This window comes from Stenella coeruleoalba (genome assembly GCF_951394435.1).
Source record: "Stenella coeruleoalba genome assembly, chromosome: 13".
Taxonomy (NCBI): domain Eukaryota; kingdom Metazoa; phylum Chordata; class Mammalia; order Artiodactyla; family Delphinidae; genus Stenella; species Stenella coeruleoalba.
In genome coordinates this window covers 77,889,845-78,034,023 of record NC_137159.1, presented here as the reverse complement: position 1 = coordinate 78,034,023, position 144,179 = coordinate 77,889,845, and the positions used below count along the sequence as shown (strand labels likewise).

Below are 144,179 nucleotides of genomic sequence, written 5' to 3'. Positions count from 1 at the left end.
AAAATATCAACTAACATTCATGTCTAAACTACATGCATTGTTCACCCGTAGCATTATAGGTAGGCAACAGATGCGAGAGTTCGGCAAAAATCAATGAAGTGTTCTGTGAGAATCAATTGGCTACATGGAATTTACAATAAAGAATGTATTTATATTTTATTATCATTTGTGAACTGTGTACTACACATACTTTAAATTAGTAAAATTTATAATCAACTCTGTACAAATATATATGCAACATATATATTATATATGTTCTCAATATATACTTCTCCCGTCAGAGAGCTGGTTGGTAAATTGTCACCAGCATACCATTGGCTCTTGGGGTCATCATTTGACTGACAGGAAAATAGAGGTTTGTATTAAATGTCACTGTTTGTGACATTGGGTACAGACAGCATTGGGCCCAGAGTAGATACTCTGGTTAAGTGACTTGGAGACTACATCAAGATTCCATAATGCTATTAGATCATATTAAAGTACTCTATCATTTTTATCTACAATGTTTTCTACTGACTTCCTAACACAGTCATTCACTCCTTATCTCCAAATAAAAATTTCTCACAGGGCTTCCCTGGTGGCGCAGTGGTTGAGAGTCTGCCTGCCGATGCAGGGGACGCGGGTTCGTGCCCCGGTCTAGGAGGATACCACATGCCGCGGAGCGGCTGGGCCCATGAGCCATGGCCGCTGAGCCTGCGCGTCCAGAGCCCGTGCTCCGCAACGGGAGAGGCCACAACAGTGAGAGGCCTGCGTACCGCAAAAAAAAAAAAAAAAAAAAAAAAAAATTTCTGACAGTCGTCTTTGACACTGAGGACTCCCAGCAGGATAGAAAAATGGCACGTGTTTGGAGCCAGGGGTGGAGCTCAGAAAGAAGGAGCAGGCTAGGAGGACTCTCCCTTGAGAACTTGGGGTCCCGGGAGTGAGATTCCACGCGAGAACAAGTGGTGGACATTTTTAAAAGGCAGGCCTCCTGGCAACCCACTGACACAAACCTATTTTACCTTTACCTGGGTATACACTAAGCGCTCTATAAATGCAGAGTCCACAATGAGTTAACACAAGACATATCAATCAAAAGTAGCTATTATTTATTAAAAGCATGCTCTACGTCTCACTCAGTGCTTGGTGCTTTATAGCCATTAACTTTCACCTTTAAATAGCTCTCCACAGCTATTATTATTATCTGATTCCATTTTACAGGTAAGTAAACTGAGGGTCAAGGATGCTAGATAACTTTTAACTAATATTTGGCAGATCCATTATTAGCTGGTCTTTGTTTACTGGCCTCTCTGATTCCAGTACCTGTCTTCTTGCCTCATACCATCGTGATGGAGGTAGGGAGGTGAGAGCCGGTGCACAAGGAGGGAAGGATGTGCCTGTGTATCCACGCCCTGTGGTCTGCATGTGAAGGTGAAGATTAGAGTTGGCACCGCTAGAGGCTCTTCTCGAAGCATCAGAATGACTTAGAGAATCTCTGGGAGGAACTGGTTTCCAGGAAGCTTCTCTGTCTGCACAGAAACAGGAGCTCTCAGAGAAGCTCACATGACCCTACTGTGCCGGAATTTGCTGGGCTCTGACAAGGGAGGGTGTCCAGAGGCCTCCTAAGCAATCCACTGCAGCACTGGCTGGAAAGACTAGGGGTGCTTCCTAGTTTGCATCTTCAGTGAACTCTCTGAGGGACCAGAATAAAAATTAATAACACAAATATTTATGTGGCGTTGACACAGGTGCCAGGCGCTATTCTAAGTGCTTGACTGACATTAAACGAAGTTCATCCTCAGGACACCCTACAACATAGGTCGTTGTGACAGAGACTGCTGGCCCTGATCCATTCTCCTCTACTTCCTGGGCAACAGCTAAGACTGGACTCCCAGCCTCCCCCGGGTCAGGTGTGGCACGCCTCTCAGCGCTGGTCAATGGAGTGTGAGTGGAAGGGACTAGGGCCTCTTCACAGCCAGGCCATGGAGTTCCTTGGGTCCCCACCCCCCAGTTCCTCCCCCTCACGGGGTCTTTGGAAACCAACCATTAGCCTGAGTCCTCTGAATCACTGGAACAGAATTCCCTGCTCATCTGAAACTTCTCTGGACTATTTTTGTGAGTGAGAAATAAACTTCTTTTACGTTGAGCTACTGCAAGTGTGAGTATATTTCTTACTACCACCTAGTTGACTCTAATGAAACTTCATACTATGATTATCGTCATCTCCATTTTACAGATGAGGAAACTGAAGCACAAGTCACTTGCCCAAGGTCACACAACAGGTGACACATCTAGACCGTGGTACAGGTGGAATTTAAACCCAGGCAGTCTGGCTCCAGAGTTCATGCTGTTATTTTAAATTGTTTTTTTTTAACATCTTTATTGGAGTATAATTGCTTTACAATGGTGTGTTAGTTTCTGCTTTATAACAAAGTGAATCAGCTATACATATATATATATCCCCATATCTCTTCCCTCTTGCGTCTCCCTCCCACCCTCCCTACCCCACCCCTCTAGGTGGCCACAAAGCACCGAGCTGATCCCTGTGTGCTACGTGCCTGCTTCCCACTAGCTATCTATTTTACATTTGGTCATATACGTATGTCCATGCCACTCTCTCACTTCATCCCAGAGTTCACGCTGTTGATCATCACACTATACATCCCCTTATGGACTAGAAGAGAGTAGTGGTGAGAAACAGGCTGTGGGGCTGGGCTGGAGGGGACACAGGCCACCAGGTGTTCCCAGGTCCTTTCTGTCCAGCTTGAATGGATGGGTAAACGGAATTGTTAGGAGAAGAGGCTTCCCCAAGGTCCCTCAACAAGATTAGGGTTCATGTTTCCTGGTTCCTATGTCTCTCCGCTGCACCGTTTAGCCTGGCTGCTAAACACACTATAACCATATGTAACCTACAGCACTACAAAGCTGCAGGTACCCCAGCAACATAGCTTTTGTAAAGCTCCTCTTTCACAGATGGGGGAATGGAATCGTGGGAAATGAACTAGCCTGCTAAGGTCACCGAGTTAGAAAGTAGAGCAGACCTGAGGTTCAAATCCAGTCTGACTCAGGGCTGTTTTATTAACCAGCCCCACTTTGCCCGAGATACCAACCCTATAAACTTAAAGTAAAATAATGTGTTGTGGAAGGGGCTTTAAATCCAAGCTCGGTGGCCCTCCTTTAAGAGGTAATAACAATGTGCACTGCTGCCGTGCGGTTTCCGGGCATTCCCACCCGCTTTATCCTCCCTAGAGTCCCTCCTCTCACAACCCTCTAGAGTTCTGGGCGCGCGTCTGTCCCTGTTTGGCGCATCCTCGGGCCTCTCCTGGGGCAGGGCTGTCTCACTCATCAGGGAGGTCCCGGAACCCAGCGCTGCTTGTGGGCGTGGGCAGGAGAGCGGGTAAGGTTTGCTGACTGCAGAATCGAACAAGGTGGGGGTGGGAGAAAGACATTCGTGCCCCCATTTCGCAGATGGGGAGACTTAAGCTCATGGCGTTGAAGGGATGTGCCCAGGCATGTCCTTTGCAGTCCAGAATCTGTGGCTCAATAATCAATGAACGGGTGGCAGCCAGAGGCATGAAGGGATGGCGAGTGGCACGAAGCGGGGCTTTCCAAAACGCAGCCACCGCCAAGGCCTTGCATGAAGGAGGGGCTCATGTCACTGCTCTCCAAAGACCCCCTGGCCAGCTCAATTCACCTGCTTCCCTGCAGGGGTGGGTGACAGGCGGGCGGGGGGGGGCTGGTGGGAGGACTGGAGCAGCCCCGATTTCCCACCCACCCCCCTCCCCAGCCCCGCCCGCTCCGTCTCGCCCGGTCCGGGCTCGAGTCGCGCCTCCCTCTTCGAGGAAACCGGAGCTCCGCATTGCAGGGGTCCCTGCGGGCCCCGGGTCGCCGCGCCCCCGCCGGCTCTTCCTTTGTCCCGGCGCGTCTGCGGCAGCAGCTGAGCTTGCCTGCAGGCGGGGCGGCCGCGCGCTGCCCGGTGCACCAGCACCATCTAGGGGCGATCGGGGTCGCACAGGTGGCGCCCGGAAAGGGGGAAGAACGCTCCGCCGGCAGCCGTGGATCACCGCGCGCCTCGGGCAATTCGCTGCCCCAGCGAGGCCTCAGTTCCCCTACCTGGGGTAGAGGTGATAATCAGGCCCACCCCTTTGGGAGCGCCCAAAGGTGTGATGCCATTTCACTCCCCTGATCGCGTTTGATCATCCCGACAGCCACTGTCAGGCAAGGAGGGAAGCTGAGGCTCTGAGAGGTTGAGTAACCCCAAAGGGCACAGCAGGCCGGAGCAGAACCAAGAATCAAAGGCAGGCTCATCTGAGCCCCAGATGTGTGCATTGACCTCCTCTACTGCATCTCAGGGCGCGGGGGCGGTTTCCCCTGATATCTGCGGCTACGACGGGAAAGCTTCTGTTGCTCGTTCCTTGTCTTCTGCCGGCTACTTCCTGTGTGATCTTGGCCAAGCCACGTGACCTCTCTGGCCTGTGTGGGAACCTTCTCCCCAAAGCTTCCTGGAGCCCATCCTGTCTTCCTGAGGCCACAGCCCACTATGCCTGGCTCCTCTGACATCCCTGTATACCTTATTCTCAAAGGTGTCCTGACTATAGCCTGTGGCTGACAAAAGCAGGTGCAGGACTTATGAATGGATTTTGACGCCTCTCCTGTGAGGCCAGGTTTGTTCTGATGTGCAGGGTAGCCCAGGCCTCCCTGGGAACTACCGGGCCCTGTCATTTGTACAGGCTTCCCAACTCCCGTCAGCTCTGAACAATCCCTGTCACTTCAGGTGACCAGAGAGTGTATCTCTTACAACTCAAGAGCCTGACATGTACCTCACAGCGATGTGCCCTTTCTCAGAGCCGTGGCCTGGGTGTGAGCCTTGTTGTCCAGGCACTGGGACCTCTGGAAGTTCTGGACTGTTCATTTTCTGCCCTGCCTTCCCCACTCCTACCCCAGCACAATGCTGACAATGAGAGAGGAGTTTTCTAGAAACACCGTTGAAGTGACAGCACTTTACCCCTTCCTGCCCCCTATAGTCACTCCAGGGCCTTCTTGTCGCAGATGTCGGTTGAGGATCTGCTGTGCGCCAGGCGCTCTGCCAGACCCAGCTGACACACTGGCCAAGTCCCCTGACACATCTGTCCAGGCAGGTTCATTAACCCCATTGCACATGTGACTGGTAGGAACGATTTCATCAGTTTAGGAGCGGATACAGTCACATATTTCTCATTTTTCCAGTTAATCTCCCAAGTCCATTTGCCCAATTTAGTGGGAAGGTCTCTATTTCCCTCTTGAGGCCAATGCCTACCCCATCTCCAGCTGTCCACCAGCGTATCAAGGAGCTTTAGGTCTTAGCCAGGCCAGGGGGATCGTTCCTCCTTCCAGATGCCAGTAAGAGAGAGTTGGAGTTCAGTCCATACCATAGTGGGCCTCAGCAGAAAACCGGTCCTTGACAGACTGACGAGTTGCTGTCCACTGTTTCTACGGTGCCCTTCCCATCTGCATCCTGCCCCAGCCCAGTGCTCGCAAGGTTACAGCTTTTACAGTTTCTACTCACACTCTCAGTCATTGTGATGAAATGCCACTTTCTGGGCCACCAAGCCGGGTCTGTAGGGGTTACCGTCCATCTTCAGCCACGTGCAGTGCAGGGTCCCGCCTTTTCCTCGCAAGGCACCTAGCTTGAGTCTGGTCCATCTGGACCCCTCTACCCTCTTGACAGTGGATAGAGGCAGGTGTGACCTCATTCTTCCAGAGATGATCCAATAACAGAAAACCTCCAAAGAAGGGTTAAGAGCCCAGACTTTTCCTTTCTAGAAAATTCCTCGGCCCCTGTGAAAATGTGCACATTGCTTTCCCATTGATTCACTTTACTAACCGAAGTTTTTGAAAAACCGGCTTTGTTAAACAAGGCCAGAAAATGTCCCATAACTCCCTTCTCCCCCCAGAGCAGTGGATGACAATTTATTTTGTTACCTAACCAAAGGCAGCTGCTTCACTGACTGAGCAGAGAAGATCTGCTGGGCCATCTAAATGAGATGACCTGCCATTCCTCTCACCACCATAAAGAAACAAATGTACAAATAATGAGCTCAGCTTCTCCAGACACCCTGCCACGGCACATGGGGGAGCTGCAAGGCCGCCAGGCTGAATGCTTTGCACGAGGTCACATAGTTAGTGGGAGAGCTGGCGTTCAAATCCATGTCTGCCTGTCCCTAAAACCTGGATTTTTTCCATTATTATTCTTTCTGCTGAGGGTATTTAGGCATCTCAAAGGTGACTCACACTTGCAGCCTATCGGATATCTGGTATTTTTATTGCTAATACTATTTAAAGGACAGATCCCTGTCCTACCCCATTCCTCCCAAACTCTAGTAAAAGTACATTGCAACCAATGGGACTTCTTTTTTCTCTCTGATCCCCGAGTGAAGTCTGTGGTCTCTGATTGTCATCACATCACACTGGCTGATCAGATAGACCAAAATGGTGCCCTTAGTCAGACCTGCGCCAGCACAGTAGGGTAGCCCAGTGAATCTGATGTGACCCTGGACCTTCCGCCTCTGTGCACTGACAGGTCCAATGGGGGAACCTGTCCAATCTCTTCTTTGGAGGGTGTCCATCTCACTGTGGGGTGAATGGGCAAAATGTGCTGGGTCTTGCCAAGAAACCAAGACCCAGCAGAGACGAAGGGTCATAAACTATCAGAGCTAAATGAGTCCCAGCCAGGCGCTTGGATCGCTCAATCCACGGTACAGGTTAAAAGACTGGGGCTTGCGGAGGGGAGATGATTTCCTGTGGCCACACAGAGGTGTTGATGGAGCTGGGATTAGAACAAAGAGATGACATGTATCATAGAGCTTCTTTGATTCAGCATCACTCTCTCCAGTTATTGTCTTTTAAAGATATTATCACTGAAAAGTACATAGGGTACAAATTAATTTTACTAACTTGTGAATAAAGTGCTGGGCCCCAGGTAGGTGAAATGTCCTGATCAGGGTCACTTGGCTGGTAGTGGAGCCAGAAATGGGATTCAGATCTTGTAACAGGGAGGTGTTCATTCCTGTTGCTTCTCCTGGCCGGGAGTGAAGCACTAAGAAGGTCGTTAACCTTGCAGGTGAGGCTGCTTTCCAACTCTTTCTTTGTGGAGGGAAAAGAGTGATATTTTAGTACCATTTCAAAGGAGACAAGACTTCTGGGAACAGGCTCAGCAAGAACCCACTTTCCCCACTGCCCTCACCCACTTGCCTTTGACTATAGATTGCGGCAAAGGGGGAAGGGACTCAGGGTTGGAGTCATAAAAACTGAAATGAAAATCCCGACTCTATTTCTTACCATTCGAGTGATCTTAGCCACCATTCTTCGAACCAGAGTGTCATTTCCGGTTCCCAGAAGCTAACAAATGTCTTTGTTTCTTGACCTTTGCTGCTTGATGCTAGTTGCATTGTTCATGTCTGTGTGCTGAAATTTCAGTATCTGTATCTAGGCCCGGGGTTTGTTCCGAAGCCCCAAGGGGCCTTCCTCTGGAAGCTTTGGTGTAAAGCTTTGGGCCCAGCGGGCACAGAACCCCAGTTGCCATTGTTCTGTCTGAGTTTCACTGAACATAGGAGTCTCTCAGTCCTGGTTGCCAATGAGTGGACCAGGCCTTTGTTAACTTCCAGATCAAAAGAGGCCTATTAGTTGTTCCCTGTAAGGCAACCCTTTTGGTCCAGACTTAAGATGGCTGCTCAGCAATAAAAGCTACCACCTTGTCCATGGCTGCAGTTGTTGCCATTGACCTTTGGGGCCTTCTAGACTCTGACCTACCTGGAGACTATACCCAGGTGGGGTTGAGGGCGACCACAGGTTGCTCACTCAGTGCTAGGTCACCCAGCCCTCCAAACATCTTTTTTAAAATTTGTTTCGCAGACCTTCGTCTGTACAAGGGTTGAGCTTATGCATTAGCCAGAAAATAAAGAGATTTCAGGCAAATTAGAAGGAAGAACTATCCTTTAGCTTGCAGCAAGTAGAGTGAACCAAAGAATCTAATGAGAACTAATGATTATTCATAAATGAACTGTATTGGACACAAGTTTTCTAACCTTGCACTTTAAGGTATCTTCAAACATGAGGCTTTCAAAATGTTATATGTAGCTAACTAAAAATATTCCACATTTTTTTAAAGGAAAGACAAGTGTAAATTCTTTTTTTGTTAACATCTTTATTGGAGTATAATTGCTTTACAATGGTGTGTTAGTTTCTACTTTACAACAAAGTGAATCAGCTATATGTATACATATATCCTCGTATCTCTTCCCTCTTGCGTCTCCCTCCCTCCCACCCTCCCTATCCCACCCCTCTAGGTGGTCACAGAGCACCAAGCTGACCTCCCTGTGCTATGCAGCTGCTTCCCACTAGCTAGCTATTTTACGTTTGGTAGTGTATATATGTCCACGCCACTCTCTCACTTCGTCCCAGCTTCCCCTTCCCCTTCCCCGTGTCCTCAAGTCCATTCTCTACATCTGTCTGCATCTTTATTGCTGTCCTGCCCCTAGGTTCTTCAGAACCATTTTTTTTTTTGATTCCATATATATGTGTTAACATACGGTATTTGTTTTTCTCTTTCTGACTTACTTCTTGTTCTGATCTAAATCTCAAATTAAAGCACGAACCTTGTAGTTTATAAGGTACATCAGGCAATTAAGGTTCATGGTTGCTTCTTTATATCGAGGCTGCAAAGATAAGCACCTAAGTTAATTACAGAAATGTCACTAGTTTGTTTATTAAACATCTTCAAATATTTTAATGGGGATGAAAGGCAGATTCAACTGTATATGAAATACACTAGACAGGGCCTGTCCCAGGCTGGGTGTCAGGAATCAGAGAAGAATACTTGGCAATTCATTTATTGAGCCTATATTCATGTTTCCTTGGGGAAGGGTCATCCTTCCTTAATTCAGGTAGAAAGTTTGATGTCTTGATCCTAGGTTGTTAGTATGACAACCTAACATACTAACTGAGCCCTGGTCCCTCCTGGGCGAGGCAGGATGTATGAGCCACAGATGGACACGTGCCCATCATCTTAGTCCCTCTATTGATTGTCCAGAAGTGAGTTTAATGAAGACAGAATGTCTCCTGTAAACACATCATTATCCCTGATCAAGGAAGTGTAAACAGAACCTGGCCTGGGAAGCAGGCTCTTGGTCTCTCCCTACCACAGACATGAAAATGCCCAGGCTCCAGGGATTTGCCAAGAGTCTGGAGTCAGTAAGGAAACTTCCTGGAGCGTAGGGGGAGGACCCAGAAACCGGACATGCCGAGAGCTCCGACAGTGTCTTCAACATCAGATCTTATTCCAAAAGTTGGAAAGATGGAATTAAAGCATGAATAGGTGAACCTTATCAAAAAAATTCAAATAATCTTAAATGCTTAAAATGATGATCTAGAAGGAATGGAAATATATCACAGAAGCATTTGCTATAAGAATACTTTGAATGATAGGAACTAGAGTGGGATTCTGTTTACCTGATCTTACTAAAAGCAACATTTATCTCTCAATGTCCTCAAAAAAATCATTAGAACTTCTTGATTCTTCATTTATAGTATGTAGTCCACCTACTTTGTATTTGTAATATATACTCTATAAACTTTGGTTAATTTGCTTTTTTTTTTGATGAAGGTAAAGCTGCTTAGACAACTATAAAGTGTCAGGTAGATACAAGGGGTTATATTTATACAACGTCTAGCTCATCAGCCCTTAATAGGTGGTTGCTCTTATAATTGTTATTATAATTATCATGATCTCCATCATTCGCACCATTTAATTACCTCTGTATAAAGTGAAGGGTGTAAGTATGTTTTAATTAATAATGTAATAATGGATACCTCTTATTGATTGTAAACTATGTGCCAAGTCCTACCCTAGGTGCTTTGCATACAAATTAACATTTTAGTTATTGCAGAGACCCGGAGACAACGACATTATGAGCATCATTTTACTGAGGCTTGGGGAAGCCAGGCATCTTGTAGACAGTCCACAGGGTCTATTTGGAGGAGCACTGGTTCAAAGTCAGATCTGTCTGACTCCACACACCTTGCCTTTCCTGCCATCTCGTGCTTCCTGTTTTGAAGAGACGGACAACGCATTTTAGAATTATTTCAGGTTGGTATGTTTCCCCCTCTAAATATATGTCAACTGTAAAACCACCTGAAAGACAGGCTGATGCTCCTTTCTGAAAGACAATGCAAGCCTAGAGAAGTCCCTTGGAAGGTGACGATCACCCTCCCCATTTCATCACCCTCGTCCTGATTGTTGCTATTCTCATAGGCACGGACTCCAGCTTTGTTCCGTTAGCGTCTCCTGCGCACCATCCCTGCTCCAGCTATTTGTGAGCATTTTACATTGTAAACCTGCCTTCCCACCCTAGATCAGCCCACCAATTGCCTGAAAGCGGTCCTGTGGCTCTAGTATTTCCCTGCGGTCATAATTAGCCAGGACCACAGGCGGGATAGAGCAGAGATGCTTTCTGTGTCCTGCACTTTCTCCCCAAACCCACGGAGTGGCTGCATATCAGTTACGCTCAGCAAAGTGCTCTTTAGATACACTTGATTGCCTCCAGTAACAGGAAGCTCACTACCTTTCAAGGAAGCCCATTCAATTATTGAAAAGCTCTGGTGATTTGGAGATTGGATATAGGCATTTCTTCTTCTTTTTTAAATTGATATATAATGGACATACAACATTGTGTTAGTTTTTGGTGCGCAAGATAATGATTCGACACAGGACATAGGCATTTGTATAAAAAAATAAAGGAACACAAGTTGGTACACACTTTCTAAGTACAATTTATCAATAGGTATCAAGAACTTTAAAATTGTTCTTTCTTTTCAATCTGCTGATTCTAATTCAATCAGTTAATTTTCTTCCTCGAAATTCACGTTACCAAAAGAAACCAAGATGGTGGAAGAACTGTTGTAGTTTTAGATGTCAGCATTATATTATTTATAATAGTTTAATGAATACATGCAATAATTAAGGATCTCAGTGATCTTAACTCTTACTCAGACAGCATGGCGTGTAGATCCTGAAAGATGACTTATGAGAGGAATGGTTCTTCACCATAATTCCTCACTAGAATGTCCCAGACCAATTAAATGAGAAACTTTAGGAATAAATCCAGACATTAGTCTTTTTTTTTTTTTTTTTTTTTTTGCGGTATGCTGGCCTCTCACTGCTGTGGCCTCTCCCGTTGTGGAGCACAGGCTCCAGACAGGCAGGCTCAGTGGCCATGGCTCATGGGCCCAGCCACTCCGCGGCAGGTGGGATCTTCCCGGACCAGGGCACGAACCCGTGTCCCCTGCATCGGCAGGCGGACTCCCAAACACTGCGCCACCAGGGAAGCCCTAGTCTTTTTTTCTTAAGTTGCCCTAGTGATTCTCATTGTGTAGCCAAGGTTAAGAGCCATTCTTCTAGAAGTTATATAGTCATCAAAATGGCTTGTTTAAGTCGCTAAAGCTCTAGTCTTCAGAAAGGGAAGCAGGTGAGAAAGCAGGCCACCCGCTTTCTACTGCTGTGGTAGGGAATCACTGTTTGGCCCTGGTACCCCAGGGGCTAAGGGGTTCAGCACTTGGACCTTCCCACTGCATTGTACTCATATCCAACCATCCAAGGGCCCTCATGAGCCCCTCATCCAGATGAGTCTGCAGCCCTGCTGGGAGGTCCAGACAATTTTGAAGAGGGAAGGCTCCGAGGTGACAGGCAGGCTGGGGTCTCTTTAACTTGGTTTACCATCATGATCATGCCTATGTCACTTCGAAACTCTGGGTTTCCATTTCTTTTGTAAAATGAAGATAATGACTCCTGCCTGACAGGGAGCTGTGAGGTTTGAAGCAGAGAGTGGGGATGGAGACTTTCTATGCTCTGGACCAGATGAAGTACCCACACCACCAGAAGTCAGCTTCGTGGAGGAGGAAAGAGAGCGCTTCACATGCACCCGAGTGTGGGAAGCGGACAGGACAGACTGAGCTCACCTGGGGACTGTACTGAGATCAGCTCCTCCCCGCCTACCCCTCCGCCTGTGAGACCCCTGTGCCTGTCCATTTCCTCCAGGAAACTGACCAGTGGTGGTTTTTGTGCTGGTCAGCCAGCCTTCCTGGTCCTTCACTGCCATCTGCATTCCTTAGAGGTACTGGCGTCTCTTTTAAATGCCATCCAGGAGGACCAACATTCCCACTTTTATCCCCTCTGGTGATTTCTTTTGCACAAATTGGAAAAGGCATCAAAAAGAAAGAAAGAAAAGAAAAAGAAATCCACCAATCAAACAGCTCTTCCTTTCTCTTCAAAAATAGCGCTTCTGGGGCTTCCCTGGTGGCGCAGTGGTTGGGAGTCCACCTGCCGATGCAGGGGACACGGGTTCGTGCCCTGGTCCGGGAAGATCCCGCGTGCCGCGGAGCGGCTGGGCCCGTGAGCCATGGCCGCTGAGCCTGCGCGTCCGGAGCCTGTGCTCCGCAACAGGAGAGGCCACAACAGTGAGAGGCCCGCGTACCGCAAAAAAAAAATAAAAAATAAAAAGCTCTTCCGGTCCCATACCACAGGTAGGGGTGTAGTTCACAGCTTCTGTTCTTTGAGCGTCTATGTCCCTCACAGTGGCGGGTTAAGGCCACTGTGAGATATCTGGAAGGATTTCTCTGAGAACCGGTATTTAGATCCTCCAGATCTGGTTCATTTGTTTGTTGCTTGTTTACTCATTCATTCATTTATTGAGAATAAGCAAATGTTACCATACCTTGCAGAGGGCAGCTTTCTTGGACAGACACTTGCCTGAAGTCAGAGGCCAGGCAGTTGGGAAGTAGACAGCAACATACAGCCGGAATCTGCCCATCCCTCGGCACCGCCACCACACTTCCCCTGGTCCCAGCCACTGCCACCTCTTCTCTGGTTGACCGCGGTAGCCCGCTAACTCCTCTCTCCATTCTCTCCTTTCCTCCTGCCCACCTCGTGGGCCAGTCTCAAAAAAAGTCAGAGCGCCCCTTTTTTGTAACCATTTTTAAAAATTGAAGTATAGTTAACTTAAAATGTTGTTAGTTTCAGAATGCTCTTTTTGAAATGCAATTTAAAGTATGTCGCTTCCCTGCTCAGAATTCTACAGCGACTCATCATTTCGCTCAGGGTGGAAGCCCCAATCCTTATGATGACCTGGCAGGTCACTGGATCTTGCCCTGCCCCAGGACGGCTCTTAGCTCTCTGGTCACTATCCGCACGCACACCCACTCCAGCCATGTGGCCCTTCGCTCACCCTCCATCACCTCGGGTGTACGTCTGGGGGTGCTGTGCACTGCCACCCCTTCACTCTTTTCTTGCAATCCCAATTCAGTGCCCTTGATGTGCAGTCTATTTCAGAATGCTGCGTTCCCTGCAGCCTCAGCACAGGAGACAGCAGGGCGGTCTGGAGTTTGGACATGTTCAGAAACACTAGTCTCTTCATTAAGGATTTCCTCGTCTGCTTCTACCTGAAGCCAAACATCTGGATGGAATATGCAGAAGCCAGACCACATGTCTGGGGGTTCTTCACATGCTAACAGAACACAGACCATCTGGGGACTGTTGCTGTTTCACTCTTCATCCTTGTTAAGGTTCAGTTACTTTAAGTTCAACAAACGTTTGTTTACTCCAGCTTTTTGCCTTTTTTTTTTTTTTAATCTTTTCAATAGAGAAATGAACAAGTCCCACCATGAAGGAACTGGCAGGCTAGAGGAATGGGTGACACATCACAGGTAATTCTACCCAATTCCACCCAGTGCCACGTGAAGGTCCCAGGTCTGGATCTAGCGGCTGCTTCATGGAGGGACACCCGAAAGACAAATCAGAGGCCATCAGTGAGCTGGAACCTCGGAAGCTGTAGTCTTTCAAGGTAATGAAACTGAGCCCAGAGCTCAGTTGTTGCCTCTGTACAATGAGGGGAACACCTTTGGGGTGTCCAAGGCTGGAGTGGACAGTAAGGAAAAGAATTTGAGGTCATGCTATAGGGGCACTGCTGTCCTTATCAGGCAACAGGGGAGAGATGCATGCAATTTACAAATCCTCTGACTTTAAAAGTACAGTTTAACCCATGGGCTAATCAAATGGAAGGGTGTTAGCACTTTTGAAAGTAGATCCTCCCTTGCTGTATTTACCGGGTAAACATTTCCTCATCGCTTAAGACACAGCGTAATTGCCCTCACCCTCCTGGAGAAGTCTTCTCAACTGTGAGTACACTGGCCATTTCTGTCCGTCTGCAGCCACCTTTCACCAGGCTAAGTTCTGCCACACTTTCGACCCCACCACGTTCTCACTGTTTATGTCTGGGACCTGACACAGACCAGATGGAAGGGAATGCGCGTCCCCCTCCCTGGATCCTCTAGGGCTGCGCATCTTTTGCACTCCAGTGTGGCACCTTCTCCAGACACCCTCCAGGGAGCAAGTTCTGAAGGGATGACAGGGAAGGGACAGAAGGACCCTGCATGGCTGAGATGGGAGATATAGGAAGACAGGGACAGTGCCCGGGGGCACACATCGTCAAGCCCTCGGGCTTTCTCTCAGCACAGAGGATGTTTTTGGACATGCACCGCTCTGCCATGGGTAGATATGGGGCATCTTGGGGGCACCTTCCTTTGTTTTCCAAGCCTTCCATGATACATGCGCTATTTTTTTAACTGTTTATTTTCATTGGAGTATAGTTGATTAACAATGCACTATTTATGATGATAGCTTTAAAAGACACTAGGCAAAATTCTGATGCTCCCAGACACATAGATTATTGTTCTTTGGTCTTGCAGGAAACGCTTCTCCCTAGTATCTATCAGAGTCTCTGTTCCTGAGAAGGCAGTAGAATAATCAGTTGCCTGCAAGGTTGCACAGGAAAAAGAACTTGATTGAAAACCAGAGCAGATGATTCTATCTCCCATCTGCTCTGAGCAGGCTTTTCTTCCCGGTCCTTTGGAATTTTTGGCCAGGATGGCTTCTTGGTAGCAAGGGTCCATCTCCATGCTGGGAATGGCGAAAGGCAAGTTCCTATGCTGATACCAGATCTTTTCCTACCCCAAATGCCGCCATGTAACATCTCAGAAAGTTGTTCCTCTTGTTCTGTCTAGATTTAGAGACTGGTTTCAGCTGCTGACGTGGCGCTTCTACTGTCTGTCCAATCTGAATGTTGAGCGTGGTCAAACCCAGCTGTGTTGATGGGTCAAGTCTGCTCAGCCACAGGGAAGGGGGTGATTGGACAAATCTGTCACTTCAGTGCTTTTCCCTGAGCGCATTCTATGCACTGAGGCTTGTGCCAGGAGCCTGAGGGAAACAGAGAGGGACGCGACTGAGTCCCCCCACACGGGAGCTGGGGGTGACAGAAATAACATAACTCAGGCTGAACATGTTCAAAAGCAAGATGCATTTGTTTTGCCTACAAACTCACTCCTATTTTGTAAATGATCCCGCCCCCTGACCCAGTCACTCACTCATACCAGAGACCTGATGTTCATCCTGGATTTTTCCCTCTCTCTTCCCCCCCAAAAATGATCCTAAATTCTCTAGATTCTTTTTCTGTTCCTCCTTTTCCATCTCATGGGCTCTGCCTCCGTCCAGCCATTTCTTTGATCTCCCTGAATCTCCCATGCCATCCCTTCTACATGACAGCTCATGACAATTTCTTTTTAAAAACTTGCCAGTGACTTTCCATATCTTTCTGGGTCAAGCACGTCCAGGCATCTGAAAACCAGGTGACCTCCATGATGCAGCGCCATGGGACATTTCCCATCTCATTTCTCCCTCTTCTCTTTTGGGAGTCAAAGCAGGTTCTTTACACCCTCCAGGATTCAGTTCGCTTTCCCAATGCCTCCCGCTTTCTTTGGTGACTTTCATCCTGTCTAGAATGTATCTCTTTTTGCCCCAATACTACCTGTCACACCTAGCTCAAATGCCACTTCCTACAGGAAGCCTTCCCTGATCTTCCAATACGAGGGCATCTTTCTCTCCTCCAAATCTCTTGAAGACTTTGAAACCGAGCAGGACCTTGTGAGGCCCTCCCGGGTACGAAAGCCTTTCCGTGTCCCCTGTTTCTTAATTATACGATAAAGCCTTCAGCCTCCTAGACCTTCCCTGAGTTCCAAAGAGCAGAGTCAAACAGTTGCTAATCAGGGAAGGGAGGGAACACAGAAACAAAGGAGGAATAATTAAGAAACTATAGTGCAGCGATTAAAGCAGGATCCTGGTTTCTTCTCAGGGAATATACATAATACCTTTGAGTTCTTCTGCAGGAACTAAGGCCCCCCACCCAGGTGGAGGATGGCAACTTCAAGTTGAGCACAAGATCCTTGGAGCACAACCCTGTTACCTCACCGCCAACCAGTCAGAAGAAAGTCACACATCCTGCAGCCCTCACCCCAAATTTTGCCTACAAAAACTTCTCCCTGAAAACCTTCAGGGAGTTGGGTTTTTTTCCGAACATGAGCCACCCCTTCTCCTTGCTTGGTCCTGCAATAACCCTTTCTCTGCTCCAGACTCTGCCATTTCATTTTGTTGGCCTCACTGTGTGTCAGGTACACAAACCTATGTTTGGTGACAACTGTTTGCAGAAGCTTTGTAACTAGAGCAGAAGCTTGAGATAAAACGAGCTTGGGCTGGAAATTTGATTAAGCCGCGGAATAAGCAGGTGCTCTTAGGGAGTTAACCTCTCTAAGCCTCAGTTTTTTCATCCATGAAATGGAGAAGCCTCATGCTTCCTACATTTGTTGTGAGGGTGAGAGATGATATATGCAAAACAGTGCGATGTCCATTAGTAGGGGTTTGATAAAGGGTGGCTATTATTATTATTAGAGGCCATAGTTATGCACTCGCTCCCTTTAAGTTATGGGGGTATTGGCCAAGGCTCCTGCCCGAGACCTGAGTGCTTCTCAAGGGGTGAGGGGTGGCTGTCCCAGGGCCTGCCTGGTGGGTGATGAACTGCTGGGGACATGGCGGGGGGGGCGGTGTCTGCTCTGGGGCTGCTGAGGGTACAGAGCCGTCGCAGAGAACAGCAGGCTCAGGGCTCACGCTATCAAAGGCCTGAGGCCCCAGAAGGACCAGCTTGTTTCATTAAAACAAAGAGAAGGGTTTCCTTGAAAATCCCACTTCTTCCCAGATTTCCCTCTCGGCTGCTTCTGTGGTCACACATGTTTCCGATGAATCCACATTCAAGTGAATTTCGGTCGACAAATAACTCGATACAGCTCTTTGGTGGGAGAGAATTCCTTCGGGATGAGGTCATGGTTTGGCTACAGTAAAATTAAAAATAACCCAGAACCCCCCGCCGCCCGGGCTGGCTTCAACCCAGGACAGTGCATTTGGGAACCATTATCGGGTTTATCGGGGTAACGTATCGCAGAAAACCTGCTTCTGTTTATAGACCATTTTATTATTCCGTTTTGACATTTCCCTTTTTTCTTCAACCTTTTTCCCCCTTAAGCAAATATCTATTAGACCGAGTTGAAACGTGAGCCATCCAAACATACTCTTTTTCAACTTCAGGCTAAAGCAGGTCTGACTAGAAGCAGAAATGCTTAAATGAAAAGTTATGATTTACTTTCTTTCTAAAGGGAAACAGTGTCAGAAAGAGAATTTTATGTGACAAGGGAACATTCGGAGCACAGAATGACAGCTGGCAGCTGACACGGGCCTTGCCTGGGAAAGGAGTGATACTTAGAAGGCTGGGCATGATCCCACCCGGCACCTCCCACCCCCAGGCAAACCGGGAACCATGCACAGGCAGAACCTCAGTTACTTCCAAAATGGCAAAGCTCCCGGATTGGATTGTAGGCATAACGATGGTCAGATCAGGAAGACAACTTCGCAATAACACAGCAGTCTTTGTGCCCATTATCTTACTGTTGGATAAACTGAGGCCCACAAGGTGGCAGTGACTTGCCCAAGGTAACTCCACTGAGGTATGGTATTAACGGGGTTGGGTCTTAGGCCAGAGCTCAGATGGCATGAGCTTGAGGGCCAGCTCTGCCCCGTGATCTTAGGCAAGAGACTTGGCTTTATTGTGCCTCCAGCCTACTGACTGACTGTAAAATGGGATAATAATTTCTGTCTGGTTTGTATCATACCGCTGAGGACGATCCAAAGAAGACCCAGCTAGTATAGCAGATATTTACCGAGTGCTTTCTACGTGCTCTGCACTGTTCTAAGCCTTCACAAAACCCACTTACCACTCACAGCAACCCCACCAGTTAGATACCAGAGTGATGCCCATCCTGGGGATGAGGGGGCTGAGTGAGACTCAGAGAAGTTCAGTTACATGAGCAAGGTTACGTCGCCGGAGGATGATAGAGGCTTGATTTGAGCCTAGAGCGTCCCACACCAGAGCCTGTGCTCTTGACTCCAACCAGTGGGTCTCTGGGACCTATTAACTCCGAGCCCAGATGCAAAGGTGAAACACCAGGATTCCTGCTTCCTGCTCCATGGCCTTAACAGGACCCTGAACTACCCCAGCTTCTGGAGGGGGAGGTGGTCAGCCTACTTTCCTACCCTTTCTCTCAGGCCTGGGGCAACAGATTAAATGATGACATGGAAAGATGGTTTGAATTCTCTTTGCATGCATCTGAGTACAGACCTGAAAGGCATGTGTGCTGGTGAGGGCTGGGAGTTCGAGAGGCGGGCCTTTCCTGAAGGAGGGCTCCCCCCCGCCACACACACACACACACACACACACACACACACACACACACACACACACACACACCGTGGTTGCCGAATCGCGCTCTGCCCTTGCGTTTGCTCCCCTCCCCTCTTCCTCTTTCATTTCGATTTATTGCTCCCAGGCCTGACTACCTCCTGGCTTGCCTCTTCACAAGCCCCTGGATTCTGGGATGATCTGATGACCTGGCCCCCAACTTCCTCTTTAATCCTCTTTAACCTTCCTCTCCCTTTCGCCCTCTGGGGGTCTGTGTGTGTGTGTGTGTGTGTGTGTGTGTGTGTGTGACCAGTTCTTGAATGCATCAAGTTCTCCCTGCACCTAGGGGCTGTTACGTCTGCCCAGAATGTCCCACACCCCACACTTCACCCTTCTGATCCTGGTCCAAACAGCTTTCCTCAGACACAACTTCCATGCTCCTCAGTCTTATCTCCCCCAACATCTCCGTACTTCTCTCATAGAACCATTTCTTTCCCTTTGTGCCCTTCTTACCCTTTGCACTCAGACATGTATTTTTTAAATCTATCTCTTTATTTAGACCAGGGATCTACAAACTCTCTATTACTGTCATAAACTTTTAATTACAACCCACATGGCCTACGAGTTAAAAAAAAGAGTTTTACATTGTAAATGGCCATGTAAGCACCTGCAGAGTATCTTTGATTTTGCTTCTTCACCTTGCAAAACCTGAAATATTTTTATCTATATTTATCTTTTAAGATGAAGTTTGCTAACCTGTTCTAGACCGTGAGCCCATTACAGCAGAGACTGGATGTCTACTCTGCATATCCAGTACCTGACCCAGTGCCTGGCGTGTAGTCGATGTTCAATGAATATTGGTGTCCTGAAATGATCAATGGATTCTTTCTTCCTTCTAGCTCCCCCCAGGGGGAGGCAAGAAGTTTAGTAGGAAGACTTCACGCTGCATCCAAAATCTCATTTGAACTCCAAATTTGAACTCTGCTGTTTACTAGCTGTGGGACTCTGGATAAGTCATTGTCTTTGAACCTCAAACCTATTATCCTTTAAGTGAAATTAGTAATTGGAAGGATGCAATAAGGTGATAAATACAAAGATGACTTAGCAAAATGTAAAGACCGTATAAAATATTAATTACTGTCATAATAATTTACATTATTGTGCCAAATGTCAATTTATCACCTCTCAGCTCCCAAGCACCTTTCATTGCTTGCTCTGTGATAATGGAGAAGGACCCTGTACATATTTTCTCTTTGCCAGTTCACACAGCATTTCGGTACAGGGCGCTCAGGAGACACCTCAGAAGGAAGGGGCTCCTCCTCTTGCTGCTGTGCTGCTTCTTGCTCCTGTCATTCTGCTGCCAGCATCACATTCGGGGACATTCACCAGTGCTTACTCCCGGCAAGTTTCGGTTGTACCTCTACGGACAATTTCCCTTTGATTTTCAGTGGTAGCTCCGTGGGCAGAGCCCCACTGAGTCCCCCAGGCAGTGCAGTGGCCAGCTTCCCAGCCTGGCCCGCACACAGTAGGTTCCCAGCTTGCCATTCATGGTTGTGGGTCCCCACCCATCTGTCTCAACCTACCTGTTCCTAGACGGGGTATTTCCTTTCGGCCACTTTCAGCTGAAGTTCCCTACTCACCAGCCGCAGCCTAGTGTCTGTGGACCAGCGTTGACTTGGGGTAACACAGTGAACTTCCCTGCCATCCAGCAGAGGATAAACGGCACCTTCCCCAGCGAGGTGACGCCCATCCTTGGTGAGGGCCTCTGCCTTCCAAGTTTATTTCTTCCGTAGGTGCTCTCCGTCAACCTTAGGGAATTCTTTACAGTACTCTTTACTCCTTTATAGATTAATTATAACTGTTATAGTTAATAATTCCTTATATTTTTTTCTGTTCAAATAACTGTATGCCATCTCTCTCCTGATTCAACCTTGACAGAGACAGAATTGTTATCGGGAATGGTCTCAGGAGATAGACACACAAAGTTGGGATTCAGGGATTGGCTTGGTTGTGTCTCTGAACTCGAGTGTAGTGCTATTTTTTGCCAATAGGAAATGAGGTGCTAGCAATCCATGGCATGCAATGGCATCGCCATTAGTCCAGCTGTCGCCTGTGGTTGAAGGTGATAAAGTGCCAACGGAAGACATGCCTTGGAAGCCCGTGGCCTTTGCGGCAGTAATGATGACAATGGGACTGTGGTGTGGGAGGGGTCTTCAAAGTGCACTTGAGCCATTACTGAAAGAAAGTGACAAACGCTAGTCCTTTCACTGTCAGCTCAAATCACAGATTGAGGAGCAGAGAGCTTCCAAGACGGTCCTAAAATATGTTCTCATTTCTTACAGCTTCAGGGCTGATATGGTGGAAAAAAATCAACAAAAAATTTATTCCGCAAGTTACTGAGTTACAATAACAGTTGAATTCGGAGTCTTGCCAAGTTTCTCATGCGAAAGCGAGGACACTTATTAGGAAAGATTAGGAGACTAAAACTAGGATTGAGAACATCTGGTTGGCCGCAGATGAAACTGACAATCTTAAGCTTCCAAATCACTCTGGATTTCCCTTGGCACCGAAATTAGCTTGTTCTCCTGTACACCGGAGTTAGACCCACATTCCTGTACCTGAAAACCTTATTATTTAATTCTACCTGGGGTAGATGACTTAATAGTGGACAATCAGTCTCTTTAAGATCTACCACAATCGCCCTCTGTTGCCAACAGACCCACAGTTAGAGTCACATCATTTTATGCTCCAGAGATAAGTACCTATTAAGGCCCAGGTGGAAATAGCTTACACCCAGAAGAATGGAAATTGTGCTACTATATTGGCAGAAACTTGGGGAACGTGAGTAAGAATGGATTTTATGGGCGTTCAGCCAGGGAGGGTAGACTATAACAATAGATTGGACCAAATTCATTGGTATTACTAGAAGCTCCACATAACATGTTAACTCATGCATCCAGGGGAGGCTCTAACAGCTCACTTGGGAGCTGTGAGCCGGCAGGAGAGGTGGGGTTTGTACAGTGAAGAGATACAGAGAATTTCTGGTCTCATCTCCACCCTGCAAAAGTCCATGACTCTGCTTGGGAAAAAAACCACATAGATCCATGTGAAAACGAATCAAAAATAATCTCTCAGGAAGGCAGCCACCTTGAAACGGCAGGAAAATAAGCAGCATAAACAGTCAGAACTGTGGCGCTCGGGGAAGAGAAACTCTTACAGGCTGGAGGACTGTTCCGTGGAAGGAAGGAAAGGGCTTTTCTGGGAGCTGGAGATGCCTAGGTTTGAGGAGCCCAGGAGAATAGTGGTAAGTGAGAGCGAGAGGCAGGTTTTTAGATCAAGACTGAAAGTGTGGCCACGGACCAGGGCTCATGAGATCTGTGGAGCTCAACAATTATCCCACAGATGCTTAGGGCAACTCAAGGCCCCAACGGGGCACTGACTCCTAATGTGTAAAGCACACCCCCTGAGCTCAGCATCTTCAACCTGTGCCCAGGGCTGTAATGCCTCCTTTCCAGATCCTAACACGTTAGGCATGAACTTTACACTTTCCTCCCGGAGCCCATACATCCGGGCATTTACTATCATCACTGTCTGATCCAAGAGCATCCGGGCTCTGAAGAGTAGGAATCACCACAGCTGCGTGTTAGCCTCCTTGTTGATTCTAGTTTCTTGTCTGAGGAATAGACCTCTTTCCTGAGGTGGCTGGATGGAAAGTCTGCTCTTTTTAGGAGAGATGCTGCTCCTACCCTAGAAGTGTGGCCGACACTCATACCAATGGCTGACAATCACAGTAACTGGATTTTGACAAGATACAGTAGACCTCTCAGAAGAGGTTACCCACGTATCATCAGCACGGAAAAAAAAAATCAGTGGACTTTCTTCGTTCTGCCTTTTGGATGTTGATGTCCATGGTATTGTCTTACTTTAGCCTTCTGACCATTTGTCATGGTTGGTTAGTCAAAAGTGCTGCTAAAGGAACTATAACCCTCCCAGGGCAAGGTGCATGGCCAAGAGGAGGATATGCGTTGTATCTGGCTCCAGATTGGGGTGTGTTTAAAACCTGTTACGGTCGGATGCTGGATCTTCTCTCTGGAAGCTGAGCTGCTCTCCAGCTGGAGACAGTCGAATCAGCGCAATGGGAGAGTCACTCAGTGGGCCAGGTGGGGTCAGAAAGTCTAGCTGACCTTCCCCACAAGGAGATTCTCCTACCATTCTTGTCTGGGATGATCTGATTTATATCTTTGATATTGAAGGCAGTTCCTGATATAGGCATGTTGCGTTGGAGACAGCAGAGAGCAGGCAGGGATCTAGCCTTCACCAGTAGGTTGGTCACCATCACAAACTGAAGGAGAAGGACCGGGAAGTGAAGGAGCTGGACAACACGGCGCATGAAGGAGAGCCGAAGAAATGGGGGGAAGAAGAGAAATGTAGACAGGGCTTAGTCAGTGTCTCCGGACCTCTGGGAACTGGGGGTAAACACACTTTGCTTGGTTTCAGTTTCTACCCATTCCCTTCCTTCCAAAGGACTGTAATGGAGAGTAAATAAATGTTTGAATAATGAAGGAAGATCGAAAAAGTAGATCCAGAATCAAGTGAATGTAAGGTAAAACCAAGATATATTTTAGTTGAATATAAAGAATGCATTAAAAATCAATGTCAAAGAGCTAATTGAGCAGTGTTCCTTTGGAGGGATAAGCTCCCCACCACTGGGGTGTGTAGGCATCAGCAGAATGGCCCATTCCTAGGAGTGCCATGAAAAGGCGTTCTGAACGGCATAGCACCCAGGGACACAGGCCAAGCTGTCGCCCTCTGGATTTATGCTGGTCAAGCTGTGAGATACACAGGTGAGGCAGTCACTTGGGATTGCCAGACTCCACAGACCACAGCAGGGAAAGGAGGGCTTCCCTTGTTCATGGATCCATTGCTAAATTCATGAATGTTAACAACCCTGATTGGTCAGTATCTCAAGCTTTTCTCTTAAGTAAAGCACAGACCTGTAAAAAGAAACAAGAGAAGACACAGAGAGCTGGTGACTGCCACAAGGCTAAATTGGATATGCCATGAGTAATAAAATGAAGATGAAATATGCCTTATTATTTGAAAATTTTCACTAAATCTATTAGAAATATTTAATTGCAGCTATAAACGTTGTCATCAAAATGGCCTACCCTAATGTGAACATAAAAAGAGTAGACAATGAAATCTTCATTAGTTAATTAAAATTTCTTAATTTAATGGAGTGTCATCCTGATAAAGTTAAATAAATATGGTTTCTCTGTCGTTTACAAATGAAACCCTGAAAATAAAAACGATTCAAAAGAATAACACTCTGTCTGTGTTTTGCTCATTCATTCATTCACACAACATTCATTCATTCCATGCCCTCACTATAGTTACTGCAACACACGAGCTGTCAAATGTCAGAGCCGGAAGGACCCACGGCAATGCGTGAGACTCAGTAAACATACCTACATGCACAGATGATTGTCAATGCTCAACCAGGGCTCATTCAGAGGAAGAAACACTGGGGACCAAAAGCACTTGCACTTTATTAGGGATAAAACATTTCATCTGCAAGGATCTTGCTTTAATGGCAGAATTACAGTCATTATCTGTCCTCACTGGGGGAACTGCTCAGTGTAGATGCCAGTGACTGTGTTAAATTGAACATGGGGTGAAAGAATGAGGACGATTGGATGCCTGTCTCTCCCACGACTGCATGGCACTCATTCCTCACAGATCTCAAAGTGAGTTTAGAAACTCCATTAACTGATAGAAGTCCCAGCACAGGACTTGCTGTAGGCAAATGCAATAACATCGGCCCCGGGTGAAAAGGTGGACCAACCCCAAGGACCCAGCAGGTGGCATTATTCCAACCTTAGGACATGGGCTGTGTTAACCAGCTGGTGTGTCCAGATCCACTTGGTAAAGGATTCCCTTTCCCCTCCCATCACACCTCTACTTTGATTGAGTGATAGTCATGCACACCACCTGAGCTGAAATCGATCCTGGATCTAGATCTAGTCTTCAGAGATTGACTGACATCATCATTTCTCAACCCTCCATTTATATCCCCTCACCACCTCATGAAGCTGTGTCTTCTCTAGCTCTGAAACACATCAGTCCCTAGACTGTGGAGTCCCCAAGGCCCAAGATCCAACTTTGACTTTACTTAGGGCCATAGCAACTGGCAAAAGCTAGCATGTAGAGAAGAACCCCACAAGATGATGAGAGCCACACACGCTGATGGAGAAGCAGTGTGACCCAATCTCTCACTTCTCATCTACACCATGGTGATTTATCACTGAGCCTGGCTTCCTGCAGGACGCTTCAACCTTTAAACCTTCATACATATTAGCTGTGCAGACACCCATGTTCAAAATATTGCCCACGTTTCCAGGCCCAGTTTATGGATCACAGGCGCTAGGGAGATGGCCCTGATAAAAGTCCATTTTCACAATCTATATTCCCATTCTTCAGGGAGTCAGAACCATAGAGCTCCTGGGAAGCTTCCATAACCTCTGAACCAGTAGTTTTCAAAGTGTGAAGTTCAGTGTCTTTGTTCTATAGTGCTTCACAGAGATCAGGCAGAGATCACACCTGCTCAGGTAGGTGTCCCGACCCATCACCTCCACCGTGTCAACAAGCGCGACGTATGGTTGTTTACCGGCTGGGATTCTAGTTAAGTTTTTATTTGAACAAAGGGGTTTTTAGGCAAAAATATGGAAATCCAAAGGTCTAAATCAGTGCTTCTTAAAATAAATCATATCGATGCATATGGAAAATGAGGATTTCTTGGCTTCTTGCAAAGAAATTCTGATTCAGTACGTCTGAAATAGAAGCCAGAAAAGCGCATTGCAGAAAATTGTCCAGGAGGTTTTGACACTGACGTTTCAAGGACTGGGGAGCTTGCAAGCCCTCTTCCATAGAACTTTCAGCCATGTAATTCCTCTTCAATAGAACTTTCTGCCATGATGGAAATGCTCTCTCTCTCTGTGTCACTACAGTAGTCATTACATGTGGCTACCGAACATTTGAAATGTGGCTAGTAAGACTGAGGAACTAAATTTTAAAATTTACTTAATTTTACCTAATTTAAATTTAAGTAGTTACATGTGGTTAGTAGCTACCACATGGATGGTACAATACTGATGTTCTCTCTGTGAAAAAGTCTGCCCTGTAACATCCTTAACGGTTAGACATACATGTTTTTTTCAAAGACCTCTTTGCCTACGACGAAACATTTTCGGGTTGGGTTGCATTAATTAATTTGCTTATCTCCTATTTAATATGTATCTGGAATATGTGGATAAACAAATTAGGGTCCCTTTCTTCAAAAAGCTCAGTATCTAGTGAGGAAGATTTTAGTCAGGGAAATCAGCAAGTCCAGTCACGTCAAAAGAAGTAAAGAGATTCCGATCTTGGCAGACTGATTTTAATTCATTCTGAGTCCTTCAGTTTCTAACATCCACGAGCGCTTTATATCAGGTAAGTTTCTGCTTCAATAGTTAGAGCCGCTATGGAACTCCAGCAATCACCTGCTGATGCGGAGGACCACGGCAATTAAAGGCACAGGCTCTGGAATGAGACAGCTTGGGTCCTAATCTTCCATCTGATCTTTATTAGCTGTGTGCCCTTGGGAAACTTATCCAACCTCCCTGTGCCTCAGTTTTCTCATCTGTAAAATGGGGATAGTACTATCACCTACCCTCAGCTATTGCTGTGAAGAGTAATTGGGATAAAGTATGCTAAGTGCTGAACCCACTACCTATACATACACACAGTGAGAGCCCATAATCGGGCAAGTTTCTGTAGCACAGTGATTGACAGCGTGAACTCTGGAACTCGGCTGCCTGGTTTAGAATCCCAGACCTGCCACTTACAGCTCTGAGAACCTGGAGCATTTACTTTACTTCTTTGTGCCTCAATTTTCTCCTCTGTAAAAATGGGATTTATTAAATGGTAGGGATCGTGTAGAGAGGTTAATATGCACAATTAACTTACGGTCTAGCTCCTGGTACAATGCATAAGCGATTATATTTATTTGTACCCTTACTGCTCATTGCTGGTTTTCTCTCTTCAGTCTATAGTTTCCAAGCCACGCTCCCACACATCAGTCAGAATAATCTCTGAAAGGCAGAAATTTGACCGTGTCATGTTTCAGTTTAAAGTCTTTCCATATCTTCCTATCACCCTCATAGCCTTTCACTTTCTTGTTTGGCCTCACCTCTCGTTGGGTTTCCATCTTTTATCTCCCACCTCCAGGAAAAACAGAACCCATATGCCCCATCCATATAAAGCCCCTGATGGTGTTATGGCCTCTTGCCTTTGCACGTGATGCTATTTCTATCTGAAACAGTTGCCCTCTATCCCTTGCCCCTCTGGGGGGTATCAAAGCCCTTTGAGTCTTCAAAGCTCAGCTGCCTTTGCCAAGATAACCTCCTTGACTTCCCCGCAACCAGGCTAGGTTAGGTTTCCCATGTCCTTCCTGTCACGTGACTTTCTGTTTATCTGTATCATAATACTTATCGAATTGAATCATATTTATGTCCCCCCAGTAGAATGTGAATTTTCTGACTTTCATAACCATATCACTGGCAATTAGCACATGGGTTTTATACTCAATGTAAGTAAGTCAGTAAGTGACAAATAAAAAAAGAAAAGGGGGACCGAGTTCTGGGCAAAAATAAAGGATATTTTCATAGAGAACTTCCTCCCTTTTATCCCTGGGTCAATGATCTTCACTTATCACCACAAGAATTCAGAGATGCTAATTTGACACCCCTTTGAAAAAACTGTACATGTGAAACTATAATTCCACAGGTACAGTTTAGTTATCTTGAGGTTACAAAATGAGCTAATAACAGGTAGTTTAAATCAACATACCATGCATGGCTGCTTCTCAAACAGCCCAACTCTGTCTAAGGCTAGAAGGGGACATTTATTAAAAACACTGGCAAAGTCTGTCAGAGTGAGACCTTTCATATCCATAATTCCTACCATCTGTAACATCTTATGTTACATAAGATCCCAAATTACCAGTAGCAGTGTTAATCCAGCATCTGTCCTAAATATTTTTAGCTGTTCTTTATACACTCTACTTAGCTCCCCTTTCTGCTTTTATAAATGTATGTGCTCTACTTGCCACAATTAATTTTATGCTGACTTTATCATATCATGGGACAATCCAAAATCCTTTGGGATGATTTTTCAGAAGTAGTATAAGGTATAAAAACAAGTTATATTGAAACCAAAGAAAAAATTCCAAGTCTCTTAATTAAAAAGAGGCATTCACGTTTTCTCCTCCCACCATAAAGTATTACACATATAATTTCCTACAGGGTTATTATTTCTATCTAGATAAGAAGTTACTCTATAAAATTTGTGTTATTATTGGTAATAAAAGGAAAAAAATACACTTCCAGTAAACTATTAATGCTAATGATTTCAGATTGCATCTATTCTGTTCTTCATCTGCATGAGAGAGTTATTTACTCTTCAAGTTACACTTTGACATAAAGAAACTCTTAGTCAAATAAATATGAGCTATTATTTACCGTCTGATAAATAAGAAGGTTCTACACCTCTGCATCTCTGTGTCTTTTGTAATGGTAACACGATCTCATATTCCTGAATAGCATTGTCTGCCTTGTGAAGTACTGAGCTACTCTTTGATACAAATTTAGAAGCAAAGGCTGGAAATTATACCCCGAAGAGCCTTAAAAAAAAAAACCTTATCATTGGCACACTTTACAAATGGATGGAGATGATTTTGTGTGTAATGTACAAGATGGGTTCCCACACCAGATCCCCGAGGCCTATCCAAGATGCCAGGGGCGGCTTCAGTAGGCAGTTCCCATACGCACTGTCAGTGGCCTGCCGGAGGCTGGACTTTCTCTCTCCACTTTTCTGTTTCCCGGCTTTCTCTGAAATGAAGGAAGGTTGCTCAGTCCATTCACAAGTGCAGCCCAGGGGGCTGGCAAACTGTGCATGGGTGCTCCAGCATCCAGCCTTCAAGGAGATGATATTTAGGAGTTTCTGTACAGCTCCTTAGAGAGTTTTCAGAAGGACTGGGCCCTTCTTGCCCTCAGAAGTAACTTGCTTAACGGCGCATCTGTTATTAGGTCCTCCTCCTGCCCTGTCTCTTTCTCTCTGTTCTCCTGCCCCTGCTCCCTGGGTTCATCTCCTAAATAAACTACTTGTGACTAAGTCCTAGCATTAGGCTCTGCTTCTGGGGGGAATTCAAACAAAGATATCAGGCTACAGAGAAAACCTTGATTAATTCCAAAATGATAGCAATGGTATAGGTCACACATTCTGATCATGATACAATACTACTAACATTAATGACAAAAACTGGAGTACAAAGCCCAACAAAATCCTTAACTCTTTAGATATTTAAAATTATGCCTATATTATGCATAAATGGAAGAAAAATTACACTCAGAGTATAAAATAACCTAGTAAAAATGATAATGAGGTGAAGCTAAAGGTGTTATCTTAGAAAAATGCATTTCCTAAAAGAGTTTTTTCATGAACAGAGGAAAAAAAAAACACTAAATATTCCACATAAGACATTATAAAAATAAGAAATAAGAAAGGTAAAAAATACAATAAGGAACTTTAACAAAGTGGGAAATAATGAAGATAAAAAATTACTACAATAGACAATAAATATGACTAACGATTGGTCACTAGGTGCAAGGCCCTTTGTCACATTTTTATAATTAACATCATTTCACAGATGATAAAATTGAGGCACAAATAAAGTTGCCCAAGATTACACATTTAGTAAGTTACGTGACCTGAATGAAAACCTAGGCTGCTGTTTGGACTTTGAGTACCTTCCCTCTCTTAAATCATGAACTGCTCTTCAATAGCTACTTCTGACAACATACACACACATGCACGTGTGCATACATGTATATACAAACATGAACAGATAAATTATGTTTTTGTCTGGCCAAGGTAAAAAAAAAGAAACACAAATTCAAAAATGTTAATTCTAAGGAAGTAGATGTAACCACAGGTAAAGAGAAAATAATAAAATAATGAATAATTTCTAGAAGGTTTTGCTATTTTTAAATGTGGATAAAATGTACCATTTTCTATGAAAATGTAAACTACTTAAATCAAAAGAAATGTATAGGGCTTCCCTGGTGGCGCAGTGGTTGAGAGTCCGCCTGCCGATGCAGGGGACACGGGCTCGTGCCCTGGTCCGGGAAGATCCCACATGCTGCGGAGCGGCTGGGCCCGTGAGCCATGGCCGCTGAGCCTGCGCGTCCGGAGCCTGTGCTCCGCAACGGGAGAGGCCACAACAGTGAGAGGCCCACATACCGAAAAAAAAAAAAAAAAAGAAATGTATAGACTACATGAACAAACCTCACAAATATGGAAAAATTCAACACTACTTACTGAGAACACCTGCCTAAAAACGTCAGTTGAGATGGTTTCTTAAGTGACTAGTGTTAGATCTTCAAATGGTACATAATTATTATTTTTTAAATTACAGAGTTGATTGAAAAACAAAGATTCTTTTAAAGAAGTCTCAGATGTGGATTACTATTTCTATGACATATTTGGGCAAGAAAAAAAATGAGACCTAAGCACAGCTGTTCACCACTAATCTCTCTGGTACCGCCTAAATCTGAGAATGGTATAATGGAGATGGGAACATGGTAACATGCAGGAAAGAGTAACTAACTTCGTTTGGGTAAAGCATGGCAAGAGTCAAAGAAGAAGAGCCATTTGAGCAATGTCTTAAAGGATGAACAGGATTTCACAAGACAAGTTAGGGGAAGTAGAATTTCAGGCAGAAGGAACAATGTTATTAGCAATGTTATAAATATGAAGAAAATAGATGTTATATCAGAAAACTGTGAATGTTTTTTATAGCATGGAAAAATGGGATGCATGCTTGATAGAAGGTAAGCGAGATGGGAAAATTAAGTTGTTAGGTTTGATTAAGCAGCGTTTCTGCAGAATGCTAATGTCCATGAGAAATCATAGATGTTCTGTGAAATATGAATTCTGTAGACAAATACATTTAAGAATTGCTACATATCATATGCTCTAGCCTCCTGTGGAGATTTACAATGAATAAAAAATTCTAGTAGAAAAAAGAATAAGTAAATAAAATAATGTGTTTAACCTGTTTCACAAGTACTTGAAAATTGATTTTCTTTTCATGGAACACCAATTAACATCTCCGAGACCATAGTTCAGGGAACTTGCTAAAGGCAATAGTACGGCACAACATTGTCAAACATATGTCACAGAAAGATGTGTTAGCTGTATGCAGAATGGACTAGAGGAGGGAGAAAGTAGAGGCTGAGTGACCTTCTAAAGAAGAGATGGTAAAGCTTGGAGTAAATAAAGCAAAATGAACTGAGGAGAATTTGACAGATTTTGAGAGCTCTTTAAAAAGGATATTTATTAGGTCTTAATAATCAGCTGGAGGAATAGGGGTAAAGAAGAGGAGAGATTTATTTTTATGAGTTTGAATTTTAAAATATTGTGAATATGAAAATGCAAGATGATATACGGGCCTTTCCAAAACTACTTCCTGCCCATCTTATGTGATATTCAAAAGTCCCAATACAAAGAAAAATGCTTTTCCAGCTACCGTGAAACTTTAATTTTATAAGGAACATATTGTCTTGATAACCAGCGTTCTAGAGACAAAGTTGAACCAACGCATAGGACTTATGGATTCCAGGGTACGTGGCGGTGGACGGTCAGGGCGACAGGCCTAGATTGCTGTCCAAGGTGCTGAATTGATTGGTCAAGTTATTGGAAATTGCTTCACTTGCGTTTCTGCCTCTGCCTCAAGGTCAACTCTCTGATGGAGTAGCAGCCTAGCACCAGACCAAGCAAAACTTCATCCAACTAGCATGTCTGCCCTTGCCAGAACTAGCTGACTCTGACTTGTGATCAAGACAACAGCTTGATTTCTCAGTTGGACTCCTGGCAGATCTGCTGCAGGCTGCAAACTCTTGTGTCCACAGAGGCTAAAAATACCCTGACAGGTAGGTAAACATTTCCTCCACGAATGAAGTTGACCAGTCAGAGGAGTTGGTAGTTTGTGGCTGCGGATGGCTGTGAGCTGTAGAAATTAATCATCAGGGTCTCATTTCGGCACACTCAAGTGTCAGGACCCTGAAATTTTCTCTCTGCAGGTAGCTCCTATTGGCCACTGGCCTATGTTGATCTCGACACTCTGTAGGTCACATTTTCTGCCCACAGGAACTTACAAATCTAATGGGCAAACCAAACACATGATTTAAAGTACTGTGCAGTGGCCTATATTTAACATCAAATACATTAAATGCATTAGGAGGCAAAAGGAGAGGATTAGCATGGACTGGGTTAGTTAGGTAAAGCTTCATGGAGGAAGTGGATCATCAAGTTTACTTGAAGCCCAAGTAAACTTCAGATAGACAGTGAGGAAGAGGGTTTGCATTAAAGACAGCATCACGGGAGTGGAAATGCCCATGCAACATTTTGGAGACAGTAAATACTCACCCGGTTCAGCCTAGAGCTCCCTATCCTTTCATCCTCCCCACCCATATTCACATGTAACACCACCACCTTTATAACTTCTACCCATAGTGATAGCATTATTTCTATCACACAAAAGGAATAAAAAAATCCTTTCAAATCTATTGAAATTTGGAGGGAGATAATTTTATAGCCTCCTCCAAGTACTTTTGATATTTTCTAGAGACAAGCTTCTTCAAGGTGTAAGAAGCCTTTTAGAACTACCAGTCCTCGAGTCACAACGTTGACAACTATAGCTCTTGGGTGGCTTAGGAATGTTAATAAAATATAGCTTCTGACTTGAGAAAAAGCCTGTTATGGGGCAAACAAGGACAATTTAAAATGAACAGAAAGTGCAGGCAGAGAGAAAGAGGAATCTGGAAATATGCAATTTGATAGTGAAAACTGGAAGATCTTGTAGAGAAAAGACTATTTTGAGTTTACAAGAACTTTCAGCCTAAAAGGCACTTTCTAAACTAAATTCTGGGACATCAGGCAAGGGAAGAGCTAGAGTAATAAAAATGCAGTCGCAGGAACCTGATGTGACCAGGGCAGAAAAATTCCCTTCTTTGGAGTTTGACCTGTGAGCTGGAGCAGACAGAATGGCCAAGACCTTTCTGTTTACTAAGAGGTACATGTAGGATGTACTCAGTCAGGGTGGAGGTTACTAGTAGCAACCAGGATTCTGGTGTTCGATAGATTAATGTGCTTAATGAATATGACTAGTTTAAATCAATTAATCAACATTATACAGTATTATTTAATTGGTCATTTACATTGTGTTGACTAATTATCCTACACACCTTTCAAACAGCAAACATCTAGAAATTCTGTCTGCTTGCTGCTAACTTAAAGCACGAAATCAGGGGTGACTACAGGTTGCAAATATTCACCAGGTTTCAGGAATGTGCCATCTGAGCTCTTCTTTACCATCCTTCCAAGAGAACTCTGATTAACCACCAAATTTCTGGTTGGTATGAAGGATACTCAGTTCCGCACCAGCTGTGCTCCTCTTGACACACTTATGCTTACTCATTTCTTTTTCATGTCTTTTGACTCTCATCACTTATTTAATTAGGGTCTCTCTCTCCCCTTCTTCTCTCTCTCTCCTCTCTCTCTCAAAAGCCCCTTTCATTTTCTCTCTTTCCAGCTTTTGTCCGTTTATACTTTGTGTCAATTTACAGAAAATTTACCATTCCTATTCATTTCCCTTTGTGTTTTGTATATGGTATCATGGAAGGTCTCTACTGGGGACTCTAGCCCACTGAGAGCACACACACTTAGGTCTCAGGTGATTAGCTTGAAAGGTTCAGGGATTAAAAGTAATGCTCTAGAAAAGTTTCAGTGTTTAATAGCTAAGAGAATTGCTTTAGAGTTTACGTTGCCTGAAAAATGAACTTTTGTGGAATAGGCTATTTGCTAATTTTGCCAAATCCATAAAGTGCTACTGTACTCAAGAGAAAAAATAAAAGAGCAAATACATGCTCTTATATTTCTTCGCATCCTTGAATAAGTAAGTCTCATGCAACTCTAGATATCAGTCACGTATCTCCGTATTTTATGCCTTTTTAAAAAAATAATGGGGGTCTTTGCTGAAATGAATAAATACAGCTGGTACCAAGACTAGTTCATTTTGGGTATTTCAGATTTTGGGTATATGAAGTAATTGAGGCATAGAGAGGTGAAGGGCAGCTGGTGTGATTTCCTGGTCCGCAGAGCAGGTGTTTAGCAAATATCTATGTTTAGTAAGTATCTGTGATCATGTGCTTCCTACCCACTTAACCTTGAACATCATATAAAAGAGGTGTATTTTTAAATATATGTACCAAACTTTAATTTTCATTTCACACTCAAAACTTCTGTACAAAAAGAGGCAAAGCAGGCAAAAAAAATTACAGGGACTTCAGCAAACAATATACAACAACTTTTAAACAGCTTTGTGTATGCAGCAGCCTTTATAGATGTAGTGGGGAAACTGGGTTCCAAAGTTTTTGTTTCTTGAAGATAAAATTCCAATGTTTATTATTAACATCTAGAAAAATTTGTATCTGTCTGGGATACAAGATTGAATGAGAAGTTTCTGATGTCTACTGCACCATTAGATTCCAAGATTGAGAGAGCTTCATTTTTCTTTTGAGAAAGCATGAAATTACTGTTATTTAAATGTGATGATGTATTAAAAACCTCAGTTTACCATTAATAACTGGATACAATGGTGATGGCTAGGAGCAAACACCGATGAAGCATGATATTAACTATTAGTTAAAGGATAGTATCCAGGATTCCCTTTCTGGTTGTTAATTAATACTCCAGCCCCAATGGGCCACCACAATTCAAAACATTCATTGTCACTTTGTTTTCCTAATTCCTAGTGGCACATAAAAGGTTTCCAAGAACAAAGTTATAATGCCAAAGTAGCAGTGCATCTGAGAAATGTAATTTTCACCTTGTTGCTTGCCCCAAAATAAATATCTGAGTAATGGAAAACACTTTTATTTGAAAACGATGAGACATGAAATATGAAATATAGTTAACATGGACATGGATACTGTGGCTAGCACTTTCCCCTGAACCACTCACAGGCTGTGGACACATCTGCATGCAGCACAAAAGGCTGTGATTTTTCAAAGATGTCTGATGCCTGGTGGACGGTCTGTTAAAAGAATTTGTCTCCCACAGTAGCTCCGGAGTGGACCCAAGGCCCATCACCCGTTAGTGATCACAGACATTCAGTTAACCGTCCCCCTGATAGTCAGAGGCAATAGTTCAGGTCCTGGGCGTTTGAGAATCCACGTGCTAGTGAATCTTGGCTTTGAAACAAGGTGGTTTGGCTAAATCGGGGCAGACCGGCAGCCTCTCCCCTATGTTTGGTCCCATTTGATAGAAAGTCTAATTAAAAATTATAAACGTGCTCAACTATTTACTCTGCAAGTCCTTTCCCCTCTCCAAGACTTCATCTCCTTCCCTGATATGGGAGGAAAGTAAACCCAGTGACGACAAACATTGAGTGCATCTATACTTCTAGTCTCGACAGTTGTTTCCCAAAGATAACATGGGCCTGCCAAGTAAAAGAACATTTCTTAAGCTGAATATTTAATGAATTTGTTTACCCAGTGTTATCCTAATTGCTGGCTTCCTCTAGGGTTTTAGAATGCCTAGGTTTGGAAAGGTCTTGAAAGCCATCTAGTGCATTTCTGTTCTGATGAGAGGACCCTCATCCAAGCAGCTGTACTTGTTCAGCTGGAAAAGCTCCAAGGAAAAGGGCCTTTCCTCTCCTTGTTGACTGACATTTAGATACAGGCTGGGTAATCTGTTCTGTCACTTGAATGGATTTCTTTGTGAAACATACACAAAACCAAAGTATGTCTCCCCTCTTCTTGGAGGACTCAAGGGCATGCCAGCTGGCCACCAAAGTCAGGAAAGTAATGGTGTGACAGCTCATTCCTTGGGACATTGTGAATGACACCAAACCCTGATATAACCAGACCCAACTTTGGGAATTACCATTCCCTGGGCAACTCTTTCCTTCCATCAGAAATAGGCAATTATATGGTTCAGGCCGAGGGGTTATTTAAGAGCGTCCAGTATCACCCCCATAGTATGTATGCATAGGCCACGTGGTGAAAAAGAAAGGGCGTGGAGTCAGGAACGAGGCATCCTGGGTTCTAGTCCTACATGGGGGTGATCCTGTTAGACTTCATCCTCTGTCTCATTTTTCCACTTGGAGACCAGAATAGAAGATTTCCAAGATTCCATTCTAGGCTCTGTCTGCAGACACAATGACCCTTGTCATACTGCTAAGCATCAAGACAAGGTGGGGTGATGCTTACTGGACTCTACTTACAAAGGAAGGATGTGAGAGTCAGTCTTTTTAGTGGCTCATAGTCTTGTAGGACTACTGGAGATTATCTGTTTTATTTGCCCATTTTATAGATGAGGAAAGTGAGACACAGAGAACTTAAGTGAATTTCCCAAGATCACTCTGTGAATCAACAGGGCGAGGACTTAATCCAGGTACTCAAACCAGAGTTTATACGTTGCAACAAGCTAGCAGTTGGGTCATAAAGGAGCTGCCATTTAAATATTAGATAACCAGAAAACGAAAATCTCCCCTCTAAGTTCCTCTAGTTTTCTGGTAACTAATTAAGTGTCTAGGTCTCTGCTGCCACATGGATGGTCCCCAGAGGACGGGGCTCCTATTAGGAGGGGGTGTGTACGCAGTGCTCCACAGACAACAGGAATGTTAGCAACCTTACCCACAATTTTAGCCAGAGCTCCATTTCCCTGTCCCTGGAGACAGAAGGTTGAAGCAGAGAGATGACTGTCCTGTCGCCTGGGTGCCCTTCCTCCCCACCTGTGCCCCACTTCCACGACAGCCACCAACCCATCCACAACAGCACATCTATCTATCCTTGCTTCCCTCCCATGAACTGATGCAAACACACTGATTTTTCCTCTTGCAAAATGGAAAGGGAACATTAGGGGGTATAAGTCAAAACAGGAAGAGAGTATGCTGCTAGATACATGCAACAAAAAAGTTGCACGTGTGCTGCGCTGAGGAAAGAGAGGGGCTGTGCTGAATTCCAAACACGTGGCTTTGTGTCTCCACGTGCATTTGTCTTTTCTGGGATCCCTCTCTCTCTGTCAGGATAACAGCTGTGTTTCTTGTAGTTGAGCTGACCCAGGAAATCAAATACTTCGTGTTTCTATAACTATACTTCCCAGAGAGATTACACATCTAGAATGAAAACATGACCACAAGCTATTAGGAATTTCTGGTTGTTAAAGGTGTGAGGAACTCCAGTAGCAAAGATCAATGTCTCCAAAATTTTCCTTTTGGAGAAGCGGTTTTCCTTTCAGCCATCGAAGATAAGGCTCTCCAGTCAATTTATGCTCTGCTGGGTTGAGTCAGTCGGGATACCAATTAAGGTCCATATATTTCAGGGACAAGAAGGAAACGGTTATGTAAATACACGAGTATTAACATCAATCTGTATTAAATTATGTAAACATATACATCTTCTGAGGTCAGTTCAAAGATCCTCTTCACTGAGCAAAGCTTTACTGAAGCATGGCTCGAATCTGTTTGGAAGTCGATTCATCATTCAAGTGTTTTGTAGTGAACCTGGATGGAGAGAAAATGATGGCGGTCAGTGTGCAAACAGCACTCTGAGAAGGCTTCGATCGTGACTCTCCAGCTCATCTTTACCTTGGGAGACATAACTGATATTTAGAAATCAAACTTGGCATTGGTTCTTTAGACAAAGAGCCACACTTCAATGCCCAGAGAAGTCTGAGATTTAATACTTGATCCTTCCTTCCAAAGGGTTTTATGTTATGGTTATTAAACAAGTAGATCTTCCACCTAATCAAATAATTTCACGGAGGAGACACAAGCGATCTCATTTTCCAGGGAGGCAGACTTCACGTGCTTGAGCGCAGGATCTTGGCCATCTAGGCCACCCCCGCTGAGACACAAATATTAAAATATGGGTTTGCATATAACAACATTACCCAACACTTAAACTGTTAGGGTTTTCTCCTTTTATGGGAATACTTGTCCTCCTTGCCACCACAAGGAGGCACGATGGCAGGTCCATATACTGAAGAAAAGTGGTATAGTTTGTCTCCTCACATTAACTGGTGTAGAAATAGTTCATGAAAAGAAAGGAAAAGACAAGTAACATGTAATAAAATCTTGACCGCGTCCCAAGCACTCCATGGAAGTTTTCCACTCACACTAACTCTTTGTAGGACAGGTTATTGCCTCCATTTTACAGATGTGCAAACTGAGATTTGGAGACGTTAAAAGACCCATTCCAGATGACAAATACAATGATGTATGATTTGTAAACAGTTTGTGATTTCTGATTTGGATCCAGGTCTGCCTGCCTCAAAAACCTGTGTTCTTTGACTTCCTCACAGTGTCTACAAGAGACACCAAATGCCGAGGTTCAGATGGAACTCACAGCCTACCGCAGTGCCCTGCTCTCGAAGCTCTGCTTGACTGAATGATGCTGGAAAGCAAAACAAACAAACAGACAACAGAAGCCAAAGTCTTCTTACTGAGTGTGGAAAGCCAGCCTTTTGTGAAATGGGCACCAATGGAGAAAACCTCGGTTTACCCACAGAATCTGGAAGGCTCTTGGGTTAAAGCTACATCTCTTCTGAAATGATGACTTAGCAACTTCATGAAAAAGGATTAGTCTCAGTGTGTAATTATGCATTTCATGTGCATCTCGGTTTCTTCATTTATTAGATGGGGTAACAGATCTTATCACTCTGACTTGTGATGATTAAATGAGAGCAGGAAACCTGTGTGTTGTACGTGCGTAGAGGATCACTGCTCCATCTCACTTATACTTACTGAACATTGACTACATGCATGAAGTTGAGAGGAACTGAGGGAAATTAGTCGAATGGTGATGATGAATCATCCAGATGAATGAGACAGCAGGGACCATAAACTTTCCAGATTACAGTCCCGACTGTCATAATTCAGCAAACTCCTGTGGATATGTCACAGCTAAGAAACAAGAATACCTCCCCTGAAGTGGATTAAGCGCACGTGTCCTCGGGAAGAGAGCAGGTGCGCGGGCATGACGCGTTAGCAGTGAGGAGACGTCAGGAACGCTCGCCAGCTACAAGGGCATCCAGACAGGGGACAGCAGGGTTCTCAGCTTTGGCAGCTGCACGTACGACTCACCCAGGGACCTTCAGAGCAAACCCACAAACACAAAATGGATGCCTGAGGCCCTAGCCCAGCGATTCGAACTCATTTGACCTGGATTGGACCCTGAGCAGCAGTGTTTTCAAAAGCTACCCACATAATTCTCCTGTGCAGCCAGGTTTGGGAACCACAGGTGCAGGGGGAAGTGAGACCGGGGAAGCTTCTTCTTCTGCAAGTCCCCACCAACCACAAAGCACTGTGGCTGGGCGTTAGGCCTTTGACCTGCGGGGTCACCCAGGCCTGGGTTTAGATCCTGCCTCAGACATCTGCTGTGTGACTTTTGCCAAGTGAGTTGACTTCTCTAAATTTCAGTTTCTTCCATCTGTAAAAAGGGGATGATAAAAATGGGGCTGACCTCAACAGGCAGTTGGGAAGATGACATGTATTAACAGATGCAAAGGGGTTAAGCCTGGTGTTCTAGCCCTCGGACCCAAACAGCACCTACATTTGCAATGGTTCGGAAGGGCTGGCTGCCCCACAGGGCTGAGGCTCACCTGAGGGCGTTCAGCAGCCCCTCCACACTGTCTGGGGCCTGTTCCTTCAACACCTTTATACAGCCTTTCATCTAGAAGAAAGCACGAGAGTTTGTTAATACCCCAGTAATTCCATCGTAGTACCTGTCCATCACAACATCTGTTCATAATAATATCACATTATTTCTTCCCATAGAAATCAAACTCAGAAATGTCCAACACACCTTCCTACCCCCTCAGGCCAGTGAGTTGTTTCTCTGGGCTTCTAGAAGGTTCTGTGCCAGTCTTCATATTATACTGCAATCGAACATTCTATGTGCCTGACTTCTGGGGACAACGACCTGATTTTGATTTTCTTGTCTTGGACTCCACAGCCAAGGGGAGAGCTCCTCCTCTAGCCTGTGCTCAGTTGAGACTGACTGAATGAATTGCAAACCTGATCGTTTTATGTCATCTCTCTGCCCAGAATGCTTTTCCTCCTTCAGCTGTTTGACTGGTAAACTCAACAACTTAACAAATTTTTTCTTTTTTTTCTTTTTTTTTTTTTTTGCGAAGGAAGAATCTGGAAAGAACACCATCACTCATTTTAAGCTCAGATGTTCATGCACTGATTTGGGTATACTGTACTAAGGGCCTCTTTTATAAAGGTCGCTTATAAAAATGTTCTTGTATGTTGCAAGTTTTTTCCTAAAGCCCTGATAAACGCTGTTGGATTGATGGGGGCAGCCAGAAGCCCAGGGTTGAGAATCATTTGGGGGCATGTTTAGGCTTATCCAGAAAGAATGTCGTGGTCGATCAGAGATGCCTGTCATAGGTGCAGGATGGGGTCAAGCTCAGAATGAAGAGATCTGGTCCCTCTCCCGAAAGAGCTCATAGTCCAGTGGGAGAAGAGAGACAAATAGCTCATTATCATCCTGTGATATGTGTTCTTGTAAAAAGTGCCCAAGGAGGAACGAGGCCATAGATGAGAGAAGAGGCAGAAGAGCAGTGGATACTCTGGGAATTTCGAGTTCTATTTCAGGCTGATGAAAGCCTTGAGTGTGAATAACAGGATGCAGCCAGAGGTGTAGTCAGGGCCAGATTCAATGTGGGTTTAACAGCATGTTCGGGAGTTGGGGGCCTTTACCTGTGGAAAACACCCGTGATAGGTGTTAAACAATCTAGTAATGTGATTCATACTGAAAGGGATCGGAGGAAGCACGACTGGAGATGGGAGGGCCAGTGGGAGTCCCTGAGGGGGAGGGTGTGAGAGCAGCAGTGGGCACGGAGGGTCAGGGCAAGACGGGAGGATGCATCTGAGGTCCAGGTCACAGGACGCGGTGATGGAGAAGGCGTGAAGGTGAAGAGGGAAGAAGACAGTTCCTAGGTTCTGAGGGACAATTCCAGGTTTCTGGCTTTGAGACTGAGTTGGAGGAAGGTGAAATACCTGAGACAGGAACCCGGGAGGAGGAGAAGCAGGTCTGTGGGGGAAAGGATAACCTTTGATTTGAGGCCGGCCATGCCTCAGGTGTCCAAAGGAGTGGATGTCTGGAATTCTGGGTGAGGCTTGGGCTGGGGACCACGGTTTAGGGGTGATTCTGTATTGGATCATTCCATACAAGTTTAAGGAAATCAGTTGAAAATGTCATGTCACTCCAGCCTGTTTTCCTGACACCCACGATTAGCATCAGTTCTCTAAATGATGCATAACCCTCTGGGCCTCGATGACTTTGCTCTGATGATTCCCTCCGCCTGGAGTACTCTTCCTTCTCCCTGTCCATTTGGTAAAAATCCTCAAGACCCACCTGAAACGTCACCCTCTGCCTCTGCCTCTATGCAGAATGAGTTTCTCCCTCACCTGGGTTTCTAGAGCTCAGGACCTCCATTTTGGACTATAGAACACATTCTTTGTAAGTGCAGGTAACAGGATCTATTTCAATATTTGCTTTTTCACAGTTGATGCGGATACCCTAAGGATTTATAAAACAGTGCGAGTAGCTGCTGGCTTAGAAGCAGACTGGTATCTGGAAAGAAACCCTTATGTCATCAAAGAAAAATGGCCCATCATGTACATGTTGTGCTCCGTAAACCTGAAACTTTCCTAGAGACACATACAATCTTCTACGAGAAAACCTTCTTAGTGAGACATACGTGAACAAATGGACGTCATCAAGACTGGGTAGGGATAGATCTAATATAACGTTCATAGCCTCAGCAGAAAGACTTAGTAAATAACAAGCAAGGACAAGCTTTTTAAAGGTTAGGGTTACAGGACATAATGGTACCCAGTGTATTTTTAATTACTGACTCTGTGACAAGTTAACAAAGGACTGTGGTAAATGAGAATGTCCTATGAGTACTAGGTAATAAATTCAATCCATATTCAAATGATATTCACGGGTTACTAACAGAGCTATTTATACTTAATCTATAGCATAAAAATAGAAATTATTTTTATTTCTAAAATTAATTCTTTCTAAATAATTAATTATTTAATTATCTATTTAATTATTTCTAAAAATAGAAATTATGGCAGGGTGTTAATCTGTTAAGTATATACACACACAAACGTCTATACAGAATGAAGGGACATATATATGTGACATACATATTGATGGTGGTCATCTGTCCATGGTGAGGTTACCACTGATAAATGTAATTTTCTGTGTTTTGGGTTCGTTTGTTTTTTTTGCCTGCCCCGTGCAGCGTGCGGGGTCTTAGTTCCCTGACCAGGGATCGAACCCGCTCCCCCTGCAGTAGAAGCATGGAGTCTTAACCACTGGGGCACCAGGGAAGTCCCAATTTTCTGTATTTTGATTTCCTGTATTTTCCCAAAATATAAGTTATGTAAGTATTTATTTTCTTGATAAATAGAAATAATTACGTTAAAAATAATGAAGACTCTCTGAAGAACCATGGCTAGCTATGCTAGGGAGCCAGAACCTCAAAATGAGTACTCCAAGTTGCATTATTAATGGATACATTTTCTTGCAATCTTTAGATTCACGGCCCCTCTGGGCACATGGACCTTCTGTCTGCACAGAACTAGAGCATCAGAGATGCTGTTCTGTACGGATGAACGAGCATAGAGTGCGCACGCCCCGACTGAGCCGCGTCAGAATCAGTCGGTACCAAGAGGTCCTATTCCGTACTGAAAAGGCTTTCAATTAATACAGGGATACGCTACTGGGTGTCACTGCAGGCAAACACTGGGCTGAGAGGAGCCTGTTTTATCCCACAATCAACAGGAAATCACCTGCACACCACAATCATTTGTTTTCCAATCATATCCATTCATTCAGCAAAAGCTATATGGAGTATCTATTGAGCGCCGTGCTGTATGTACCGAGGACACTGCCAGGCAATGAAGCAGACATTAGGTATACAGATCTTGGTCTCTGCCCTTGTCAACAAACTCAGAGTCCACGAGGGAGTCAGAAAACCCAAAATGGTAGGCGCTCTGGGCCTGGAGGAGAAGCAAGGCTCTGCTCCATGAGGGACATAGGAGATGTGCTCCAAACGAGGTGACATGTGAGGAGTGTCTTAAAAGAATCCCCCCATCAGAGAAGAGGGAGGGCACTCTGGGCAGAGAAAAGGGCTCAAGCATATTCCAAGGACAAGAAAAGGCACGGGAATCAGGCAGAGCCACCTGCAGGGATGGTGGGAGAGGAAGCTGGAACGTTGTGTGGGATTTGACCGCGGTGCCTTGTAATCTAGGATGAGACACATATAACATATAATATATGTTTATATGGCACACTGGGTAAGCTGAAGGGGCAGCCTGCAGCTAGGGGACTGTTTGCCTCTCAGCTCCTCTACAGGCTGAGGGAATCAGCACCTCCACATTCCTCTGTGTCTCTGAGGTGGGATGTGTTTGCTGCACACATATGAACAGGACTGGACTTCTTGCTACGAGGAGAGCTGCCACGATGGGGCCTGCATCTGGGAGAGTCCACTCCGGGGGGGGGGGGTAGGGAGTGTGGAGGGGAGGGAGAGAGGGAAGCAAGGTCTGTTTGACAACATTTATGAGCTCTTATTGGGAAATCACAGTTCGTAACTATTCTTACATCGATCTTGGATGTCTTGCAGAAAGCTCCCACGGGGTGGACGTGGTCGTAGAGGATGATGACCCCCACCATCACCCTCATGCAGAACATCAGCGTTTCTTCGCTTGTAAACCTACTCCTGTACTCCCTGGAAGAGAGGACAAGTGGCAGAGATATTACCTCCGCGACAGAGCACGTTCATCTCTGGCTCCACAAATGGCTACTTCAGTCTCCTCCTATCCTCCCTGGAGAACAATTCCAGACGTGCAGAACCAGGTTAATAAGCTCTTAAAGAAACCAGCGATGGTAATTCTCCTTGAGTCTATCTGACCATTGTGAAAACAAGGTAAATTAGAGGGCAGTAAATTCTCTTCTGCCCTCAGCGAGCCAGCTCGTCACCTACATAAGTCCCCCGCCCATCAATCCTGAATATTTTATAGCAGGTCTCTCTGGCTGTCCTAGATTATAGAGAATAACGGCTTCATTATGGAGAAAACGAATCAAGTTCATTTCTATAGAGCAGCTACCGTGTCTCCAGTCTGGGTAACTTCCTTTGTAAAGATACAGGCTGCAGATTGAATTACATTGGCAAAGGTACCTTCCAGAAATTACATACCATTCATTGGGCTGAGAGTATCTGTGGAGTTTGAATTTTGTTCACCTACCTTGACAGGGTCACTGATGATTCAGGTAATTCAAGCCAATTCTAGAGGCTTTCTTAACATCTACTTCATTACGGTTTGTCCCCACAGTGATGATGATTACTATTTCCATCTTGGAATAAATCTTAAATATAAGTGAACTATCTGAAATTAACACCACCTTACATTTGAACAGAGCACCAAATTTTATAAGGCACTCTTGATGCCTCTGGGCCTCCCAAACTCTCTGCATCATAGATGGTATTATGGGAACCTCAGCAGATGAGGAAACCAAGGTCCAGGCAGGTCAGACCACTTGTTTACGGGCACAAAAGGGGCTACAGACATACGTGGAATAAGTGGAACCCTGACACTGGAGTGTAGGTTTTCTCATTACCATACTGCCTCAACCTCAACAAACTCAACCATTTTTTAAATCTAGCAAGCAATTTAAGTGCAAGGAAACTGTTGCATGCACGAGAGAGAGAGAGAGCGAGAGAAAGAGAGATCTTCATTATCATTTTTGCAATAGCCTTACCACTTCCACTCTTGTTCGACATCTTCTCTCAAATCCTTTCTCCAATATATTTATAACATACCCAGTCATTTAACCCAATCTTCCATTTGATCCTTATACAACTTCTGCATCTTTGATTTAACCTTTGATTCTGCCATCTAACAAGCTATGCAATCTTTGGGAAGAAGTCAGTTAATCAATTTACGCCTCATCTTCCTCAGCTCTAAAATGGGGATACTACACCTCGCACCCAGAATTCTTTATGAAATTAATTCAGTTAATATATAAGTAGATGTTAATATGCTGACCCACATGTGAGATGTTGTCACCACCGTCACCATCATCACAGAGACAGGTGAACTCTTGACCACGAATACACCTCTGATTTAACTTACGGAGTTTCCAGCATGACTTTACAAACGCTCGTCATCGTACTGAGGCAGTCTGTGGTATTCTCTATTGGCAGCGTTTTGTTCTAAACGGGAGACACAAATGGGTATTAGCCCTGTTAGCAGCTTTTACATGCAATCGGGCAAAAGGCACCTCGTTGCTTGATGTCGCTTACTTCGGAGACAAAGTGCATGGTGGCGTTGCTGAGGGTTTTCAGCATGGGCGTGGCTTCTGCATAGAAGAGGGACATTCGGTTGGCCATCTCATTGTTGACTTCGTTCTCAATGTCTAGCTGATGAAAAGAAGACGAGAGGATGCGGTTGATAAAGAGATGGTCAACATCTCAAAACAGTGTCCTCTGGAAATGGAATTACAGACAAAGGCTCTGTCTTCTCCCTGTGCCCCTCCCGATGCCTGGAGCATGCGTGTGTCAACCTGGGAGTTCCAGGGACTCACGTGCATGTTGTTGATGCGATTACGACTGATGGTCCTTCTGTAGTAGCTGAAGTCATTCTGAATAGCCGGGTTCCTCATCTGAAATTCAGAAGGGAGGAAAGCAGGTCATCTCTCAGCATCAGGTGCAGGACATGCATCAGAAGCCTGGACACCAGATTCCGCACAGATACCAGGACTTCTCTTTGTTACCCAAGAGTCAAAGCAACTTCCGGTTAAAAATAAATATTCGGGGCTTCCCTGGTGACGCAGTGGTTGAGAGTCCACCTGCCGATGCAGGGGACACGGGTTCATGCCCCGGTCCGGGAAGATCCCACATGCCGCGGAGGGGCTGGGCCCGTGAGCCATGGCCGCTGAGCCTGCGCGTCCGGAGCCTGTGCTCCGCAACGGGAGAGGCCACAAGAGTGAGAGGCCCGCGTACCGCAAAAAAATAATAATAATAATAAAAAAAATAAAAATATGCCCTGGTTTTACCCTAGTCTAGATTTCAGGGAAAGTATACTTGTTCCCAAAGAGGAAGAGACATTTGAAATGGTTTTTTCTGGTTGCATTGGGCAGATTTTGAATTTCCATGTAGAAACCACCATCTTCAATCACTTTGACCACAAGGAGTTCAAATTCTCACCACATGACACGCCTCTCTAGGGAAGGAGCTACAGCTCACTCATCTCTCTTGCCCCACAGCACTGCAGAGCACCTGGACACCTAGGTGCTCAGTAGGCATTTGTTAAATTGTCCAAGCGCACGCGGCCTAACCTTCAGTTCATCAAATCGAAGGGTGAAATGCAGAATTTCCGCAAACTCCTTTGCCAGGGCCTGCTGCCGCTCCAGGTGTTGCGTTGGTGTGTAGGGTGGACAGGTCAGAGATTCCAATAAACTCTGAAGAGCTTTTTCTGGAAGTCAAAGGGATACAGACATATTTGAGGTGGCCCGCAGAGATCTTTTCAAAAAGCACAATTTGAAGCCCCAGTTGACATTCTCAGAGATAACCTGCTTGAGTCTTTCCACTCCACCTTTCCCCCCAGAACTGTGTGAGATGTGACATGGGTAGGTAAGGAAGAAAAGGAACCCGCCCATGCTCCGCCTCCACTGGAGAAGAGCCCCGGGGCCACACAGTCTTGTAAATGTCTCCCAGAGCTCAGCCGGACCCTCACATGTTCTGTCATCCCAATTCCTCACACTGTTAGAAAACCACAAAGAGGTGACTTTGGAGCATGTGCACGAGACAGCCATTCAGAAGCCAGGATGAGATGAGGTGGCCCTGATTGCGTGGGGTAAATAACCTGCTTTGCAGGGAGAGGCTTCTGGGTCATTCCAGCTCTTCTCTGCATTTACACTCTCATCAAATCCCAGGAATATTTTTCTACAAACCCACTGCCATATCTACCTCCATTACTGTCCTGAAAAGAGTCTCATTGCTCCCACTTCTCTGTTTCTAAAACTTCCTTCCAGTTTTTCCTTCCACGTATTTCTCCTAGTACCAAGTCACTTAACCAATCCTCTAGAGCAGGGGTAGGAAAACTATGGCCCACAGGCTAAATCTGGCCCACAGTCAATTTTTGCAAATAAAGTTTTATCAAAACACAGCCATGCTTTATTTTCATTCCCCTAGGGATTGACTGTGGCTACTTTTGTGCTGCAATGGCAGGGCTGAGTGGTTGCAAATAACATAGGATGGCCCACAAGCCTAAAATATTTATTAGCTGGCTCTTTACAGAAGAGTTCACTGCACCTGCTCTATCATCCCTAGAGTCCTTTTACAGTTTCTTTCCAAGGACACCACTAGCATTTTCTGTCTGTGGGAACAAACTGTCTTCTGAGGCAGCTCGCTTGACCTTGGAATGCTCTGATGGGTGGATTTTTCCTGTCTGCTGAGCTGAGTGTTGGCTCCTTAGGATTTCAGTTCATTGGGTCTAGACACACACTTGGAAGAAACAGAGAAATCGATTCCTCTTCAACCTGAGTGTCTTCAGAAGCTCCCTCTTCTTGAAAAACTGGTTCAGTTCATTGAACTATTTCCTTTGAGTCTTAGCTTCAAGTTCTCTCAACATCATGGCTATTATTCCCCCAGCGTACTTCAGTTTCTCTGTTTAACTCTTAAAATGTGGCGCTCACTTATGGCAGAAGTAGAGTAAAACATGACCACACGCTTCCTCGTTCTAGATGTATTATATTAACCAGGGAAACCTCAGACAGCTTTACTGTTCGGGGAGGGGTTGTATCATATCGGTGGTCACGTAGAGCCTACTGTCAACCAGACTTGATTTTCTTCTTGCTCCTGCAAAGCCATCCTGTGCCTGCACAGATTCTTTTAAGCTTAAGGATAGAATGTTATGTTTGTCTTTCTTGTATTTTACTATATTAAACTTAACACATGAGTCCAGCCAACCAACTTCTTTTTGGGTTAGCAGGTAACCTGTATTTTCTCTGTCCTTCGGAAATGTGATCAGACATGGTAAACCTGTTAAGAGTCAGACGTAGCTGAGAACAAAACCAAAGGGACACCCACTAGTAAAGACACTCTAAATGCACCAATAAATGCAGGGGAAGAAACTCTGAAGTGGATTGACAGAAATAGACATGGCAGGTGTTTTTGTACAAGTGGCCTCTGACGATGCACAGTGATGGACCTGGGGTAGTTTCCAACGCCCTGAACCTTTCCTGCTGCTTTCTCAAACGCCGTAACAGAATTTCACACGTAAGACATGAAAACCGTAAACGCATACTCACCTAGCCTGATAGAAAACTCATAAAATCTCTTTAGCCTCACGACCAAAGGACACACTGCATTCCACGCTTTTTCCTGAAGCTGAATGTCATTGGGATTTTGAATGGCCTGCCAAAACATTATGGAATTGTCTGTTTAAAAACAAGCAGTAAGCTGCCCATCAAAACGACTTGAGATTGAGAAAGAATTTGAGTTTAAAAGATACGATTCCTGCTGTACTTTGCTAATGTGTATTTCCTCAATGGACATCAGTTCATCGGAGTGTCGTCCAAGATGCTCAATTAGGATGGCGATTTTAGCCCTAGACACCGCGTCATCTTACTTGTTTCTCTTATCTTCAATGCAAAACAAATGCATGTTTAATTGGAAGCAATTCAGTCCTCCTCCATCACCGTTTGATTCTTCTCAAAGTAGAGCTAGTGCTCATTGGGAAATGCAGATTCTGCGGTACTTTCCTTTCTTTATAATATGTATTACATTCCTGCCGGTCTGTGATGGTACCTAAATTACCTAAATTAAACGGTGACCCCTAAGTAGAAAAATAACCTCTTAATAGGCTAGTTTCTTTGAAATGCTGTTTTGTCTGGGTTTCAGCAGCTGGAGGATTATGACGCTAGCAGTGTTTTTGTTGTTTTTGTTGTTATGGTTTGTTCTGTTTTTAGAAAATGGTGGTGGCAGTACGTGTGTGTGTGCTGATACTACCACAAAACTAATTATTTCAAACAAAAGGAGTGTGAAGTTTCTTGCCTTGAAGGCATTATGGAGTCTCAGAAGTCACACTGACAATTTGTTTTGTTTTGTTTGTTGTTTTGTTTTCTCTGCATTTATTTTTAAAATCTCACGTCATTTCAAGATGACCGACGAGCAGACTACTTAAAACGAGATCTTTTATGACTCTTGTTTATGATACTAGCAGAACCTGCCAAAATTATTACAAAGTTTTGTAAAGTTCATATAAACCCAGACTACGAATCCTATTTCCATTGTTGTTCGTAGATTTCATATGTATGTTTCCCTTACATGAAGTAACACAGGGACAAATTATTGTTTAAATGTGAGTCCTGCAATATCAAATGTATGCTGGAGAAGAGAATGGCTGACACTTTACACAGTCTACAGCACTGTGCGCTCAGATCAGCGTACTAGAATCAAAAGGACCATTCATACATTTTTTAAGGACACATTACCCTCCTTGTTCTTCCTAGTACGCTAGGGAACACTAGGGCTATTACTTAATCTTGCTGTGTGTGTGCGTGCATGGGTTTCCTTTCTCCACCAAGGGTGCTGTCAGCTCAGTATTATTATTGGCATACGTCTCGGATCTCTGGCCCCGCGCCCTTGTAAGCCTGCAGGTCTGCGAGGATGCTCTCGGAATCCTGGAGGACGGCGCTGATCTGGTTCCATATTTCCCTCTCTCCTTCTGTGGGCTGGGCATCTAAGCAGATGGGAAACCAAAAGACACAGAGGGCTTGTGTTTATAAACCACCTGAGAAGAGGCTCGGCATTCAGTTCTACCTGCTAGACAATCCTATTTTAACTCCTGCAGGCTTAGTATTTACTCTTTAACATAACAAGGTGCTAAGAAAGGAAAACGAACAGAAATTCTGCCCATTACTCAGTTCAAAATAGTCATCAATATTTCACACACATTAAGCAAAGCGTGTTGGAATCATCGCAGGCACTCCTTTATTTGTATGGGTCACGTTTTTTGCACACCTACTACGTGCCAAGTGGTACAGTGGGTGATAGGAAGAATCAACATTATCTTTTGGGATCCACTTTTAATAGAAGCTATTGAATATTTCTGTTATGATTGAAAGTCTGTGAATCTGAGTATAGATAGGAAAATAGTCTCCCTTATATTTCCATACTACAAAAGCTTAATATATTAGATAATGAATCCTTCAGAGCCATGACAGAGATGTATCTTTCTGGAACACAATGATCTGTAGAAAGCTTTGGGGTTTCTCTTTGAACATGAACTCAAGGAGTGCCAGGAGTTTTAAAGGCTCCTGTACTGTTCATCTTTGGTATTAACCGTGAAATTTATCCACAAAAATAAGTAACACATTTAAGCTTAAATAATGAAGAATGCATTCAAACAGCCACAGAAACGTCCCCTGAGCCTCTCAGTGAATTCCTACCTGTTTACATTCCTGGAGCCAGTGTTTGCTCTTGTCTGCAGGAGTATTTTGTGGGGGGCTAGTGGGTGGAAGGTGAATGGTGGTAAAGATTGGGTGTTATTTATCTCACAATGCCTACAAAATAGGTTTCTTGCTCAGGCTAGTCAGGAAATTAATCTCCATCTGAAACGAAGGCACTGCTAACAGAGAAAGGGGATAGATGTCATCTCCTAAAAATCTGTTTTCAAAAATCCAAGTCCTAAGGCTCTGAATTCTCCCAGCGGACCTCACTAAAGAAAGGTGGGATGGAGTCATACCTGGTCGAACATTACCCAGATCAAATCCCAGTTTTGACTAATCTTGGTGGGGGTCAGAAAAAACAGAATTCATAAAATAGGTGATTTTTAAGTGAGGCATTGACCATGCCAACTGGGTCTTCAGAAAGGCTGAGTATCAGAGTAGAAGTGGGCCATATGTGGTTGCTCCTGCTTCAGTCACCATCTGCTGGACCTATACTAATGCAAGGCCAGACCTCCCAGAAGTGATGCCCATGGAGATTTTTAGATCATTTTATTTCTCAGATCCTGCTAAGGCCTAAGAAATTGGTGGAGTTACCTGGGAAATGAAGGGTGAAATTCACCAGTGCATAGTAATTCTCTTTAAAAGAAAAGAAATCATAGGCCCTCAGAGGTTACTCAGAAACCCTGCAACGTGTTCCTTCTACAAATGAGACGGATTTCAACTAGCGGATGAGGAGGGCCTAAAGTACACGTGCACCAGGGTGCAGAGAAGGGAGAGATGAGTGTGGTCTGGGAGAAGCGGAAACTGCTCCATGTAAGGGCTGGGACTGGAGCTGGCTGGCTGGAAGACCCAAGGGAGGGCGCCCATGAAAAGCAGGAGGAAGACTTAGCAGGTGGCCCAAGAATGGCTGGACTTGAAAGAGGAAAGGGACCTGCCAGGTTACATTGTTGAATCCAGCCTGGGAAGCAGAGGAGAGAAAGAAACATGTTTCCCCTTTATCCTTCGCTATCCTTCTCCTGCTTCCCCCAAACACCTGGTAAGTTGTCTCAGGTAAAATGTTTGTAACAATATACTATATATTTCATCTTTTCCTGTTTTCCCAAACTTTTCTAAAAGCAATATGGCATCTTAAACAGAAACTAAAACCCACAAGCTAGGAAGCCTGTAACCGAGGGACACGTTTCAATGAACAGAATTCCAGGGTAAGGCTGGCAATTCCCAAGTAAGAAGAAAGTCAGGGAAGAAAGCATATGACAAAAATGCAAAGATCCTAGAGAACAAAAAATCAAATACTCTTGACTCAAATCCTTTCGCCTTTGGATGAATGTATCGAAAACTCACAAGCTAAACACAGAGACAATTTCCTATAGAGATTTATATTTGAGAAGGAAAAGGAAAAGAGAGTCTGGGACCAAGATTCTGAGAGGTAAGTCTATTTGAATATCAATACAAAGAAGTATGGGAGGGGAAGGCACTTGGAGAACAGAAAAGGCTCCTAATCTTGGCTGTCATATGACTCCATCTTAGCAAGTCACCACTTGATAAGTTTTAAACAAAACAGAATTAAAGCCAAGTGGTCTAGAAGAGGAGCATTGGAAAAACAAAAACAAAAAGCCCCCATTCTTTTGATGCTTACTGAAACACCAAAGGAGAAAGATTTCAAACTCAGTTTTTAAAACAGAGGCCTTTCTTAAGTGCTTCAAAAGTAAGACAGTTTCCAGGAGAGTGGCCTGAAAGTGGTACTGGCCACAGACAGGCAAGCATCTCTCCATCCCAGGCGAAGTGACACTTTCTAATACAAATTCACACTGACGTTGATGTGACCACAAAGAGCTGGACGAGTGACATGGAGGACGACACCACTTCTCTCCCAGAGGTGGCAGAGTTGGGGGCTATGGTGAATCACTTCCGGCCTGCAGTAACTCCCTCCTGCTAGCCAGAGTGACCTGTGAAACAGGACCCTCAGTCCCCAGCCTCCCTCTCTGGGAAAACGTTTCTTTTGGCTGATATCCTAGTGTCCTATTGGAAATGCTTCCCCTGTGGACCCGTTCGACAGGGATGGGGTAGGGAGGGGTGGGAGAAATCCAAGTCAGCATTCCTTCTTTGGGAATGATTCTGACTTAGAAATGCACTGGCTCATTTTCTTCCATAATTTGCTAGGCTTATTGCAAGCCCTAGTTTTTTCCGCTCTCCTCTGTCAAGGAACTTAAGTCACCTTTTCTTCCAGCTAATAATTAAGCCCTTGGGGCCAGCAGCACAGTCCCTGTCTTCTGGGCCAGGCAGCCCTAAGAGTCTCAGGGGACTCAAATCACAAGTGGCATCAACTTCTGAGGCAGAGAGTCCCAACTGGAAGAAGCCCTAATCTGTCTGTCTTCTTCTTTTTTCAAATGGGAAAAGGACTGTGTAACCCTAAGTGACATTTGGTATTGGCCCAAATCCCTAAGTTCATGATTCATCCCACTTTGATCCCCCAGCTACATGATCAGACACTTAGGACTCATTAGTGAGAATCTGATCTCCGAGCCTGTAAGACTCAGGCCTTACTTGTTTCATTTGATATCGTATCTCCAGGACCTAACACAGTGCCTGGCACGCAGTAGATGCTGGTAGAAAAATGTGCTGAATAGTTGAAACATATGATTTAAATATACTTCTCACATCGTTTTGTGATGGTTTTTCTGCTTGGCTTTGAATTCTGAGATCTCTGGAGACAGGGTCTGTATTCTTGTCCTTAGTGCTCCCATATGCCCTACCCACTGGAGACACTCACTAAACATGTCATGACTCAATGAATAAATGAGGAAATTGACCAGGTGACAGAGAACGTGGGCTGTGGGAAGCAGCAAAAGAAATGAAGATCCTATGACTTCTAGATCCTCTCTTCTGTCTTGTCTCTCTAACAGTGCTGCCTGTCTCTCTATTACCATGAAGATAATAAGCACTCACCTACAATCAGATTGGCTGGTCACATCTTCATGAACATTGTGTTTTTAAATCTTCCATCATTTATCTACAGCGTCAACGTTTCCTCAGTGTGGTTAACACATTAATAGAATATTTGATGAGTGAAAAACTGCGTTTAATGTTTATTCTCCCAATTCTAAGGCTGTTATCATTTTGGAGTAGTCCTTTGAGAGGCTTTGGGGTCTATACTTTTGGCATTCTCCAGATTCAGATTCAGTTGGTCACCATGTTTTTAAAATGTACTGTCTCTTCGGATGTCAAGGAGAGACATCTTGGAAAAGACCTTGAAGAATTAGTGATTGAAAAGGTTACTATATTTAACCTGTCAGCAACCTCCTAAAGCATTTGCTGAGTGAACAGGAATTCTGAATTATGGGTTTTGTTTTTCTATTTTTAACACAAAGATTGACCTTTAGTCAAAGGTATACACACACACAGGCACACACAAATGCACACCAATAATATTAATGATGGAAATGGGGCATTATTTCCAGTTGCAGTCAGTGAATTATTTGGTGATATTTTTTCTAAGAATCACATTCTAAATTTCTAATCATCACCAGTTATTTCATCAAAATTAAGGAGGATGGTTACAGAAAGCTGGGCTGTTCCTGTCTCACGATGAAGCTGTTAAAAACCCCTGTGATTTACACCGGCAATTTCAGAAACCAACAATTCTAGGAGCCCTGGAACGAGCCTATCCAGGCTTTTCCCCGGGGGGATGATTTAAACCCCCTATTCCGGACTCGCTATTGTAGGAAGTATGAAAATGTATCATGTGCACTGTGACCTTGAGCACATATATTTATTGTTAAGAACTTGCTGAATTCCAAGTGCCTAGAATTTTTAATGGAAAAGTACCGTCTTATCAATTAAGAAAGTTAAACAGGATTCATTCTGTTTACAGGGGATCTATTTATCCTCCTTTGGCTCAATTTGCTAGTGACAGTGGATATTCCCTGCCAGCATTTTGGAGTCACCAGGGTCAGGTAGAGGTTTCACAGTGGAGGATTGTGGTATTTACTGAAAGCAGAATGCTTGGCATTCCACTGTGCTGATGGAGAGGAAGGTGGCCATGGGCTTTGTTTGTCAGGAATGGACATCTTTGGTGAACATACCCCAGGGCAAGGCAGCAGGGTTCAACCCAGAGCAGGGCTGTCAAATCAAAGGGTTCTTATCTCTGCAAATCAGCCAAGGACGAGCCCTGTCTCTACAAGCACCGGGAACCCACACACCTTTTCCTAACAACCTATTCAGTACTGTGTGGAAAAGCTGACAGAGAATCAAACAAGTTAACCAAAGATAATGTGAGAAGAAGACACCATTTATTTGGAGATGTCTTTGGCTTGGAAGGAAGCCCTGGCATTTCATCAATAGGATGCATCCCTATCTCTGTACCCCACTGGTTGTTGTATAAACACAGAAGAAAGGTACAGCAGAAAGAGTTTGCCAAAGCCATAAATTAAATCTATGGCCCTTCCTCCCCACCCACTTCCTCACTTCTCCACACCTCGCCCCTTCAGGATAAACTAAGAAACATAACTATCTAATATTAAAATTTGGGCATGCAAAGTGGAAATGATTTATAGCACAATACTAACCGCTTACAGAAACAACGTAAAATTGTGAAGGTCCAGTGGAAGATGTAAGTAAGTGTGACTGGTTGACGTATTTATTTGTACAGGAGCGTTAGCCATCACATGCCAGAGCCCCTTCCCAAGGAACAATCAGATGAGGGACTGCAAAGAACAGGGAGGGTTAAGATACTCGAGGGCCTGTTTATTTCATTCACGTGCTGTGAGATCCCTGTGATGTCATGGGGGAAGGGGGAGTTCCAAGGATGTAGCTTTGGAGACCCAGATCCTACCATCAGTTTTACCACTCACTAAACATGAGACCTCAGGGAAACCCTATTAATCTCTCTGGGTCTCATATTAATTCTCGGTAAAGGGAGGGAAGCTAACAAGAGCCCCGTCTCCTCCCTGTATGTTCCTGTGGGGTCTATGACATGTAGGATCGTAATGAGGATGTTGACAGATGAAAAGCGCTTAAAAAGCAAAAGTGCTAGAAACTGCAAGAATCTTTGTGAATGAATCCCTACGATGGCATAAACAAATTCCTTCCCCGGTCTGTTCTGTTCCTTTGCTCTTTGTTTGTGTTGTTTCATTTGTAAAGTGACCAAAAACATTCTTTATTTTCCTCCTTTACTCTTCTAAGATTATCTAGCCTCCTGTGAACAACCTCAGCAGATGTGAGGGTACCGGAGAGGGAGAGATGAAAGAAGAGATCAGTAGCAGCAGGAAGTGGCCTGAGTCAACAAAGAAAGCCCAGATGATCGCCTACTCTGACAGCGCCCCCTCCCTTGCTTTAAAGAGTAGGAGACTGTAGTCCTAACAGGTCAAAATATTCAGAGCCTTCCTGAGAGGACAGTGGTTTGGAAGCTTTAGAATTTCCCTCTTAACCCCACCTCCTTCCCCACCAACCACCATTATTGTTTTTGGCATTCCTATTATGCTCATAAAGGTTGGTTTTTCTTATAAGAAAATCATTTTTCAGTTGCTATGTTCTAAGAAACACATCTTCGGCCCAGCCTAGAACCTGTACTTCTTTTGGCCAGCCCATCACTTGCTCTATTACAGACTTCTCTGCTACCTGCCCTACTGTCTCTCCAATGTGTTTGCATCTGATCTCCCCAATAAAGTTATATACTCCTTGAAAAAAAGTTCATGTTCTTCTAATGTTCCTATATTTATGTGCTCTATGTCTTTCCCCCCATGCCTCTCTGCTCCACTAAGACATCACCCCCACTTCTGCTGGTCCTTCCTAATGCTAGGATGCAGGAGATGTTCTGCAGAAGAAATCAAAATTCCTAAGCTTATACTTCATGCCCAGGCCTATGCCAGATACTGAATAAGTCATGTACGATATAAGCACAAGATGCCATCCAAATCCTTTCCACAGGGAAGTGAAATAATACCAAAGAGACCTAGTTATGTCAGAAGGAATGGAGAACACTGGAATAAGAAAATGTGTGAGAAAATATAAAAGATCTATTAAGATTACAAATACAAACATATACACGTTTAAGAGACTATTGCAAGTTTAAAGTTAAAAAAAGATATTGTAATGAGGAGTTTATAACATATGTACATAGAAGCAAAACATACAGCAAGAGCACAAAGGGTGGAAGGGTGGTGATTGGATGTGTACCGTGATAAGTTTCTTAAATTCTTCATGACATAAAGAATACACTTTGAAGACAGATGGCAATAAGTTAAAGATGTATATAATAATCTCTAAAGTAAGCACCAAGAAGCATAACTAAAACGTCAACATGAAAGACAAAAGAGGGGCTTCCCTGGTGGCGCAGTGGTTGAGAGTCCGCCTGCCGATGCAGGGGACACGAGTTCGTGCCCGGTCCGGGAAGATCCCACATGCCGCGGAGCGGCTGGGCCCGTGAGCCATGGCCGCTGAGCCTGCGCGTCTGGAGCCTGTGCTCCGCAATGGGAGAGGCCACAACAGTGAGAGGCCCACGTACCACCAAAAAAAAAAAAAAAAAAAGACAAAAAAAAAAAAGACAAAAGAGAATACTAAAAATTATTTGATTTAATCGAAAGGCAGGAAAACATTGAGACACCAAGAGCAGAAATGGAACAAATGGAAACAACACCAAGATACACTCAAATACGAACAGTAATTAAATGTACATGGGCTGAACATGCCAATAAAAAGGTAGATATTATCAGCTTGGATGAAAAACACTGGGCCAACGATGTGTTGTTTATGAGAAACATGCTCTAAAGATAAAGGCAGACAGAATGGGGAAATATATACCATTGCAAACACTAAGCACAAGAAAGCTGTTACGGTCAAAATATGGCAGGCTTGAAGGTACATTTAGCAAAAGATATGTGGGACCTCGAAAAACTATAAAACACTGCTGAATGAAATTAAAGAATATCTAAACAAATGAAAAGATAGACCACATTCATAGGTGGGAGGAATCAATACTACCTAGATGTCAATTCTCTCCAAATCGATCCCTAGATTTTATGTAATTATAATCAATATCCCAGCAAGATTTTCTGTAGACATTAAAGGCTTATAAAAGATAAATAAAATTATTTAGAAAAGTAAAGGAGCTAGAATACTCAAAACATCTTGAGAAAGAACAAAGTTGAAGGACTTACTCTTCCTGACTTTAAGATTTATTAGTTGTGACGTTTTGGTATTCATTGGTGAAAGGGATCAATCAAGCAATGAGAGAGAATAAAAGGTCCAGAAGTAGCCCGATACATATTATAGTTGACTAAATTATGATAAGGGCACTAAAGCAATCTCCCTGTGCTAGAATAATTTTATATCACATGAAAAAAAAATAAACCCAACACCTCTCTCATAACACACACAAAAATTAGTTAAGGATTGATCATTGACCTAATGTAAAGCTTAAGATTCTAAAACTTTCATAAGGAAATGTAGTAGGATATCTTTATGACCGTGGAATAGGCATGATTTCTTAAAGAAGATACAGCATGAACTTAGTAAAAAAGGAAAAAAATAACACTTCATCAAAATGTAAAACTTCTGTTCATGGAAAGAAAACAGTAGTGGGATGAAAAACAACAATAAAAAGACGTTAAGTGATTGTGTAGAAATGTGACCATAAACTGTAAAACCCTCTGCAAAGGGCAAAAAATTTAAATCAGATCCACACAACTGGAAAACCTAAGGACAGATGTGTCTAATTTTGTATTATATTTTGACCCAACCTAATTATATCTATTTGACCCAGTTCAATTATATTCCATCAGTGACTTCAAAAACAATATTCAACATTCAAAGTAGAGGTGCCAAAGGCCTTTGAGTTGTTGCCATATACTGTTCAGCCTTCCTTCCTCCTTCTACTTCTTCCTCCTTAACTCTTTTGTAATCCAGTCTCTGTACTCAAAGTGATAAATCTTGAATCTGTTGGGCAGTTAACTGCCCAATCTGTCATCCCCTTTTCAAGCTTTTTCCTTCTTGACCACTCTTAGCATTTGAATCCATTTACACTCCCTCCTACTTGAATGTCCGTGTCTCCTGGCTGCCTGATCTAGCCTGTTCTATTCTGTTTCTTCACATGGCCAGCATCTGTTACTCAGGCTCATTCACTGTCCAACAGTCCAGGCTCAATGCGGGCTGAGTGCTGGGTCGCCAAACAGGGTGGGGTCCAAGCCCTGCCATCAGGAATCTCAACTGAGTAAGATGAGGTTCCTCCTCAGTGTGGCCTTTCTCTCCTGGATCCTCTAACTACTCAACTCCCTTTAAGTATAAGCACACCTGAAGTTCCCATCCCCTCAAGCTCTTGCCTGCTCTAGTTTTCCCTCAGGGATTTCAACTATTCTCTTTGGAAAAGTCTTCTAGATCTGTAGAAAAAACACTCACTGTTTTAAGTCCATTCCAAATGCCACCTTTGCAAGAAGACTTCCCCAATCCCTTCTGTAGTCATCCATTTCCTGAAACTTGATGTATGCTTTCTCCCTCTACTCCCAGGCCACACCGTGCCTCTCCTAAGCCCCTTACTTTACTTTATCTTGAATTGTGTGCCTGTATTGTCCTCCACACCTGCCTGGGGCTTCATTAGGCAAAGGCTGCTCTTGTCTAGCTCTGTCTCCCTGATGGCACTGTGGCTTACACGAAGGCTCATAACCATTCTCAGTATATTGTTACCGTACTGAGCTGAAATCTATATACTCAAGGAAAAATCATGATCACAGCCCATCTTCCTCACCCTTCCAGTCCATCACCCTTTTTTCTTGAAAGCCAACTTTAGGAAATACGATTTGCAGGATCAAGAAACCAATTTTTTTTTTCATGAGACATCTTAGTTTGTAGATGATTAAGACTTCTCTCTCTAATCAGGAACAGAATGATGGCTGCAGCACTTCCTGGAAGCTGTCTGTGATGAGCACTTAAGGGAATCAAAGCAGAGGAAGAAAGCCAAAGACATCTGTGTTCCCATCTCAGTTCCCCAATCATTCCCTGTGAGACTTCAGCCCAGTGATTTATCTTCTCAGTCTCAGTGAAATAATGTTACTCTTCTTGGTCTTGAGGGGGAAATAAACAAGATTTTATATACTTCTATAAATTTATAGTTTTACATTTTCCTTAAATACTATAGTTCTAGTCCTAGTAGTGAGCCACCAGACATGGAAATCCATTCCACACTTCCCCCTCTTAGAGAAATTATAGTATATCTACAAATGGAATTTTGGTACCATAAGCTGTTATCAAAATTCAAGATATTTAAATGTTCTCTTCAGCCACCATGACCTTCCCGTAAATAACATATTAAGAAAATGTCCAAGGTACAAGACTGAGCAGATCAGAGTCTTTGGGTTGTAGCAGAGAGGAAGTGAAGCCCCTTTGCTATGGTGGTGGGGAAGGAGATCCCCTGACATGTCACCTCAGAACACTGCTGCTCCAGAGAACATCAGTTGAAAACTACTGCTTTAAATTCCTGTAGATTTTACTTTTATCACTTTAAAGGATTTTGATATTAGACTTGACAAAGGACTCAACCCTATTCTATGTGGAAGCATGGAAAGCCAAAATTCAAGAACAGCGAAATAGGCAAATGGGGTCACTCTGGTAGTCGTTGTGAGAAGCACACACACATGCATGTGGACTTTAGGGCTTCCAAAAAAGAACAGGCATGTAACTCCCCTAGGTGTTTATATGTCCCTGAAGTTGTGAGTGAATGGGGTGTTTTACCCCCATTTGGGCCTCTGTGCATGCTGAATGAAACAGTGTAAAGTGCATTTGACAAGAAGTGGAAGGGGTCAATTAAAAATGCAAGTAGTAAAATTAGGGTGTTGGAATAATGGGTAATTTATTTTGTAACAATTCTTTAAAGTTATTAATAAATCTTCCTGTAACAACAACAACAAAGATATATGTATATTACAGAGGAGTAGCAAAAGTCACACAAGTAAAAAAAGCCCATTCTTTTTGAAGTATCAAATCAATCTGGCTCTTGAGTTCCCAGCTGTACCTCTTACCAAACCCAACCAAACCCAGCCAAACCCAACCAAGCCCAACCAAATCCAACCAAGTCCAACCAAAACCCAACCAAACCCAACCAAGCCCAACCAAATCCAACCAAGCCCAACCAAAACCCAACCAAACCCAACCAAAACCAACCACACCCAACCAAACCCAACCAAGCCCAACCAAAACCAACCACACCCAATCAAATCCAGACAAACCCAGTCAAATATCAAGAACAACAGCAAACCGAGTTAAATCAGAAGTGAGATCTCTTTCGTTGAATATAATCTACAGTAAAAATCTTTTTCAGAATGCAAGAGCTTTGGGGACACTTTTCCTTTTCAAGTAGGTATTTTAGACATACCAAAGATTTTAAAAAGATACATCCAAGGAGCTTTCATCATTCGGTTTGCTGTATCTTAGAAGGGTCTTCTAGCATTTACTTAGAAAATCTCTGTTAGAAGGTTTAATGTATATGTAAGGAAGTTCCAACTTATTTTTAATATAAATAAAATACTTGAAATATTACAGTTTAAAGCAGATTAAAGTTTGGAACAGATGACTACTGGACAAAGGACATTTAACTATGCTTAGCATTGTGGACCTGCAATTCAAAAAGAGGAGAACACAAGAGTGAGTGTAGAAATGTGAGCCCAGTTGATTAAACATGAATGTGTCTTTCAGTTATAAATACAGTCAATCAAAAAATAACAAGATAAGAAAGAATCTCTGTATGTATTTAGTCATGATTCATAAGCCATTTTGCCTTAGGAAAAAATTAAAAGTTTTTGACAAAAGAAAAATAAACTTTCAAATGAAAGTTATATCTTAAACTCCTGAAACAGTTTTGAATTATCAAATAATATAAAAGAATAGCGATGACTCAAAAATACAAAATCTGTAAGCCTCATTTCTTGTATATATCACTTTTTCTTTCACGTCTAGTGATATCTGTTCTATATTAATCTGTATCAATTACTATGTATACTATTTTTCTTTGGAATATGACATAAAAAACCTTGAAAATTATTAGGAAAATACACATTGATGATTTATGTTAGACCTACAATAACTGTTTGCTTCTAAAATCAAAGAAAAGCCTGGGCGTATTAAAAAGATATTCTTTGGGGTGTTTTTAAAATGTATGAAAAGAAAGAAGGAAATGATCTTTGAAGACTCAGAGAAATGCAGAGTGACATTTGGATGTGGTTTAAGTATCACACACAATCTTTATCTTATAGCTTCCCTATCAACAAGCTATAAAGAAAGTGAAAAGTTTTCATCATAATCTTTTAAGTTTTGGAACTTACTTTCAAAATCCAGGAAAAAATGTGGGTAGTTTTCAATTTCCCTGGTAAGGACTTTGAGCAGGTTTCCCATCCCAGCAAACCTAGGAGAGGCAACACAAAACCAAATACCATTAGCAATATAAAAATCAAGCTTCTTAAAAGATTGGACATTTTTTAATAACTTGCATAAATACCACTGAACCCCTATAACTACATCAGAAGGCCCAATAGAAAGTATCTTTATACCAGGTGATGAGTGATAACTTAGCAACTATTTTTTATTCAAAGAATTAGGTATTTTAGTCATAGGAGGCAGAGTTTACGTATATTCTACAAATTTCTTCCCTTTCCCCTTCACTAATCCCCTGAATCCTTACGGTTAATATTTCAGCTTCGCTTTGTTTCTGTTCCATTGATGTGGGAACATACCATGTCAATGGACAAGCAGAACAGAGAGGGCATTATTAAAATACCTATCCAAAAAGGTAAGTTTCTTAAAGTTCCTGAGGAAAAGAGTTCAGAAAACAGATTTATACTCCCAGGAACCCCTCTTAGCCTGTACAGGAGGTCATGTTTCCCAGGCAAGTCAGAGGCTCTTGCAATTTGACATTTCAATGGTAACGAAATTAGGTACTTCATGAAGTGTAGAAACGGAAAGGTATAATAACCAAAAAGTTTTCTCAATGAAACTGCAGCCTGAGGCATTTGCAAGGGTGAATCAAGTCTACAGAGAAATACAAATTTGTTACATATCTGCAATCCCAACCTGAAAAAATAGGGGAAATGTAGTTATTATTTAAGTAAATAGCACAATTTCTACTGCTCTCAGCTCTAGACATTCAACCGTCTTCTTCAGGAGGCCGTTGTCCATTCATTTATTCTACACATATTTACGGAGCCGTGATTTGATGCTGGGTACTGTGCTCTTTGGAAGGCATTTTTCTAACTCATGATTCAGACACCTCAGCTTGTGAAGGATCAACTTGAAAAATCACTGGACCAGTAAAAGGGAACTGCAGGGACGTAATTTTCTATCCACATGGCTTCTGACAATATTTATGTTGCTATAGGCATTTAAAAAGATAAGCCACTCTAAGAAAGATGTGGTGAAAGAGGAATATACGAAAAGGATGATGTTGTGCATGAAAATACGTAGCAAGCAGTTCCCTTAAGTGCAGAAGGTGGTATAATCTGGTCTCCATAATCCCCCCTTCTGAGAAAATAACTCATATGCTTGCAGACATCATTCACGGTATAAGTCACTAACGTGAAGGTAGAAAAGAGTCTGCTCAGGGAGGGCTGTTTGCAATCCTAGCTCTGTTTCCTGTTAGCCCTGTTATCCGAGGCAAGGTACTTTACTCTCTAAGCCTCAGTTTTCTCATCTGTAAAAAGAATTTTTGAAATGTATCTATTTCATCAATCATGAATATTAATAAAAATAAAGTGTTTAGCACCGTACTTATAGGAAGTGCTCAAGGCACATTACATGATAATTACCACCATCATCATCATGATAATTATCTTAACAGCCTTCAAATACTTACTTAGAATTCTCTTATGGAAAACAAATGAGGTCGGTTATATGTGGCTCTAGGGAAGAGAACCAGAATCAATGAGGAAATAACGAGGAAGATCTTCATTCAGTGTTGTGAGAAAATTTCTAACCATTAGGGTTGTCGGCATATTGGGTGATTTGCCCTGTGAAATAGTGTTTCCTGTCACTGGTGGTGTTTAAGTAGAAATATGGTATATTACTCCTGAAAAATATTATAAAAATGAGTTGGGCAGAAGGTTGGGATAGATACCTCTTAGACCTTGCCTATCTTGGAATATATGAATGTGTGGGCACGTATGACATGTACACACACACAGACACACACACACACACACACACACACACACACACACAATAGGAGGCAAACACCATGCTTCTCTCTTCCAAAAGGGTCGTCCCTCTTCTTTCTGTCATTTTCTTCCTCCCTTGCCTTTATGCACATTTTCTTTTACGGTATTTTTGAGCAAAGCCCTGTATGAGGCAGGTTCTGCCAGATTAACACTCAGAACTGGTCTAGCCCATCCCTGCCACTGGGCAACATTTGCAAATCCTCCTGGGTCTCTAGGAAATAATCTGTTTCCAATTTAATGAACAATATTCCAGCTCAGACCTCGAGGCACTTCGTGTAGGAAGATGATTCTACTGTTTAGTAGCAGCCCTGACTTTCATATAAAATGCCTTAATGGAAGTTAAATATTCTTAATTTCCCTAGCTTTGTGCTATTAACATGTCACAAGAGACCTGAATGGATTTAGCTTCCTGCTAAAAGTCTGACTTGTGTAGGATTTTACTGTCAGAGTGCCTGGGTGGGAAATACATTAAGCCTTTAAAATTAGTAACAGACTGAAATAAACACACGTGGAAATACATCCAGATACTAGCTGGCTGCAGAGTTCTGTTCAAAACGTGACTTAAGCTGGTTGGCTGATGCAGCCCAATATTTTGAAGCATGATTCTAACAACAACCCAGGTCAACTAACTGGAAATATTCTAGATGTACTCTAGATGTCTCACATCCCAAACAGGAACTGTCTGGAACAATAACTGATAATTATGGGATATTATGTAGTATTAGGGGTCAAGTCCAGTCCCATGGAACCTAGAAGACATGCATTTCAATACAAGCTCCTTGAATAAACACAGAAATAGTTCATCTCCTTCATGGAAAAAAAAAAATGATGCTTATCGCTCCCCTCCAATGGGACAAGAATTCATGGAAGTATATTCTGGTTCAAGGTCTGCAATGTGAGTTAGCATCACACAGATGGGCACTGGGTAGAGACCATGGTTGTTTTTTATTAGACCTCGGGCTCCACTTGGGAAGACCCTCACCCAAAGAGCTTTTACTACACCCCCAGCTACATTCTTCATGACAGAGCCTCTCCAATCTTTTCAAACAGCTCCTAAGTGAGTACAAAACACATTTCTATGAACCATGTTACTAATGAGATGGCTTAGTTAATCACGTGAGGATTATTTTTTAATATTTGATCTTGTTCAATAAAAGAATTTAAGATAGGGCTTCCCTGGTGGCGCAGTGGTTGGGAGTCCGACTGCCGATGCAGGGGACACGGGTTCGTGCCCCGGTCCGGGAGGATCCCACATGCCACGGAACGGCTGGGCCCATGAGCCATGGCCACTAAGCCTGCGCGTCCGGAGCCTGTGCTCCACAGCGAGACAGGCCACAACAGTGAGAGGCCCACGTACAGCAAAAAAAAAAAGAATTTCAGATAAGTTATTATACACTATTAGAAAATGCAAATGCTTACATAATGAAAGTGAGGGGAAGAGGAAAATAAAAGGAGAATCATAAGATGAAGGTAGAGAGGCAGGTAGTACATGAACTATAGGTCATCCAGGCAGTAAGATCTTCACATCTGCTGGAGATCAATTAGGATCTAAGCTTCTGAGTGCCAAAGCGAAGGGAAAAAAAAGTCTCTTTCAAGATTTGGTGTTCAGAAAATAAAGACAAACTGGTGACACTGGAGAAGTACAGCTTTTTTTTTTTTTAAATGAAATAGTGATCTGGCTAAGAGAGAGTTGAGACGAAGAGAAATATCCTCTTAGAGCTCCCATGGGCACAGCAGTGTTTTCACAGCTAAAAGGCAGGGAGAGAAGCCTGGCTGGCAGTCCAGGACTGTATTTAGGGAAGCCGGGGACTCTGGTTTCCATGTTCTGTCTGGTAACTCCATGCCTACACTCCTAATGTGACCTGCTGCTGGGTCAGCCCCAAGGAACTTGCCAGATCCTTGCCACTCTCCACTGTGGATTGGGAGCTCATATCAGAGAGAATACGGCAATCCAGCAGGTGATGATTCTAGGCAGTTTCTACAGGTAAAGAAGCTGCTTATTAAGTTCAAGGGATAGGAAAGGTCTCCCCAATAATAAAGAAGGAGATGGAGAACCAATGTGAAGGAAGAGGGAAGTACAGCAAAAAATACAGATGTGAAAGTACTAAAATACTAGGAATAGAGTTCATAAAGGAGGGTGCTAAGAAGGATTCCAGGCCTAAGGGAGCTCCAGCAATAATTTACAAAGCATGTTTATTATTTAAAACTAGTATGCTGTCTATATTATAAAGTTTAGGCTTATTTTCACACACACACACACACACACACACACACACACACACACACACACACACAATGTCTCCCTTGACAACTTCAGAGATCATCTCAAAGTGAAACCTCCCTGGGACACGTGATAGTTTGCAGTGGTGCCTGTGAGTGTTGTGAGATCTGAATTCACCCCCTCCAGGAGGGTCTGGTAGGGGCAGAGCAAGGGAAGATTACAAGATTTGGTCTCTCAGATGAAGACAGAGGGGAGATGCCAGTTGGATAAGTACTCATGAGGCGATGGGCCTTGCAAACTTTCTTTCTGGCTCTTACTTGGGATGTTTCCTGCTTTGGAGACTGGCATTGGAAGGTGGTCCTCTTTCCGTCTGTGGCCACTCTGGATGGCCTTTTGCTCTTAGAGATACCTGTCTTCCTCCATGACCGGGTTCTCCAGGACTGTCTCTTCTCTACCAGAGTGAAGGTGTGTGGGCGTCTGCCATGACGGCTTTGGCTATGTGCTGGGGTTGTTCTCCCAGAGCATTGCAGGTTGGGACTTACTGATAAAGATTAAGACACAGTCTGGAGGATCTGTAGCACAGAGGAGGCTAAGATAAAAATGTGGCCTACTGATATTATCAGAAGATGCATCGTGTAAGTGGTAAATGACGAGCTCCTAGAGAAGAGTTTGAAAGAGCTGCACGAATATGAAGCCCTGTCTCACTCCCCCATGATGCTAGAGCAAGTCATCGTAGCTCTGAGTCTCGGTTCTTCATCTACAACAACAATAGTATAATATCTCTTCTACATGAGATTCTCACAAAGACTATTGAAATGAGCGTAAAACCGCTGCGTAAAATACTATAAAATACTGCGCAAATATTAGCTGTAATTATTCAGCATTACAACTCGTTTCATGGTTTAAGTTATTCATGGAATCAAAGAAGTATTACATCCCCAGAATCATACAAGTTGCGTGTTTCTTGATATTTCAGGTTTGGTCTCCCAAAATCCATGACTCTTTATGTAAACTGCTTTAATGTCAAGCTATAATCAGGTAAATATTTAAAGGTATGAATAGCTGGCACCGCAAGAGATTTTCCTACATGCCGAAGACTGTATTTTAGATACCTTTTCTTACTTTATCTTCAAAATATATCTAAGAGGAAGATATGTTGTTTAGGAATGAGAAAACTTAAAGGTATTAAAATGAAATACAGAAGCTAATTTTAAAAATACAAATCTTTATGAAAGAAAACTAAATTTTCAAGAGAACAATATTTATATAAGTGTGTGACAGTTAGAGGCTGGGGTCTTCAGATAACTCTATGAAAGTTAATTCCCATTTCCCACACGAAAATCCCAAGCAGAAACAAATGCTTTGGAAAATAGCAGTAAGGAGATCACCCTTTTAATAAATACTCAAAAAATCATCAAAAACTTCAATTTTTAACCAAATGGTTGTGTCTACGTTTACCCCTTTTCATAAATATAGCATATAGCACAAATATCTAATGAAGAAAATCCCGCCAAAGGGACTCATGAAATATCTCTACTGAAAAGGAATGAAATGCTAAAGGGCAAAGGGGCAACACAGATTTTCCAACAGTCAAAAGAGGGGGTAGGTCAGGATCACTGCCCACTCAGGTCCCAGGAGACCTGGTTTATCTTCCTCGACACTGACTCTCTTGGTGACAGTGATCTATCTAAATAAAAGGAAAAATCAAACTCCTATCCTCCCTAAAGGGAATCTGGTAACAGTTTGATGGGAAGTTTCTTCTTTTCCCTTTGGTTTTCTAATAAAAACACCACCTTGGATAATTGCCCCGAGGGAAGTAGTCAATCACTGGTTGAACACCCTGAATACCTGCGGCCTGTGGGAGTGGGGTTTTCAACGACAGAAGCCATGGCTGCAGTGCTCAAGAGATACACATCCTATTTAGGGAGACAGCACAAGTTCAAATTAAGAATGTAATCGACCTGGAAGCACATAACAAGCTTCTGGTAAGTGGTAAGGGCTCAAAAACGTTAACTGAATGTGCAAGTAGTAGTATGTACCCGATACACAGTAAGTACCAACCAGAGGGATGATGGTGATGTTGAAGATGATGATGATGTATGAGAGGGACAAGAACATGCACATTTTATTGAGGGTCCACTGTGTGCCAGGCACTGTGCTTGGAGCTTTCACACACTTAAGTTCACTCAAACCTTACAGCAATCCTTCAGGTAGTTATAATTCTCGTCATGTATTGGAAGAAGAAGAAATTTAGTTGGTTAAGCATCTTTCTGAAGACTACAGGAAAATAAAAGATAGAGCTTGAACATCTAGGAACTCAAAGTCCATGCTCTTTTCCCCACAGGAGGAGACCTGGGATTCCAGACCCCTAGGAGGCCCCTGTTTGGGGACTCTGAGAGTCCGTGGTCTGTGGAAAGTGCATGCTAGATAATGTATTATTGTACATATATGCTCCTTTCTCTGGGGAGAGAGTCTATAGTTTCTGTTAGATTCCAAAGCAGCCTGCTCTACACTAGTAGCCCCCCAAGGCAGGGACAGTGAAAGACATATTTCTCTAGGAATTTAGAGAAGACAGAAAACCATGTGGGGTGGAATCTCCCAGAAAACTTAGCGTCATAGAAGAAGTGAACTCCACCCAGCCATGAAGGACCCTGGGAATTGGTATTGGCAGAGAGGACGCCTCCAGCTGGGGGATCTAGAGTGAGAAGGGAACAAAAGACACTAGTTGGGTGACTGGTGAAGCCTTCCCAATACAGAAGGCTTATTCCTCAAGGTTCATGTATAGCACTACAATTTTGGAATGGATCCTTTCATATGTTTTTCCAAATTGCCTAGAAAGAGGGCGTTTCTCTAGTCACTGTAGGAGTGTTAATAGTGCCTTTAAAGACTGCCCGCATGTCCCTGCCAAGGGAGGCTCTCATCTCCCAGGGGTGACGATTTGGGATGTATGCATGGTATTTTCTATGACTACTTTCTTGGCTCTGAGCTCAAAACCACTTCCATGGGAGCTGGCTCTAAGGCTGCTCAGTAGAAAATGATGACCCTCCTAAAGAAATCGTCCTCTGCTAACATTTCAGTTCCAAAAAAGAGAAGGGGATAAAAGTGCGCTGCACACACACACACACACACACACACAGACACACAGACACACAGACACGCACATGCACATTTTTTTTTTTTCCTATTTAGAACTCGGTTCTTGTTTGGAAGAAAAAAAATAATAAGATTAGTTGTATTCCCAGAGTGTAAACCCAAATAAAATCAACTAGAAGTGACTTTGAAAAGATGTGGCCATAGTTGGTGAGGAAATTTATTTGTTTACTCTAAGTAAGACATAACAAAGGACTCAGGCCCAGGGTGTGGGCATTGTGAATTCTGACCTTTGCCTGTGTACAACAAGATTTCCATGCCCAATTTTCATGATTAGAGAACAAGCACTTAGAAAATTTCTTTTGTAGCTATAACTATCGGAAAGGACACTTTCTAAGCCAATACCACCTTTTATCAATACAGAACAGAAAGTGAGAAAAAATAGAACAGCAGCCCCACATGGTTCTATTGCTAATATTTTTCTTAAGGTCTAAGATGATAAATACTCAATGCCTTTACAGAAGGGATGGGTTTTCTTAGCACTCTGAATGAGACAATACCTTTCAGAATCTAAAATGTTTAGCATCGCTGTACAAAGACTTTAGAAATCAGAGACTTAAGTCCTGGTTGAGCCTAATATTTTTCTGCAACATTGTTAGCATATAAGCCCCAGACCAATCACGAATACAACAATGGTGTATATTTATATAACATCACATCTTTGTCAAAGATGTGTCTGGCCTCATTCATCCTCAACATGAGCATGTGTCAAAGGTAGGGAAGGTGATATTGGACCCATTTTACAGATCAGAACATGTGGGTCAGGTATAGTAATTGTCCTTCCCAGGGTCTTCCCAAATGTCCTCAGAATACATTCCATATTAAGACTGGGGTCATCTTTTTAAAGCTCTTATTTACAAAAAAGCACTTGTCCAAGGACCCAAAATACATTAGGGCCAAAGAAGGAGCCAGAAAGAAGGTGTCCTGGCTGTCAATCTCTTGCTCTGTCCATTAACACAAAAAGTAAATGGGACAAATTCATTTTTTAAAAGACATTAAAACATAAGGTTGGGGCTTCCCTGTGGCACAGTGGTTGAGAATCTGCCTGCCGATGCAAGGGACATGGGTTTGAGCCCTGGTCCGGGAAGATCCCACGTGCCGCTGAACAACTAAGCCCATGTGCCACAACTACTGAGACTGCACTCTAGAGCCCGTGAGCCACAACTACCGAGCCCACGTGCCACACTACTGAAGCCCGTGTGCCTAGAGCCCATGCTCTGCAACAACAGAAGCCACCATAATGAGAAGCCTGTGCACCACAACGAAGAGTACACCCGCTTGCCGCACCTAGAGAAAGCCCGCGCGCAGCAATGAAGACCCAACGCAGCCAAAAATAAATAAATAAAATACATAAATTTTAAAAAAAACATAAGATGCATATGGTAGTTCTATTTTTAGTTTTTTAAGGACCCTCCATACTGTTCTCCATAGTGGCTGTATCAATTTACATTCCCACCAACAGGGCAAGAACGTTCCCTTTTCTCTACACCCTCTCCAGCATTTGTTGTTTGTAGATTTTCTGATGATGGCTATTCTGACCTGTGTGAGGTGATACCTCATTGTAGTTTCGATTTGCATTTCTCTAATGATTAGTGATGCTGAGCATCTTTTCATGTGCCTCTTGGCCACCTGTATGTCTTTCTTGGTGAAATGTCTGTTTAGGTCTTCCACCCGTTTTTTAACTGGATTGTTTGGTTTTTTGATATTGAGCTCCATGAGCCGTTTATATATTTTGGAGATTAATCCTTTGCCTGTTGTTTCCTTTGCAAATATTTTCTCCCATTCTGAGGGTCGTTTTATTGTCTTGTTTATGGTTTACTTTGCTGTGCAGAAGCCTTTAAGTTTAATTAAGTCCCATTTGTTTATTTTTGTTTTTATTTCTGTTACTCTAGGAGGTGGGTCAAAAAAGATCTTGCTGTGGTTTATGTCAAAGAGTGTTTTTCCTATGTTTTCCTCTAAAAGTTTTATAGTGTCTGATCTTACATTTAAGTCTTTAATCCATTTGGAGTTTATTTTTGTGTGTGGTGTTAGGTAGGGCTCTGATTTCCTTCCTTTACATGTAGCTGTCCAGTTTTCCTAGCAATCCCACTACTGGGCATATACCCTGAGCAAACCATAGTTCAGAAAGAGACATGCACCACAATGTTCATTGCAGCACTATTTATAACAGCCAGGACATGGAACCAACCTAAATGTCCATCGACAGATGAATGGATAAAGAAGATGTGGCACATATATACAATGGAATATTCCTCAGCCATAAAAAGAAACGAAATTGCGATATTTGTAGTGAGGTGCATGGACTTAGAGTCTGTCATACAGAATGAAGTAGGTCAGAAAGAGAAAAACAAATACCGTATGCTAACGCATATATATGGAATCTAAGAAAAGAAAAATGGTACTGATGAACCTAGCTGCAGGGCAGTAATAAAGAGGCAGACATAGAGAATGGACTTGATGACATGGGGTGGGAGGGTGAAGGTGGGGCGGAGTGAGAGTAGCATCGACATATACACACTGCCGAATGTAAAATAGTTGGCTGGTGGGAAGCAGCGGCACAGCACAGGGAGATCGGCTCGGAGCTTTGCGATGACCTAGAGGGATGGGATAGGGAGGGTGGGAGGGAGGCTCAAGAGGCAGGGGACGTGGGGACATAGGTATGCATATGGCTGATTTGCTTTGTTGTGCAACAGAAACTAACACGGTATTGTGAAGCAATTATACTCCAATAAAGATTTCTTAAGTAATAATAATAAAAAAAAACATAAGGTGCGATGTCTCACCGCCAGTGGAGGGTTTCTGCTCCATGGTAGTAGGGTCTCCCTAGAACGAGCTAAACAGCGTGTTAAACAGGACATCCCCACTGGTGGTTCATAACACTGTGTGCACTTCTCTCCTTCCCTACCATGATTATCCTAATTCAGACCCTCAGCAGAGCTTCCGGCACCCTGCAAAGAGCCCCCAAACTGACCCTCCTGATTCCAGTTTTGTCTCCTGCCCATTCGTTTTCATTGTTACAAAAGTAACAATGTGACTTCCTTGCTTAATATGCTTCCAGGGCTCTCCAGGGCCCACAGGATGTAGCACATACCAGTGTGTGCACTGGATCCAGAAAACCTGGCCTCCAGCCCCTGGCCGTCTCCTCTGTCCCCTCTCTTCCTCTGCACCCCTGGGCCCTCCGCTCATCACACCCTACACTTCTCTAAAGCAGCCTGCTCTTTGTTGCCTCAGGGCCCTTGCACATGTTGCTCCTTCTGTTTACAATTAAAATGACAGCTAACATTTTGTAATGATCTGCAGGCCATAGGGATGAGAGCTTTTCATGTATTATCATCTTTTAATTTTCACAACCGCCTTATGAGGTAGGAACTCTTCTCATCCCAACTTTAGAGATAAAGAAATAATCTTAGAGGTTTTAAAAGTTTCTCAAGCCCACAAGTGGCAGAGCTGGGTCTGGAAGTCAATTCCATCTGAACTCTAAGCACTGGCTCTCGGCCGTTGTCTCCCCAGAACCTCCTTTCAAGTACGAGTTTGGAAATCAGGACCTTCAGAAGAACCCCCCTAAATCTTCCCTCCTCTTTGACTCTACCTCAAATAAAACAAAACCCACTCCCTTGGGTAAGCTCGGCTTCTCTTTGCTCACCTAACTTGCTGTGTTTACTGTGTGTTCGTGCCTACAGTGTGGACCATAATTACACACTTTCCCCCCATCTCTGAATATAAGGTCTTCTTGGGCAGGGCTGTTTTTACACCTCCTTGTATTCCCAGCACTTAGCACAGGGCCTGGTACCCAGTTAGCACTGGCAAAGAAATCCTTAAGATTGTTCTGTCCAGTGGTACCAAAGCATCAACCAGTCCAAGGCAAAATGAGAAATTAAGGCTATGGCATGAGCCTTGCATTTCTGCTAGAGTTATGCAAACATCTCTATGCTGCAGTGTCTTTTATTTATTTTACAAAATGATAGTGATAGCTGCATCCTAAGTCCCCGAAGTTTATTTTGATATTTTACCGTTTTATGAAATTCCAAAGTCTAGGAGTCACTACCCTGGTCAGTTACTAGGCCCAGCTTGGGAGCAGAGCTGCTGGTCTCTGCTCTGAAGCTGGCGCCTCCAGCTGCACACTGTGGCCTGTGTCTCATTTAGTTTTATGATAAGTCTGATCTCCTAACTACAATGGAGCCCTGAGATTTCCCCAACAGAGTGGAGGAAAGAAGTCCAGTTCTCGCTTCAGGAGTGTTTCTGGCGACTGGATGTGATTGTAGGAGGGCTATTCAGACAATCTGCCCTTCAACCTGATCAACAAGGTTCAGATCTGGAGAAATCCTGATGGCAGCCAGGTTGGCCGCTGCTGTCAGCGACGAAAGAGGCTTGCAGGCTCCCCACACTGTCCCCCAAAAGCAAGTGATCCCTCTGGCTTGCCTCCCATGAACCAACCAGGGAGCTGTCCGAGCAGGGAGAGTACAACCCTGATACGTCTGGTATTCACACTACCCAGAGACACTTTCTCCTAGTAATCATACAACCCATCATACCTCATTTATACTCCTTGATTGCTTACAATGATAAGCAAAACCGGTTGACCATCAGCCTGTAATGTATCAGATACAAAATAGGTGGCTTAAAAAACTACTTCTCAACAAAAGGAAGGGTACGTTCCTTAAATGACAGAAGCACCTGCTTTTCTTTGGCGGTGGGGGGGCGCGGGAAATTCATGGATGGAATGAAGTAGCTCAGCCTATAAATTCCGGGAGCAAAACCAGGTGAGCGATTTTAGATAGTTGGGCTGGGCTGGAATTCCCTGCCCCAGCTGCCGCTTCTGCAATGAAGTCATAAGGTTCTCTGTTCCGTTGCCGAAAGTCGTGCCAAGAGTCCAACAGATGATTTCATTCCAAGACGAAGGAGGGAAACTAGAGTGAGTCTATTAAGCACTTTCATCTGACAATAAAAATGAGTTAATGGCTAAAATGTGTTTTCAAAACGTTTTAACACTACAAGTAATGGCACTCAAATGGGAAAATGCCTTGAATACCCTCATCCATCATTAATACCACGGTGTCCCTCAAAAGGGCTGGGTGTTCCCGGTGGAATACAAGCTGCTAGAGTCGAGTTGTAAGACAGTCCATGGGAATTCTCAAAAAAATACCGAGAGACCATTACAGAGCTGAACGATTAAGTGCAGGTTTAAAATAGTCCTTTCAATATCTGAGTTCAGTTTTCTAAAATAGACTATTACCTCATCACAGCTAATTTCCCCATAAACATCAATATTACAGCAGCAAAAAGCCTCCACAAGAAATGAGAGTGAAATTAGATTCTTTTTTAGGGAATGAAAGTCAATGTGCCCCCAGCCCCAATTTCCAATACCAGTGAATATGGAAACCATCAAACTGGGACTTTGTTCTGGACCAGCCCACCGCTGGGAAATCATTAGTGAATCTGTTCCCTTCCACTTGTGACATCAAGAACACGGTGAGGAGGAAACTGCTTGATAAGGTTGCCCCTTCCCTAGAAGGAGGGCTGACCGTCACAGCCCACCCAGGCCACTTCTGCCCGATTTCAAAGGGAGAGTGACCCCTGCAGGGCAGCAGTCTTGGAAGTGCCTTCCGCTTACGGAGCAGTGTTGGGAAAGCTGTTTATTCCACCTGTCTCCGATGGCTTCGCTTCAGTCTAGAACCTGAAAGGGAACACGGAGAAGTCGCCCAAAGTTTGGGCTGTTCTGACCATCAGTGATTTAGATTAGACAGACTCTCGTTTCTCTTGGATTACAGATCTCCTTCTTCCAGAATTGATTCTCGGGTATTTCAACCGACAGAAGCCGGGGTCCTCTTTGCTCTGAGTGAGGGGCTGCAGAGGAATCTTGCCCTGCGTGCTGCTGGCCAAGCCCTCCCCCGCCGAGATGCTGGAGCGCCTCCTTACTGCCCCCTCATCTCTCTGAACGGTCCTTCTTAAGTCTCCGCTTCCTCCATCTAACCTTTAAGTGTCTGTCTCCAATGCTCGTTCTTCACACCTTGTCTCCCCGTCCCGCTCTAGCCCCAAACTGGACCTCCCTCCTCAACTCCTGGCCGGTAACTCTAAGTGAATTTCCTGCAAGCATAGCAATTTGGGGAAGATCTTAATGGCCTTAAGTTCCGCCCTTCCCAAATGTCCTCCTCCTTCTTTGTTCACAGAAAGGCATCATCGTCCATTAAATTATGAGCCAGAAACCTGTGTCCCCCGAGATTTCTGCACCTGCTGCCCCCTCTTAGACCTGGTGTCTCACCAAACTCTATCCAGGTACCTTCCACGTCTCCCCTGGCCGTGACTTCTCTCTAAGCCCTTCTCCTGGCTGCAGTCTCCAGCCATTATCTTGGGCTCTCTCTCGCCTCCCCCAATCCAACACCAGATACCCCGAGCACCTCGGATCACACAGGAGACTCTGAGCGCACGTTACAGGAAATGTCCTGTGTAAAGTGAATGCTGGTGAATTAAATCTCTTCTATATGTTATCTCACAATATAACCTAAAAAAAAAAGAGAGAGGAAAAAAAAGAAAAAGGCTTCCCCGCCCCCCCCACCCCCCGTCCCTGCCTGGCTCTCGGTCCCCGGCAGCTGTTCCACACATCTGTGCCTGAGGTCTCTCTGCCTCCAGAGGTCACTGTCAAGTGGTGAAATATGACCTCACAGGTCAAGGCACCGGGAGGCACAGTGCCCGCAGATGCAGTACTTCTGGGAAGCGAAAGCCCCCTGAAGAACCCCACCTGCCCCAGTGCCAGGGACTGACTTGATTTGCAAGTCTAGGTTTCCGGACACTGAGTTTTCTTAAACGGAGGTCCACCTGTGCAACAAAGGAGGCTTTGGAATTGATGGAGGTGTCAAAGCGTTAGGTATATTACTTCCCAGGTCAAAGTTATTTGGGGGGGGGGATGTCAAAGTTACAGAAGTACCGAAAAGACCACCAAAAGCCATTTCACATACTGAAAACCTAAAGAATTTGAAGCCAAGGGAGGTTGGCGCGGTCCATTACATCTCAAGTGTCAAGGTCGGCCAAAGGGCGGAAAACATCCCTTGAAATCTCAGAGGCAGGAGGGGCTTTGCTTTGGTCTCCAGTTTCTGAAAGGAGCAAATGCCTTGATTTCAAAGTACGCTTAATCGCAAACCAAAGGAACGCTTTAAAATAAAACCCCTAGCGTGAACCCCAAGCAAGCACTGAAGACCGTCACTGTAAGCTGGGACAGGAAAGGCGGCGGGGGGCGGGGGAGTGTGCTGAGTGCCTGGGAGGCCGGCTCTCCTGCCTTTCTGAGGCAACTCCCCGGCCCAGCGCGATGTGGAGCTGCTGGGTGGAAGGAAAAAGGCATGTTTCAGTGTAAACGCTCCCCAAGCTGGCTGTCAAATTAAGATGGGTGCAATTTTTCACATGGTCCTAGAACCTGACCCGAAGCTCTCTTTCAAGTTTCAGCTCCTGTGAACACTCTGTGCTTTGGTCACACCAGCGTATGGACCGTGCCAACAGCTCTGGCCTGGTTCTTGCTTCTGTTTTTGTGCTCATATGCTGCTCCCTTTGCTTGGAATGCCCTCCCCCTCTCCTCTGCCTCTGGATGGCCTATCTTTCAGGGCCCAAATCAGATTGCACTTCCTTCCAGAAACCTCCTCCCTGAGCCCCAGGCTGAATGAACAACCTTTCTTCCTTACTGTGGATTCTTTAAAGGGCTATGTCTTCTTCATTTCCAGAAGGTTACCCATTTCAACTACCCCCCACCCCTCCCCAGCCAAGCTCCAAGCACAGGTCCAGCACGCAGTCCAGTCCAGCACTGATGGCCACTGAAACGGAATGGAAGATTCGGTAAGCAGTCACTGCATAGCAATGACAGGAAGATTGTCAACTGCAAACAAGCCGAACAGAGGAAGGGTCGTTGGGAAGAGAAATAGGTTGGAGAAAATAAACATTTCCCAAAATAGAGATATTCTTGTTGTTTTATGATCATAGATGACCTTGAGAATCCGATGAATATCGGCCTTCTTAGAAAAACGCACCCATGAACAGACCCACATGTTTTTGCATATAATTCCAGGAGGTACAACACACACACTGACACCCAAGAATGGAAATCCCTCATTTATTTTAAAATCGCTAATTGAGTGTATGGACAGCCAGGCAGGATGAGGGAGGCATTTCCAAGTGTGTGGACCGTGGACCACGCTGAAGGAGAAAAGGAGTTCTTTAGTGGCAACAGCACAGGCTGAGGAGACCTTGGGTAAGTCTCCTCTTCTGAATTTGGGTTTTCCTCGTCTGTGAAATGCGAATCATAATACTTCCTTAGCAGTGTCGTTAGTGAGTAAATAAAATTATGCAGGGAAAGCACCTAGTATAATATCTGGCACGCAGTCAGCCTCCAGCAACGAATGCTAGTTTTCTGCACCTCCTGTCTCGCAACCACAATGCAAACAAGTCATTTCCCTTTTAGCAATAAATTCTGCACGGCCGCTTTGGAGCGAGGGAGGAAAGCGACTGAGACCACCGCCTCGGCGAAGAGGTGAAGCCGGTGCCGCGCGGCTACTGCGGGCGCGTTCGCGTGGCTATTAATCATACAAGAGCCCATTTATGACAAACACAGGTCACTCCCTTTGCATGACAAGCCCTATGGGTCCACAGAGGCCCATTATCCAAAAAAAACAGAGCATTGTGGGCGACGCGGGCGAAGCCGAGTGCACACACACAAGCGGACATTGTGAGGCTGTTTGCACAACCCCGCGGTGCTCCTCGCGGATTTCCTGCCAGGGAGACATTTCCATCTCGCGGAGGCGGCTGCAGACATTTGCTCATTCAACATGGCTTCGGGCCGCGGGCTGCGAGAGCCAGGGGCGCGGCGCCCTCTGCCGGCCGTCTCCAGACCGCAGGCGGGGATGGGCGGAGGATAACGGCAGCCGCTCTCAGCATCCCAGCCTCCTCTCTCCTTCCCCTTCTAAAGGAAAGCGGTGCAACAGGCTTGAGCTCTGGGGTCTGGAAAGCCTGTAACATGTGTTGGCCGCAGGTCCTTGGACCAGCCATGTCACCCCTCAGGTCTTACTTTCCTAGGTGGAACCCCCAGCACTCATTTGTTTGCGGCAAGCCCTGAAGGAGATGACAGCTACACCGCCCAGGGCCTGCCCCTCGGCCAGTGTGGAATCAATCCCCGTATTCCCCTTCTCCACCTGTCTCCCGTAGGGTGGGGTTTGTCATCTGCCCTCTGAAACTAGGAAAGGAAATCAACCAGCACCTATGGGTAATGTCTTGGCTTCAACTGTAGCCAGTGTTCAGAGCGCATGTATGACTTTATCTTCCTGTGTCATCTCCTTTTTTCAAATTGTTCTCTCTTGCTTTACAGTGCGTGTTCTGTGTCGGCAAGGGCAGCCCCGACATGCAGTATTCCACCCAGCATCTGAAACGCCCGACCTTCAGGACAGGCTCAGCTGAAGGTGGAGGGTGAGCTCGCAAACATTCTCAGCTAAGCTGTCTTTCTCAGAGATAAAAGAAAGACCACCCTATTGAACTTCTTAAACTGAGCTGTGATGTTTAGCATAGCAACAAGAACATGAACTTGGGTTTGGATCACAGCTTAGCTATTTATTAGCTGGGTGGTCTCAATCAACGTATTTAACAACATTTACTTAACCTCCCAGAGTCCGAGTTTCAATATGAGTAAAACAGAGATGAATTCAACCTCTTCAAGGCTGGTTTGTAGAGACAACGACACCACACATGTAAGGAGCCAGAGGCATAAATGGTAGTGGCCATGGTCACGATCACTACTCTCATTTTCTTGTTCCACTCACTGGTCTTAGTTCTGTCCTCCTGGCCATGAAGAAGGTGGAGGTGCTCTGTGGCATTCCGGAAGCAACTGAGAAGCCGCCGCAGTCCCAGCCCTCCCTTTCTTTTTTTTGAAAATTAACTTTTTATTTCTAACATGGCCAAGAAGATACATGAAACTCAAAACCATCAACAAGAGATGCACACAGAAATATACAGACATGACTTGAGTGCAGGCAGTATTTTTTTTTTAATGGCTTTATTGGAGTATAATTGCTTTACAATGGTGTGTTAGTCTCTGCTGTGTAACGAAGTGAATCAGCTATACATACACATGTATCCCCATATCCCCTCCCTCTTGCGTCTCCCTCCCTCCCACCCTCCCTATCCCAGCCCTCTAGGTGGTCACAAAGCTATGCGCCTGCTTCCCACTAGCTATCTATTTTACGTTTGGTAGTGTATATACGTCCATGCCACTCTCTCACTTTGTCCCAGCTTATCCTTCCCCCTCCCCGAGTCCCCTTTCTGACACAACTATTAATATCTATTAAATACCATCTTAGAGGATGTATGCTGATGACTTCCAAATTTATAACTGTCTCCTTGTTCCCCTCACTTGAACTCCAGACTCATTTATCCCACTGACTGCTTGACTTCTAATAGACACCTCACACTTCACATATCCAAAATTCAAGTTTTGTTTTTTTTTCCTAGAAATCTGCCCCTTCTTCAGTCTTTCTTCTCTCTGTAAATGGCAATTCCATGTTTCCAGACACTCCGACTAAAAACGTCAGTGTCATCCTCGGCTTTCCTTTCTCTCACACCCCATATCTAAGCTAACAAACCTTCAGCTCTCCTTTCAGGACGCAGCTTGAATTTGATCGTTTCTCGGACATGGAGGCCTAGATACCCACAAGGCATCTCATCTCTTGCCAACACTATCATACTCACTTCCTAAACAGATTCCCCAGTTCCCAATCACTCAGTCAATTACCTATCTGGCAGCTCTAATGATGTTTCAAAAGTTTCAGCATGTCACTCCTCTGGTTAAATCCCTTCAATGGTTTCCTGTGTCACTTAGAGTAAAATACAAGATTCTTATCACAGTCAACAAGGCCCGAGGTGATGTTACCCCAAGGTAGTTCATCTCGTACAACTCCCCTCCATCGCTGGGCTACTCACGGCTTCTGGCCTCTCCCTCTTCTTCATTCTTGAACTTATCACATGTGTTTCTGCCACAGGACCGTTGCTAGTCCTTAGTCCTAGAATGCTTTCCCCCAATATATCTGCATGGTTTTTCTTTAGGCCTCTGTCCAGGGTTTACTTTTCAGCGGAGCCCAACCTAACCACCCTCTCCAACATCACACTTCACCCTACTCCCCACTCACTGTCTTTATTTTTCTTTTGAATCTCTATCGCCATTAACATATATACCCCCAGATCCCAGACTAGGGCCTGACACACAGTAGGAATTCCATAAATACAGGTGGAATGAATGAAGTCATCTGTTCGTAAACATGACTCCCATGATCCCCTGGAGCTTCTCTTCCATCCAAACATGAGATTCTTCCTCCAGGCCCGTGGGAGGAGAGGCTCTCAGGCCATCTGTTATTTTGGTCAGACACTCTTATTTGGGTAAGAAAAGGGGAGAAGTAGTCCTTTCACGGGATGGGAAAGTGCATGGTCAGTGAGCCTGGTCCTAATGAGGTACAGCACGAACCTCTAAAATAGAAAGTGTGTTTTGGGGGGAAAGTAGAGGGAGAGACGGTCAGGAGAATCTACTGAAGACTGATTATATAGGAACTTTGAATTCAGAAAGCAGAAGCAAGGAAACTCCAGGGCAGAAATGCAGCTCGGTGCCTGGGGCGGGTCAGGCAGTTGTTATGTAACCCTGGGGCCTGAAGGTCATGGAAGCTACCGCGACTGCAAGGCCTCTGCAATGCCACCAAATGCACGGGAGTCACTGTCTCTTGTCCCCATCTGTTTTTAGCCACTTGTTTGCTACAAGACCTTGGAGAAGGTCACTCCCTCCATCTGAGTCTCATCCTTATCACATCTGTAACCCACCAGGACTGGCTAGATGACCTGGGAAACTCCTCTTCGTTCCAACATCCTGAGGTTTTAATGCAATGAGAATGTCCAACAATTTCCAGAAATGTATTCAGGCAACCTAAGGCCACACCAGGAGCTAAGGTAATTAGAAATGGGATGAGATTTCCATTTAAGAAACAGAACTGCGCCTTGACAGCACTTGCACAGAGCATCCCTGGCTTGTTCCTTGAAGCCCTTTGGATTTCCAACTATTTGGGAAGGACGGTGGTGATAGATTCCCAGCACCATGCTATCTCAAAATTGGCCACTGCTGCACTCAGGGAGTACTCCAGAGTTTACCTCCGTGAAAAAGCAGTAATTCAGAAATCAGGTAGAACACTTAAACTACTAAAGAGAAATTGTTCTCGAGCCCTTTTGTACTTCCGAAGCAGCAAACATCATGAAATACGCAGACAGGCTAACTACAACTAATTTTCATATATTTGATAAAGCGGGTCCCAAAGCACCTGTATTAGGCAACGCTTGGGCGGCCAGCTTTCATCTATCCCGTGCATTCAGAGGTCTAATATGACGTTCTCTAATTCAGACTCTTTTCCTCTGGAATTCCAGAAGCAATGGAAAAGCCGCCACAGTCCCAGCCTTCAGAGCCCAAATCAGATCTCACTGCAGTTACGATAATAATATAATTGTAACATTAAGGCACTAGGTTAGGGATAATTGGCAAACACCAAAGCTACGTCCACTGGCTTTCAAAACAATTCCAAGAGATGGTGAAATGATGCTGTTGACTCCCAAGGCTTTGGAAGTCTACTTACTTTGCCCAGGAAATGGCAGCATTCAGTTGAAATAAGTCATAAATTCTTACAACATTTCTAGAAATTACCAGTAACACTGAAGATTCTGTTTAGTTGGCAAAAGTCTGTTGGCTCTGCCGGGTGATCTATCCACCTACATTTCCCTTTATGTGTGATTTGATTCAGTTGATCCCCACCTCCACCCAAATCCAACACCCCTCCTCTCCCTTGCCACTAGCTCCCAAGTTAGAACTGGCCTCTTCCTTCTTATGGCCCTAATATATACACCCCGTGTATCCTGTATATACTTCTAACAAAAATATAATATTCATATGTGTCTGCTCAGCTTCCTCGACGCAGGTCTTAATCGTTGGTCCGGCCTCCACACCCAGCACAGTCCTTGACAGAGTCCAGGAAAGTGGGTGCGTGGTCAAAGGGGCAACTGCGTGAACATTTGCTCTGTTTAGAAACTAGAGCTACGGTCCCTGCACCATCCAGTGAGGGTGAGAGGCTATGTTTAAAGCCAGCTGTAACGAGTGGAAGATTCTAGTGAGGACTGGTATCTGGGAAGAGGGTGGAAAAGAGGAGAGGAATCCTCCGGCCGGAAGGATCTGGGAGGGCTTCATGCAGGAGGGGGCTGTGGAGTGGGAAGGAGGCCAGGGAGAAACTGTCAGTGAGGCCTGGGGCTGGGACGAAGGGAACCCCAGGTCCCCCACAGCTGAGATCACACTCTCGGTGGCTGGAGTTGAGAGGCCTTTGGAGGGACAGCTGTCACAGGCCTGGCCCTGAGACCTGTCGGCAGATCCCAGTCTCCTGGTTATGATGAAGTGGTGGGACCCGGTTTTCTTAGGTGGCTTTTTTTTTTTTTTTTGCAGTACGCGGGCCTCTCACTGTTGTGGCCTCTCCTGTTGCGGAGCACAGGCTCCGGACGCGCAGGCTCAGCGGCCATGGCTCACGGGCCCGGCCGCTCCGCGGCATGTGGGATCCTCCCAGACCAGGGCACGAACCCGTGTCCCCTGCATCGGCAGGCGGACTCTCAACCACTGCGCCACCAGGGAAGCCCCTCCTAGGTGGCTTTTAAACCCACTATAAAGGTGGTTCTCTGCCAGGCAAACTTACATCCACCACCAGCCTGGGGCCTGCCGTGCTCCCGGTGCCAGTCCTGGGGGAACGCGCTGCCCTCCGCTCCTCTCCCCACGGCCCCGGGAGCCCTCTCTCAGCACCTCCCCATGGTCCTGTCACCCCTGCTTACCTGCCTGCCTCTCCTCTTAAAGGATGAATACCCCCAGCACCGGAACTGGGACTGGATTGTTTGAATCCAGAGTAGGCTGTTCAGGGAATATGTTTCCGAATAAATGAAAAAGTGAGTGGACCAGAGATGGCGTGGATGCCCAAATCTAGACCCAAGGACCTCTTGTCCATCATCCACTTAGAGCAAGAGGGAAGGAAAGAGGAGGGGCTGGTGGGAGAGGAGGAAAAAGTCAGAGAGAAGGAGGAATGAAAGGAAGGAAGAAAGGGATGAAGGAAGAAAGAAAGGAGAGAGGGAAGACAAATCGTTTCCCCACTTTCACATCCCGTTTGATAAAGATGTAACCAGCTTCAGGCGCATGAAGAAACAGACTCACAGGAGTCTCATCCTATGCTTGCCAATTAAAAGAAAGAAAACCTGAGTCATCAGAAAAGCAAAATACGGCCTCAACGATGCCCACGTTAACTTCCGAAAAAGACATCTCCCGCCGCTAGGAGTCATTTTCACAAAGGGTGGCCTGTGGAGACTTCTGAGCGTCCGGAGGCTGAGCCGAGAGAAGTCCAAAGGCAGGGACAGGCGTGGCAAAGGAACAGTGCCTCCCGTCAAGTGCAGGTGGAATCGCATTGTGTGGAAGCTCTTTTCAATCCAAATCCCTGCCCGGTGGGGAGGCCTGTATTCTGAAGTGGCCGGCACTGCTTTCCGCCGCGGGGCAGTGGGTCCTGCCCCGGGTAAATCCTGTCCACTACTCTTCACTCACCTTTCCTACTACGTAACAGTGTGGGCACAGAGGGCGCTGAAGCTGAAATCCTGAAGACTCCAAAAATGACGTCCCTCGACCCCCTGCTTCCCAAATCCTCATTCTCAGATAAGCGTGATAATAGCAGCTGCTGACTGTCATTCCTGCACTCAGTGCCGTTTTAAGTGCTGCCCACAAATTATCTCATTTAATTCTCACGATAACCCTCCAACGTAGACGAGTAGTTTGGCTTTAAGAGTTACTAAAGCGATATATTTCTGTAAAAACCGAGAGCTTTTCTTTGGGCAAACGTTAAGAGCTTGCAGTTAAGTACTTTCTCCACTAAGGGGCGTGCTCATCTCACGTTAAAAACGCCAGACCTGGTCAGGGTAGGTACTTAGTACAAAAGCAGAAGTTTGGAAAAGGGACAAAGCAGGGGGATCCATTTCAATGCCCTGAATATATTTATTCTTAGTAGTAAAAAGGGTTCAAATTCGCAGCTGTGGTACCCAGTGCTTACTTAACACACTAACTCACTTCATTCCTGTTCAAGGTCATTTCAACAGCATTGATCTTGACCACTTTGCTGGAAACGGAGCCATGACATTTGGGAAAGAAAAATTAATAGATTCAGCCAGTTGGCTTAGTAATCATCTTCCCCTGCCTCTTCCCCTAATGTCTTAAATCACGTGTTCCAACCAGGGAAACATCTGTCTGGTGGCTGAATCAACCTGACTTCAGTTGCAAAATGTAAAGAATAAAAGAAAGAAAGAAAATGCTGAAATCTTATCCAAGCTTATCAAAATGAATTACGACAGCTCATTTTGGTGAAATGTCCACTTAAAATTATATTTTGGATCTGGAAAACACTCTGGAAGTGTAAACTAGGAGAGCGGGAGATCCTCCGTCAGCGATCGGTAACCCCACCCTGTATTTATAGACAGAGAGACGTGCAGAAGTACAGCACTGCTTTCGCAGAGGATGCCCCTGCAGGAAACTCAACATACACAGAGAAGGCAGCAGAGTCACAGTGGAACTTCCCTGTTTGGATGGATCCAGCAAGACCACAGTTAAACCAAACAAACAACCTTCCCAAGTTTATCTCCAGACTGATGTTCAAACCCGGCCGTGCTCTTGATGACTCAACCGTGCACTACCCTGGTTTAAACTTTACCCTGCAGCCGGGGTTCCCCGGCTGGTGTCTGTGGCCACAAATGACTAAATTTGAAAGCTGTGCCCTGCATCTGCTAGAGGGCTCTCAGTCCTCACAGACAGATCAAGTACTGTTCAGGCTACTTCTAACTTCCACTTGAAGACAGCACATTGTTACTCAAGCACCAGGTCTGGGACTGCTCCGCAGTTCCTACCAGCTGAGAACCCAGCTAAAGAAAGCAATCCCAGGTCATTTGATGAAGTGGAGTATGGAGTGTGGGAAACGCACTGAAGAGACAGTGGAGACACGGGCTCCCCTTTCACTTACTAGCCTATGGCCCTGGCCATGAGCTTGAGAACCACTGCACTGGACTAAGGATGTGAAGTTCCGGTGTCAAATCCCCTTTTCTTCCTGTATCTCACAAGTAAACGGTTGTTTTAGGATTGATTATTTTAAGATAAATGAAACTAGCAGTTCCCCTTGGACTGGTTTCATATTCATTTTGTTTTACGAGTGAGTTCCTGTATTGACCCCATCTGGCACAAGTCAAAGCTCAAAGAGTAAGCAGGGATAGCAGAGTAAGCCCTCACTAGGGGTCTCATGCTGAGTACTTGTCACACAGGGTCCGAATCCTGGGTACCTACAAAAGCTTTACTCCTGCCTCCCATCCTCCCGGGTTCCGTTCACTCATCTGAAAAGAGGGTCAGACAGACTCAAGAGCAGGTGATCTCACAGATCCCGCTAAACAGTAAGCTTTCATGAAACTTCCAAGGCAGAACTCACTATAAATCTTTGTTAGAATAGAAAACCCAGGTGTTTAAATGCAATACTTACTTAAGCTAAAACACACACACACACACACACACACACACACACACACACACACACGCAGAGAAAACAATCCACCCATTGTATGCAGCAATTAAGTAATGTGACTCACTAATATTTTGTCCGTCACTGACCAGGCAGCTAGCATCTCTCGGAACCAATACAAGCAGCTCCCGTTCGGCTCCAACCAGAACGCCCGCAGCTCAGGGCTGTCCCTGCCGGGGTGTGACCTGGAAGATGCGCAGGGCACACGCGGCAGGCGCCCTCTTCCTACCCTCAGCCAGGGGAGCGGGTTGGCATGGTGACGCCTGAGACAGCTTTCACTTGATTCCTCCCTCTTCCCGTTCACTCTATTATCACTGTGTGAGATCTTGCCCCAGAAGAACAGAGAAATCCTGAGGGCGAGGTCTGATGTCAGGGGAGAACAAGCCAGTCTTTGTCAGGCCCTTCAAGGAGGAGGCCCGGCCAGGGCTCTCGGGCCGCACACAGAGGGGCCTGTGCTCGCTCTGCCGAGAGCAGAGGGGCCCTGCTCCATCCTGTGCGATGGGGGCCCTTTGCTGGCGTATCCTGAGCCCTCTTCCTCAACTGACACCGAAGCTGGGCAAAGGGGATGGATCTCCACCTGGGGGCCCCAGGCATTTCACACCAGAAAGGCTTCAAGCAGAGCCTACCGCCCACACCAACACCAGAAAACCACTCTCAAGAATTCCACCCTCCTTAGCTCTTCCCCCAGTCTCCCACTCAGAATGGACCCCCTCCCTAATCATCCTTAGTCAACTCCTCCCTCCTCCTGTCAACCCACTGTCCAGCCCTCGGCTCAGGCCTCCATCCCCCCCACTTCACTCCAGGCCCCCAGCTCCTCTGAGAAGCCGCCTGGCTCAGGGAACTCTCCAGCCTCTGGTCTCCTACAAGGCTTCACTTGTCCCAATGGCAAAGAAGGAGTGATGTCTCACTGTGTTTATCATGTTGCCGACTCCGGCTTTGAAATGCCATTATCTAGGACGAGTTCTGCACCCAGGAGATGCTTAATAAACAGCCAGTAAACGATTGAACCCACAGCACAGCCCAGAAACGGAATAGAATATTCGATTCTAGAGGCTTTAGATCAAAATAAAATGGGCGAACACTCACTGAGTCCTGACTATAGGCCAGGTACCACTCTGCACCCTTACGTGCATGAACTCACATCCCTGATCACAGCAGCCTCGTGTGGCAGGTCCTGTGGGCTCTCGTTCTGCAGATGAGGACAAGCTGGATGAGACGTCCGGTCAGCCCGAGCTCACCAGCTGGAAGCAGCAGAGGAGGGTCCCAGCCCGGGCTGTCCAGCTGCAGTCTGTGCTACTAACCACGGCAGGACACAGCTTCTCACGACAACCCCAGTGAAAGCAAATCTCACCCAAAGCCCACTCTGATGTACACCATGCCATGTGGCCTCCCTTAGAACTAGGGACATGGGCCTTTGCAAATGTCATCACATGTCCAGCTCCTTGTATCCACGTTATGGTAACTGAAGAAAATTGGTAGATTGCCGTTGCCCTCCTTGCTTGGCTAGCAGCCGGGTCAGGGCGGAAAGAGCTGACACGTGGGGAAAGGGGTCCTGCGGGGCACTGATGGCCAAGCCTGCGGTCACATGAACGATTCTGCAGGACTCTTCTCTCTGCCAGTGTGCAGCGTGCTCCTGACCCCCGGCTTCCTTCCTGCTCTCCAGGTCAGGGGCAGTCTCCCTCCTGGGACTCCTGGACTGGCAGCTTACGGGTCCCCAAGAGAGAAAGGAAGCTTGCCATCAGGGCGGAGCCCAACACTCCAAGCTGATTCTCCTCTTTTCCAACCCTTCTCTGGGTTGGAAGACAGAGCTGCAAGGAGGCCGGAGGGCTGGAAGAGGGGATTGAACAAGGGCAGCAGCTACACCGGGGGCTCCCAGCAGAAGGCTGGGAGGATGAGGTACCGCCGAGCCATCCTTTTACTCTGTACTGGCTCAGCTGTTCTGTTTCCAGGGCTGGTGGAGGCCCGGCCGTCCATGAGGAGGTGAGGGCCTTGGTTTCTCACCTTTGAGAGCTTCCTGGTGGTGATGATGCAAATTTGAGTCCTACACTGGGGTCCCCCGGCACGACGTGGGGAGTCAGCAGGATTCAAGGACTCTCCTTGGGGACGAGTTCAGAAATGGAAGTTGGACAATCAAGCCCAACACCCTCCTAGCGATGACGGGAAGGGAAGGGGTGTCCAAGGTCAAAGGTGAGTCAGTGCCAGGCCTGGACTAGAACCCAAGTTAACCCTGATGCCTGTCATTCCATCCCTCCCTCCCTGCCTTCCTTCTTTCCTCCCTTCTCCCTCCCCTGCAGGCCGAGCTATAGAGTGCTTGCCAGCGCTGGAGGGATCCACAGAGCATTTCCGGACACGTGCATCCCTGACTCTGGTGAGTTGCCACTGGCCCTCCCAGCTCTGCAGTTTGAAGCCCTAGTTGAGGGACCCTTCCAAGGGCAAGTCTTAGTTGTAGAATCTCCTCCTTGGTTTACTGGAAGCTTCACCCATTTATAGATAGGGTGATGCATGGCATATACAGTGGAAGAGGGACAGTTAGAAGAGGGTTTGAATCCTGACCACCTAATAGCTGTGGGCCTTGGGCAAGATGCTTCATCATTCTGAGCTGCAGGCTCCTCTTCTGTAGCTGACACCAAGACTCCCTTCTGCTGTGCCTGTGAGCATCCAATGCCATGACCTTTAGAGACTCTGGCACATCTGGGGATGTGTGCGGGTCAGCAAGGTCAGTTCTAAACCACACATCCATCTCCAACCAGCAAGTGTGACTGGAGGTCATGGGCACCAGGCTCTGTGCTAGGTTAGAATAAATTCTATATAATATAAATGGGCATATACATGTATAGACGCACTTACATATATATCATGCCATATACACATGAGAACGTGCATATACATCACACACACACACACACACACACACACACACACACATATATACACACCTATATATTTTTTTTCTAAGAGAAAGGTAGAAGGACAGATACAGTTTTAAAAACCTCTTGTAGTTTCCACTGCGAAGAAGCAGACCCAGGTCTCTGTAAAGTTGAATTTTGCCACCAGACAGCTATGCTGTTCAATCAGTGTTTCTGGATGATGGAAATGGATTCCTCCTTCTCCTCTTTCTACTTCTTTTCTGGCCCCCCACCCCTTATCCTATTCTGCTCACTAACACCTCCATAGCGTCGGAGAAGAGATGAACTCAAATTAGTCAATTTCATTATTTTCAGTCACCGCTGGGAACGAGGTGGGAGGATGGCGACTGGCGGAGTTTTAAAAGCAGAGCTGAGGCATTATCTGTGCATGACGATGCCTCCGGCTATTTCCTCCCCACCACCATCACAGAGAACTGAGTTGACGACAGTGTTGTTCTGTACTCTCTCCCAGATCCCAACTCCTACTCATCCTTTAGTGCCCAGCTCACATGGCCCCTGTTGGAAGCCTTCCCTGACTTGCCTGGGCAGAGGGCAGGCTCCCTCTCTGCACCCACGTCACTTTGTTCATGCCGGGGCTCTTGCCCATCACCTGCTCCCATGGCTGTTGGCTCCTCTGTCTTCGTCATGAGCTTATGAATTCCTCAAGGGGCTGACTGGGCTTGATTTGTCTTGATGCTTCCAGGCCTAGCACAGTGTCTGGGGCACGGTGAGGGCTCAGGTATTATCTGTTTAATGAATGTGCACATTTTAAAGAGAACACTCTTATTTTAGTGTTCAGCAGAGAGAGGGTTTCAGAAATGGGTATCTGTTTTCTGACCAGAAAAAAACAGATCAAGATCTAAATGCCATCATTTCTACTAGAATAGCATGGACTGTTGCCAGCCACTTTCTCTCATCAGAAAAAAGGCTCCTGTTCTAACCATTCACCAGTAATTTGTGCAACAAGTTGCACGTGAAGTGCTGTCAGCACTTACCACTCCCCAGGGCCCTGGGGGGGGGAAAGGCCATGTATCTACCCTCACAACCTCCCATCCGGCTGATCTGTGTGAACCCATTTTACAGCTGAGGAAACTGTTATCTTATAATATTACAGGGAGTAGATATAAAATATGCACTTTAGAGAACAGGGGGTCAAATAAAATTCGGCCCTTCGCTTTGTAAGACTGCAAGTGCCATCCATCTTTGCTTAAAGCTCTGTTACCAGCTCTGAGCTGTCCTCAGAATGGACTCAACTCTCTCAGCTCGACACTCAAGGTCCCTGGTTAATCCTCCCAGCTTCCGTCTCTGAGTGAGTCCCTCTCTGACTCACCTCACCTCACCTGCACAGCCACAGCGAGTCCCTCCAAGAGGCAGCCCTCGTGTATGCTTCTCCTCTACCTGGAGACCTTCCCTGAAGTTTCTCACCCTCCCCGATATTCACCTAGCAGACCACCCCTCATCTCTAGGATGGAGTGGAGACAGCGTGTCCCCAGGAAGCTTCCCCGGCTCTGCCCCTCACTCTGCTCACATGCTTCCAAGGACGGGGAGCTCACTACCTCAAGCGCCCCACCTCTTGGTCCCTCACACCCACTCTGATCAGAACACTGATAACTGGGGTGCTGTCTAGTCACTAGCAGGCCTCCTAGTGAAACCATAAACAACTTGAGGGCAGGAGCTGAATCTCAGCATCCTTTTCCATGGTGTCTAGCACTGGCGCTGATACAGAATAGGCACTCACATGTTTGTTGAATGGATTGGTCCTCCCTCTACCCAGAAGGCCAGACTTGGCAATAGTCTAGGTGGATGAATTCCAAGAGAACTCGTACCAGTGACCTGTGGGAGGTCCCAGGGGAAATTCCTACTCTAGCAAATTGGTATCACAATGACCAAATTAGGACAACTGCTCACTGGGACCTGATTTATCCATGCATCTTCTCCAAGCAGCCTTGAACCAGTGCCGGGCCACGGGCTCCTAGGACAGGGCGGCCAAGTCTCATTTACCTCCAGAGTGTCGGTACCCAGTATCCAATACGGGTTTTGGAATGAATGGCAAATACTCTACTGGTCAAGAACATCCATCTTTATTTCTATTTCAGGATGTTTTAGGGATGAAGCCTTTGAGACTCTCTGGGGAAGAGGGAGGAAGGGTACAGGATTCTCTGGAAAAGCCAACCAGAACACACAAGCCCAAGTCTTCACGGTGGCTCATGAGGCCTGCACCATCTGACCACTTCTCTCTGTCCTCACCTCCTTCCACTGTCCCTCGTTCCTTCCGCTCCAATCCTCTTGCAGTTCCTTGAAGCCCAAGAACATTCCCACCTGAGAGCCTTTGTTCCCTTTTTCCTTCAAGCCTCCCTCCCTCGCTTTGTTCGGGTCCTGCTCCAATGACACCCAATCAGGGGGGCCTTCCCTGGTATCCTGCCTAAAACAGCAATGCCTGTTCCCCCGACTTCCTCTCACTCTGACTTGGCTTTATTATCATTATTTCTGCTTTATTTTTTCCATAACACTTAATACTACCTGGTATAATATACGCTTATTTATTTATTGACACTCCCCTGATCCCACTAGAATGCAAGCTTGAAGAGAACAGGAATTTTGTTTGTTTTTTGCTTTGTTTTGTTTCGTGTGGACCCCTAACACCAAGAATACCCCTGCTGCGTAGGACATGCGCCATACAGATTTGTGGAATGCACGGATGGCTGGATAAATGAATGCCCCACAAGAGCTAACAGTCCACAGTCAAGGAAGACAGCCAGTGCTGTGGGCCTGGACGAACACATGCTCGAAACCTAACTGTCTCGCTGAGGGGCCAGGACACCTGCTCCCGAATCAGCTGGCCCCAGCTGTGAGGACATTCCTCTGGGTCTTGGAAGTACACTGGTTTGAAGTGAAAAGGCTGCTGGGGGTGAGTTAGTTTTCAGCTACTATCCGATGGGACAAAGGATGGACTCAACAGGCCGGGAGGGTGGTGAGACCTGAGGTTGGATGTAACAGGGCAAACCTTCAAATGGCCGAACCACAGAGGGCGATCTGGCCAAGGCGAGGTGAGGGCGGGCTGCTATTGAAGAGGAACTCTGAAATCAAGATTAACAGCTCTGGGCTTCCCTGGTGGCGCAGTGGTTGAGAGTCCGCCTGCTGATGCAGGGGACACGGGTTCGTGCCCCAGTCCGGGAAGATCCCACGTGCCGCGGAGCGGCTGGGCCCGTGAGCCATGGCCGCTGAGCCTGCGCGTCCGGAGCCTGTGCTCCGCAACGGGAGAGGCCACAACGGTGAGAGGCCCGCATACCAAAAAAAAAAAAAAAAAAAAAAAAGCTCTTCTCCTTCCTCTGAAGTATGCTACAGCTCAGAGACCCCTCTGGAGAAAGAAACCATAAGAGGAAGAAAGGAAGGGAGCACAAGATAAATCTGTTCCCCTCAAGAATGAGAATCTGGTCTAAGGACCAAGTCTGGGATAAAATAATCCCAGGAAATGAGAATTGGAAAATACCTGAGAAATCACCTGGTCTTATCTTCTCAACTTTATGAAATGCTTCTGGTTTTAGTTTTGAGGGAAAATCAGGATATCTAAATGCAAAAGAAGAGCTTTAGGAGAGGAGAGCAGGTCACAGCAGCAACCGCTGAAAGAGTAACAGGTGTGACATCATCTCAGTGTACTGTCACTTCCTTCGTGACTCCTGACCTTGGATGTGTGGGTGCCCTGGAGCAGCTTAGAGGAGATGTGCTAATACAACAAAGTCCAAGGAGCTGAAATCAGCAGACCTTGAGTCACTGGAGAGGGATGTCAGCCCATGTCAGGTCCAAGTTCAATGATGAAGTTCAAGTAGGCGTGGCCCTCTCCTTCCAGATAAGAAGAAAAGTGCCCATAACTGGGAGAAGGTGAAAGAGGGAGAGAACCAACGTGCTGGCGGTGAGGGAAGAGGGCAAGGGGCGTGGTGGTCTGAGGCTGGTGCACCGCAGTGCCGAATTCACCTCTAAATCCAGCTGCATTCACCTCTAAAAACGTTACAGTGAGGTGCCAGCCAGACTTCCGGCATGAGACCTAAATTCCACGCCAGGTGGGCTACTTCTCTCCCTGCTGGTCTCAGTCCGGATGGCCAGAAAGAAGCCCTCAGATGCATTCTGCAGGGACAAAGCGACCTCCAGCAACAACTCTAATCTGCTCTCCCCCTGCATGTAGTTCCAAGCGACCGTTTCCTGCCTAAACACTAAAAAGACTCAAGATAGCAACAGCTCCCACTCAGAAGGCAGTTATAAAACCCAGGGACATTTAAGCACTTCAAAATTACAGCTACTTTGAAGTGCACATCAATTCTTCATTATGTCCTTGTTTTTTTTTTTGCTTTTTGGTTTTTTCCCTTATACATGTATGTGGTGTTAGGAAGCATGGCTTCCAATCAGAGATGACAAATCTGGTGGAAGGACCATCCTCAATACTTGCAGGTATCCTGTAAGCCTGCATACCGCAGATTCTCTGCACTACAATGTCGGTCATCACCGTGCTGCTGGCCATAAGCAGAGACAGTTGATTCTTACCTGGAGATCTCCCTTGTGACTCAGATTCACCAATCCAGGCTGATGGAACGAACCAGATGAGCAGCTGTTTGGCCAAGACAAGTCTGGCTCCCTAAATCAGGGCTGTGGTCCTCCAGAGTCCTGTGGTTTCTCTGTCCTTGGTGAGTGATAACCTGCAGAAAGGGAATGCAAGTGACGTTACTAAGGAGAGGCCGTTTCCTCTTCTCCTCTCATCATAATACATTCTTTTAAGGAGAGCAGAGAGAGTCCCAGAATCACAGATTCCTAGGGCTGGAAGAAATGCAATAACCTTGTCTAATGCTTCTGTAGTTGAGGAAACTGAGGCTCAGAGAAGAAAAGAGCTTCACTCAGCCGCTTGGGATGAGATTCCAGATTAGAATGTGTCTCTGACTCTCTGGTCTCTGGAATTTCTTAAAAAAGCAGCCAATGATCGGGCTGGCTTCTCAAACAAGTGGTCACTGACCCTGAATAGAAGTCTTTTCTTTTATTTAACGGACTTTCAAGACGAGAGGTGGCACTTTTCTCCACATTGCTGTTTCTGTAGTTTTACTCCTGGGAGCTAACTGAGTAAAACTGTCCACCTCAGGCATGGGGTTGGGAGGATTCTCCCTTTTTCTCATTAGAAAAATATTGTTATGGAATAGTGGGACCTGTGGGCACAGCAGTGGGTGGACTTGGTTCTTTAATGATAGATGTATGTGCACCCAGCCTCTAGGTCTCCTGGTCTCTCTCTGTCTCTGTCTCTATCTCTCTGTCTCTTTCTGTCTGTCTGTCTCTCCATGTTTCATGAAAACACAGGAACAGACATGGATTTTCCTCCCATGAGTATCATTTATTATGTGATTTTTCTTGTTTTTTTTTAGTAAAGTCTAGTTGATTTACAATGTTGTATTCCTTTCTGGTGTACAGCAAAGTGATTCAGTTATACACGCACACACACACACATATATGTTCTTTTTCAGATTCTTTTCCATTATGGTTTATTACAGGATATTGAATATAGCTCCCTGTGCTACACAGTAGGACCTTGTTGTTTTATTATGTGATTTTTCTGAACACCAAACATTTGAACAGCCACTCCTCTGGGCCGAAAACCAAAACCAAAGAAGGGATCTCACATTTGTTAAGCAAATAATATCTAACAGGCACATCAGGTGAACCTTACATTTTCCTAATTTGTCCTCAAAAATTCTGCTAAAGGTACCAGGAACTCCATTTTTCCAAAGGGTTAGGGAACCGAGCTAGAGAGAACTAGAGTGCCCTGAAGAGTCATAAAGAGAGTTCGGTGCAGAACCAGGCATGAACTCATATCTAACTCCCAAATCGATGTTTTGTCCATCTAAACTGGACTAGAGCTATTAGGCCAAAACACTAGTTGTCTTATTTTTCCAGTGTGTTAGCTGGAAGGCAGGAGAAAGTTCTTTGGCAGGTGTTAACGTTGCAAGGACGTGAAGGGTTATTCTCGTTAGATTCTCATTCAGACAGGAGGCTCTAAAGGCCCTGGCTTCCTGTATGCTGCCAGCCAGGGCTCATGTGCCCCAGAGAAGCCAGGCCAGCCCTGGCTCTGAGCAACCAGAGGGCCCATCAGGAAATCGTGATGATCAATGCTCGGTCTCTGTTCCTGTTCTGGGACAGGGCTGGAGAGATGGGGTGGGGATGGAGAAAAGAGGAAGAGAAAACAGGAAGTTGGGGGGAAGGGAAGGAAATGATAGAGAAAACACAGCGACTTTAGCCTGATGAGAAAGTGATTTCTGAGCCCTGCATTTTGGGAAACCAGGTCACAGTGGTAGTGGCAGAGAGGAGTTTGTTTCCTCTGAATTTGGGGTTGTGCCTGTGAATTCCCATCAGAGCACAGCCTGAGGAAAAGGGTGCCTGCCACAGGTGCTGTTTCCCAGGGGCACCTGAGTGTAGATACTGGAGAAGGTGAATTTCTAAAAAAGAATCCCCAGGTGAGACCACCTCTCTGACCTCTTGGCTGTAGCTGAGGCCAGATGAGTCATAGAAGGGCCTGGAAAAAGAAAAGCTTTCGAGGTGATCAGGCATCAGGGGCGCTATCCCATCCCCACCACTTTCCTTCTCAAATGCCCTCAAAATTATAACCCATTTTCAGTGTATTTGATTAGGACTTGATTCCCCCAGTGGGCCAGGAAGAATCCCGCTTTCTTCTACCGCAAAACTAAGAGGGTCAGGCCAGCAGAACGATGAGCCTCCTCCAGACCGTGACTCTTATAAGATACTTCCAGAATCTTTCCCTACCATTCTGTCCACTCTACTTAATTATAGACACTACAAAAGTTCCCCAGCTCCCCATGCTCATCACGAAGGCTGGCAGTCACCTGGTAAGCTGAACAACCACACAAATAGACAACCCTAAAAATAATCCAATCACACTGTAACACAAATACTAATAATACTGTACAGTTTCCCGACGTGTACTAGCAGGTGGGCAGGGGACACAGAGCCCCCTAACAGGCAAGCCCTCAGATACCAATTCCACCCACTCCAGTGGTTCCCCAAACTGGCTGTGCAACTGGAGAAGCTAAAAAGCAAAAAGTACCATCCCAACCTGGAGTAGGGGCCAAGCTTCTGGGGAGTTTTATGTCACCAACTGGCTCTGGTCCACGGACCAGCATTTAGATACTTTGGATCCTAACCCAGCCCTCACCAGGTCCCACCTCCTGCCATCTTACGGATTCAATCACGGAGACCCTACCATGGAGGAGCTCGCTCCAGGGATCTGTCCTTGACTCTCTAAACTACTCCCCCCACCATCCAAATAAACACAGAGCAATAAAAAGTAAGCCTATCCTTGAGAGGATTCCAAGCTTTTTGAAGAGATGGCTGGTGGTTTCCTGTGTGAGTCACTCACAGGCCAGAGGTCCCTCAGGGAGGACAGAGATCGAGTAGGGAAAGACACTTACATCCCCCGTCTAGGTCCCCACCAGAAGCCCAACCTCACACAACATCCACAAGTCCGCTTCCATCGCCAGTGGTTATGAATGACCAGAGATGCTGCCAGCGTCCCTCTGCTTCATGAAGGAGACTGACACCACCTGGGACCGTCAGGAGGTGCACACCTGGCAGCCAGAAACACTTTTCAGCTTCTTCTCTTCTTGGGTCATTTTAAGAGAGGGACAAAGCATGGGGTCATTAGCACATTTTAAAAATGGGGAAGCTGAAATCTAGATATAAAATGACTTCTCCCAGGTCACACAACAGAACCGAAACTAGAACAGCCATCTGCTGACCTCCAGTCCAGTGACCTGTGACCTTACCACTACCTCCTGTGCTCCCCTTACCCCCCACGCCCCCATTCACAGCTGACAACAGCTGTGTGTCTTCTGCTTTTGCATGGTTCTGGAAGTGGCAGGGCTGGGCGAGGGGCAAACTGAGAGAAGGCGATGCAAACAGATGGTGAGGGGACTGGAGGGCCTGGAAGACCACCCTCCTGCCCTCCAGGCTGAGCAGACACGGAATCTAAAGCCCGGGTGGGAGCCTGCTTGTTCAAGCCCCAAGTTAACCAGCAGCGGAGCCTATCCCGAGTCAGGGAACCTCATTATGGCCTCTCCCACAGCACCAGGAGTCCTGGCCAATGAGAAGAATTACAAACAGGTAGGTTTTTTGTTTGTTTGTTTGTTTTTTAATATCTTTATTAGAGTATAATTGCTTTACAATGGTGTGTTAGTTTCTGCTTCATAACAAAGTGAATCGGCTATACATATATCCCCATATCTCCTCCCTCTTGCGTCTCCCTCCCACCCTCCCTATCCCACCCCTCTAGGTGGTCACAGAGCACCGAGCTGATCTCCCAGTACTATGTAGCTGCTTCCCACTATCTATCTATTTTACATTTGGTAGTGTATACATGTCCATGCCACTCTCTCGCTTCTTCCCAGCTTACCCTTCCCCCTCCCCATGTCCTCAAGTCCATTCTCTATGCCTGCGTCTTTATTCCTGCCCTGCCCCAAGGCTCTTCAGAACCATCTTTTTTTTTTTTAGATTCCATATATATGTGTTAGCATACGCTATTTGTCTCTCTCTTTCTGACTTACTTCACTCTGTATGACAGACTCTAGGTCCATCCACCTCAGTACAAATAACTCAATTTCGTTTCTTTTTATGGCTGAGTAATATTCCATTGTATATATGTGCCACATCTTCTTTATCTATTCCTCTGTCAATAGACACTTAGGTTGCTTCCATGTCCTGGCTATTGTAAATAGAGCCGCAGTGAACATTGTGGTACATGACTCTTCTTGAATTATGGTTTTCTCAGGGTATATGCCCAGTAGTGGGATTGCTGGGTCGTATGGTAGTTCTATTTTTATTTTTTTAAGGACCCTCCATTCTGCTCTCCATAGTGGCTGTATCAATTTACATTCCCACCAACAGTGCAAGAAGGTTCCCTTCTCTCCACACGCTCTCCAGCATTTATTGTTTGTATATTTTTTGATGATGGCCTTTCTGACCGGTGTGAAGTGATACCTCACTGTAGTTTTGATTTGCATTTCTCTAATGATTAGTGATGTTGAGCAGCCTTTCATGTGTTGGCAATCTGTGTACCTTCTTTGGAGAAATGTCTATTTAGGTCTTCTGCCCATTTTTGGATTGGGTTGTTTGTTTTCTTGATATTGAGCTGCATGAGTTGCTTGTAAATTTTGGAGATTAATCCTTTGTCAGTTGCTTCACTTGCAAATATTTTCTCCCATTCTTTTTATGGTTTCCTTTGCTGTGGAAAGCCTTTTAAGTTTCATTAGGTCCAATTTGTTTATTTTATTTTTTTATTTCCATTTCTCTAGGAGGTGGGTCAAAAAGGATCTTGCTGTGATTTATGTCATAGACTGTTCTGCCTATGTTCTCTCCTTTAAGAGTTTTATAGTGTTTGGCCTTACATTTAGGTCTTTAATCCATTTTAGTTTATTTTTGTGTATGGTGTCAGGGAGTGTTCTAATTTCATTCTTTTACATGTAGTTGTCCAGTTTTGCCAGAACAACTTATTGAAGAGGCTGTCTTTTCTCCATTGTATATTCTTGCCTCCTTAATCAAAAATAAGATGGCCATATGTGCGTGGATTTATCTCTGGGCTTTCTATCCTGTTCCATTGATCTATATTTCTGTTCTTGTGCCAGTACCATACTGTCTTGATTACTGTAGGTTTGTAGTATAGTCTGGTAGGCTGATCCCTCCAGCTCTGTTTTTCTTTCTCAAGACTCATTTGGCTATTCGGGGTCTTTTGTGTTTCCATACAAGTTGTGAAATTTTTTGTTCTAGTTCTGTGAAAAATGCCATTGGTAGTTTAAAAGGGATTGCATTGAATCTGTAGATTGCTTTGGGTAGTATAGTCATTTTCACAATGTTGACTCTTCCAATCCAAGAACATGGTATATCTCACCATCTGTTTGTAACATCTTTAATTTCTTTCATCAGTATCTTACAGTTTTCTGCATACAGGTCTTTTTTCTCCTTAGGTAGGCTTATTCCTAGGTATTTTATTCTTTTGGTTGCAGTGGTAAATGGGAGTGTTTCCTTAATTTCTCTTTCAGATTTTTCATCATTAGTGTATAGGAATGCAAGAGATTACTGTGCATTAATTTTGTATCCTGCTACTTTACCAACTTCATTGATTAGCTCTAGTAGTTTTCTGGTAGCATCTTTAGGATTCTCTATGTATAGTATCATGTCATCTGCAAACAGTGACAGCTTTACTTCTTTTCTGATTCAGATTCCTTTTATTTCTTTATCTTTTCTGATTGCTGTGGCTAAAACTTCCAAAACTATGTTGAGTAATAATGGTGAGAGTGGACAACCTTGTCTTGTTCCTGATCTTAGAGGAAATGGTTTCAGTTTTTCACCACTGAGAATGATGTTGGCTGTGGGTTTGTCATATATGGCCATCATTATGTTGAGGTAAGTTCCCTCTATGCCTACTTTCTGGAGGGTTTTTTACCATAAATGGGTGTTGAATTTTGTGGAAAGTTTTTCTGCATCTATTGAGATGATCATATGGTTTTATCTTTCAATTTGTTAATATGGTGTATCACATTGATTGATTTGCATATATTGAAGAATCCTTCCATTTCAGGGAAAAACTCCACTTGATCATGGTGTACGATCCTTTTAATGTGCTGTTGGATTCTGTTTGCTAGTATTTTGTTGAGGATTTTTGCATCTATGTTCATCAGTGATATTGGCCTGTAGTTTTCTTTCTTTGTGACATCTTTGTCTGGTTTCGGTATCAGGGTGATGGTGGCCTCATAGAATGAGTTTGGGAGTGTTCCTCCCTCTGCTATAGTTTGGAAGAGTTTGAGAAGGATAGGTGTTAGCTCTTCTCTAAATGTTTGATAGGATTTGCCTGTGAAACCATCTGGTCCTGGGCTTTTGTTTGCGGAAGACTTTTAATCACAGTCTCAATTTCAGTGCTTGTGACTGGTTTGTTTATATTTTCTATTTCTTCCTGGTTCAGTCTCTGAAGGTTGTGGTTTTCTAAGAATTTGTCCATTTCTTCCTGGTTGTCCATTTTATTTGCATATAGTTGCTTGTAATAATCTCTCATGATCCTTTGTATTTCTGCATGTCAGTTGCTACTTCTCCTTTTTCATTTCTAATTCTATTGATTTGAGTCTTTTCTCTTTTTTTCTTGATGAGTCTGGCTAATAGTTTATCAATTTTGTTTATCTTCTCAAAGAACCACCTTATACTTTTATTGATCTTTGCTATCGTTTCCTTCATTTCTTTTTCATTTACTTCTGATCTGATCTTTATGATTTCTTTCCTTCTGCTAACTTTGGCGTTTTTTTTGTTCTTCTTTCTCTAATTGCTTTAGGTGTAAGGTTAGGTTGTTTATTTGAGATGTTTCTTGTTTCTTGAGGTAGGATTGTATTGCTATAATCTTCCCTCTTAGAACTGCTTTTCCTGCATCCCATAGGTTTTGGGTCGTCGTGTTTTCATTGTCATTTGTTTCTAGGTATTTTTTGATTTCCTCTTTGATTTCTTCAGTGATCTCTTGGTTACTTAGTAGTGTATTGTTTAGCCTCCATGTGTTTGTATTTTTTACAGATCTTTTCCTGTAATTGATATCTAGTCTCATAGCGTCGTGGTCAGAAAAGATACTTGATACAATTTCAATTTTCTTAAATTTATCAAGGCTTGATTTGTGACCCAAGATATGATCTCTCCTGGAGAATGTTCCATGAGCACTTAAGAAGAAAGTGTATTCTGTTGATTTTGAATGGAATTTCCTATAAATATCAATTAAGTCCATCTTGTTTAATGTATCATTTAAAGTCTGTGTTTCCAGGGCTTCCATGGTGGCACAGTGGTTGAGAGTCCACCTGCTGATGCAGGGGACAGGGGTTCATGCCCCGGTCCGGGAGGATCTCACATGCCACGGAGCAGCTGGGCCCGTGAGCCATGGCCGCTGAGCCCGAGCGTCCGGAGCCTGTGCTCTGCAACAGGAGAGGCCACAACAGTGAGAGGCCCACGTACTGCAAAAAAAAAAAAAAAAAAACAGCCTGTGTTTCCTTATTTACTTTCATTTTGGATGATCTATCCATTGGTGAAAGTGGGGTGTTAAAAATCCCCTATGATGATTGTGTTACTGTTGATTTCCCTTTTTTTTTTTTTTTTGCGGTACGCGGGCCTCTCACTGTTGTGGCCTCTCGCGTTGCGGAGCACAGGTTCCGGACGCGCAGGCTCAGTGGCCATGGCCCACGGGCCCAGCCGCTCCGCGGCATGTGGGATCTTCCCGGACCGGGGCACGAACCCGTGTCCCCTGCATCAGCAGGCGGACTCTCAACCACTGCGCCACCAGGGAAGCCCGATTTCCCTTTTTATGACTGTTAGCATTTGCGTTATGTATTGAGGTGCTCCTCTGGGTGCATAAATATTTACAATTGTTATATCTTTTTCTTGGATTGATCCCTTGATCATTATGTAGTGTCCTTGTCTCTTGTAATAGTCTTTATTTTAAAGTCTATTTTGTCTGATATGAGAATTGCTACTCCAGCTTTCTTCTGATTTCCATTTGCATGGAATATCTTTTTCCATCCCCTCTCTTTCAGTCTGTATGTGTCACTAGGTCTGAAGTGGGTCTCTTGTAAACAGCATATTCATGGGTCTTCTTTTTGTATCCATTCAGCCAGTCTGTCTTTTGGTTGGAGCATTTAATCCTACCTTAAGGTAGTTATTGATCTGTATGTTCCTATTACCATTTTCTTAATTGTTTTGAGTTTGTTATTGTAGGCCTTTTCCTTCTCTTGTGTTTCCTTTAGCTGTTGTTGTAAAGCTGGTTTGGTGGTGCTGAATTTTGTTAACTCTTGCTTGTCTGTAAAGGTTTTAATTTCTCTGTAGAATCTGAATGAGATCCTTGCTGGGTAAAGTAATATTGGCTGTAGGTTTTTTCCCTTTCATTACTTTAAATATGTCCTGCCACTCCCTTCTGTCTTGCAGAATTTCTGCTGAAAGATCAGCAGTTAACATTATGGGGATTCCATTGTATGTTATTTGTTTTTTTTCCCTTGCTGCTTTTAATATTTTTTCTTTGTGTTTAAATTTTGATAGCTTGATTAATATATGTCTTGGTGTGTTTCTCCTTGGATTTATCCTGTATGGGACTCTCTGTGCTATCTGGACTTGATTGACTATTTCCTTTCCCATATTAGGGAAGTTTTCAACTATAATCTCTTCAAATATTTTCTCAGTCCCTTTCTTTTTCTATTCTTCTTCTGGGACCCTTATAATTCGAATGTTGGTGCATTTAATGTTGCTCCAGAGGTCTATAAGACTGTCCTCAGTTCTTTTCATTCTTTTTTCTTTATTCTGCTCTGCAGTAGTTATTTCCACTATTTTATCTTCCAGGTCACTTATCCGTTCTTCTGCTATTGATTCCTTATAGAGAACTTTTAATTTCATTTATTGTGTTGTTCATCATTGTTTGTTTGCTCTTTATTTCTTCTAGGTCCTTGTTAAACGTTTCTTGTATTTTCTCTATTCTATTTCCAAGATTTTGGATCATCTTTACTATCATTACTCTGAATTCTTTTTCAGGTAGACTGCCTATTTCCTCTTCATTTGTTTGGTCTAGCGGGTTTTTACCTTGCTCCTTCATCTGCTGTGTACTTCTCTGTCTTCTCATTTTGCTTTACTTACTGTGTTTGGGGTCTTCTTTTTGCAGGCTGCAGGTTCGTAGTTCCTGTTGTTTTTGGTGTCTGCCCCCAGTGGCTAAGGTTGGTTCAGTGGGTTGTGTAGGCTTCCTGGTGGAGGGGACTGGTGCCTGTGTTCTGGTGGATGAAGCTGGATCTTGTCTTTCTGGTGGGCAGGGCCACGTCCGATGGTGTGTTTTGGGGTGTCTTTGACATTATTATGATTTTGGGCAGCCTCTCTGCTAATGGGTGGGGTTGTGTTCCTGTCTTGCTAGTTGTTTGGCATAGGGTGTCCAGCACTGTAGCTTGCTGGTTGTTGAGTGGAGCTGGGTCTTAGCATTGAGATGGAGAGCTCTGGGAGAGCTTTCGCCATTTGAATATTACATGGGGTCAGGAGGTCTCTGGTGGACCAATGTCCTAACTTCGGCTCTCCCACCTCAGAGGCACAGGCCTGACACCTGGCTGGAGCACCAAGATCCCATCAGCCACATGGCTCAGAAGAAAAGGGAGAAGAAAAGAAAGAACAAACAAATGAAAGAAAGATAGTAAGAGAGAGAGAGAGAGAGAGAGAAAGAAAGAAAGAAAATTTAAAAGTTGTTAAAATAAAAAATTTTTTAAAATTATTAAAAATAAAAAATTTAAAAGTAATAAAAAAAAAAGAAAGAAAGAAGAGAACAACCAAACCAAAAAACAAATCCACCAATGATAACAAGCGCTAAAAACTATACTAAAAAAAACCAAAAAGGGATAGACAGACCCTAGGACAAATGGTAAAAGCAAAGCTATACAGACAAAACCACACAAAGAAGCATACACATTCACACTCACAAAAAGAGAAAAAGGAAAAAAATATATATATCTTTTGGGAAGTTTGAAGTCTTCTGCCAGCACTTAATAGGTGTTCTGTAGGAGTTGTTCCACATATAGATGTATTTCTGATGTATTTGTGGGGAGGAAGGTGATCTCCACGTCTCAGTCCTCTACCATCTTGAAGGTCTCTCCCAAACGGGTAGGTTTTTAGATAACAAATATGACTCCTGTTCTTTAGGGACCTGTGGTGCATCAGGCATCATTTAATGCTGGACACCTGGTGACTCCCTGAAACCTCTCAGCAGCCACACGAGACAGATAGGCGTTATTCTTGCCCACTTTTACAGACGAGGAAACTGAGGCACTTGCCCAAGGGATCTGGCTTTTGAGTGGCAGAGCCAAGATTTGAATTCCTGCAGTCTGGCTCCAGGTTCCTGCTCTTAACCGCTATGTGCTTAACACTCCATCTCAAAGCAGTTACATTAAAAAAAAAGAAAGAAGGAAAGAAAGGGAGAGTCATGCACAACAGTCAATCAGTGGAAAGAAACAGGGATAAAGGAAGGGCACTAGGAACAGATAACACCTTCATTCCAAAGGCAGAGGAAAGGAGGAAAGTCTCCAGGCGGGAAATATTGATTGAAAGGTGCTGAACAGGCAGAACCAGGATTCTGGTCCCCAGCCCTTTTTGGGTGGCAGCCCCCCGGTCTCAGCCAGCACCAGTAAATGACTTCCTGGCCTTCGTGCTGACACAGCATCACCCGTGGGAGGGGTAAGTGGAGTGGGCTGGGGAGGGGATGGAGGGAGGGCCCAAGATGGGAGAGTCATCAGGGTGGGTGGAAGGGATGATGTTTTGGGAACCCAGCTCCCATGTCACAGAGGGCGGGACCCACTGGGCAGGCTGGCTAGCAAGATCCTGCCGAGAGACCCCACCACAAACGGTGAGTGCACACACTCCCAGGGCCACCCGGTTCTGGGGATGCTGGGTGAGCTCAGCCTCACAGAGGCCCAGAGAGCAGGGCAGGACAGGGATCACCCCTCAGCATTTCACAGACAGGGAGACTAGAGCCGCAATAATAACAGTCATGACCTCATTGGCGTCAGCATCATCATCACCAGCATCATCGTCATGGCAACCACCATTTGTTGGAGCCTGTCATGCATCAGGAAATGAACTAGAGGCTTTACATGGGTTACTCAGTAAACATCAACTCTGTGAGGGCCGTAACATTATTCCTAATTTATAGTTGAGATAAGCTAAATAATATCTTAAAGGTCAAAAAGCTAGTTGGCTAGGAGGAAGCATTTGAACTGCTGTCTGACATTTTGGCCCATGGTGTCACCTCTAAGCCACATGTGCCGTGAAATGGTGACAGGCTCTGCCCATGACTGATGGTCTAACCCACAGCCACTTCTGAGCTGTTAAAGCACACAGGTACAGGTCTTTAAACTTAACTATGTTATCCACACTTCAACTACACTAAGTGCACACACATGGTTACACACAATTAAGGTGACCGTGAGATTTACCATCCAAACCTGGGTACTCCTGAGAGTGAAAAGGGTCTATCACTAATGCTGCCGGGACAAGGCATAAACCAGGCCTGTCCCAGGCACACGGGGACACAGGGTCATCCTGCTATAACCCACAGTCCCGGGCTGAGTTCTTTTACGTCTCGCTGTGTTGGTGGGAAAATCTCCTGAACGATCCCCTGCTTTTCAATCCACCCAAACACTCCCTGGCAACAATTCACTCTCCCTCTGCTCGCCAGAACGTCTTCTAGGCCCACTGGACTGGCAGGCCTTACGCGAGCTGATCCTAAAGCAGGCATGCTATGGTTCGGGAAGCAAGGGTGTGACCAGTTTGGCGATATATTTTGAAAGGACTGCTGGGTGTCCTGTGCCCTTGTGCCCAGAACCTGAATGTGCAGCTGTTCTGATCATCAGCCAGTCCCCCAACCCTGAGGGCCTGGTGGCTCCCCCATCTCCTGTGGCCTAAGGTAATGGGACAGGCAACCAGTGTGAGCTGGCTGCCCAGCCCTCTGGAGAAACTGTCGTCCACTGACAGGACGCAAGACCCCGCTTCCTCGGGGGGCAGCACGCGGCTGGGACAGGTGGCCTGTCTCCATTCCCAGCAGGCACTGACCTCCCCCAGCCCCAGAGGGTGTGGGGCTGTAGTCCTCTGGCCAGGGATCTCCCCTTTGATCCCACAGGCCTGGGGAGGATGGAGGCTGCACTTAAAGCTTGCTTTTTGTTTCTTAAGAATCTGCCTTTTTAAGAATCGCTGGTAGAGAGGAAAAAGAATCTGCTCTTCTTTTGAAACCAGGAAATCAGTCTTGAATCAAACTCACGCATTAATACAAGTAAAGTGAAATGCTAACAAGAAAGCAACAGGCGTTAGTCCACTCTCTGAAGAGGTGTCTCCTGCATTTATTTAATCAGTGGCGTCCCAGGACTTCTGGTCCTGTGACTTTCTGACAGCTCAGGGAAGCTTCGTGATGATGGGGAGTCCAGACACCCCTGAAGGGGCTCAGGGCTCTGACCCTGCAACAACACAGCCAGCCACCCTCTTTACTTCTTTTGCATAGAAGATTTTGCCAGTGATAGTTTTTGGTAATGAGGAAGACCTTTTTTTTTTCCCAAATTAGGCCACATTCACAGGTTGTTGGGGGTTAGGGCATTGACTTATCTTTTTGGGGACCACTATTCAACCCACTACTGCTGTCATTATTATTGTTATTACTATTATTATTATGAATGCTATTCGGGGGACACCTGAAACCTGGGGGTGGTAAGGCACCGCCACCCAGCAAGTAGGTGGAAAAGCCAGGACCAGAACATACTTCTCCCAACTGACTCCTGGTTTTTCTTCCTCAGCATGTGGCCTCTCATGCTAGCGGCCCAGGGTGCGAAGCCAAGAACGGAGCAGGAAGCAGCCTACAGACAGACAGTGAGTGAGCCTGGGCTCAGGCAATCCTAGACCGTCGGGGGCAACAGAGGATGAGGGTGATGGGACCATCACAACTACAGGAGTGTCGCTTTTCTGGAGGGAAAAGGGCACAACTTGACAGGTTTGCGTGCGTGACCATCACAGGTGACACAAGCCTGGATGCCTTGATGTAGCACGAATGCTTTATGGTGGGTCAAGGAAACCTTGGTGTACGCTGAACTTGGCCTTGGCTGGGCTGTGTGACCTTTAGTCCCTCACTACTTCTCTCTGATCTTCAGATGCAAAGTCCGCTCAATGCAGACTTACAGCCCTATGCACCAGCAAGCCTCTTTGGGCTACTCTGAAGATCAAATGAGCCTTTGCTTCTACAGTACCATAGCTATTTATGTTCATGCATTATCTCTGCCATTGGATGGAAAGGTCCTTAAGAGGAGGGGCCCACCTCTTACTGATTTTCACAAGCTATTGTAATAGGCCCGAAGCCCTGCACAGATGACAAATACTGGTGGTTGAACTGGTACGAGTCAGCTCCCCTGAGGGCAGCGAACGGCTCAGTGTGGCTGGGGAGGGAGGGAGAGGCAGCAGAGATACAGCAGAAATAGGCTGGTGTCAGGCTATGGTGGACTTTCCCTGCGTCCATGCTTTTTGTGACATCAGACAGCAAGCTAGTCTATCAGATGCTTTGGTAAGTGTCAGTAGGAGGATGGGGCTGTGGAAAGAGCCTGGGGTCTCGCGCCCAACAGTCGTGAACTGTAACTTCTTGGAGCCTTGGCTGCCCTGTCTCTACAATGGGAACGATCACTCCCTTGCAGGCATCTGGGTCACCCAAGATTAAAAGTGACCAGTGCAGTACCTGGCACCTAACTGAACTTCAGCAAATACAACTGGCCCCCTAAATAAGTGGGACAAAACTGACTTGGGCTGTCAGAGTCAATGATTGTTATGGAAGTTCAAGGTCAGTGCTGCCTGGAAGTAACTAAGAAATGGTACCATGGCCATACTGCACTGAGCACAGCCTGAGAGGCAGTCTGGCTGGAGGGATTTGTTGGCCAAGTTCCCAAGGACTCTGGTGCACTCCAGCACCTCGTGCAAATAGTGGCGGCACTCATGCACCCCAAAGCCATGAGGGTCTCACACGGCAAATACCACCCAAGGACCACAAGCCACCTGTGAACTCCCAGCAGCCCCTGGCCATCGGCTTGTGCTGGGTGTTAAGTGGCTTGCGTTGGGTATTCTAGAGACCCTGCTCACGCCACAAGGCTCGGTGGGAGGCGAGGCACTGGAGGTCAAGAAGCAGGAGATCTGGGCTCCAGTTTCTGCTCTGACCCTAAATCTCTCTCAGACCCGGGGCACATCACTCACCGCCCCCTGTGTCATGAATGAAATGGTCTTTGGAACTTGGGGCTCTCAACGTCTAGAACAGCCCTTCAGTGGAGCGTTTCTGGAAGAGCTCAGCCTGTGATATATACTGCCCTTTGAGAGAGTGATTTTCCGACAAGCCAGGCCTCTGCTAAAAGCACCGTGCAAGTGGAGGCCCTCCTGCAGACACCCCAGGTCAAATCCAGCAGGTTCTAGTTTTCACCCCACCGATTCCTGCTGTGCAACCTTGGGTGAGTCACTTTACCCCTCTGAGCCTCAATTTCCTCATGTGAGCCTCAGAGATAATGATATTTAGCTCATGCCACTTCCCAGCAAACTCTGTTTTCTAAAACCTCACAGAAAGTACAAATCTCATTTCTCTCGGACGCGACAAGGCTAGTCAGCCTTTACCTTCCAGGACAGAGCCAGACACACCTTCACAAAGCAGCGATGGGAGAAAACAAGCGCCTTCCATTATTCGCAGTAAGAGGAGAGGGGCCCAGTCAACGTGGGGAAGAGCGACTGAGAACTACCTGTGGTGACAGCTGGCAGCCGGCTTATCTGCACTGATGACAAGACGAGGGTCACTCTGGCCCAGGCAGACAAACACTGGGGATCCTCAGACAATAGCACAGCTGCTCCGGTTCCTGGGCCCCCTGCTGCCAGGCAAATTAGGAGTCATTTGATCAACATTCATCGTCAAGATGCAAAGGGATTCTGCCTTTTCCAGTGGCACAGGGATGCAGGGGGCGAATGCACACACACACCCCCATCAGGGTCCTGGGGTCCCTATACCTTGCGATGGGGAAAAGAGAAGTGGGAACTGCGGACAGAAAAATGCCTGGGATGAGATGCTCATAGAAACCGACTACAGGAAAATGCACTTTCTCTGCGAGACCCACTAACATCCAACAAAACCCATATTCCTAAGCCCAGTGTTCAGGTCTCTCCACAAACACGTCCATACTGATTGAGAACCATCCTTATATAAGCTCTCAATTTAAGCCCAGTGTGGTTTACTGCAGCTTTGTGTTTTCTTGCCCTGTTCCGCAGCCTAGACTTACCCCTTCATATACCTCCATCCTTTCTACAATCCATCCAAGCAGCAGTGGCCTCACCTCCTCCATGAAGTCTTCTCTGATACTCTTCTGATACCCAGTCCACACTGATACCCAGTCCACACTGACCTCTCTTTTGTCTGAACGCTCATAGCACTTTCTGTCTGCACCACTCAGCGTTTAGTGCCAGTGGGTTGCTTCATCACTTTTTGACTGGACTCTTCCATCAACCTCCTAACTGGCTTCATCCTGCCTGGACTCTGTTCCCATGCTCTGCAGGAAGAGCTCTCTAAAGCACATCTGATGATGTGTCTTCCCTGCTTAAAACTCTGCAAGCACTTCCCACCACTTCTAAGGTCAAATCCAAATGCCACAGCATACTCCCACCCCTCCCCTGAGGCTGCCCACACTCCAGTCACCCCGAAATACTCCTGAGGTTATAGAATGAGGTGGTACCAAAAGTGGGACAAGAACTCAGCTGAGGGTTCCTCCCACAGTCCCAGGTTCTCCCAGGTCTAATGCTGGACCACAGAGAAGATGGCTAGGAGCAAATGCCATTGAACCATGGCCAAGGTGAAAAAAATCAAGACCAACGAAGTCCTTAGTCTTGATAAGCTTACAATATTATGGCAGTCAGCCAATCCACCCACCAACCAAGTGGGAGAGTAGGCATCTGAGACTCAGACATAAGATAGTTCATTTGTTCTTTACAACAACAGGGATGACGACATTTTCAAAGCTGTGGAAACTGAGGCTAACAGAAGTCACAGCTCATATCTGGACTAAAACGCCAGCCAAGATCTGACTTTGATGTTCCAGAATGGTATATCCCATAGCCCAGTGGCCATTACTACATTGTACCTCGAAGCACCTTACACTCAACATGTCTGGTGCCGAACAGTAGCACTTAGCTCCAAAGAGTTCATTCTGTCCAGGCGACCCTACTGATGAGCTCCTGCAACTCCTTAGATGGAAAGACTGTGAAAACTGGATGTTCCTTTAACAGAAGAGGGAGAAAATTCCACTCTAACTGTTCTATACTTATCCAAAGACGTGATCAAAAACCCTAACCAGGCTAATGCTTCCTCCATCACACTTCCTAGTAATAATTGTGTGTGTTTATGGGGGAAAGGGTAGAAGAACAAGGTCCAGAAGAGAGCAAGACTAATATTTGGACAGAAGCACGCATGGAACCAATGGGAGCCTGGAGCCAGCTGGCACCAGCCCACCAGAGCCAATTATACGTATGCCTTCCCAACTTCATATTCAGTGAGGTCTTGTAATTAGAAACCAGCCACGTGGGAATGTTTACACCATGGAAATTGGCAAACACTCCTAGTCAGGTTTGTTTTGTTTTCGTTTTTCCCAGAGAATCAGTTATTAAACATTTACCAGCCACCACTCAATGGATCCGTGAGAAGCCAGAGTTGGGATGATGGGGGATTTAAACTGTAGCCATAGCTGTACCCCCGACTCACTGTCTGACCTGGGCAAGTATCTTCCCTTCCTGGCCCTCAATGACCTTAACTGTAAAAGGGGAGCAAAAAATCCTTGCTTTCCTGACGTACGATTTTATAAAGTAGGACAGTGGACGTAAGGGCATTTTGGTAAATGTAAAGCTATGAGGACATATTTGGCAATGTCTGCGGACATTTTTGGTTGTCACAACTGGAGTGTGGGTGCTGCTACTAGCACCTCATGTGTAGAGGCCAGGGATGCTGCTGAACATCCTACATCGCACAGGAGAAGCCCCACAACAAAGACTTCTTCTGCCCCAAATGTCAGCAGTGCCAAGGCTGAGAAGCCCTGATCCAAAGATATTGCAACACGGTGGCCCGTTCAAGTTCCCTGAACACAACGGCATCCAGGAGAGAACTAAAGGCAACTTGGGTCAATTCGCAGGAACCCTGGACGGTCAGTGGGTGCAGAACACTGTGATATGTGCGGCAGGGCGACAGCACAAGGATGCAACAGGGTTCCTGCACTAACACGGTGCCTGGCACAGAGCAGGTGCTCAGTAATGGTTTGTGGGAAAAGCAATGAGTCTAGCTGGAACCACAATGTACTCTCTCTAGCAGATCCACACTCCGGTGTGGGCACACTCCCCCTCCCAGTGACTCCAGGTAGAAGAAACTGACAAGAGGGATTTCACCTCCTCTGGGAGGGAGATGTGAAGAAATGGTGTGAAATCCCAGCCCTGGGGACTCGGGTCAGACAAATCATCACTGGCCTGGCAATCACAGCAGCAGCGGTCAGAGAGCAATTTTATTTAAGTCACTTTCTAATATGAGCTGAAAAATCTTGAAAGGTGAGGTTTTCAAACCCTCTCTGGGGAGTCAATTGTTAAAAACACACAGCAGGCAGTCTTGCTTTCCACACATTCAGAAACCACTCTTTTTTTAGACAATCCTTTTCTCCCTGCACCACTTGGGACTGCAAATGCATTTAGCACAAACCACCCGAAGTGGAAATGGTGTTGGTTAAGAAACACTCCAGGCACTGCGGCAACCACAGGGAACCAGGTTGGCACGGCCCAGACACGAGGAAAAAGCGATGACACGCCACCCACCGACTGTCCCACGCCTCTGGGGCCTGGAGTCAGCAGGGCTGTGGGGCGAAGCTTCGCCACAAGCCTTTCCTGGAAGACCCCCCGTGAGACTCTCAGCCCCCCGGCCCTGCACTGGACTGGGAGAGGCAGTCCATTTCTCAGGGAGTAGATGACAGGACAGGACCTCCCTCCGTGTCTCCCTGACCGTAAACCATCTGACTCACAAAGCCCTTTAGTTAAAAGCCCAAGGGTTCAGAGCTAATTCTAGATGCAGCAGAAGCCAGCAGCTTCTCTGGCACCAGACCTGTGAGCAGACTAATGAGGGTAATTTTGCCCCTCCTGGTCTATGAATGATGACAACTCACTCAACTACAAATTAGACTCACAGGATGCCGGAGCTGGAGGCCACCTGAGCGCCCGCCTCTCCTCCCCTACTCTGCTTCAGGGATGTGGGCCCCTGGGCAGGGGAAGGGGCACACTGCCCAGACCTGCTGTGGAGTTTCTTACTGACTCTTAGTCGAGTGTAGTTTTCTGAGCGCTCAGTGACTCTTTTTTGTTCAGGTCTCTGAACTCTAAACCTTAAAGCTCATTTGGAGCTCAGGAATAAGCTAGTTACAATCCAGGTAGGACCTGGGGCCACAGGATGGATGTAAGACAGCTTCAGGGGAAGAAATTTCTAAAGTAACTACTTGGTGAGAACCTGGCTCCATCATTGGATGAACTTGGCCCCTTCGATCCTCACCTCTCATTCATTCTTCATGTCCATGACCCGAAAACACGGGTCTTATTCTGCCCACAATGGAGGTAAGGGGACCCAGGCTAAGAGGAGTAAAGAAAGTGCTGACGCCCAAGCAGCTAGTGAATCCCTTTGATTCTGATGCTCTTGCCTTAAACAAATTCTTTTCTTTTTCATTATCAAGTCCTAATATTGAAAGCAACAATACGATAACTTCTTCAGGAATGGCAAAATCATTTTGCTACATTACTTACATATATTATTATGTTTTAATAATAATAATACATAATATAAATATATTTTATTTAATAATAATAATAATTACTAATAATCTCCAGAATTATTGGATGGCAAGCTTGACTTTTTCTCATACTAAAATGGTCAATATTTCTAGATGTGGTGTCAAGGGCCTGGGTCAGTGGAGGTGGTAAGTAAGATGGCCATCGTGACCTCATCTTGGGGTCTGAATGCAGCCACACACCTGAGTGACACACAGGACAAAACCAGGTAGGATAAAACCCTACCTGGCGGGTTGAACCCTTGTTTGGGGTGCATCCAGACAGACGGACAGCAATGAGGAGGAAGGATCCCACTGAGGCCCACCCTGCAGCCTATCACTAGGTTCCTGTATTTCTTCCATTTCAGGGACGAAGATTCTGAGGATACAGTGTGGCACCTCCCTTGTGTTTTCTGGTAGCTCATGAGCTACCAGAAAAGATAAACACATGAAACAACAATTAGAATACAGTTTGGCTGTTGCCGTAACGGGAAGCACAGGCTGAGGTGGAAGCACCAACGATGGGCATCTAACTCCACCCACGTGGTAGGGATCTGGTCGGTTAAGGCTTCGGGGAGGGGTCAATGTCTGAGCTAAGTCTGGAATCCACACAGGACTTAGCCAGGCTAATGGGGGATATGAGAAGGAGAGTGTGGGGAAGGAGGGCAGAGGTCACAAGGCAATAAAAATGGACAGGAGTGATGGCATTCCTGATGTAAGGAACTATGTTAGCTGGGTATGGCCGGACTGTGAGAAAAGGATGGGTCAGGTGGGAGGGAAGCCTGGACTGAACCTGGAGGCCAGGGCTGAGCTGGACCACAGGCGGCCAGCAAAGCCTCGTAAACGAATCCATCCTCCAAATGGGAGCTGGATCACAGTGTTCCCCTTTCACTACTTGGCAGGGACAGGGTGCTGTTGTCAGGTTTATATCTTATGTCGTATCTGTGTGTGTGTGTGTGTGTGTGTGTGTGTGTGTGTGTGTGTGTGAGCATACATATTATTCCATCCTGGCTGTCAATTATTTTATCTCTAAAATGGGGAAAACATGATGTGCTCCACATCCCAGAAGTGTTATATGAATGAGATATTTAATAAAAGGTCTATTAAAGATTAAAAAAAGATGAGAAGCCTATATGAAGAATGATGGCTGGCTTCTCTCAAGGCACTCTAATATGAAAACATGCACCCCAGAAGAATGCCCTGGGAGGAGATCACGGCACACAGAGCAGAGGAGATCACTTCCTGCAGCCGCAGGTATTCTCGTCTGGAAGGCCCTGCCCCACGCCGCATCCAGGCAGCAGCTTGCACTGGGCGCCCGTGTTCAGGACTCACTTTCCGATTCGCAGGACAGATATAAGGAGGCAAAAAACTAAACACCAAACACCCACCTGTCTTATTTATCCAGTTAATGTTCCCATTTTGAGATAAAATAATTATTTTCACAAAGCCCTGCTTGAATCCTAGAGAATACATAGGTGGGTAGAGCATATTTGCTATTCAGATGAAATGGCAAGTCCTTGCCATAAAAGGTGGGCAGAGAACCGCCCAGTTGATTTGTTTCTCCTCTCCATCAGCCCTGGCTCTTGGGATGTCTGACTGCTGCTGAAAATCAGGCAAGACAAAGACAAAGCAGACTGCCCGCCCCAGTACCTGGAGCCAGGGCCGGTGCGTAGGGGGAGAAAAGCTTCCTTCAGAGGGGAGTCGTTTCCAACCGGTCCACGATTACCTTTATTAGCATAACGTCGTGTCCTGCGTTTTGTAAAACACTTGCTTTTTCCATCTCAGGAGGAATGCAGCAAGAGAAATCGCTGCTACTGGGGGAAAAAAGTCTATAAAATTTAAACCATGGGGCATTTGTTCAAGACTCCTGGGTAATGATGTCTCTTGATATATAATTCATGATAGCCTTAAAGCTTGGCCTACTTCTGACACAGAGATCATATATTTTGGATCCGTCAGGTGGAGGGCAGGGAGAAAGAGAAAAATCACTTTTAAATGGTTCAGCTGTGCTTCGCCTTTTGAGTAAAGCCAGACCATATTTTGGACGACTCTTTTCTACCATAAGGGCTTCCCTTAAAGAGCTTTTTTTTTTTTTTTTTCTCTTTTTTTTTCTCATATCATCCAGTTTCAGTTTTATCTTCTGTAACACTAGATAAAGATGAGGCTGAATCCATCTGTTAACACATACAGACAGGCTGCAAACTGTGTGAAAGAGCGCACGCACACACACACACACACACACACACACAATCCTTGAGCAAAGGGAGAAAAAATCCACACTTTAAAAAAATTTATCATCAGCAATGCTACCCAATGCCGACTAGATAGCAGCACTTTTATCCTTTTATGGGCAGATTCAGGAGGAAGCCAGCCTTGCCACAAAGGCTGCTCCCCCTACGCCGCCACATGAATTGGGATCCTGCGACTGGCTGCGGGCCAGGCCCTTCCCCTATAGCCTGGGGTTCCAACCTCATCAAACTCAGCGACGATCCCCCTGGGCACCATTACCTGCCATGTCTCAGCGCACTCGAGCTGATGCTAAAAGAGTCGCAGGGCAGAGGGAGGGTTTCCACCCTCTGGTGCAAAGGCCATGCTCCCGTGGCTGGATTTTCCGGGGAAAAGGAGCAGGCAGGCTGCCTGGACCCCATCTGGTCGCTTGGCATTTCCTAGGGCACTGCTGGTGAGGGTGGCACTGTGGATTACCTTCTCTAGGCTTTTCTCTTTTAATCTTTCTTTATTTTTTGGTTGTGCCGCACTGTATGTGGGGATCTTAGTTCCCAGACAGGGGATCGAACCCTCGCCTGTCCCCTGCAGTGGGAGCGCAGAGTGCTTAACCACTGGACTGCCAGGGAAGCCCCATCCTCTTGAGGCTTTGGAAACTGCTTCTGCTCGACAATTCCTGAAAACGCTGTATGCATCTGATCAGATCAGATGCAATAGATCAAAGATTGGAGGCTGGAGGTGACCTGGATGGGCCCTCGCCAGAGCTCGCACTGCTCATACGTCCACAGTGACCTCTTTCAAGTGGGCACCGTGCAGTGGAGAGTCCTGAAATGCACAGAGTTCTTTTGTCTCTTCAGAAACCGTGTGAATCACAGAGTTCCAAAAATAAGTGAGCTTCATCTCATTAATGAGGCGGAGCTCGAGCACCGCACAGCTCGGAAGAGGATGGGGGTGGAGGTGATAAGCACAGTGATCGCCGAGGCCACTGCACTTGCAGAGGCTTAGCGGTCTCCAGGGAGGGCCCAGAGTCCATGCACCCTGCAGTCTCCAACACTAGGTCCTGGGGATTCCACGTCTGTGGTGTCTCACGTCGCCCCCTGACCCCTCTTCCCACTGCTGCTGCCCTGATTTAGGTGCTTATTATCTTTCTGCTGGATGGTTTTGCACATGCAGCCAGATGACTCTTCCTGAAGCAGCACAGCTATCATTGCGTCACTCCATGGCTCAGAAACCTTTAACGATTTCTCCATTGACTAAGAAACAAAGCCCAGCTTCTAATTTTTGAGGCCTTCTTCAGTAGGTCCCGGCCAAAATTCTAGCCTCACCTGCTTTTTCTCCTTCCCACACCCTACCCTCCAGCTCAGTGTCACCTTTCCAGCTGTCCCACCTGCATGCCCTTGCACTTACATCTCCCTCTGTCTAAAATAGTTTTCTCTCTATTCCATCTCCTGAATCCTATTCATCCTTCAAGACCAAATTCAAAGGCTACTTTCACCGTGGTCTCCAACTTGACCCCCAGGGAAAATTTCTCTGTCCTCTGACCTCCCATCATTTTACCATGTCAATCGCATTCTTTTGCAAAGAAAACAGATTCTGTAAGTGTTGCTTCACTCCTTAGGCTGTAAGAGGAGGGCAGAGGACTGCTCGATTGACTTAGCAGGTTTATCCTATCTCGATCGGTCCTGGCACATAGGAGATGCTCATTTATGTTAAATAAGTGACTCACATGTGGAGAGGAAGGCTGCAGGATTGCAGACGTCTGGCTCTTTTGTGGGAGCACAGCTATCTAAAGAGATCAAATGAGTGCAGTGTAGACACGCATCATTGAAGGACCCTAAGGTATGCAGGGGAGGCAAGCTGGGTGGGCCGGGGTCAGAGGTGGATGATGTTAATGACCTCCATCATGATAAATCCAATGGTCAATTCTCAGTCTCCGTCTTTATAGACCATCAGCAATTGTGCAGAATTGAGTCCTCATCCCTTCTAGAGAGTCTTAGGAGAACACAGTCTCTGATTTTTCCTCCTAGTTAATGTCTGCTCCCTCCCAGTCTCCTTAGCTGGTTCCTTTTCTTTTTTTCCAAAACTCTTGGCATCGGCATTCCTTAGGGCTCAGATCTTCCGTCTCTCTCTTCCCTATCAGGACTTACACCTTCGGTGATCTCACCCGGGTTCACAGCTGTAATATCACCTATGTTTTCATAAATCTCAAATGCCTATTTCCAGCTTTGAACTCTCCCTTGCTTGCGCTAATCACAGCCTGCTCAAACCCCACACTTGGATGCCGAACTCAAACTTCAAGTGGCCCCAAACTGAACTCCTCCCTCGTCTCTGCTGCCAATCCTACTTCATCCACAGTGTTTCTCATCTCAGCTAATGACAATTCCAGCCTTCCAGTTTCTTAGCACAAAATATTGAGTCATCTTAGCCTCCTCTTTATTTCATATCCCACATCAAATCCTTCAGGAAATTCTTTTGGCCTTACCCTTAAAATATATCCAGCACACATCCAAATGTACCCCCTTACTCTGCTTCATTTTGTCCCATGCTCTTTTGACCTCCTAGTAAACTAGAAAGCAATAAACATTATTTTATTACCTTTGCCTGAGTTATAATAACTTTATTATCTGCTTTTTCTCACTAATGTCTCATATGCCCAGTGCCTAGAGCAATGCACGGCACAAAGTAGGCATTCAACAAATATTTGTCAAATGCATGAACGAATGACTTTAGCTGATGACCTCTGAACTGTAGCTTAAACAACAAGTAGCATTTAGCCTCAAAGAAAGGCAACCACAGCTGAAAGGCATCTGTAGGTAGGGTGACTGGAGGAGCAAGGCCCTAGAGATAGAGAGAACCTTCTTCAACCCCTTCAGACGCAACGGTGTCGCGAAAGCCTGCCTGCGGGATGCAAAACCATGAAAGAAGCCGGACTTGAGCAGTTTTCAGCTTGTCTGTACCAGCCAAGAACGTTTTCAAGGGACTTCAGTGGACAGCTATGTTTTCTTTGTGAAAAAGACATACAATCAAAATGGAAATGGAAGACACGAAAGTTGGTAAATAATTGTGTAGAAACACCCCCTGTACAATTTTATTTACATTACACGTTATTTCTCACTTTTTTTCCCGCTAAAATATTACAAAGACATTAGCCCTGGTTCTATCCATTTTCACCCATAATTAGACATCCTGTAAGTACACGTTCAGGGCCAGGCCCATGTCAATTCTGCTCCCTGTCATACCCTCTGTGCCCACCCAGGCATAGTAAGTGTTTTAAAATTATTTGTTCAATGAATGAAGACACGAATAAATGCCTTCTGACTGTCTCCTGCCAGGACCAGTTCCACGATGTAAGAATATATTCTGAGAAAGAATGGAATGCGCCTTGAGACTTGTCCTCAAGGCAGAAAATACACCAGCCCTCACTTCCACCCAGCGCCTTACCCAGGGCCTGGTTTCCAGCAGACATTCAAGAAGGATTCAGTGCCTAGAAGTCAAGTTCATCTACAGTAGTAAGTCCTCTACATATGAACCTTCCAGTTTTAAACTTTCAAAGATGCGAATGTGCGTTCACATGTCCAATCACGTAAGTACATCCTCTACCAGGGGTTGTGTTTTTGTGTACTTTACTGTACAGTACTGTACAGAGTACAGTAGTGCAGTGTCTTTATTTCAAGCCCAGGATGTCTGGAAACAAGCAGAATAGCATGATGTAGCTGGGACTACTGTACTTTTCAAGGTACGTACTGTAAGATTAAAACTGTTTTCTTTATTTTTTGTGTTTGTTTGTTTTTATGTATTATTTGTGTGAAAAGTGTTATAAACCTATTAGAGTACGGTACTCTATAGCCGATTGTGTGAGTTGGGTACCTAGGCTAACTCTGTTGGACTTACGGACAAATCGGACTTACAAAAGTGTTCTCAGAACGGAATCCCTTTGCATGTAGGGGACTTACTACATGCAGACCTGGAAGCGGGAAAGGGCGCTAATGCACATCTTCTGGACCCTGTGCTGGCATCTCAGCATCTCTGCTCTGTTGCTGGGATTTGATCCAGGGTGGAGAGCTGGTGTGAAGCACTTGGGCGTGGTGTCCACCCTGCCATCCAGGGAGGTTAAGGCTGGAATCAGAAAGGCTCTACTCTACAAGGAGTCCTTTTAGTGGATGGGCTGAGTCACAGAAGCCTCAGTGTTTGCATCTGTAAAAAGGGAATTACCACACCAGCAGGTCACGTGAGGATCGGTAAGCCCCTTGGAAGACTGACCTCACTGAGTTGTAGCCTTGGATGACCATTTCCTCTCCGGGGGCTCCCTGCCATGTCCCCCAGGGAGATGGGGCTTTTCCTGCTATTCAAGATGCCTCTGTCCAGCAGATGCTGTGGCTTAACTACTGTTGTCCAACAGAAGCTTCCTCGAGGCATGTTTTCTTCGCAAATGTTTGTGAAGACACTTGCCATTACCAAACTCAGAAGCATGATTAGGGGCTTCTGGGCTCTGAATAGAGTCAGGAATTATCGGGGCTGAAGAAGTGACTTCCTTGGAGACCACACTTAGATAATCACATGGAAGATGAATCTGGCATTGCTGTGCAAGCTTTCTTCTACCTTTGGAGGGTCTTTAACATGGAAGGGGGTCAATGATTGCCATGGAAAATAAGGGGAAAGTAGAGCAGAAAAATTAAAGCAGGATGTTCACAGCCCTGCTACCTCCCCCCCCCCCACACACACACAGCCACTAAGCCTCCTGGAGGTCGCAGCTGACCAGATTCACCTCATCTACCAAAGAAACTGATTATCAAGGAAGCTGATTAACAGCAAAATGAAAAAGTATAAATTCCCATTTTCACTGTGGTAGAAATCAAGGGAGGAAGACCTGGGTCAGAACATTCTTTCATCTGAAAGTCATATTTCAACTGAACTTGCAAATGTTCTGGGGGCCACTGGCAGGAGAGTGGAACACATTCATGAGAACCAACATTCCTTTCATTTGTTTTCCAATACGAGGGTACTCTTACGGCCACTAAGAAAAATCACACAAGCCTTATGCCCGGCATTTATGAGCCTCTAAACTAATGAACTTCCCTCTTCTTGGCTTGTATATCTATTCAACAAACATTAGCTGAGGTGAGCAAGGACATGTTCTGGGTGGTGCAAAGCGTGTGGGATTTGGAGCCCGGGGCCTTGGCTTCAACTTAAACAGTCTTAAAACAGGCACCTCCTCTCTTGGAGTCTCAGTTTCTTCATATAGTAAAATGAAGCTAAGCGCCACCCCCACGTCACATGGCTGCTGAAATTTACACGAGCTCCTGTCTTACAGACCTAGCACAGCATCTGATATGTCACAGGCCCTGGAGCAACACTGAATCTGAATTGAATGCCTGTTAAGTAAATGCTACTCTGTTACTTGAACCACATGTACTTCTGACTTCAAAGTGGTCTATATTATTGGAAAGGGAGATTGGAATACACGCACCAACAACTCTAATGGGAGAGAGAAACTAGTGAAAGCTCTAAGACATCACAAAGAAAATGCTCTGGAGGGTCAGAGAAGGCAGACATTATTTACAGCCAGGGACATTCGGAAATGCTTTCTGGAAGAATGGATACTCAACGGAACAGGATGTCACAGTTTATTTTGAAGGATAAGGATGGAGGACGGTTTATTTATACTTTAATACATAGAAAAGTCCAAGCCATTATGCTTGGTTATTTGGAGGGTATAAGAAAAGAAAGAGAACATGACAAAAACCCTGTCTCTAGATAATTAATAACCCAGTTGGGAAGAAGTCGTCTATATACACATACACAAGTCAGCTGTCCCTGACAATTTGTAACAAATGGTTGATGGATAATTCAGAAATCTGGAGTGACTGAAATGGCAAGGAAGGCCATGGAGTGCAGTCACTAGTGTGCAAGAAGGTCTCAAGTAGTAACCGGGGAGCTCTGGTTTCTCCCTTCCTGGGTGCCAGTATTCCCATCTGTAAAACAGATCCAACCATGTGGCAAACACGTGCTAATTTACGTCCTTAGTCTAGGGGGACAGCTGATGGGCTTAGGGTGGCCAGGCCACGCCCCTGGGGCCACAAGCAGCTTCATCCATTTCCTCTGTGTGCTGTACAAATATTACCATTTCCCATGTGGCTATGAAACAGAACATTTTGAAAATCCCTAGTCTAGATGATGTCAAAGAATCCTGCTTGTCTGGTCAACCTATCACGCAGAGCTTGAGTATGGCCCTGAAAATGGAGAGGTTTTGAAATGGCTAAAAGCAGAAGCCAAACTGGTCTATGCAAGGGGAGCTAGGGCTCTGGGCATAGCCCTGGCAGGTGAGCTCTGGCCTCCCTTGAAGACCAAGTAAGGCACATAAAGTGCTGAAGCCTCCTCATTGTAATGTTCCATTTTCTTTCATTGGTTTTATATTTTTAAAAATGGTCTCTGTGATGGTTAATATTGTGTGTCAACGTGCTGGATGACAGAGTGCCCAAATATTTGGTTAAACATCATCCTGGGTGTGTCTTTGAGGACGTTTCTGGCTGAGATGCGCATCTGATTCTGTAGGCTGAGTAGAGCAGACTGCCCTCTCCAGTGCGGGTGCGCCTCATCCAATCCATTAAAGGCCTGGATGGAGCAGGAGACTGAGCAGAGGAGAATCCACTCTCTGTCTCTGAGCTGTGCATTGCTTTCCTCCTGCCTTCTGACTTGCATCATCAACTCCCCTGGTTCTCAGGCCTTTGGACTCAGACTAAAACTATACCATCGGCTCTTCTGGGTCTCCAGCCTTTAGACTGCAGGTCTCGGACTTCTTGGAGATATATATTATACATTTATATATAATATACATCGAGTGGTCCTGTTTTTCTGGAGAACTCACGCTAACACATACCAGGTAACAGGGCATGCTAATTTGCTCAAGAAATGAAATTACATCTGGTACAATTTCCCTTCCAAAAAGATGTTTTATAGTTATTAAATGTATTAACGTCAATGAGTGACTAGACATTGAGCCTTCCTGTGTCATCACAGTTGATATGAAGCAGAGAAATGAACACATATATTCAAATACATTCACAAATGTCTAAATAAATGTCAAATGTCATAAATCATTAACAAATGTCTAAATCTGAAGTAGGTCTGGGATGTGCTCTGAAATCCGAAAGGCCTTGTCTAAACGCTGGTTCTGACATTTGTGAGCTGCCTGATTGCAGGTAAGTAAGCATCTCAGTTTTCTCACCTGTACCACCAGTACCAGATACTCTTGTCACGTTATTATAAAGCTTAGAGGCAGCTCAGAGGTTAGTGCACAATGGGTGTCAGTAACTGTCAGCTTCCTGTCTCCCGTTAAAAACCCATCATCCTACAAGGCCCTACGGATGCAGTCTGGCCTCCACCTCACCCCTCCCCGCTGCCCGCTTCACTTATTCTCCCAGACAGACCGCAGGCTCTTTTCTCTGATGAGGCAAAGCACACTCTCACCTCGGGGTGGCCCCCCTTTCCCTTTCTTCTGCCTGTACGATCCACGCTCTTCCTGCAGGTGTGGATGTGCCTCCCCTCCCACTTCTCTCAGGCATCTGCTAATCAGACTGCCTTCTCTGAACCACCCATATCAACATGAACCTCTTCACTCTCTACCCCCTTTACCCGGATTTACTTCTCCTCGTAACTCTCACCACCGCCTAACACTGTGTGTGTGTGTGTGTGTGTGTGTGTGTGTGTGTGTATGCATGCATGCAAGCTAACAGCAGGGCCTTTGTACTGTTCAGTCCAGCAACATAGTAGGTGCTCAATAAATGTCTGCTGACAGAATGGAATGAGGGAATGAAGGAGTCAGGCTCAGTCATCACAGCCCGCTGCCACCGCACATGTGCAGAAGTACAAAAGCAAGGTGTTCAGTCTTGGATCGAAGCTGATGACAGGGTATGGATGGGAGGAACTCACCCACCGGGGAGCCCCAGCTGGCTTAATTAACCCTGAGCTCTCCTTGCTCTCCACGGCTGGGTGGAGAGGGTCTCTGTACGGGGGACCACCTCTCCTGACCACGAGGACCACCCTCACACAAGCACTTGGAGCCACACTGGAAAGGTTTTCATAAACACACATCCTCACCCTCCTTGGCCTAAGCAGCTAGGGAGATAATGTGTCCTCAGAAAGCTTGGTCCAGTCATCACACAACTGACCACTATCCTATGTGGTGCCGAAAACACACGCTCTGAGTCAGACACACCTGGGTTCAAGTCCTGGCCGCTCTATTTACCAGTTATCATAACCTGAGCCAAGTGCTCCTATGAGGCCCTGAGCCTTAGTTTCCTCTTCCATAAAATGGGCATAAGTAATAAGGTGTGCTTTCTAGGAAGAGTAAGGGAGACCATGCAGGTGGGAAACCGAAAATCCATGTCCTTTAACTTGAATGACACATATCGGAGCTGCACACAGAACGTCTTCCCCCACTAACGCCCAGAAAGGAAAATGATTAAGATGTCAATAAGGCCTATATTTTCCCCATTATTACTAGAACACAGCATTCTAAATGAGCTGTTTTGTCTTGCGAAAACCTGTTAATGCTGGTGACGAAAGGGTTAGATGCTGAAGTGGATTTTGAAATTCCTGGACACTCAGGATGAAATTATTTACATTAAAGGCATTAGAGAAAAGGTAACTTTCAATTACAAAATAAAAAGCAAAACGACGTTTCATTATTTGCAAGTTAAAAATGCAGTTTACACTGGCCTCTCAGAAGGTGCCTTCTCGAGGTCTGAGGGGAAAATAGACGATGATGGTTTGCCAGGACCCCCAGAGGATGTTATACACGTGAGAAGCGCCGCCTGCTGTGTGGGCGCTCACCTGTGTTTTAACCGCCCCCTGGGGTCCGGTGGGTCCCCTCTTGCCTGCGATTGGCTTGCAGTGTGTTTCCTGAGCTGCATTTCATGCATAGAGACCCCATGCCTTCGACAGGCTGGCCCGGCACGGCGTCAGCGAGACACGATCAGGGGCCCCGGACAAACGTCCCTATGAATGTCCCTTGTGTCTCCAGTGAGCATTGCTTTGGGAAGTTCCTGCCTGAGTCAGCACTGCAGCAGGTTGAGGCCCCTGACTGGAACTGACGAGAAGTCCTGCCCACCGGGAAGCCCAGCGGGCCCCTGACCACTCAGGCTCAGGTACAGCAGGGGCAAGGGCCCTGAAGACTTTTCCACTCTCTGCACCACATCAGGACAGGAGCGCGGCCATGTCCCTTCCTTCTCACCATCCCTGGAGTCCCACACCCCGGCCTCAATCCAAGGCCTCCCCGCTACCTGTGCTCTCCCTTCTCAAAGACCAGCGACACGGAGGACGGTGCCCGAGGAGCAGACGGCTGCTCTTTGCGCGCCGCTCTCCCTCCTGTGCCCAGAGCTAACAACGAAGACGGATCCTGAGCCCCCACTGTGTGCCAAGCGTGGCTCCGAACACACCACAGGCATCACCCCATTAAATTGTCACAGCACCTCCAGGAGGAAGATGGAGTTATTACCATCCGTATTTTGCAGATGTGAACGAGGCACAGAGAGGCTGAGTAACTAGCTCAAGGTCACACAGCTGTGGAGGGGAGGAGTGGTGGTCCACGCCTCCTGCTTGGCCTCTGGCCCTGCGCTCACATTTTCGTGCCTTGGTTTTTGTTTCTTTAAATTTAAGAGACTACCATTGCTCCCAGCAAGACAGGAAGGTACAATAACAACAACAAAATAAAATGTTTTGGAAAGCTCCAAAGAGAGACACAACAACAGTCAAAAGTGCGGTTATTACTGTCCCTCACAAGTACGGTGATCATCAACAATACTGGGGACCCTGAGTTACGTTTGCACCCTGAGAGTTCTTTGATGTCATGATATGAGTTCCAGTGTGAGGGGCAAAAAGGCTTCAGAAATGTAATTATATTTGAATTTAAGAACTAAATTGATAAACCTGTTTATCTAGCATACAGTTAAAATACATGCTTTGTCAAATGTTCCCATCTTAAACAGACTGGAAACCTTAATTCTATTTGACTCTTGGGCTCCCAGAGCACTGGAGCAGCTGTGACCTCATGGAGTTACTCAGAACAGCCAGCATGGATCCAATGCCTACTATTTGCCAGGTACACTGCTAGGTTTTACCCCTAGCGTAGGCAAATGACCCCAAATTTCTTCCATCCTGGAGAAGCTACGTTCCAATGTAATTGAATGTTGGCTGGTGCAGTGTAGTCTAGTTGACTTAAATATCAACATCAGATATGAGCTCAGTTCCTACTAGGCCATCAAATATTATTTTACTAAGAACATTCACATCCTGTTTAACATGTTTACAGTATATGGGTTGTAACAAGAATATATTTCTGGCTGCCATGTGACTTGTATGTACCTCCTCCCCTCCCGTGGCAGGCGGTCACAATTGATATAGGACTTGGCCATTGGCCCTGTTTAGCAAATGGAATGTGAGTAGAATAAAGCAGAAGTTTCAAGAAGCAGCTCAAGTTTCTGCCACCTCGGTCACTCTCTTCCCTGTCATGAGGAGGACACTTTCCAAGAAGCAGCTGCCCCTTCAGCCCAGGTCTCAGAATAAGAAATGTGGGGGGCTTCCCTGGTGGCGCAGTGGTTGAGAGTCTGCCTGAAGATGCAGGGGACACAGGTTCATGCCCCGGTCCGGGAAGATCCCACATGCCGCGGAGCGGCTGGGCCCGTGAGCCATGGCCATTGAGCCTGCGTGCCCGGAGCCTGTGCTCCGCAACGAGAGAGGCCACAACAGTGAGAGGCCCGCGTACCGCAAAAAAAAAAAAAAAAAAAGAAATGTGGGGCAGTACCATGAAGCCAACCAGTAGCCCCTGACATGTGACATAAGTGAGAGACTTATTGCTACCAACCACTGAAATTTGGGGGTTATTTCTTACTGCGGCAAAACTGACTAATACACCACCTGACGCCATATTAAGTCATTTCATATTCACAGATATTATGTTGAGGTCAGCAAAGAAGGAATCACATCCATTCCATGACTAAGGTCCCGAAGACCTAAGAGCGGTTAAGTGATGGTCCAGAATCAAACAGCAAAGAGATGAAAGCCATGGAAACAAAACTATATACTTTATCATACCTGATTATAATTAAAAACAAGACTGGCTCATCTTTAGTGTAAAAATCTCTCTTTTTTTTTTTTTTTTTTGCAAACTACAGATCAATTCAAACGCTAGCCAATCATAAAGATTTCACTGGTCTCTGGGTCAGTTCCTGGTATCAGGGATGATGTAGCAAAAGTACTTGAGACACTTAATAAAATAAATGCAGAACTGAAGGGCAGGGCTTCCATCTCCGTTGAACTGACAGGGATCCTAGCCTCAGACCTTCTGCCGGTGGCTGAGAGGCTGTTCCCTGGCTGTAGGAAGGCTTCCTGAGCTGGACAGTGTAGCTCTGCAGCAGCTACGTGACAAATATCCCCAGAATGCCCATCACAGGCCTGGAACCTGCCCAGGGAATGCTGTGTTATTTCACCAGGAAATTCAAACATAAAGAGACCCTGACCTTAAAACCTTTATGGGGAGGTATTCATTCAGGACAGAGGCTCACAGGATCTGACATAAGTGACTAATTCAATTTTCTCGTTCCTATTGTTTTAAATTCAAATCCTATTGTTCTTTGCCTCTGCTTTATTCCCTTCTTTCCCTCTTACTTTCACTTTTTAAAAAAGCTCCTTTCAATGCGAATGAGTGAGTCACCTTAATCATTTATTTAGACACATTTCAGGCTGGCTCAAAGCTCTGTCCCAGCTTGTTGACATATAAGGAAAGCATTCTACATTCTGCAGCAGCTGATCTTTTCACGAGACAACTCAATTTTCAACAGCTATTTTTTGTGGGGTGGGGGGGGTCTGACAGAGCTGGCACCCTGCGTGCTTTTTCATGGTAATTCACACTGCCGGTTTCCTACCCTGACCCATGCAAGGCCAACTTCTGACACCCTCCTCCTATCTTACCCACAGATGCTGTTTTCATACAGCACCCAAGGCCTTTCATATCCTGAGCAACTATCCTGGCCTTTTTCTTCCATTAGTGTAGTATCAGCCAAAGAAAACCATCGGCCCCATAGTGTTTAGGTAAACACACGTATACATTTTTAAAGCATTGCACTGAACTGCAGAAACCAGACACTAATAAAAAAATCAGGAAAAACAATTCTGAAAGCTGGAAGAAAGCCCAAACAGGCAGTCAGAGACATACCAGGAGAAGCAAAGTTTAGAAAAATTAAGTTGTGAATGAATGTTAGACTTCATCCAGACCTCTCACGGGTAGGTACCACATTGCTAACAGAAGTCCCTCACGGCCATGTAAGCAACACCTTGCAATTCGTACAGAGCTTTTTACGTGTTGGCAAAGCTTGCTGTGTTCTAAGATCCCTGGGAGGGCTGAAGATCAAGTCCATTGGTGGGTGAGGAGACGAAGGTCCAGAGAGACTGTCACTTGCTTTACACAGATCATTGGCAGGTACAGAAGTAACTCGCCATCCTTTAAAAATCAGGTACTGTGACTTTTTATTTCCCCACCTTTAAATCTTTGCAACATGCATTTGCAGCCAGGTCATTCAAGGGATCTTATCCCATGTGCTCTGAAGTATGGTTTTTCATAAGGGCTGTGTTGATCTGCTGTGTCTATACAAGCATCCAGCTCGGTACCTGTGCACAGCCCATCGTCAAGAGAGTTGTTCAATAATGGCAAGACAAATCTTTGCTTTTTCTTTTTTTTAATTTTTAAACCAACCCATCACCTGACACACCAGTGGAAAAGGAATCGCTTCCCTCCCCATCTCTCCATGACGGACACTCCATCATTTTATAACTATGTCAGACACACTCTGACACACACATACCTCTGGCTGGGAACCCAGTTTCATCACTGCCTCGTTGAAATGCCCTAATGGCTTCCCAAGGACTTCAGAATGTTTTCCAGCCTCAGTATCCACTAATCGCTACCACTTCCCCCAGGGCTCCGACCCTACTGAGCTACTTGGACCAACTGCTCTGAGTTGGCACAGAAGGTGTGAGCCTCCATTTGTCCTGAGGATGCAGGATTGGGACTGGGAGCAGATGTGAAGGTGGGAGCTGACAGCCAGAGGAGGTCCCTGACCTTGACGAGTCACACGGAGGTCAAGTGTGTCTGCTCAGCCCTCTTCTCACCCCCGTTTTAGCTGATCTGCATTTCCTAGGTTCTTTCCCTGCCTCAGAAGAAGCCCAGTCCTCTGAGACCAGTATTCAGCTCTGTGAGGGAAACTCCCCAGCAGGGAGAATGCTCTTTTCTTTCCTGAAAGGTCTCTAGAGACAAGGCCTTCCAGGTCCCTCTGAGTCAGCAAAGTGGTGAGTGGAAAGTCCTGGCTGGACTCCCGACACACTCTGAGGGTTTCCCGAGAGCTCCTTGCTCCAGCCTTGGCCACTCTTTGTAAACACTGGTCCCCAGCAGGGGTCCTGGCAGCCCCCCTAATCCCAGGCTTTCTGGTGAAGCCCTCTTCCTCCACTTAACACCCTCCTCGCCACAGCTTCCACTTCCAGCTTTTTCCTGGCCCCTCATTCTTTCCCTAGCAACCCTTTGAAGGTTGTCCAAAAAGGAACTTGCTAATTGGAGTTTAGAAGTGGCATGCCTTCAAACTCCCCATGTTATCAAAAGAATCACAAATAAACTTTCATTAACATTCTTTTTTTTTTGCGGTACGCGGGCCTCTCACTGCCGCGGCCTCTCCCGTTGCGGAGCACAGGCTCCGGACATGCAGGCCCAGCAGCCATGGCTCACGGGCCCAGCCACTCCGCGGCATGTGGGATCCTCCCCAGCCGGGGCACGAACTCGCGTCCCCTGCATCGGCAGGCGGACTCTCAACCACTGCGCCACCAGGGAAGCCCCTCATTAACATTCTTGGCTTAAAAAAAAAAAAGAAAATGGAAAAGAATATATTAAAAAAAGAATGTATATATGTATAATTGAATCACTTTGCTGTAGAGCAGAAAATAACATAACATTGCAAATCAACTATACTTCAATAAAAGAAGTTTTAAACTTAAATAAAAAGAAAAAAATAAGGAGCAGAGTTATCATAAATGCTGCACTCTCCTGCTACTCCAGGCCTGGCGCGAGGTGCTGGGGATGTGAAAACTAAGGGTATGTGAGGCCTTCCCTCCAGGGTGCACAGGCCAGTGTGAGGACAGACCAGTGGAAAAGGAGGCTGCAGACATACCGCAAAGGTTCTCAGTCAGAAGGGGCAGCAGGAGGGCACCGAAGTCCCTGGCCAGCCCTTGGCTGTGTCCCCGACCTCCCCACCTGCCGCCTGTCCACTCAACCACAGCCCTGGCCTCCGTGCTGCTCTCCCCGGGCCAGGTTTTGAGGTTTTGCACTTGCCGACTCTCCGCCTGGAACACGTTTCCCCCAGCGAGCTGTGTGGTTCACCCTCTCACTCCCTGCAGGCCTTTCCCCCACTGTCATCCTCTCTGAGGACTTCCCTGACCACCCAACCTAAAGGAGCAACTCTTTCCCCCCAGACCCTGTCCCCACACCCCTCACTCTGTACACCCATCTCTGCCTCATCTTCCTTCATCAACATGTGATGTCTAACATCATCTCCATTTTACTTGCTTATATGTCTATGGTCCATCTTTCCCTGATAGATTATAACCTCCACGGGGGCAGGGAGTTTGTCTGTTTGGTTCACTGCTGACTCTCCAGATACTGACCCAGAGAAGTGACTCATTCGGGGTGCTCCATAAATATTTGTTGAATAAGTGGCTGGATGATGGATGGATGGACGAAAGAATGGACGGATGGATGAATCTGATGGGGAGTTGGGGGAGGTTTCCAGGAGAATGTAACACCAGAAGTAAATCTCAGAGAATCTGTCTTGGTAAGGAAAGAGCATCTTGGAAAGAGCATGCATAGCTCGTGTGTGATCCTGGGTAAATCGCATTACCGCGGTCTCTTCTGTAATATGAAGCTAATGCATAACATTGGTAAGTCTGTGATGAGCCGTGGAACTAGAACAGGAGCTGGGGCCAGCTCAACTAAGCCAAGGATGGTACAGGCTGATGCAAGATGGGAAAATACAAGAGGAACCATGCCTTTCTCCACAACCACCAGATCGGGTTCTGACCGCAGCAGAGACAATGAGGCTGAGAGCTGGGTGGGTCAGTTGGACTCCATTTCATGATTCAACAAGGGGTGCTTCGGTCCTCAGCCAAAGGTGAAATCCCAAGCCCCCGAAAGAACCATATTCTGAATTGTTAATTCACAAAGCAAGCCACAACCTTCCATGTGCTGTCTTCAGGTAAAAAATTACATCTCTCTGAGACTTGTTTTTTTTTTTTTTTTTTTTCGGTACGCGGGCTTCTCACTGCTGTGGCTTCTCCCGTTGCGGAGCACAGGCTCCGGACGCGCAGGCTCAGCGGCCATGGCTCACGGGCCCAGCCGCTCCGCGGCATGTGAGATCTTCCCAGACCGGGGCACGAACCCGTGTCCCCTGCATCGGCAGGCGGACTCTCAACCACTGCGCCACCAGGGAAGCCCTGAGACTTAGTTTTGACCTCTATAAAATAAAGTCCACAACATCTCCCATTCAATGAAACATGAAAGTTTCTAGAACAGTGTGTGGCACTTGAGGAGTGCATGGCAAAAGTGTGTTGTGTGGAATATATTATTTGCATGAAGTTTACATTATGGGAGGGAGAACCATGGGACTCCACTCTGCAAGGAGGCGAAGAACTCCAGCTATGATTGCATTTTCTGAGGCTTAAGTAGAACCATGGCAGGAAAAAAAAAAAGATTTGATTTTCCTAAAAAAAATAAAACTGTGGGCTGGAAGCAGTGGGAACTATGTGGTGTGGGAAACTGTAGGGCTTTGAGAGCCAGACAGACTTGACTCAAAATCCTGGTGCCCCATTTGCAATCCTATGTCCTTAAAGCAAGTTTTTAAAACTGTCTTAGCTTCAGTCTTTATCTGCAAAAGAGAGAGAAATATATCTACCTTGAAAGGTTGTCTGTAGGGTGAGGGATGTGTACAAACAGACTAGCAAAAGAGAACTGACAGGTACTAAAAGCATGCTGCAGATCACAATTCAGTGTCATGAACACAACTGAAAATGTGGTACACTTTGAAAAATCAGGGGCCGTGTCCGTATTGGGTAACCTGGAAATAACTATGTAGAAAAAAACAACTCAAGCGCACATACTACGAAATCGCGAGCACACTGTTGCTATTTTAGCTGATAGGAGCTACTCAAATCATTTCCTGAATTTGAGGTGGAACAGATATATCTGTACAACCCACAGCCTTACTAGCAGATTACTGAGTGGACAGCGTGAAAGGGGACTTCACACACAGGTGGTTTAAAAGGAGGAAACAATAGGGGAGATGCACAGAGCATTTCATCCCCACCAGCAGGAACTGGCACGCTCGCCCCCAGTTACGTGGGAGGAAGCCCCCGATGTGCACACACGGACAAGAGAGTTCTCGGCCACAGCAACTGCAGGCCAAGAAACTGAGGCGCAGAGAGGGACGGGATTACAGAAGGTTAGGTGGGTCAGTGAGAGACCTCAGCTCCCAGGGGACTCCCTGGACAGGGTGCTGTCCGCCACCCCGAGAGGTCTTCTTGATCTCAGGAGCTTAGTAAGCAAACAGTGCAAGGATCCTCAGCCCCCTTCTTCTATCCATCCGCTTCCCTCCCCTCCAGCCTCCCGACTCTGCTAAGCCCGGCCTGGGTTTGGCCTGGAAGAGTCGGGACGAGGAGGCGGGCCCGGCGCCTGTCACAGGGCGAAGGCAGCTCAAACGGTTTCTCTTCTGTGTTTCTCTTTCTCCTTCCATTCCTTTTCGCTTTCATAATCCTTTCCTACCTTCCTCCACCCGGCTGTCAAATGAAACTGACCGTATCCCTAGTCCTGTATTTTTTAAAACGCATATTAGGCTTTTCTCTTGTTTATCTTTACTTTTAAAGTCTCATGCTCAAATGACTTGTGTCTTTTCAAATATGTATAAAATCAGCTTTGACAGGGTTCTGGGTTTCCAAAGCAGAAGGATTAGATATTTCTCCCTAAGAAAACATAATTTAGTTGTTTCCTGCCAGTTAACCTCCGAATTGCCTTTGTCGGTGGTCACTGGTCTCTGAAAGATTAAAGGTCCTTCAGGCCCTAGGGAGCCGCTAGGTGGTCAGTTCCATTTGGAGCCACACAGAGGCCGCGGGTCGGGCTGCAGGGAGCCGCGACCGGACAACGCCAGGCCCGGGCCTTGGTAGCGCCTCCCAGGATCTGTAAGGACCCGGGAATCCACGCACTCACACCTGCTCACACATACACAACCTATGCCGCGCACACACCACACATCGTGCACGCTCACGCACCCCCATAGCAGGCATACACTCACACTCACACGCGCACACACAGGAGGCCAGGCCTCGCTAATTTATAAGGACGAGCCACCCCCAGAGGTGCCCTCCTCTCAGTGTGCCCTGTTGTCAACCAGATTTACAGCTGCCCGGTGGATCCCACAGTCTGTGCGAACTGAAGGGCTTCAGGACCCTAAAAGTCAAGGTCATTTCTCCATCGTGCAAACCCCCATCCAAGGTCAGGGGCCCGGTTCCTATCGTGGGTTACTGCTAAGTGAGCATCTCCTGGGTGGGCAGGGCAGGGGCTCTGAGACAGACAGAATCACCAACTTTTTAAACCTCGTTAGATTCTCCAGAAACTTTCAACCCGGCAAAAGTCAGAATTATGATAGGTTAAGAGTAAATTCCAAAGAGAAAGAAAGAGAGAGAGAGAGAGAGAGAGAGAGGGAGGGAGGGCAGGAGGAAGGAAGGAAGGAAGGAAGGAAGGGAGGGAGGGAGGGAGGGAGAAAATGAGAGGGAGGTAGATGAGTCCCCAACGCCCTTTACCTCAATGCGCTACATGCCAACCCCTCGCCCACACAGGCCATTGCGGGGACCTATTCCATCTCCATGGGCAGAACTTGCACTGGTCCTGTGCTCTGCAACTGGGAACTGCCACTCTCCTTCCCAACACCCCCTCAGCAGTGCCTAGCATGGCCTTGACCATAGCCCCAGTGCAACCCTCGGCGCTGGCCATCACCAGCGGGGCAGTTGCACCTGCAGTGCTCGGTTAAACATCCCGTGAGCCCTCCCTGGGCATCAGGGGAGGTGCTGGGGACAAAGTGAATCCCACACAAACCAGCCTACAGTGTCAGAGGGTCGTGCTGTGAGAGCAGGAGAAAGGAAAGACCTGGGGGAGACCAACGAAGAGCACGAGGAAGCTGTTCACCTCCCTCCAGTCTGGCTGGAGGCCAGATGGATGGACGCTGCGAGAATGCAGCCAGGGGGGCAGCTCAGTGCTTTTCACTCGCTTTGGGGGCCCCAGCCTCTACTCCTAGACTCCAGAGAGAGACAGAAAGAATTAAATGACTTCAAAACGGAGTTCCTAGAGCCCAGAGAAGGGAGGCAACATGCCCAAATCACTCAACAAGTCAAGAACAGACCCAAGATAAGAACCAAGACCTTCTCACTCCTACTCGGGCCTTTTTACTTCCTCCTGCTCGCTCTCCAAGCCCTGCTTCCTCCTCCCAAGGCTAAAATGATGAGTAGGATTTCAAAATTCCCTTCTATCTTCCCCCCAAAGGCCAGTTGTGAAACTCGAGTATAAGCCACGCTCGATCAAAAATTCCCAGCTTATTTTAGTTCTATGGAATTTTTTAAAAACTACTTTGTCCCAATGAAACTTTGGAACCCACGCTTTTAAAAGGTTTTGTTATTGTTGTTTTTGTTTTGTTTTTGTGCCAAGCCTGCTCATTTATTTCCTATTATTTAAATTGAGGAAACAGAAAACTGGCCATGAAGGCTTCTGATGAGTACACGATGAATCATGTCACCACAGCATTTGGTATCAGGTAGACATTGGAGGGTCCCTCTGGTGCCTCCCCAACGCCCCAATCCCAGGGGTGCTGTGAGTTCCTTTGGGCTTTTAGAAAGGGAGAGTCACAAATGCTTCTTTGAAACTCCTTGCTCAGATGTGCTTCCAAATTCAGAATTTTTCAGATTTTAGAAAGGTAATAGAGTACAGATAATAGCATGTTATATGTACCCCCAGTCTGGAGCACTCATCCTTCTGATGAAAAACTTGTTCATCCTGAGTGGGATAAATACAAACTAAAAATAGTCTCAGGTACCATCAGGCCAGCTTTTGCCTCCAGATGAGATATGAAAAAAAAACAACCACTGCATTTTCAGAGCATTTTGGATTTTGGAATTGCAAATAAGGGAATGTCAGAAAATAGCTTACGGCTCCATTGATTACTTCTGAAAGTACTCAAGGGCGCAGGTTTCAAACCTCAACAGTTCAGGGGAAAAAAAACATACACGTGCATTTACAAACTATAGGAAAGACAGGATGGGAGACGGATCATACAGTAGGTGCAATGCTGGATGCCGACTGGAATTCTTATCCTTATTACACTCCAGTAAGCAACACGGCCAGGTTCATTTCAAGTTTAAAATGAAGGCTTACGAGCTAGAAGTATAGGTCCAGAAGAGTGGATTTGGGGGGCTTTGTCGGGGCAATTCCGGAATGCGTCTGTCAGAGAAAGAAGTTCCCTGTTGTTTCCAACTTAAAACAACAAATAAAAAGGAGCCTCAAGGAAGTAGATCGAGAACTTTTCAAACACGTTTTCTTAAAAGATCAGGCAAAAAGGGAGACTGACAATGTTTAATTCATTTACGGGCACACCTCGGAGATCATGTGGGTTCGTTTTCAGATCACCGCAATAAAGCGAGTCACATGAATTGGTTTCCCAGTGCATATAAAAGTTATGTTTACACTAAACTGTAGACTATTAAGTGTGCAAGAGCACTGTGTCTAAAAATGTACATACCTTAATTTTTAAAATTTAAATTTCATTGCTAAAAAATGCTAACCATCATCTGAGCCTTCAGCAAGTTATAGCAGTCACATCAAAGATCATTGATCACAGATGACCAAAACAAATATAATAAAAATGAAAGAGCTTGAAATATTGCCAGAATTACCAACATGTGACACGGAGACATGAAGTGAGCAAATTCTGTTGGAAAAATGGCTCAGACTTGATCGACTGAGGCTTGCCACAAACTTTCAATTTGTAAAAAAACGCAATATCTGTGAAGTGCAGCAAAATGAGGTATGCCTGTATTCTTTGCAATATTCCTGGGTCACAAATATTATTAACTTCAGTTCAAAAATTAGAAAACTCAGTAAGCCTAAGACATCTGCCCAAGGGAAAAGCCAGGGTTCCAGCCAGGTCTGTGGGCTTCAGATGCACTCACCCTGCAGCCCTGGGATGGTCTCACGGAACTTCTAGGTGCACATGTCACCTCTCTGGATCTCAAAGCGTTGGCATCCTCTCCTTCCTAGGGTGGGTGGTAAGGAGAGACCATGCTTTGAAAGCACACAGACATGGTTTCAGGTGCCAGCTGTGCAACCTTCCTCATGATGTGACATTATGCAAGTTTCTTAACACCTGTGGACCTCAGTTTCCCCATCCACAGAATGGGAATATCTGTTTTTTAAAGCTCTTTAGGGGATTGCTAAAAGTGGATATTAAATGCTCATTATTCAGAAGGTTTTGCTGCCACCCACATTTTACACAAGGAAACACAAGACTCAAAGAGATGGCGTAACTTGCGAAAGCCCAGGCTGCCTCGAGTGGGTTTTCTCTGTCTCTCTACTCCAGGTGCCAGGCATCCGGCCTCACCGTTGCTACTGGAAGAGCCTGAGTTTGGATGCCACTGGGAATGAGACAGCTTGACGCTGTGTTGAGATAGTTGTGTGTCTGGCACTGTTCCTCACGGTCCTAAAACGATTATGCATTTTAATTTATTCTAAAACCCGGAAATCATCAAACCAAATGATTTTTTAAAACAGACATTAACTTAAAACAGAAGGGCATTCTGCAGTGACCAAAGCATCTCTGAGGTCAACCCTCCACATCCCAGGCGGTGGAGATCCTGGAACGTGGGAGTGAGCTGGTGACGGTCCTTCCCACCGCTGCTGAGCTCCTGCATCCCTCCTGGCTCTCCCTTTTGTCGATAGCCTTGACTTTCAACTATTTATTCGGATGCTCAACCAGACTTGGCTCCCTTTCTACGAGGGGGCGCAAGGTTTCTCTGGTTTTTGAAAACACCCTCGGCTCTCCCCATCCCAGCTCTGTCTCTGAAACCTTGCTGACTAAGGCTGCCAGGTTTCGCTTCTTCACCTGTCACTTTGGGACAGAAGCCCAAGGGTTTATTAGAATCATCTGCTAGGTGTTGGAAGCACGCTTCTAAGTTACCAAATCCAACCTTCCCGTATTACCTACAGTGAAAGTGAAGTACAGTGGTCTCCTCTTATCCTCAGGGAATATGTTCCAGGACCGCCAGTGGAAACTACAGATAGTACTGAACCTTACATGTACTATGGTTTTTCCTATACACACATGCCTATGATGAAGTTTACTTTATAAATTAGGCACAGAGATAACACCAGTAACTAATAAAAAATAGACCCATTATAACAATATGCTGTAATAAAAGTTATGTAAATGTGGCCTCTCTCTCAAAGTATCTTATTATATAAATTTAATGTCTTTTCCATCTTCACTAAACACTCCTTATGTAGCCGTGACTTTTGCCATATGAGGTGTCACAGCAAAACCAGCATGAATCTCTTACTCTAGATCTTACCAACCTCAGCAAAGATGTTTTTCTTTCTTTATTACGTTGAGAATTCTCACCTTTTCACTGAAAGGAAGCACTGCTTCCTTTCGTACTGCTTCTCTTCGGCGCATCCAAATTGCCAGCATCACTACTCTTGCCCATTATTAAGTAAAACAACGGTTCCTTGAACCCAAGCAACGTGATACGGCCACAGTCTATCTGATAACCAAGATGGGTACTAAGTGACTCACAGGAGGGGTGCGCTGGACAAAGGGATGATTCACATCCCAGGGGGGACGGAGCGGGAAGGTGCTCGATTTCATCACGCTCCTCAGAACGGTGCACAATTTAAAACGGATGAGTTGGGCTTCCCTGGTGGTGCAGTGGTTGAGAGTCCGCCTGCCGATGAAGGGGATGAAGGGGACGCGGGTTCGTGCCCCGGTCCGGGAGGATCCCACATGCCGCGGAGCGGCTGGGCCCGTGAGCCGCGGCCGCTGAGCCTGCGCTCCGCAACGGGAGAAGCCACAACAGTGAGAGGCCCGCGTACCGCAAAAAACAGAGAAAGAACTGTTGAGTTGTTTATTTTTGGACTTTTCCACTTAATATTTTCAGACCGAAGTTGACCGTGGGTACCTAAAACCGGGGCGGTGGGGGGACCACCGTGCCTGTCCCTCCTCCCCCACGCAGGCAGCGAGGGCAGGGCTGAGAGCAGAGCCTGCTTTTCGCCGTCCAGGCTTGTACTTTTCTCTTTCAGGCTTCCTCTCCCTGCAACGTGTCAGGTGCGATTCAGGTGCACCACAGACAACACCCATGGGGAGGGAGGGGGCGGTGTTGCCGTAAGAGGTGAAACAATGACTTCCCCCTTCCTCCCCGCTCTCTCCGACACTCTCCAAGCTCCATTTTAGGTGTGTGTTTCCTGCCTGGAGTGAGAGCTATCTGAGGCCAGGGACAAAGCCATCTCGATCACTGCGTTCCATCTAGCTCAGCACAAGGCAGGAGCCTGTCCCGTACACATTTGCTAAGCAAATGAGTGAATGATCTTATTTTTATGCTTGATCCATCATAAAACTGCAATTCAGCTCTTTGGGGGCATCCCATTTCCCCAGTTTATTTATTTTTTTAACATCTTTATTGGAGTATAATTGCTTTACAGTGGTGTGTTAGTTTCTGCTGTATAACAAAGTGAATCAGCTATACGTATACATATATCCCCATATCCCCAGTTTCATTCAATGAAGTCATTAAATAAGCGGACACCAGACTCAGGCCCTGAGATAACTGCCAATAGAAACGGATCTGTCTGCAGAGCTAAGCTGGACCAGGTAAGCGTGTTGCTGGCAAACATGGCACTGTTTTCAGGACAATGGGTTCTCAGACCAGGGAAATTCGGCTTCTAAATGACCCAGGAAAGGCTAGGAGTGAGCCATTCTGTAATCGCTTTTCTACCTCCATCTTCCTAGACATGACTTACACTGACAGACGGAATCCCAACCACCCCTGCATCTGTAGGGCCACTGACCCACATTTTCTGACCTTCTTGCTTCTGTTCCTAGATCCCTGGGGTGCACCTGTCATGCTTTCCGTTCATACGTTCAGTTCTAAGATCAACTGAATTTATTTCAGCGACAAACTAGCAACCCATTCTTGGGCAAAGGAAGCTACTTTGAGCATCACCAAACATGTTTTCTGAACTAGGACACGCCAAACTCCTCTTCTCTTCACCACTTCTAGGAACCAAGCCTCAGTCAACTGCCGAAAGCCTCGTTCATGCTGTGCTGAGAACAAAACCCTAATAAAGTCTCTAAATATTTACTGTGGGTCCGAGTCACAGCCCTGACCGGTTCCACCGCCGTTAGAATCTGCTTGCATACTCCAAACGCAATTATTTTAAATCACTGACGTGCCAGCCAAGGAGACGACAAGGCTGTGTATGCCAGCATGAAGAGCAAGTCGGGCCCAGTTTTAAATTCTGGCCCTGCCACTTGCTAGCCGCCAGACTCTGTGCAAGGGACCTTTTCCCGTTTCCTTTACTGTCAAAAGGGCATGATAATACCAATGTCACAGAGTTGCAGTGATGGTTTGAGAAAATGTCTATCCATAGATAGGGTAACTTAAAAAAAGAACAGGAAGCTAAACATGCCCAGAATAAAAAATGTGAAGCATTCATGTTAAAGTATTGTCTGACAGAGGAGCCAGAACATGCAATGGGGAAAGGTCAGTCTCTTCAATAAATGGTGTTGGGAAAACAACAGCCACGTGCAAAAGAACCAAACTGGGCCACTATCTTACACCATACACAAAAAGTAACTCAAAACATAGACTGAATGCAAGACCTGACACCATAAAACTTCTAGAAGAAGACGCAGGTGGTAATCTCCTTGATGTAGGTCTTGGCAATGATTTTTTTGGATTTGACACCAAAAGCAAAGAAAACAAAAGCAAAAATAAGCAAGTGGGATTACATCAAATTAAAGTATTCTCAGAGTAACATGTTTTTGAAACTCAGCCTGTTTGTTGCCATTTCAAATTTGTTCCCCTTTGAGGAAATCAACGTGTTGCTGATTTGCAGTATCGCCATGTTGTAGAACACTGTTTTATCTGGTGAGAGATAACTCAAAGATTAACCAGCAGTGCTTAGAACCTGAGCGTGGGCAATCTTTAACCTTCCCAGATAATGAATGGATCTCTGAAGGCCAGAATTAGTCCAAAGAGCGCCCCACCATGGTTCTAGGAGGACCCAGAGGCCCAGTAACTGAGAACTCTTTCCTAATCAGTATAACTAAATAACAGCAAGTGTGAAGTGGGCCCCATGCCAGACCCTATAAATACATAAGATCATTCACTTCCTAGAAGGCAAGTCTCATTATTGCCATTTTACAGGTACAAGAACTGAGGCTCAGACAGGTTAGATACTCCCTCAGGATCCCACACTTAGGACACAGTAGTAGTACAGTTTGAGCTCATGGCTGGTTCCCAAAGTCCGCTTTCTTCCCAAACACCATGTTGCCTTGTCAGGTAATTCATGTAGCCTTTGCGAAAGGATTTTGACCAAGATGAAATAGGAGCCAGAGGCTACTATGAGTGGATGAGTGAAGACTCAGCAAGGGGGCTTCCCTGGTGGCGCAGTGGATGGGAACCCACATGCCAATGCAGGGGTCATGGGTACGAGCTCTGGTCCGGGAAGATCCCATGTGCTGCGGAGCAACTAAGCCCGCGCACCACAACTACTGAGCCTGTGCTCTAGAGCCCGCACGCCACAACTACTGAAGCCCCTGCGCCTAGAGCCTGTGCTCTGCAACCAGAGAAGCCACTTCAATGAGAAGCCCGCGCACTGCAATGAAGAGCAGCCCCTGCTTGCTGCAACTAGAGAAAGCCCGTGAGCAGTAACGAAGACCCGACGCAGCCAATAAATTAAAAAAAAAAAAAAAAAAAAAAAAAAAGACTCAGCAAGGAAGGCAGGGCTGGCTCCTGCCACATGCCTCTCTCCCCCGACACTGCTCACAGAACTGAGGGGCTCGGGAGTCATCACCCATCCATCGCTGCGAGGGCCTGACCGAGGGCTTGCCAGGTGGGCGGTGCTAAGAGAGCTGTATTTCAGCCGCAAAGTACAGGCCGCCTGATTCAACCATAAAGGGGTGGGTGGCTAGTCAAGTCACCATCTCTGGGCTTCACATCTCCCTGCCTTTTTCCCGATCACACCACTTCTTCGAAGGTGTCATAAGGATCTCTTTTCATGACTGTCTTTACCCCCAGACTACATTCTTTGAAAGCAGGAATAGTGTTCATGTTTTTTAAATCCCCAGTTCCCCAAAGTGTATTTGGTACAGAGTAGATGCTCAGTTAATGGAAGGTGCATAAAGAAAGAAATGGATTGATTCAGCATCAACTCTGGACAAGATGACTAGAGCATGCCTCCACTCCTGAGATTGTATAGCTTAATTATTCCTAAATCAGTTCTTGATCTCTGCGCGGTGGTCTGGGGTCTCTTTAACACTGACACCTCCCAACAGGAGAAGAACATTATGCGCCCTTCAGGCTTTCAACTTTGTAAAGCAATCCCTGTAAACTACTCCATTCAATCCTACAAAAACAAGCAAATGTAACCATTCAGACAGATGCTATCAACCCCATTTGAAAGGTTGAAACTGAGGCCCATGTGAGTGAACTGACTGCCCCAGGGCTGGAATTGGACAATGAGGCTGCTGACTCCCTGGTTTTTTCATGCTACCACGGTGCTTTTCCAGCTCATTACTAACAGGCCTAGAGCACTGGCAATGTGAAGGGAGAAAGGGGACGGATGGGAAAGAAAAGAGTGTGTAGTGAAGGGAAAAATAAAAGGGAAAAGGGGGGCAGCTTCTCTGGAGGGTGTCCCTGAGAGCTGACCGCCGGTGACCCAGGGCCGGACAGCTCTGAACTCCTCGCCCAGGGCTGACTTGGGAAGGTCTCCTGGGTTCTCAGTGTCCCCGGCTCACCAGGCTGCATCTAAGCCCTGAGAGTAAAAGCAAACTGAACGCTTCTGGGTGCTGAGCAAAAACAGGAAGTCACAAGTGCCTTGACTCTCCTCCCAACGTGAGTCCCCAACAGTGGGGTCAAAGGTGCGCGAGGGACCTGACAGGCCGCTCTCTGGCAGTGGCCTCCATGGGAGTCCAGTGGGGAAACGGGGGAAAACCCTTCAATGAGTCTCCCAGCACATGGGTTTGGGGGAGCTCTGTTGGTCCTCTGGGAGCAGGACCTGGAAGCCCTCGGGGTGGCCAGGCAGCGAGCTGGGCTTTTGCACGCCAGCTCCATCACTTTTCCATCCATTCAACAAAATCTCAGCACGGACGATGTGCTAAAAGCAGAGTGACCTGAGGGAAATAGCTCACTTTGAGCTTAGTTTTGTCATCTGCAGAGTGGGGACGGCCCCTACCCCACAGAGCTGCCTTGAAGATGAAAGGAAATCAACATCAGCGGGCTTCTGCATCACACTTGGGTCTATTATTAGCACCGAGGCAGCGGGCTACCCACTGTGTGCCTGAGACTGTGATGCCTCTGCCACCCTCCCAGAGCTGGGGGCAGGAGGGAGTGTGGCCAGGTCTGTCCCCACCTCTTTCCCCGACTCTCCTCTCACAGGAGCCTGGGGCCAGGAAGAGGTGACGTTCTGCCAGCCCCCAGCCTGGGCCCAGCGCCCATGTTTATGACTGTTTATTTCAGAGCAAATAGAAAGGAGAAATTAGAGCCATAAAAGACAGAACAACAGACCAATAAAAACCAGCTCCCAGAAGAGTCAGAAGAAGGAAGAGAGGCAAAACTGTCACCATAGCAACACAAGACAGAAGCAGGCAGGAAAAACAGCCCCTGCTCTGCCCTCTCTCTTCACAGCAAAGCAAGCCCTCGGACCCCCTTTGGGGCTCAGTGAAAGCCAACAACCCACCCTAAAGCTCTGGCCCCCGGGCCCAGACGCCCAGCCCGACCTGGCTAGCAGCCACCCTCCTCGTGCTGGCCCAGCACACGTCCCAGCCCTCCGTGGTCCCAGCCCAGCTTTCTGTGCCCTGGGGACACAGCACTGTACAGATGGCCCAGGCCCAACCGGAGTGATGGTGACCAGCAAAAGAGGGGAAAAGTTTCTAACAGGGAAAGGAAGGAAGGCCAGAGGGCTGGGGGGGAGACCGAGGCCCTGAATCCCAGCTCCACTACTCTGCCCTGGGTTCCCCCGGGAGCAGGCAGCCGGGAAACAAGGGCATGGGAGGGGAGGCCAGGGCCAGGATGGTGGACCCTGCACTCCCACCAGCAGGGGCGGAATTCTGGGGAACTGGGGGTGGGGTCAGCAAAGAGACCTGGAGGTCTTAAATGACAAAGCTCTTGGTCCTGGTCTCTGGGGTCACTCGTCAGCAAGTCAGGACAGCTTGGAGGAGGACCCAGGGACCCGCTGGCCCGTCTTGCCAGAGACCGGTCGGTCCTTCGGCTGGCAGGCAAGACAGGTGTCTCCACCAAACAGCCGGGCTGGCCCGGAATCAGCCTTTTGGGAAGTGGGTCAAATTGTTCCCAAAGCTCAGGATCCGTCAAGTCCCTTTCTCTGCAGACTGGGATTCTGAGATGGAGGAGAGTGATGGCAAGGAGGCCTGGGTGCGGTGCACAGCAGCTGGCTGGCTGGCTAGGAAGAGTCCCTGGCAGGTGGCAGCATTAGAGTCCAGGTGTGCAGGCCTTAGGGACGGGGGTCATCTCTGCCTCTGGGGCTGTAGAGAGTGCTGGGGAGCCGGGCCTCTGGTGGTGGGCATGGGGAAGCAAAATCGGGGGTCTCCTGGAAGAATGGCTTTGGAGCTGAAGATACCTGGCGTTGGGGGTTGGGGGAGGAGGTTGAGTGGCTGAGGGGCGAGGGAGGTGACCTGGAACACAAGCAGGAGGCTGTCCTCGGGAGAAGGGTCAGTGGGGCGCCTAGTCGGACATCTGGACGGCGATCTCTGGAGAAGGGCTAAGGGACTGGGTCCTCGGCTCTCCCTCCCGCCCTCCCCCGAAGGCTGCGTCCGGAGCTGGGGAAGGATGGCAGTGCTCGCCGGGTGCCTCCCGAGCCCGCTTCCCTGCAGGCCCCCGGCCGCGCTCCCCGCCGCGTCCCCGCCGGGCCCGCGCCCCGCTCACCCCGTGCCGCCGCCGCCGCCCTGCTCGGCCGCCGGTCTGCCGCTGCCCCAGCCGCCACCGCTGTGGACGCCTCTCCCGCGGCCGCCGCAGCCTGCGAGACGGCCCCGCAGCCCCGCCCCGCCCCGCCTCGCCCCGCCCCGCCTCCAGCCCCGCCTCCAGCCCCGCCGGCTGCGGCCGCCCCGCCCCGGCCCCCGGGGAGCCCCACCCCCGCCGTCTCCAGGCAGGGTCCGCAGACCCGCGCCAGATCCCTTGCGCAGACCAACTCCGCACGCAGAAACCCCTGCCCTTTTCTAGGCCTTGGCCGCTGGCTTTGCCCTCCAGGAGGAAGCCCGGATGTGCCCCTGCTGCTTCTACACACGGAATCCCTCCGTACCCACTCTTCCTCTAAAAAAAAAAAAAAGACGGGAGAAAGGCCCTTTGATCCACCCCTGGACGCACACCCGCCCTCACATTACTGCTCATGCACCCAGTCAAGCCGTCCCAAGCTCCACCCCACTCCCTAATTAGTCTGACTCCTGATCCCAGCTTTCTGCCCTGTCCTCCCCGCACGTACTATTAACAGATTCCCAGCCCTGGGGGCCGCCGTTATCTGATGGGACCACCAAAAAAAGTTTTTGCAAATACTTAGTCCAAAAAATGTAATTACCCTTAAGAGCAAGTCTGCAAAAACACTTGAAAAAATTCTATGAGGCAAGGGAAAGTAGGGGATTACAGTGTCATTGTCATGATCATTGTTTTAAAACATCTGCCATTAGAGAGAGAGATTCAGGAAACCAGAGAGGGCTGCGCAGTGCCAAACAGGTTGTGAGTCAGAGCTCCTGTTGAGGGGGCCCTTCTACAGGCCCAGGCCTCTCCTGCTTCCTTTCCCAGTCAATCATGAAACTTTATCAAACCCCTACAATGGGCCAAGCCATATGCTGGGGGCTGTGTCAGTTGCTGCAGGAATGTGCGGGTTGCAACATAAGGCGCCCAGGTCCTGGAGTGCAGAAAGCTTCAGGAGACCTTGGCCAAGTCCTTTTACTTTCTGAGTTCCAGGGTCCCCTGCAGGACTTGATGTGCCAACCCAGCCTCCTCCAGACTCTGACAATCAGTCTGAAGAGCTTCCATGAGCTGCTCAGCACAGCTCATGCTCTGAGTTTTGGCAAGAATTCAGACAAGGGCCAGGAGGGCATGGTCTAGTTAGAATGAAACAGTCTCCCAATGGGTAGGGGTCTTTCGGGTCAGAATGAACACGTCCCCATTTTTTATTTGTGTCAATCAAGGTGCCGGTACCTGGACCAGACCCTGTTGTGAATCCCCGCAAAGACGATCCATTTTTACTTTGGGTGGCTCTGTGGAAAAATCCTTCTTGCTACACCACCATACATGATAAAGATGACAGTGAAATTAAACTGTCAATGAGGGGGCAAGTAGGTTGAGACTAAATTTCAGTGGTTTTTATTCACAATATACATTTTTTAAAATGAACCTTAATGTCTTAATTAAACTAAATTTAAACCCAACTGTTCTAATTTCAAGGACATCCTTGTCATGTATTTATTGTTTTAAAGAGATGTCTTGAGCTTGGACAAAGTGTCAGGCACAGTGCTAAACGATGGAATCAGGACACATGTCCCTGGCCTGAGGAGTAGACAGACTGGTTGCCAGCCCAGTTTATGACAAGGCAGAATAGGAAACAGGCTAAGATAGAGGTATTTGCTCTGTGGGCTCAGGACAAGAAGGAGTTCATTGTGATTGGGGAAAATTGGATTCAGATCCTTTTAAGCTGAACCTTGAGGGATGATAAGACTTCAGTAGGCAGGAAATGGGGTCAACGGCACTCCAGGTGGAGGGACAAAGGAGGCGCTCAGGTGGGAAGAGGTCCGGTGTGGTCACAGTACCAAGGGCTGGACAAAGTGAGGCTGAGAGTAGA

General features: G+C 45.9%; 1 protein-coding gene across 3 annotated transcripts; it reads right to left on the bottom strand.

The window, feature by feature from the left end:
- Positions 1–34,639: 34,639 nt before the first annotated feature.
- CYRIA (CYFIP related Rac1 interactor A) lies at positions 34,640–93,022 on the bottom strand. 3 transcript variants are annotated; one of them, XM_079940559.1, is made up of 11 exons: positions 92,886–93,022; positions 61,570–61,649; positions 49,433–49,554; positions 48,122–48,227; positions 46,148–46,284; positions 45,395–45,472; positions 45,114–45,230; positions 44,944–45,023; positions 43,412–43,538; positions 39,387–39,457; positions 34,640–37,287 (listed from the first exon to the last, which is right to left on the bottom strand). In XM_079940559.1, the coding sequence occupies exons 2-11, from the start codon at positions 61,637–61,639 to the stop codon at positions 37,224–37,226; spliced, it is 972 nt and encodes a 323-aa protein (XP_079796685.1). In that variant the 5' UTR covers positions 61,640–61,649; positions 92,886–93,022; the 3' UTR covers positions 34,640–37,223. The 3 variants fall into 3 exon arrangements, with proteins under 3 accessions (XP_079796685.1, XP_079796686.1, XP_079796687.1); XM_079940560.1 differs by lacking the exon at positions 48,122–48,227 and having other exon boundaries at positions 92,886–92,943; XM_079940561.1 differs by lacking the exon at positions 49,433–49,554 and having other exon boundaries at positions 92,886–92,932.
- Between the last annotated feature and the right edge of the window lie 51,157 nt (positions 93,023–144,179).

Excerpts from the sequence above, each read along its gene's own strand:
- CYRIA (XM_079940559.1), bottom strand. The coding sequence starts at position 61,639 with ATGGGAAACCTGCTCAAAGTCCTTACCAGGGAAATTGAAAACTACCCA. Across the intron at positions 48,228-49,432 it reads CGGGGCCAGAGATCCGAGAC|GCCATTCAAAATCCCAATGA; the intron begins GTATGCCAATAA and ends ATGTTTTGGCAG. Across the intron at positions 45,473-46,147 it reads TTCGATTTGATGAACTGAAG|ATGAGGAACCCGGCTATTCA; the intron begins GTTAGGCCGCGT and ends TCTGAATTTCAG.